Source organism: Piliocolobus tephrosceles, chromosome 20, assembly GCF_002776525.5.
Source record: "Piliocolobus tephrosceles isolate RC106 chromosome 20, ASM277652v3, whole genome shotgun sequence".
In the NCBI taxonomy this organism is placed as follows: domain Eukaryota; kingdom Metazoa; phylum Chordata; class Mammalia; order Primates; family Cercopithecidae; genus Piliocolobus; species Piliocolobus tephrosceles.
Genome location: NC_045453.1, coordinates 7,650,337 through 7,791,522, shown reverse-complemented (window position 1 = coordinate 7,791,522; position 141,186 = coordinate 7,650,337). Strand labels below are relative to the sequence as shown.

General features: G+C 47.8%; 4 protein-coding genes across 9 annotated transcripts in view; 2 read left to right on the top strand and 2 right to left on the bottom strand.

Moving 5' to 3' along the window:
* The window catches only part of MYH7B (myosin heavy chain 7B), a 24,579-nt gene extending 6,584 nt beyond the window's left edge, over nucleotides 1-17,995 (bottom strand). The window contains exons 1-24 of the mRNA XM_023220504.2: nucleotides 17,845-17,995; nucleotides 16,498-16,604; nucleotides 16,205-16,348; nucleotides 15,226-15,382; nucleotides 14,897-14,924; nucleotides 13,112-13,208; nucleotides 10,973-10,996; nucleotides 10,744-10,836; nucleotides 10,562-10,625; nucleotides 9,484-9,582; nucleotides 8,691-8,794; nucleotides 8,398-8,536; nucleotides 8,007-8,125; nucleotides 7,768-7,917; nucleotides 7,433-7,603; nucleotides 5,799-5,978; nucleotides 5,572-5,704; nucleotides 5,408-5,484; nucleotides 4,889-4,976; nucleotides 4,589-4,706; nucleotides 2,771-2,894; nucleotides 2,526-2,662; nucleotides 1,606-1,861; nucleotides 424-666 (exon numbers count right to left, since the gene is read on the bottom strand). Coding sequence (XP_023076272.1) covers nucleotides 424-666; nucleotides 1,606-1,861; nucleotides 2,526-2,662; nucleotides 2,771-2,894; nucleotides 4,589-4,706; nucleotides 4,889-4,976; nucleotides 5,408-5,484; nucleotides 5,572-5,704; nucleotides 5,799-5,978; nucleotides 7,433-7,603; nucleotides 7,768-7,917; nucleotides 8,007-8,125; nucleotides 8,398-8,536; nucleotides 8,691-8,794; nucleotides 9,484-9,582; nucleotides 10,562-10,625; nucleotides 10,744-10,836; nucleotides 10,973-10,996; nucleotides 13,112-13,208; nucleotides 14,897-14,924; nucleotides 15,226-15,382; nucleotides 16,205-16,348; nucleotides 16,498-16,604; nucleotides 17,845-17,935 — 2,943 coding nt within the window. The 5' untranslated portion in view covers nucleotides 17,936-17,995. The remainder of the gene's footprint in view (nucleotides 1-423; nucleotides 667-1,605; nucleotides 1,862-2,525; nucleotides 2,663-2,770; nucleotides 2,895-4,588; nucleotides 4,707-4,888; nucleotides 4,977-5,407; nucleotides 5,485-5,571; nucleotides 5,705-5,798; nucleotides 5,979-7,432; nucleotides 7,604-7,767; nucleotides 7,918-8,006; nucleotides 8,126-8,397; nucleotides 8,537-8,690; nucleotides 8,795-9,483; nucleotides 9,583-10,561; nucleotides 10,626-10,743; nucleotides 10,837-10,972; nucleotides 10,997-13,111; nucleotides 13,209-14,896; nucleotides 14,925-15,225; nucleotides 15,383-16,204; nucleotides 16,349-16,497; nucleotides 16,605-17,844) is intronic.
* A 22,384-nt stretch (nucleotides 17,996-40,379) lies between these two features.
* Nucleotides 40,380-67,387, top strand: GSS (glutathione synthetase). 2 transcript variants are annotated; one of them, XM_023220500.1, is made up of 13 exons: nucleotides 40,380-40,464; nucleotides 44,237-44,373; nucleotides 49,777-49,922; nucleotides 53,166-53,241; nucleotides 53,542-53,681; nucleotides 54,340-54,456; nucleotides 59,087-59,167; nucleotides 59,271-59,348; nucleotides 60,476-60,542; nucleotides 63,710-63,904; nucleotides 64,406-64,487; nucleotides 66,236-66,425; nucleotides 66,869-67,387. In XM_023220500.1, exons 2-13 carry the CDS (start codon nucleotides 44,245-44,247, stop codon nucleotides 66,990-66,992), a joined length of 1,425 nt encoding a protein of 474 aa, XP_023076268.1. In that variant the 5' UTR covers nucleotides 40,380-40,464; nucleotides 44,237-44,244; the 3' UTR covers nucleotides 66,993-67,387. The 2 variants fall into 2 exon arrangements, with proteins under 2 accessions (XP_023076268.1, XP_023076269.1); XM_023220501.1 differs by lacking the exon at nucleotides 40,380-40,464 and adding an exon at nucleotides 40,555-41,467.
* A 464-nt stretch (nucleotides 67,388-67,851) lies between these two features.
* On the bottom strand, nucleotides 67,852-118,152 carry ACSS2 (acyl-CoA synthetase short chain family member 2). 3 transcript variants are annotated; one of them, XM_023220496.1, is made up of 18 exons: nucleotides 117,759-118,152; nucleotides 111,971-112,166; nucleotides 83,245-83,336; nucleotides 82,937-83,040; nucleotides 82,607-82,679; nucleotides 82,261-82,336; nucleotides 81,995-82,109; nucleotides 76,881-77,018; nucleotides 75,430-75,600; nucleotides 74,988-75,121; nucleotides 74,664-74,796; nucleotides 74,526-74,582; nucleotides 74,260-74,340; nucleotides 72,677-72,785; nucleotides 70,018-70,086; nucleotides 69,503-69,679; nucleotides 68,834-68,908; nucleotides 67,852-68,698 (listed from the first exon to the last, which is right to left on the bottom strand). In XM_023220496.1, the coding sequence occupies exons 1-18, from the start codon at nucleotides 117,940-117,942 to the stop codon at nucleotides 68,571-68,573; spliced, it is 2,112 nt and encodes a 703-aa protein (XP_023076264.1). In that variant the 5' UTR covers nucleotides 117,943-118,152; the 3' UTR covers nucleotides 67,852-68,570. The 3 variants fall into 3 exon arrangements, with proteins under 3 accessions (XP_023076264.1, XP_023076265.1, XP_023076267.1); XM_023220497.1 differs by lacking the exon at nucleotides 69,503-69,679; XM_023220499.1 differs by lacking the exons at nucleotides 74,260-74,340; nucleotides 74,526-74,582; nucleotides 74,664-74,796; nucleotides 74,988-75,121.
* Nucleotides 118,153-121,872: 3,720 nt separating this feature from the next.
* GGT7 (gamma-glutamyltransferase 7) overlaps nucleotides 121,873-141,186 on the top strand; it is a 29,709-nt gene continuing 10,395 nt past the window's right edge. For 2 of the 3 annotated variants that reach the window (XM_023220495.1, XM_023220493.1), the window contains exons 1-9: nucleotides 121,873-122,088; nucleotides 131,763-131,998; nucleotides 132,343-132,494; nucleotides 133,752-133,869; nucleotides 135,341-135,408; nucleotides 135,621-135,694; nucleotides 136,026-136,222; nucleotides 139,089-139,176; nucleotides 141,052-141,179. In XM_023220495.1, the coding sequence (XP_023076263.1) occupies nucleotides 121,920-122,088; nucleotides 131,763-131,998; nucleotides 132,343-132,494; nucleotides 133,752-133,869; nucleotides 135,341-135,408; nucleotides 135,621-135,694; nucleotides 136,026-136,222; nucleotides 139,089-139,176; nucleotides 141,052-141,179 (1,230 nt within the window). In that variant the 5' untranslated portion in view covers nucleotides 121,873-121,919. Of the gene's footprint in view, nucleotides 122,089-131,762; nucleotides 131,999-132,342; nucleotides 132,495-133,751; nucleotides 133,870-135,340; nucleotides 135,409-135,585; nucleotides 135,695-136,025; nucleotides 136,223-139,088; nucleotides 139,177-141,051; nucleotides 141,180-141,186 lie in introns of all 3 variants that reach the window. The other variant, XM_023220494.1, reaches the window with a different exon arrangement.

Below are 141,186 nucleotides of genomic sequence, written 5' to 3'. Positions count from 1 at the left end.
TCACTTTCCCTCCTGTGTAATGGAGTCACTCCTCCAGCACTGGGAACCACAGCGGCCGTCACGAGGGCTCAAGGTCAGAAGTCACCTGCAGGATGCAGAGCTGGGGACGTGGAGTTCCCGCCCTCAAGGGCTTGCGCTCCAGGATGGATGAGGGTCGCCAGCATGTGCTAAACACCTACTGTGTGCAAGGCCCAGGAGTGTGTGCTCAGGAAAGGCCCGTCACACACCACATCACCAGCTACCCTAACGGTAGTGCTGCTAACCCTACTTGACAGACAAGGAAACTGAGGACCAAGAAAGGTAGTGACATGCCCAGGGCCACAAAGCAGAGGCTTAGCAGAGCAGGGGTGGGACCTGCAGCCGCCTGCCTCAAAGCTGGCCCCCTGGCTCTGGGCCCTTCCCCACAGCTGGCCCGGCCCACACCTTGTTCTCAGTGGCTTGCTTCTCCTTCTCAGCTTTGGCCAGTGTCAGCTCCAGGTCATCAATGTCCTTCTTGAGCTCCGTGCACTCGTCCTCCAGCTTGCGCCGGCGGGCGGCCAGGTCAGCGTTCACCTCCTCCTCATCCTCCAGCCGCTCACTCAGCTCCTTCACCTTCCCCTCCAGCTGCACCTTGGACTTGATCAGCAAGTGGCAGCGCTCCTCGGCATCTGCCAGGTTGTCCTGCTCCTGAAGGGCACACGGAGTGGGGCCGGGTCAGGGGAGGGCCAGGTAAACCAGCAGAGGGACACCAGGTCAGGCCCTGGAGAGGAAACTACTTCTGTTTGTCCATCCAAAGGTTTGAAGCCCATGCTCGGCTGGGCTCTGAGAACTCAGGAATGCCTTGACCTGCTCTTGGGCATGGAGGGGCAAGGGCTCAGGGACAGGGACACCCCAGAGCATCACGAGGGGAACGTTAGACCTGTGGGGGGCAGCCCAGAGTGAGGCCCAACAAGGGTCCTGAGAGAAAAGCCCTTTGCCCCGCTGTTGGGCTGAGGCCTTCCAAGGGGCAGGGTGAGCAGCAGCAGCCCCTGCACAGCCACGGACGGGCTCCCGGAGGCACTCCCTGGAAGGGCTCAGGTATCCTTGCCCCCCATTTCCTTACGCCTGGCTGCTCACAGTCTCCTGCACTAGCAGGTGAGTTTTGTGACCACAGGGCCATCTCTGTCTTCCCACCACCGTTCCTCCTGCACTAGCCTGAGCCCGGCACACAACTGATCAACAATGCCACATGCCAAAGGCAGGAAAGCTTGCTCTGTGGACCTGGGCAGATTCCAGACCCTTGATCCATGCCCTCTGGCTATCACCCTGTTACCTGCCACCTGGGTTCCCATGGCCCTTAGCCAGAGAATAGAGCATGGTCTGTTTGGTTTCAGGGACAGCAAGGAGGGGAGAGCTGGGGAGCTAGGGTTCCTCTGCTTTAGCGGGAGGCCAAGGTGGCATGAGGGGAGAGTGCCAGGACATGTGGCCAGAGTGGGGAGGCTGGGACATGGAGGCCTCAGCTCATGGCACCTCTGGAACAGGGAGACGTAAGGCCTGAGTCCCATGGGTCTGGCTGAAGTATTCCTCAGAGCAGCCAGGGGTACTCAGAGCCGGGGTCACCCAGTCACAAGGGGAACCCCGACTCACGGCCTGCAGCTGCAGGGCCAGGTCATTCTTCTCCTGGGTGACGCTGACGTGCGTCTCCTCCAGTTCCTGGCGCTTGGCCTCAGCCACAGCCAGCGCCCCTCGCAACCCCCGCAGCTCTGCCCGCAGGGCCGCCAGCTCCTCCTCAGCCTGCGCCGAGCGCAGCAGCGGCTTCATCTTGAAAAAGAGCTTCATCCATGACCAGTTCTTGACGGCATTGAAGGCGCGGATGTTCCACTGGATGGTGAACAGCGCATCCCTAGGGAGGGGCAGCCGAGCTGTGAGGCTGGCTCAGTGCTGCCCGTCACAGATGGTGACACTAGGCACACAGTTCACTTGTTTTGCCTTCCTAGCAGCCTCATGGAGTAGCTCCTAATATCTCTGCTTTACAGGTGAGGCTCAGGGGAGGCCCACAGGCCTGCCTCCAGTGAAGAGGCTCATGAGCCACCATGTCCTGGTGGCCTCTCCAAGTGCCAGAAGACACCACGGCTGTTAGGCCATGGGGCTCTGGGGTCAGTGGCCTGGGCTGACATGCCAACTGGCACTGGCCGTCTGACACAGGCACCCTCTGCTGAGTGGAGCCCATCACAGCGCCTGTGTCTCAGGACCATCAGCGCTTTAACCAGGATAATGCAGAGAAAGTATCTTGCCCAGGGCCCGGCTCTCAAGAGTCTTGGAAAACACTGGGTGCCATTGCTGCCCCTCCGAGCCACACACTGATGGCCTGGAATGGAGAAGCAAGTGCCCTACCTGTTTTTGAAGTGGGGAAATGGAGGCTGGGGGACACAGAACAGAACCTTGGTCCAAGCAGCCACAGGGGCTGATCTGACTACAGGACAGCATGTCAGGGCTGGGAGAGCCAGTGGGTCTGGGAGGTGAGGGGCAGGGCCACATCCTGTCCCCAGCCTCCTTCCCACACCCACCTTCCTCCCAGCAGGCGCTGGTACTCAAGGCGCATGAGGCGGCCACGGCTCCGTGCCTGCAGCAGCGTTAGCACCTTGGCCAGGCGCTGGTCACGGAGCTCTTCCAGGACGCCTAGAAGCCCAGCCTTGAAGAACACCTGGGGACAGACAAGGGGACAGCCAGGTTAACCCCCGACCATCTGCATGAACCCTGCCCAGTGTGACCACCACAGCCAGGGCCAGCCTTGATCCCACAGTGCCCCGACCTTGGTGTGGCCAAACTGGTACTGGGCGTGGTCCAAGTCCAGTGAGCCCAGCAGCTTCTCTGTGGCCTTCCTGCTGTCCATGAAGGTGTCGTCCGGGATGGCACTGGGGTTCAGGATACGGTACCTGGGAAAGCAGGGGAGAGCTGGTAAGGAGAGGGCTGGGTGTGGGACACAGGCCACTGAGAATGGAGAAGTCAGGGACCAAGGAGGCTGGTGTGGGTAGCAAGGGACTCGTTCCTGGGCCTCTCCAAGGCTGGTGCAGAAGTTCCAGCAGGGCACACGCGGGACAAGGGGGTCGGGGATGTGTCACCACACGGGGACACTAGGGAGATACTCCACTTAAAATCCTTGGGGGGGCTGGCCAGGTGCGATGGCTCACGCCTGTAATCTCAACACTTTGGGAGGCCGAGGCGGGTGGATTGCTTGAGCCCAGGAGTTCAAGACCAGCGTGGGCAACATGGCGAAACCCCGTTTCTACTAAAAACACAAAAATTATTGGGGCATAGTGGCAGGTGCCTGTAATCCCAGCTACTTAGGAGGCTGAGGCAGAAGAATTGCAGAATTGCTTGAACCTGGGAGGGCAGAGGTTGCAGTGAGCCCAGATCGCGCCACTGCACTCCAGCCTGGGCGACAGAGTAAGACTCTGTCTCAAAAAAAAAAAAAACAAACACAACCTTGGGATTTTAAATGCGTTCAGTGAGTTTTTAAAGAGGCTTTTTACAGAAGGCATGCACTATTTTTTAAAACTTTTTTAAAGGCAAAAAATATTAATAGAAGGTGACATGCTGTGCCCTATCACCGAAGAAACATTTGGGAGATAATTCTAATGCTAAGGAGCCAGGGCTCCCAGCCCACCCCCTTCTAGGCGGATACACGTGCACATGTGCACAGGGCTGTGTGGGTCAGGTGGGCTCCAGCCACGCTGTGAAGGCAAAACCAGAAACACAAAAGGCCCCTCACGAGGGGGACTCATTAAACAAAGCATGCAGTCCACCAGACTATGAGATGTTTCGCAGCCATGAAAAACGGACGATGACCACAGGAATACGTCTGTGGATAAGGAACGATCTCCAGGCCAGACTGTTACATGAAAAAACAAGCTTACAGCACCATGCGTGTGTGTGCGTGTACGGTATCTGTATGAACCTCTGTTTACAAAGGATAGTGTGGATGACACCATGACTTCTGGAGGGAGAAGGAACGATGGATGCTTGTTGCCCATCGAGGGAACGGGGAAGAGCCAGCAGCACTGCCCCAGCGCTCACTATGCGTCACATGAAGCCTCGTCCACACGATTCTCATTCAACTCCCAAATCTGCATCCTTTCTGCCCGCCGCCCTGAGCTCCAGACTGGTAATTCAAGTCTCCCCCATGACATTTCTAGGGTGTCTGCTGGAGGCATTTGAAACCTGACATACGCAAAACAGGGCTCAAACCAGTATCCCCTCACCTCTCCCCCAAATCAAAAAACCGTTTTTGTATCTCAGTCGGTCTACCACTGGTAGCTCCCAGGTTGCTCACTGCCAAACCTAGAAATCACTCTTGTCTTTTCTGCATCCAGAAGTCTGTGTCCAGCTCATCAGTGAGGCCTGTTGGCTCCACCTCCAGTATTTGCCCCAAGCCTGTTCACTTCTCCCCAAGTCCCCGGCCAGGTCTGAGCCACCCCCGTCTCTTGCTGGGATGCCTGGCCAGGCCCTCACAGTCCCTGCTTCCCCCTCCAGACAGGGGACCATCTGTCCGTTGGGCTCTGACGTGTGTGTCCTGCCCAGCCCCTCAGGCCTCCACCTGGAACAGCGGGCGGGGGAAGGGGTCGCCCACCGCTGCCGGAAGTCGGTGTAGAGCAGCCTGTTGGGAAACCCTTGGCGGCAGATCCGGATCCCCTCCAGGACCCCATTGCAGCGCAGCTGGTGTAGCACCAAGAAGGCATCCATGACCCCTGGACATGAGAGGGGAAAGGTCAGAGGTCAACAGGCACACCCGCAGGCCCCAGAGAAAAAGCAGCAGTGGAGACCCTGCGAGGCGAGGGGGAAGATGTACTGAGCCTCCTGGCCTCTGCCCTGTCACCTTCCCACGACGCCCCCCACCCCGACCCCAGCCAGGTGAGCCCGGGGTGACTACCTGGGGTTTTGTTCTCATTAGGAACAATGCAGCGGACGAAGTGGGGCTGTGTGGCCCGCAGGTTGGTCATCAGCTTGTTGAGGTTCTCCTGGTGGCAGCAAGAGTGAGGGAAAGGCACAAAGAGGGCAGAGAACCAGAATTGGATGCCGCAGTAGTCAGGACCGAGACGGGAGCAGGGCCCTAAGTGCCCTGTACTCTTGCTCTTTCACTCTCATTCTGGTGATAGGAGACCCTTTGCCATCTCCCATCACCACCACCGAAGTCTTCACTCCCCTGCCAAATCCCCGTCCCTCCCAGAGTCCAGGGCTCCCACCCCTTCCCCCGCAAACCCTGCCCAGGCAGCGTAGGGACGGGAAGCAGCACAGACTTGCTGTGATGTTCACGTGGAGAGGAGTTAAACATCACTGCAAGTCTTAACAGCCGCCCGCCCAAGACACGGGGGACAGGGCAGGGGGGTGAAGGGCAGGGCTGGAGGCTGCCAAGAGTGAGGGTCTACCTGGGGCCCAGATGGGGCCTCACCTTGTGCAGCTGGGACACCGTCTGGAACGATGCTGCCTTCTTACGCTTCTCTTTCACCCCAGACTTGGGGGGCTCGGCTAATAGAGACAAGGGGCCTGGTCACTCCAGGGAATGTCACTCTGTGGACCCCTGTCAGAGCAGAGATCCTGTCCCTCAGTACTCACTGGAGCAGGAGCCCGCATAGTTCTCATAGAGAGTCGCCAGGAGCCTATTCTGTGACTTCTGGAAGATGGGGACCACTGTCTCATTCAGGGGATCCTTGTTTTTCTCCAGCCAGCCCACGATGCTGTAAGGCACCTGGAGAGACCAGACAGGTGCTGAGCCCAGGTGGGGGACTTGGAGCAGGGAGGGAGGAGCCTGGCTGAGGGCTGGGGCTCCAGCAAGCACCTACCACGCCCGCGTAGTGGACCACCTCGAAGTGGGCCTGGTACTTGCGCTTCTTGTCAGGCCGAGGCTGCTGAAAATTGGGTGACTTCCCAGCGTGGTTGTCGTAGAGCTTGGCCCGGAAGCTGGCGTCTGAGGCCTTGGGGAACATGCATTCCTCCTCCAGGATGGACAGGATGCCCAGTGGCTGGGAACAGAGAACGAGCTTGAAAAGCTACCATCAAGCCAGTCCATCCTGGAAGGACTGAACCCCTGTTCCCCAGGCCACCTCCCTTCTGGGAGCCTTCCCAGATCCCCGGCCTCAGCCATCTGCCCGGTCAGATACCAGACCCACTCCAAGAACCCATCTCCTAAGAGAAAAGTCTGTGGCTTGGCTCCAACCCCTCCTGCAAAATCTGCAGCACCAAGTTGTCATCTTCGCTTCTAACAATGGCAAACCCAAGTTGGCATCGCTGTACCCACTCTCACCCCCGCTACAGCCATGGCTCTCACACACAAACACAGGGTAAGTCCAAAAAAGCCATTAAGGTCACATTTTGGCTTCCTCACTCACTAGCTGTGGGGCCCTCCGACATCACTAAGCCTCAGTCTTCTAACCTGCAGAGTGGGAAGATGCATGTCTTCAGTGCTGATACAATATTTAAAAATCTGTCAGTCACCTAAATGCCCAGCCGTAGGGGACTGCAGAAATGCATCGCATGAAACTCATCCACTGCATGAACTACTTTTGCCATCAGCAACATTCAAAATACATTTTCAGAGAAAAGGTATGATATGAAATGAAATCTGTGTCTATAAAAGAAAATGGATAGGCCGGGCGCAGTGGCTCATGCCTGTAATCCAAGCACTTTGGGAGGCTGAGGCAGGTGGATCACTTGAGGTCAGGAGTTCGAGACCAGCCTGGCCAAAATGGTGAAACCCTGTCTCTATTAAAAATACAAAAATTAGCTAGGTGTGGTGGCACATGCCTGTAATCCCAGCTACTTGGGAGGTTGAGGCAGGAGAATTGCTTAAACCCTAGAGGTGGAGGTTGCAGTGAGCTGAGATGGTGCCATTGTACTCCAGCCTGGGCAACAGAGTGAGACTCCAGCTCAAAAAAAAAAAAAGAAAAAAAGGATAAAGGATTTTGAGGAAATGAACCTAAGTGTCGTGTGACTGACTGTGGTAGGAATGTGGAGAAACGTTTTTTCCCCTGCCAATTTTTCAAATTTTCTTTCTTCCATTCTTCGTACAATGGGTAAATATACATAATGTTCCACAATCACAAAAACAAGGAAACATACCCTGCCCTGCACCCAGGGCTGTTCTAGGGATCCAGTGAAATTGTGGCTGCAAACAGGGCCTTGTGAGCTGCAGAATTCTGAGCACCCAGGAGGAGCTGTCGTCCACAGTACTGGGATGCATGCATTCGCATTGCTCACATGCTCAACTCCAACACACCCATTCACACACGTGCCCTTTCACACACAAGCACATAAACATGCTGTCACTACTACACTCACATATGTATGCTTACTGCAGCACAATCACGTGCTTCCATGCACACTTGCACAGGCCTCCATGCAAGCCATGGTCATCCATCCCTGCTTGCTCACCATACACACCCTCCCTTCCTCGAAGTGACCTTGCCCCGGCCCCCACCTTCTCGATGAGGTCGATGCAAGGCTGCAGGTCGAGGCCGAAGTCGATGAAGACCCAGTCGATGCCCTCCCGCTTGTACTCCTCCTGCTCCAGCACAAACATGTGCTGATTGAAGAACTGCTGCAGTTTCTCATTGGTGAAGTTGATGCACAGCTGTTCGAAGCTGTTGAACTACAAGAGGGAGGGGACTGGCTCAGCACATGGGGAAAGGGAGGCCCAGGAGGGGCATGAGTTCACCCCAACTTCCAGGCAGAAGGCCAGGGCTTCTGCCCCCACACCGGCCCATGTCCTCTACCTTGGAGAGAACAGAGCCCAAGGTGAGGGTCTGCCCTCACCTCAAAGATCTCAAACCCAGCGATGTCCAGAACCCCGATGAAGAACTGCCGGGGCAGCTTTGTGTCCAGGGTCTGGTTGATCCGAGACACCAGCCACCTGAACAGCCGGTCATAGGTGGCCTTGGCCAGAGCCCCTACAGCAAACACCACCTGGAGGTGCAGGGAGGCTGGGCTGGGACCTGGCAAGGAGGGGACCCTGCCCAGCTGTCCCCCACGGGCTTAGCCTGCAGGCAGCTTACCTGCTCCACACTCTGGCCCTTGGTTACATACTCATTCCCTACACGCACCCGGGGGTGCAAAAGGCCTTTGAGGAGGTCCCCACTGCTGACCCCCATCAGGTAGGCAGCCTTGTCAGCACCTGGTAGGGCACACGAGTAGGGTAAGGGAGGAGGACACCACCATGGGCACTCAGGGGTTCTACTGCCTCAGACTGGGGCTAGGAGAGGGAAGTTAAGAGGCGTCAAGTTCAGGGCTAGCAAACAAAGCCTCAGGAGGGTAAGAGTTTGGAGCTAAGGAGGCAGGGCCAGGTAAGGCTGAGGTTAAAGGTTGTGGACAAGAGTTGGGGTTAACCATCATGGACAGGATGCCTGAGGTCTGGGTCAAGGTGAAGGCCAGGTCAGGGCCCCTCACTCTCAGTGCCATCGGCCTCCGCCTGCTCCTCCCGCTGCTTCTGCTTGAACTTCATGTTGCCAAAGTGCAGGAGGGCACCCACGATCTTATAGCAGGCACACTTCTCATCCACACTGAAGCCCAGGATGTCCATGGCATGCTGGGGTGAGGGGAGAGAGTTCAGAGAGGTCTGGGCTCTTCCAGGGTCCAGCCAGGCACTGCCCCTGGACCATTCATGCAGCTGGGGGCACCGGCAGTGCTCTCCAATCCCACCACAGGCACCCACACAGCTCCCTTCCCACCAGAGCCCGTACATCAGTGGCGATGAGCTCCTCCCCATCATTCATGTTGTCCACCGTGATGACGCCCTGGCTGCAGAAGTGGTAGTCATAGGGGTTCATAGACAGAAGCAGCATGTCTGGGGATGTGGGGCAGAGAAAGGCAGGTCAGGCGGTGCTTACCGGCTCTTCTCCCCGCAACACCTACAGCATAGGGATCCTGGGGCGCAAGCTCAGCAGGAATCTAGGGCCCTCCCAGAGGACCTCATCTCCCAGTCTGGGGCCTAAGTTTCTCATCATCACCTCCACCAAGGCTGAGGGCACTGAGAGTGAGGGGCCCTGACCTGGCCTTCACTTTGACCCTGGCTTCTCTTTGTTTCTGGTTCTCTGAGGAATGAACCACAGTCCCCACGTCTCACTTATCTTTTGGCTGTTGCTCATGGCCCACTCTGGCCCAGATCCCATGCTAGATGCTGGGGCACAGGGAGGACCAGACTCTGCCCTCAAGGGGCTTGCCAGGGAGGAGAGCTGGGCCTAGACAGTCATCAGTCTGCCTTGGGTACTGGGTGGGACCTCTCCAGTCACAGGACAGCAGGTGGGGTTTAGGGCTTAGGTTTCTGGAGGAAGCAGTAACACCCTGGCAGGTTGCTGGAGCCAAGACGACTGTGCCCTAGCAGGAAAGTAACCAGAAGTCCCAAGAAAGAAGAGAGGCCACAGACCCCAGGTCAGGGAGGGAACGACCACCAGGGCCTGGCCTGATGGGGGCCAGGAAGCGCCAGGCAGCCCTCCGGGTTCTCACTCCCACCCCCTTCATCGTACTGCCCCTCACCCTGCAGCTCTGGCTTCTTCCCTGAGAGGATCTGGTAGTAGACGTGGTAGCTGCGCTCACCGGGCAACTGGAAGATCACCCGCGACTTCTCCAGGAGATCTGGGGAGAAGGGGCGCCGGCCTGCCATCTCCCACACCTCCCCAGAGTGGACGGACGTCCCAAGCGGGTGATGCGGAGGGAGAGCGAGCGGCAGGGAGTGTGTAGGGGGGCTGCGTCTGCACCCACCAGAGTGTGCAGGGAGGGCGTCTCTCCTGTGCCTGCGTCATCACGTGAGCCGTATTGTCTGTACCTGTGTGTGTCTCTGGCCAGATGGGTCAGTGTGTGTCCTCGTGTGTGTGGGGTGAGTGTGGTGTCTGCGTGTGCAGGTTTCTATCTGTTGGTGTGTCAGCATGTGTGCATGTGTGGCCAAGCCTCCGTGTCTGTGTGTGTCTGTTTAGGGGTCAGGGTGTGAATTACAGCCTATCCCTATCCCTGTCACTGCCTGCCTGTGCTTATCTGTCAGGACCTAGCCATGTAGCCCAACGTGGGGAGTGGCCAATGTGGGGGCCCCTCTGTGTCCCTGGCCCCCTTGAGTGTGGCCTAGGTGCCTGGGGTCTGTGCAGCTGGGTGATACTGGGGCACTTCCCAGCGGGGCGCCTGGAAGGATGGGGCACTCTTGAGTGTAGCTATGCAGCTGGGGCAGGAGGGGCGTGGGCCAGGTCTGCCCTCTTGGTGGCCAGAGAGAAGACTGGGGACGGGCTAGGGGTGCAGTCACAGGAGCCTGACTGGCCAAATGAGGATTTGAGTTTCCATCCTCAGGTGACAGGATCTAGAGAAAGCTTTCAAGCAGAAACAGGATATGACCAGCAAAACTATGGCCGTGTAGAGGAGAGGAGGCTGGAGACCAGGCAGAGGCTGGGGTGATGTTCTGGTGATAGGTGAGGTGGCCTGAGCTGGGTAGCAGCCAGGGAGTAGAGAGAAGTGCCTAGAGCAGGCGGGAGCCCAGAAGTCGTGATGACGGAGGCCGAGTTGCGGTGGCTGGGCTCAGGCCCTGCCCGGGGCCTCCTTCCCCTGCACCACCCACGGCAGGCTGACTCACAGCTGTCAATATCCGCAGATGCCAGCTTCCCAGAGGGACCAAAGTGAATGCGGATGAACTTGCCCTGTGGGCAGAGGGGAGCCCTCAGCCAAGGGGCACAGCCAGCGCTGTCCCCACCTGTACCCGACCTGCTGCTGGCGGCCTGCCGCATCCCCGCCGCCCCTCCCACCTCAACCACTCACAAAGCGGGAGGAGTTATCATTCCTCAGGGTCTTGGCGTTGCCAAAGGCCTCCATGGCAGGGTTGGCCTCGATGATTTGATCCTCAAGGGTGCCCTGGGGCGGTGGGGGTGAGGGTCCGTCAGCTCTGATGCCTACCCACCGGGAGGCCAGAGTCCCCCGTGGCCCCTCTGTGTCCAGAGGAAAGGGGCACCCCCAGGCCTGCCCCCGTTCACTTTGGCCCCATACTCACCCCAGTCTTTGTTGCCAGAAATTGCTGGGGGAAGAAGACAGACATTAGAGGGCAAGGCCTCCGGGGCAGGGCAGGGCGGGATGGGGCGGGGTGTCAGCGGAAGGCAGCGGGCAGCAGGACAGGGGGGTGGACGTTAGTCACCCGAATGCGTGGCCCCCACCCTCCGCCCCTCGGCCTGACCCTCCTCTAGCTGTTAAGAGGCAAAATGCTGGAAAGTGGGAGTGGCACGGCCCCAGCCAGAGTCTCCACCTGCAGCCTCCTCTGCCCCAGCCTGGCCTCTGGCCTCCCTTCATTTTCCAGTCTCCATGCAGTGGCCCTGCTCCAAGCCCCAGGGGCCTCCCGATTAAAATATAGGGTCCTCCAGAGCCCAGTCCACGTGCCCCCTCCTCTAGGAAGGCCTCCTGGCTGCTCCAGAGCTGGAATAGACCTCTTCCTGGTCTGAACCTTCCTGCCCTAAACTCCCGCTATGACCTTACACACCTCTCCTTTGTAATGCAACTGGGTGTGTCTTCATTGTATGTCTGTCTGTATACCTACCAGTGCTCACAATGGCCCTGCCAGCTGCCAATTAATAGCCCTAATTTGCAAATGAGGAAACTAAGCTTGGAGCAGGGAGTGGATCTGCTCAAGGCCAGACAGCAAGTCAGGAGTGGCAGGGCAGGTACCCAGCATCCTGCCTCCCAGACGCTACAGCTGTCCTGTGTGTCACCCAGAGGGACTAACTGAATTGAGCAGATCCTCCCTCTCCCCATCCTAACCTCATCCTCACCTTCCCTTCCTTTTCCTTTCCTTCTTTTCCCTACCCCGGATGCTGGGAGCCAAGGAAGAAAGGGAGAGAAGGGAAGGAATGGATTCTGGAGGGAACAGATACACTACCAGGGACTTTGTGGTCATTCATTCACCTCCAGGAAGCCCAAGAGTTAACAGAGACATTGGGCAGGGGAGGTGGGACCCCTGCCCAATACACTCCCATCCAGTGCTTTTGTGCAGGGCTCTCTCTGGCCCGTTTGGCCAAATTTGGGGCCAAGGTAAGGGGAGTTGATCAACCTTTTAAGGTCCTGCAGCCATGGCTCCTGCGGGCAGCCTCTCCCACTCCCACCCTTCCCTTGCCTGACCCTCTCCCCTGGGCTCCACTGTCCCAGCTCCTTTCTGCCCAGGTGCTCCTCTGCCCTTCCAGCTGTATCCCTGCCAGCTCTGATCTCTCCCTGACATCTCTTCCTGTCACTCAACCAACCCAACTTTCTGTTACATCCCCAGAGACCTTTTTCAGGGTTTGGAAGACAGGGCAGGAAAGGGAAGGAGGAAAAAGGACCAAAAAGTCAACAGCAAAAACAAAACAAAACAAAACTGAAATGAAAATCAAAAATCAAGACAATCAAACGGGTAAAAAGGAAAACGCAAAAAAAAAAAAAAAAAAAGAAAGAAAGAAAAGAAAGAAAGAAAGAAAATAGGGGAAAAAAAGAAAAAAGAAAAACACCCAGAATAAAGCAAGGCTCAACAGGACCAGGAGCAGGGACTGGGCAAGGAGGGAGGCCTCAGGCTTCTGGAAAGAAAAGGCCGCCTATCGGGGGTAGCCACAGAGCTCTGAACAACTGGCCCCAAGGCTAGGGATGAAATGTTAGGCCTTAAAAACAAAAACCAAAAAACTGGGCCCTATTGTTTCAGAAATTTCCAAAAACTGTACAGAAATCACAAGGCAGAAAATTGCCCTGCCAACCCCGGCTGTTGGGAACGCCCAGTGCCCTCCATGCCAGCCAACCTGTGTCTAACATGTCAGTGGTAGGTAACTGTCAGGGAAACCAAGACAACAACACTTAGTAAAAGCAGCCCATCTAGTAAACTCTTTCAATATATGAAGGTCACGATGGAAGATAAAAATTACACAAATTTAGAAACGGCAATATGGTCCCACCCCTCCGTGTTATCAATGGAAATACAAAGGCAGGCGTGTCAGGTGGCCACAGCCTTTCTGGTCAAGCCTTGCTCAGGCCAGAGTCCCCCACCAGGGTGAGAGGCTCAGGCAGGGCTCAGGGTTCTGGGGAGCAAAGTTTTTAAAAAGGAAAAAAAAAAAAAGGAGAGGAAGAAAGAAGAAAAAGAGCGAGAAGCAACAGGGATCATGCCCGAGTGGGCAAGTCTTACGGCCTTCTTGACCGGCCCGTCTCCCAGGGCAGCGACGATGGCAAAGTACTGAATGACCCGCTTGGTGTTAACCGTCTTACCGGCCCCCGACTCTCCGCTTGGACGACACAAACATAAGTCACCAATGCCCATCTTGCCTAATTCTCCCCCACCCCCAATGCCTCATCCCTCAAGCAGAGGCTCCCACATCTCCTTCCCCCCAACCTGAAACCCCCAAGGATGGATCAACCCTCAGAGGTGTACAAAGCAAGCCAGTGTAGACCATCCCTGTGAGATGACAATACACGATTATGCCACTGTCCACTAAGCACTAACTCAGTGCCAGGCACTTTACTCCATCAGCTCAGTTTCGGCTCAGAAAACCCTGGAAAGCAGGCTCCATTATCACCCCCATTTTAGGAACAAGGAACTGGGCGTCAGGAGTTCTGTGGCTGTCCCTACTGTGTGCCAGGCACATATATCAACTGAGTCATAACTCTCTGTGGTAGGTACGGTTTTTTATTTAACTTTTCAATTTTTTTTTTAAAGATGGGGTCTCGCTATATTGCCCAGCTGGTCTCAAACCCCTGGCCTCAGGCAATCCTCCCACCTTAGCCTCCCCAAGTGCTAGGATTACAGGTGTGAGCTACTGCACTCAGCCAAGCCCGTCTGGGTTAAAGGCACTTGCTTTTTTTTCTTCTTTTTTTTTTTTGAGATGGAGCCCAGGCCGGAGTGCAGTGGCACGATCTTGGCTCACTGCAACCTCCACCTCCTGGGTTCAAGCAATTCTCCTGCCTCAGCCGCCGGAGTAGCTGGGATTACAGGCGCCTGCCACCATGCCCGGCTAAGTTTTTGTATTTTTAGTAGAGATGGGGTTTCACCATGTTGGCTAGGCTGTTCTCGAACTCCTGACCTCAAGTGATCCACCCACCTCAGCCTCCCAAAGTGCAGAAATTACAGGCTTGAGCGACTGTGCCCAGCCAAGGCCCTTGCTCTTTTTCTTTTCTTTTTTTTTTTGAGACGGAGTCTCGCTCTGTCACCCAGGCTGGAGTGCAGTGGCCGGATCTCAGCTCACTGGAAGCTCCTCCTCTCGGGTTCACACCATTCTCCTGCCTCAGCCTCCGGAGTAGCTGGGACCACAGGCACCCGTCACCTCGCCCGGCTAGTTTTTTGTATTTTTTAGTAGAGACGGGGTTTCACCGTGTTAGCCAGGATGGTCTCGATCTCCTGACCTCGTGATCCGCCCATCTCGGCCTCCCAAAGTGCTGGGATTACAGGCTTGAGCCACCGCGCCCGGCCCGGCCCTTGCTCTTAACTGCATGCGTGCATGCACACTCCCACTAAACATTGTCCATACTGGCCTAACTGGTCAAGAACCTGGCATGTAAGAAGAATTCTACCGTTTTCCCACAGAGGCAACAGAAGGATCAGAGGTAAGATTCAGACATAAGTAGATGGTGAAAAGGAAGACGGGCAGAGGAATTTTCCTGCTGCCCCTCAGCCAGAATTAGAACCCCAGAAGATCGAGGTGGGAGATTCCAGGCCCCAGGGAGAGGAGGTATGGGGCTGGTGGTCACTCCATTTGTGGGTGTACCCTCCCTAGCCACCATCAAGAACACATCTGTTCAGAATGGCGGCAGGGAATGTGCTCAGGCCTAACTTAGCTTCAGCTGGGACACTAGCTCCAGGTGGTAAAAGCCCTGCCCTAAGCACTTTGGATTCAACCCTGGGAAATGACTGTGGTACCACCCTCTTTCTGCCAGATGGCCAGCATTTCCCACCCCACCCCCAGAGCCCCACACTCACGTGATCAGCATGGACTGGTTGTCGCGGTCTGGAGGAAAGGGAAGGGGATAGAGAAGTCGGCCAAGGTGCTGGGCCAGCCACAGGTCAAACACCTTGGGTATCCATAGCCCTGGGGCAGACCCCACCACCCAGAGCCAGGAATGGGAAGGAGCAGGTGGGGCTGTCCCTAGGGGAGGTCAGCTCCCATGCGGAGGGACAGAACAGCTGGGCGACCATGTCCAGCAGCGTCAAAAGGGGGGCAGTGCCAGTGGGGGAAGGGGGTCCTTTACAGAGGCCTCCGGGGACCCAGGTCAGGGTCTGGGGTTGGGGGGAGTCCAGGCGGCCCTTACTGCGCAGCATGTCATTGTAGGCATTGTCTGCCACCGCATATATATGGGGCGGTGCCTCCGAGCGGCGCTTTCCTTTGTAAGCAGCCACCACGGAGGCCGTGTAGACTGGGAGCCATTTGTAGGGGTTGATGGTGACACAGAAGAGGCCGGAGTAGGTCTGAGGAGAGAGTATAGGTAGTGTTTTTGTTGTTGTTAGTTGTTTTTGAGATGGAGTCTTGCTCTGTCTCCCAGGCTGGAGTGCAATGGCATGATCTTGGCTCACTGCAACCTCCACCTCCCGGGTTCAAGCGGTTCTCCTGCCTCAGCCTCCCAGGGTAGCTAGGACTACAAGCGCACACCACCACACCTGGCTAATTTTTGTATTTTTAGTAGACATGGGGTTTCACCATGTTGGCCTGGTTGGTGTCGAACTCCTGACCTCAGGTGATCCGCCTGCCTCAACTTCCCAAAGTGCTGGGATTACAGGCATTGGCCACCACGTCTGGCCTACTGGTAGGGTTTTGGGAGGGATAACCTAAGTTCCCACCCCCAGGCCCCAGTCTTCAGAAGACCATGACCCCTGCGATATTCCTCAAGGAGCCACTTGACTTGCCACACCACACCCTCTGTGGCTGTCCTGGCCTCGCCCCTGACTCGTGCTCACAGCCCTGCCCTAGCCCATGCGCACGGCCTCCATAGTCAGCAGCTGAGTTCTAGACACGCCCGCCGCCAGTCCGCCGGAGCAGCAGGGGAACAGCTGCTTCCCTAAGGTTCCAAGGCCCAACCTCCAGCCCCGCCCCCAATGCTCACAGCCCCGCCTCATCGCTCACAGCCCTACCCCACTGCTATGGACCCGCGCTATCATTCACAGCCCCGCCCCACCGCTATGGACCCGCCCCATCGCTCACAGCCCCGCCCCACCGCTATGGGCCCGCCCCACACACAACCCCCGTCCCGCACACAACCCCCGCCCCGCCCATGGCCTGGGCCTGGGGCTCACATAGATCATCCAGCGGGCATAGCGCTGGCGCAGGTTGTGCAGCACAGAGGCCTCGTTCAGGTGCGTCATCATGGCCATGTCCTCCAGTAAGTCGAAGCGGGGCGGGTTCATGGGCTGCAGCTCGGCCTCACGCACAGTCAGCACCTACCAGGCAGACCGTGTCAGAGGTAAGGGGACCGGAAGGAACGGACCGACCTCACCTGTCACCCCCACCCACATACCCAGAGTGCAGATCCTGCTGGCCAGGAGGCCCAGGGACAGAGAGGCTAATCTCAGGAAAGGGGGAACGGAACCTTCTGGTCTTTGGTCTCCACGGTGACTCTGCCCCCAGTAGCCTCCGACTTGACCTCGGCCTCCACGTAGGCGTCCTGTTCATCAGGCACCCAGACTCGCTTCTTCCCTGGGTTGCAGAGAGAGCACTGGACTCGGAGAGGGGCTGAGGCACCTCCAGGGTTCTAGCTGGAGTTCCCAAGCCATGGTATCCATAGACCTGTGACCTTCCCCAAAGCCCTTCTGCCAGGACACAGGAGTTCCAGTGAAGAACCCTCCAAACCCAGGCTCAGGAAGGGTGGAGCTGGGAGGGTCCCTAGAGATCCCCTTATTAGAGGATGAGTCTGGGTTACAATGCTTGGGTTCCAATCCCTGCTTCCACCATGTTTGCCCTCTGACTTCAGGAAAATCCCTGATTTTCTCTGGGCCAGTTCCCTCATATGGAAAATGTTATGGGGATTTCCTTAGGTCTCTCAATATCAGGCATATAACTCTTGGGGAGGCGTCCTGCCTTCCCTATTTCACTGAAGATTCAAATCCAGGCCTCCTAACTCTGTAACCTGTGCTCTCCTGTCTGGCCAGCTGTCCCCAGAACTTTGAGGATCCCAGATTTCATGGAACGCAAACCAGAGTTTGTGTTCCCTGCTCTGCCAAGTGCGTAGGTCAGGACCATCTGGGACCATCTACATAACCTACAGACCCCAGTACAAAATGACGATGTGGGTCCCCTTGTTGAAAACTATTAAAACTTTCAAGATGGCAACGGCAGAGTGTTGAATCAAGCACAAGGTCCCTCTGAGCCTGGTGCCCTGGCGCTGGTCCCCATCTCCCTAGGTTGTTGAGATGATGCATGGAAAGTCATCTGCTCTGGACCTGACACACAATAAGCACTCGGTACACACTGCCTATTGTTAGTATTGTCCTATGAGCAAACCAGGTCATAAATAGTACAGCCTTTATTCCTGTCCCTAATAAAGGGTGGCTTTGGCTCTGCAGAAAGCACTAAAAATAACCCCAGCACAAGTTTTGTGGACATGTGGAGGCAGCCTGCACACATGCCGATCAGTCTCATCTCAGAGGCTCAGGCTCCAGCCCGAGTCTTCATAAACTGCAGCTCCGGAAGGTAGGTGCTATTATCCCATTTCACAGGGGAACAAACCAAGGTTTGCTCACAGACACACAGTGATATACACAGTGTCCATGGGGTTTTAATTTCCAGGCCCCAGACTCTGCGGGAAAGGTCCAGGGCTCCAGCTGTCAGGCCCCAATGCGCCTTCAGCCCTGAGCTGGTGCCACCCCTCCCAATTCCTGGTCTGAGTCCATAAGGGCATCTCTGTGGCTGTGTCCCCTGCCCCTCTGCCTCCACTTACCATCCCATGGGATAGCGTGCACCTTCGTCATCTCCTGGTAGCCCTGGCAGAGGTAGCGAGCAGACTCCCCAAGTTCACTCACATCCATCATGGCAGTGGCACTGGGGTGAAGGAGGAGGAGCTGAAACCTTGCAGGTTCAAGGCAGCCCAAGGCAGCCCAAGGCAGCAGGCACTGGAAGATGGCAGTGACGAGGGAGCTGAACCCACAAGACCAGATACTAGGAGACTCCCTCTGGCTCCCAATCCAGCCTCCTTGGGTGAGTGCCCAGCGTACATGCACACCCTCAAACACCAGGGCTTCCTCCACTCCAGATTCTGAAGACTCACAGCCACCCATGGACACCCTCACCCACCCACCCACCTACCCTCCTGCCCTCCCTTCGGCTCCAACCCCACTCCTGATCACCCACCTCAGCACCACGGTGAGGGCAGGAAGCTCTGCTACCCCTTTTATTGCCACTGTCAAGGTCAGAGGAGGAGAGCTATGTCAGCAATCTCCACGTGTCACAGCCCCCCCAGCCTGGCCACAGGACACAAAAGGCAAATTCCCTTTTATCTCTACCAGCACGGCCCCTGGGCTATTTTTACCTCCCATTGTCAGGGGATCACAAAGGCGGAGAGAGACACTCCACTGAGAGACAGGGAGGCTGGGTGCAGAGACTGACAGGGACAGGGACAAGGAGACTGAGGAGCTCATGGGGAGAAACCGAGTCACAGAGAGTCTGACACGCCCAGAAAAATACTCCCACCTCCAGATACAGAGAGCAAGGACACTCGGAGAGGAAACCACAGAATGCCCACTGAGGTTGGACCATCTAGTCAACCCTCTTGATACATCCAGGGAAACTGAGGCCCAGAGAAAGGAAAGCATTGGCCAAGTCTCACAGATGAGCAATGGCCAAGAACAGATTAAAAAGAGAAGGAGACAGAAGGAGACCACCCCCTCTCTCCCTTCCCTTCTCCCTCTCTTTCCTTCTCTTTTTGATCTGGTCTCCTGGAACTTACAGAATCAAGGAATTGTTTGGCTGAAGCGGAAGAATCAAGGAAATGTAACCTAGTTAGGAGCCCCTTCAGATTCCCACATTCAAGGTTCACAGGAAGCCACCTTCCCGTGGCTCACTCTCTAGGGGTTCAGGGCGCTGGCAGTCCATCTGCCTGATACAGTCTTTGGAATGTTTCAGGGCACCTCCAGGCTCTCCCGTCCATCACCCCATTCAGGGCTCCGTGACGCCACAGGGTTTTAGAATCGAGAATGAAAGGATCTGAGAACCTTAGATGCCAGACACATGGAACAATGGAGTTCCAGAGCCAGGGTTCCAGCCAGAGGCCAGACCAGGCTCACACAGGAAGTCCTCTGACCGATCCGCTCCCATTCTAAATGTACAGGTGTGCCAGATGAAATATAAAGAAATAATTTCCAAGCTACATTTTCAATCATATACATTCAAAACAAGCAAAACTTGCCTATGGTGACAGAAGTGGCACAGTGGTCCTCTGAGGGAGGGTCATGGCTGGAGGCACCAGAGAGCCTCTGGGAGACAGGAAATGCTCTAGACGCCGAGCAGAACCATGGGACACAGGTGTGTGCACTTTGCAAAACAAATCAAGCTGTACATCTAAGATGTATGCACTTTACTGTGTGCATATTACAGGATCACATTTAAAACTTACAGTGCCCGCTGGGCGTGTGGCTCACATCTGTAATCCCAGCACTTTGGGAGGCCGAGGCGGGTGGATCACGAGGTCAAAAGATTGAGACCATCCTGGCTAACACAGTGAAACCCCATCTCTAGTAAAAGTACAAAAAAATTAGGCGGGCAAGGTGGCGGGCACCTGTAGTCCCAGCTACTTGGGAGGCTGAGGCAGGAGAATGGTGTGAACTCAAGAGGCGGAGCTTGCAGTGAGTGGCGATCACGCCACTGCACTCCAGCCTGGGCGACAGTGCAAGACTCCATCTCAAAAAAAGAAAAAGAAAAATTACAGTGCCAAACTTGGCAATATTTATCAAAATTACAACTGCCCAGACCCTATTAGGAATTAGTCCTACAGCATGTCCCCATTAGGAAATGATGCGGGTCCCCTCTGGGTAGACATTTCGATTGTTTTCAGTCTTTCGCCATTACAGTCAAGGCTGCAGTGAATGATCTTATAAAGTTTGATGAATTTTCTCAAAGTAAACATACCCTGGGCCAGGTCCAGTACCTCACATCTGTAATTCCAGCTCTTTGGGAGGCCCAAGCGGACAGATCACTTAAGCTCAGGAGTTCAAAGACCAGCCTGGGCAACACATCAAAACCCCATCTCTACAACAAACAAACAAACAAAAATTAGCCAGGCATGGTGGCGTGCACCTGTAGTCTCAGCTACTCAGGTGACTGAGGTGGGAGGATCGCCTGAACCCAGGAGGTGGAGGTTACAGTACGCCGAGATCACACCATTGCACTCCAGCTGGGCAACAGACCCAGTCTCAAAAGCAACAAAACAGTACCCTGTTCAAAAACAGAAATTATGAAAAATTATCCCCCTTGGACCACCCCTCACTAAGGGTAATGCAATACTGACTTCTTTTTTATTTTTATTTTTTAATACCCACTCTTGCTTGATCCACAATATAATACTGACTTCTAACTTCACAGATTAGTATTGTCTATTTTCAAAATTTGTTTGAATGGAATCCTACATTATGTATTCCTTTCTTCTTTCTCTCCACACTGTCTCTGTAAGAACCTCACTGTTTCAATTCTCTGTGTAGAGCTTAGGTTGTACCTTGCCTACCTCCTGCCACTAGAAAAGACCTGCACAAGGACAGGAGCTTGGTCTGTGTCCCCAGCACCTTGCCAAGTGCCTGCACATCATAGAAAGTCAATACATACCTAGTGAGTAAGTGAATGAACCAAACCTGACAGATATAGGATTTTAATCTCTATATGGCGTCAGAGGCTGGAGAGCTGGGCTAGGGCAATTTATAGAAAGCCCAGAAAGTGGGAAAAATTCTTTTCATTGTTCAAGGATACTCAGAAGGCAGGACTTCTTGCCCAGGGACCAACAGAATTAGCCTGGAGAATCAGAACCTCTAGTAAGTCTAACTTACACCTATCATGTGGGTCTGAATCCTAGAATTACCTATTCAGTGTATGAACCTGGGGCTGAGAAACCAAGCCCCAAAATGGGTCTAGATCTTCCCTGTAGGTTCCCTTCCACTACCCAGGGTACATCTTCCTGCTGAGATAAGCTCACACACAAACATGACAACGCAAAGAGGAAACCCAATGTTCTGAGTGATTTGCAACAAATACTATAACCCGCAAGGGCTTAAGGTACTAACTTTCAATACCTGAAGAGCTTGTAATCCCAGCACTTTGGGAGGCTGAGGCAAGTGGATCATTTGAGGTCATGAGTTTGAGACCAGCCTGGCCAACATGATGAAACCCTGTTTCTACTAAAAAAATTTAAAAAATAAAAAAAATAAGGCCGGGCATTGTGGCTCATGCCTGTCATCCCAACACTTTGGGAAGCCAAGGTGGGTGGATTACCTGAGGTCAGGGGTTTGAGACCAGCCTGACCAACATGGTGAAACTACGTCTCTACTAAAAATACAAAAAAATTAGCTGGGCGTGGTGGCAGGTGCCTGTAATCCCAGCTACTCGGGAGGCTGAGGCAGAAGAATCACTTGAACCCGGGAGGCGGAGGTTGCAGTGAGCCGAGATCGCACCATTGCACTCCAGTCTGGGCAACAGAACAAGACTCCGTCTCAAAAAAAAAAAAAAATTAGCCGGGCATGGTGGCATGCGCCTGTAATCCCACCTACTTGGGGAGGCTGAGGCAGGAGGATCACTTGAACCTGGGAGCTGGAAGTGGCAGTGAGCTGAAATTGTGCCACTGCATTCCAGTATGGGCAACAGAGCAAGACCCCATCTCAAAAAACAAAAAATCAAAAAATCTTGAAGAGCTGTCCCAGAGCAGAGGGAGCTGATGTGACTTGTGTAGCCTCAAAAGTAGACCCATGGGCAGTGACAGGAAGCAAGATGTGGATACACACAAAGGGGGACTTTTCACCCTCTGAGCCCGTCAGCAGAGGGAGAGGCTGTCTTGCAGGAAAGTGAGCCTGCCAGCACCAAGGAAGACTCAGGCAGAGGTTGACCAGGGCTGAGGCCTCTGAACTGGATGACCTTTGAAGTTCCTTCTTTCAGGAGTCTGAGACTCCAGGATTTTAGATCCCAGCCCAAAATGTATCTGCCACCAATGTAGCCCAATGCCTGAAATTTCTTCTTTGGGTAAAGACATTGAATGACTCCGTGAATAATGGTTCTACAGCTGGGAGGGACACATAAATTCAATTCAACATGCATCTGACAGCTTCTGACCCACATATCCAGGATTGGAACAAAAGACACACATTGTCTAGGAAAGGAAAGATATTCAAGAAAGACATCAACATAGAGGAGTCTGAAGGAGAAAAGCTAGTTTGAAGGCTGGTGCTGTGGCTCATGCCCATAATCCCTGCACTTTTGGAGGCCAAGGTGGGAGAATCACTTGAGGCCAGGAGTTTGAGACCAGCTGGGCCACCGGGGCATAAAGGGGAGTGTGGCAGGACTGAGCAGTTGGGACTGGACTGTGAAGGGCTTCAAAGGCTAGATTCAGATCTGGAGCTTTATCTTGCAGGAGTTGGGGCGCCATCAAAGGCATTTTTATTTAGTTTTTACATCAAAGAGCTCCGAGCAAGAGAATTTGACAGTGTGTTCAGATTTATGTGTTCATAAGCTCCCTGTGACATCTCCACAAAAACTGTTTTTAAAATTAACCAGGCATGATGGCTCACACCTATGATAATCCTGGTAACTTGGAAGGCTTGAGACAGGAGGATCACTTGAGCCAAGGAGTTCAAGACCAGCCTAGGCTGATGTAGGAAGACCCTGTCTCTACAAAAAATTAAAAAATTGGCTGGGCATGATGGTACACACCTACAATCTCAGCTACTCAGGAGGCTGAGAGGCGAAAGTATTGCTTGATCCCAGGAGTTCAAGACTGCAGTGAGCCGAGATCATGCCACTGCACTCCACCCTGGGTAACAGGAACAAGACCCTGTCTCTCTTTTTTTTTTTTTTTTTTACGAGACGGAGTGTTGCTCTGTCACCCAGGCTGGAGTGCAGTGGCCGGATCTCAGCTCACTGCAAGCTCCGCCTCCCGGGTTTACGCCATTCTCCTGCCTCAGCCTCCCGAGTAGCTGGGACTACAGGTGCCCGCCACCTCGCCCGGCTAGTTTTTTTGTATTTTTTAGTAGAGACGGGGTTTCACCGTGTTAGCCAGGATGGTCTCGATCTCCTGACCTCATGATCCGCCCGTCTTGGCCTCCCAAAGTGCTGGGATTACAGGCTTGAGCCACCGCGCCCGGCCAAGACCCTGTCTCTAAACAAACAAGTGTGACACCCAGACTGCCAGGAAGAGGGGTATGTCAACAAGGTTCCTACCCTCATAGAGCTGACACTCCCCTGGAGAAGCAAAAAATAAAAATAAATAAATAAATAAAATAAAACAAGCAAACACGTTTTTAAGGTAATTAAAGATTATGGCAATGGTGAGCATGAAACAAGCAGTATGGCCTGGAGGGTAATGGGGGTGTACCTCGCTCCGGTGGATGAGGGAGGGCCTCTCTGAAGAGGCAACACTGAAGGTGAGACCAGAGAGTGCCAAGAAGCCGGTGAGGCAGGGAGCCCTTGGAACAGTATTCCAAGCAGAAGGAATAGCAAACACAAGAGCCATGAGGCAGAAAACAGCTTGGGATGTTTAAGGTGCCATCCTAGTGGTCAACAAGGGGAGAGTTTTCCAAGGTGAGGGTGGACAGGCAAATCATTCAGAGCCTTGAAGGACTTGGAAGGGACCCAGGGTTGTATCACAAGTGCAAAGGGAGCCTACGAGAGCAGAAACGCGAGTGAGCTGAAGTTTCATGGTGACCACGCGAATGACTTGGAGGGGGCAGGGGAGGCAGCGGGGCGAGCTGCTGCTATCACCCGGGTGAGAGCGGATGGGTCTGGCGTGGAGGTGGCAAGAGGGGACAGGAAATGGACATCATGACCTAGAACTCCAAGGCAGGGTAGGGGGGTGAAGATGGCCCCGAGCAGCCCCACCAGCTGCAGCTGGGCCACCAGGGGCATAAAGGGGAGTGGGGCAGGACTGGGCAGTGAGACTGGACTGTGAAGGGCTTCAAAGGCCAGATTCAGATCTGGAGCTTTATCCTGCAGGAGTTGGGGCGCCATCAAAGGCATTTTTATTTATTTATTTTTTGCATCAAAGAGCTCTGAGCAACGGAATTTGACAGTGTGGTCAGATTTATGTGTTCCTAAGCTCCCTGTGGCAGCTGGTGTGGAGGATGCACTGAAGGGGTGAGGCCGGTGGCAGGAAGATGGACTCAGGAGGAGGCTGCCATAATGGTCCCCGTGAAAGGTGGTGAGGTCCAGAGAGGGGCTCGCGACCCTGGCACCCTGGGGGTGGTTGGGCCCCTGCTTGTCCCAGGTTTGTCCCCCTCCTAGGGCCCTGGGCAGCTGCAGAGGGCCCGAGTGGGCCCCAGCTCTGATGCTTCAAGCAAAAAATAGGACGAGGGCAGCCAAAAGGCATCAGGGCTGTTTATCCGGAGGAGAGACGCCTCAGCATGGATTTATGGCTGAAAGGTTACTGGGGGGAGCGGGTGGGGAACCAGCTGTCCCCCATCCTCACAAAGGACAAAGAAAGGAGGGGACTGCAACCTCAGCCACAGCAAGAGGAGGGAGTTAGACACACAAAATGTCCTGACATCACTGGAGGATGAGGGGGCCCTTCAGCCATCACGCCAACCAGCTCTCATTGGACAGCTGGGGAAACTAAGGCGCAAAGGGAGAAGCAGGTCTTTGCTTGATGTCATACAGTGAATTCAAGCCATGACCAGGCCTGACAGCACAACCTGTCACTTCAGAAGACCTAGAGGCTTCCCCCAGCACACACAAGGGCACCTCAGACTGGCTGCCCCCGAGAGTGATTAACATGCACAGCTGTTCTGGAGGGATGAACAGAAAGACCTGAGCTGGGCCAAGGTGCTCCAGACCCCAGCACCCGCTCTGGTCCAGGTCTCTGACGTGCCGCGTCCTCGAGTTCAACCTGTGGCTCAGGTCCTGTCTCTGCCCTCCCACGCCTAGCCCGTCTGGTATTGTCGATATTTGATGGGAGTCCATTGTATCTCTCAAGGGTCTTGTTCTTTTGGTGCTGCCCTGTCCTGCTCTCCGCCCTACAAGACTCTGTATTTCTGTCTTGGCCTCTGACTCTGTATCTCCAGAGCTGAGCTGAGCTGAGCTGAGCTGTTCTGGGCCAACCTCCCACCCCCAGGAGTGGGCCTCACTGCTTAGAGTGCCCCTCTGTAGACAATGCTCAGGCCCAGTGCCCAGGCTGGGACAAGTAACAGCAGCTGTGGATCTATCTATAGCTCCCTTGTCCTTCAATTGTTCCCAACTTCAAACAATGGTTGGGCCCTGGATTAAAGTCACCCCCAACCCACCCTGCTGAAATGGATTCCGGGAGGCAGGGGATGAGTCTCGCAAGGGCCACCTGGTGCTCTCGTGTCCACCTCTGTTTGGGCCCCCATGTTCCCATCTGTAACTCTGGGCTCTAAGGCCTTCCAGCTCAGAGGTGGCGTGACTACAGGACTGGTGGACATGGGACCAGGGTGTGTCTGAACAGTAGACCTATACAAGGGCACATGGGTATGAGACAAGTGGGTTTCCCTCCTCCTGCCTTGGCTGGCAGACACTCATGGGCACTGGGATGCCAGTTCCATGAGGACAGAGGCCTGGTCTTCCTTACAGTGCAGTAGCCCAGCCTCAGCCTGGTACGTGGTAAGTGTTCACTGTACGTGGCTTACCTTGGCCCTTAGGAAGAGGAAGGGCATGCTGTGAGTCTCAACATGTCTCACACTTGGGAGGCAGCACAGAGCACTGAGGAAGGAGCACCTTATCTAAAGTGAGGCTGCCTGGGTTTTAGTCCTGGCTCTGCCAGTTACCAGGCACAAAGTCTTGGAGAATGACTTCACCTCTTAACGGTGGAGATTCACAAACAGGACCTACCTCCTAGTGCTGTGATGAGCATTATATGAGTTCAAACATCTAAAGTGCTTAGAATAGTACCCGACACTAGAGGAGACTCAATACATTATTGCTGTTATTTCCAAGATAGATCATTAGGTTAAAAAAAAAAGTTGTGGCTGGGTACAGTGGCTCACACCTGTAATCCCAGCACTTTGGGAGGCCGAGGCGGGCAGAACCCCTGAGGTCAGGAGTTCAAGACCAGCCTGGCCAATGTGATGAAACCCTGTCTCTACTAAAAAATACAAAAAACTAGCTGGGCGTGGTGGCAGATGCCTGTAATCTAGCTACTCAGGGAGCTGAGGCAGGAGGATCGCTTGAGCCCAGAAGGCAGAGGTTGCAGTGAGCTGGGATAGAACCACTGCACTCCAACCTAGGCAACAGAGCTAGACTCCGTCTCACACACGCAAAAAAGGAGAAGGATGTACGGGCAATGCCATCTCCCGCGTAAAAATCGGGGGAGAGAGACATTTGTGCATCTGTATGCTTATGTATGGATGGACTACCTTTGGAAGTCACCCAAGAAAGCTGGTAACAGTGTTTGGTAGCTGGGGGCCAGGGAAGGGAGGGACAGTGATTTTTTTTCCCTTGTATACCCTTTGAACTTTAAATCATGTATGTATAACCTATTTTTAAAGTGTTTGCTAAATGAATGAGGGTCACTTCCAACATGATCCTTGAAAAAAACAAACCCCTACTCTGTGCCAGTTGGGAGGGGCCTGGGTGAGGGCTGGTCCTCAGAGAGTGCCTTCAGCCTGAGGTCAAGCAGCCTAGGTCTGAGTCCCAGGGGTACCCTCTTTCCTCCAGCCCAATGGTGGACAAGATGTGTCCATGCAAAACCATCCCAGAGCAAACGGTGAGCCAGGAGGCAGGCTTCCCAGCTTCCAGGCCAAGCAGCAGGAGGGGGCGGTAGGAACAGGCTCCTGTCCTCTTCCCCGGCCTCAACCTCTGACTCTTCATCCCAAGCTATTCTTAGAGCCTAGATAATGCCAGCAGTTGCTGCTGCTCATATCAGCTTCCAGAACCACTCAACCCTGAGAAGCCCAGTCCCGCCCCCAGCCCCTTGTGTGCTGGCCTCCCTGCCAGGTAAGGGCATTAAGGGTGTCCTGCAGGCTCCATCCTCTATGCTGTGTGGGCTGCACACACTCACGTAGGCTGCCGCAGGCAGGTAAGGGCCTGGGTAGTGGGCCCCTCTAACACTCCCCTTGCTGCACAGCTGGAAGAGACAGGAAGGGCTAAAGGACACCCTGGGGTAGAAGGTGCACCCCCAGGCTCACCGTCCAGATAGTGTGGCACCACTGCAGGCTCCAAACTATGCTAAGAAGAGAAATGAAAGGGACAGGGGCCATGGACAAGGCTTAGTTGAGTGGAGGGGAGAAGGGGTATGCAGACCAGGAGCAGGGAGGGGCCTGGGAGGCCAGCCTGGAGGAGGGAGGAAGCTAACAAGAGGAGGTCAGACTTTCCAGCTCGCTATGTGACCTTGAATAGGTCTCTCTTCCTCATGGAGCTTCAATTTCCATCATCAAATAGGCATAACCTTATTCCACTGGGTTGTGGTGTGGATTCAATGGAATAACACATGCAAGGAGCTTAGCCTGTGCCTGCCCCATCATACGCACTATGGAAATGTCTGGTGATATTCTCACTAGCTCCTTCAGAGCAGGCAATGTTTCTCTTTCTGCTTTGCATCTGCAGGGACTAGGTCAGGCCTGGCACATGTCAGGACTGCCTCTTGAAATCCTTGCCCTGCCATTCACAAGCTGAGTGACCCTGGGCCAGTTACATAACCTCTCTGAGCCCTGGGTTCCTTCTCTGCAAAATAAATACACAAAGAAGACCTGCCTTGTAATGTGGTTGAGAGAAATAAATGAAACGAAGTGCTCAGCCCATGGGAAGATGTCAACAATTTGAGGATGCGGCTGTGGCTCTGTGTACGGTGGGTACTATGGCAGGAAGCCTTGGGTCTGCCACTCTGTGGATGGAATCTGAGACAGTGCCCAAGGCAGCCAACATTCTGGAAGAGAGGTCTTAGTGGCACCCACATATGAAATCCCAGGATGTTGTAAAACCACCCCACAAATCCTGGACCAAAGCCGAGGCCCTGCCTGGGGTCTCAGGATGGGCTTGCCCCAGCCTCGGTCAGTTTCTCATGTAGTTCAGCGCCTAAAACAAACATTCTCCCATGCCCTTCAGGGTGGGATTGGCATCAGGTTTGCTCTGAAGGTTCAGGAGTCTTAGGCTGCTGGGGGACACACAGGCACAGACAGTTAATCATAGTTGACATGGGGCCTCCCCAGGAAGGGTCCTTAGCCTAACCTGGTGGAGTGGGGATCAGGAGAACGCCTGTTCTCCATGAAAGACCAAACAGTGGTGGAGGGCAGGGGGTGCTGTGGCTCTGCTCTTACCCTTGTGATCATGGTCAATCAGATTGAGGGCTGAGGGGCAGAGGGAGGCCCAAAAGGCTAAGCTGGGCAACCCACCCAGTGGGTCTGAGGGTACCACTGCTCTATCTTGAGTGTCCTGAGGGAGACCCTGCTTGCTCCCACACCTGAGGGCACACTGCCTACCTCCCTGTGACTTTGCTAACTCAAGGACAAGAGACCTCCTTGAGCCGAGCCTTCAGATTTTTTTTTTCCATGAGCTGAAAATTTTATTAGTACAAATATCTCTATCATTCTATTATCTAATGCTTTGGGCCTTAAATTTCTTTTTTTTTTTTTTTTTCTTCTTTTTTAGATGGAGTCTCGCTCTGTTTCCCAGGCTGGAGTGCAGTGGTGTGATCTCGGCTCACTACAACCTCCGCCTCCTGGGTTCAAGCGATTCTCCTGCCTCAGCCTCCAGAGTAGGTGGGACTACAGGTGCATGCCACCATGCCTGGCTAATTTTCGTATTTCTAGTAGAGACGGGTTTTCACTATATTGGCCAGGCTGATCTCGAACTCCTGACCTCATGATCCACCCACCTTGGCCTCCCAAAGTGCTGGTTCACAGGTGTGAGCCACCGCGCCCGGCCCCCGTTTTTAAAAAAAAAATTTTTAAAGACAAGGTATCACTGTTACCCAAGTTGGAGTGCAGTGGCATAATCATAGCTCGCTGTAGCCTTGAACTCCTGGCTCAAGCAATCTCCCTCCCTCAGCCTCCCAAGTAGCTGGGACTATAGGCATATACCACCATCCCTAGCCAAATTTCATTTCTTAATTAAAATTTCTATTAATTGTATATGCTCATGCAATTGTAAGCAATACCACAGTAACTCTGTAGTATTGACATTGATATAATGTGCCGATCTTATTTGGATTTTCCCAGTTTTACATATACTAGTGTGAGTGTGTGTGTGTACACACGCACATCTGGATGTATTAAGTTCTATACAACTTCATCATCTGTGTCAATTCACGGATCTTCCACCGCCACCAAGATACTGAACAGTTCTAACAATAAAAAGGTGTTGCCCTTATATAACCACACTAACTTCCCTCCCATCTTTAACCCCTAGCAACCACCAATCTGTCCTGTTTCTAAAACGGTCATTCCAAAATGTTACATAAATGAAATCATATAGTGTATGTACTCTTTTGAGATTGGCTTTTTTCACTCCACATAATTCCCTGGAGATGCTTCGAAGGTGTTGCTCATTTCATGTTTGCGTCTTTATTGCTGAGTGGTACTCCATGGTATGTGTGGATGCACCACAGTTGGATGGACCGTTTGCCTGTGGAAGGACATCTGGACAACTGTCAGTGTGAGGAGCTACCTTATCACCTGGGCCCTGGGGGCTGAGGCCACCCACCCTCCAACCCACCTGGGAGTCAGTGGGATGCAGCCTCCAAATTCTTGTTCCAGCTTTCTAGGATCAGAAGCCAAGAAAGCTCCCCACCCTCCCCACCCTCTTTCTCAGCCTAGGCATCAGGATTCAGTCACTCCCAAATATGCAAACACCCAGTTCTCAGGGACAGCAAGAAGACAGTCTTATGGGCCTTGTTTAAACATGTTGGCTATAGACCTATATGTTGACCCTGGCCTGGAGACCCAGCCTGACCTGGCCCTGTCAACTGACCAGCCCCATCTACAGCAGCCCCACCCTCTCACTCATACCACTTCAGATACAGTGGCCTTCTGAGAGCTTAGAACTAAACCAGCTCCTTTCCGTCTCAGGGACTCTGCATCTGCCACTTACTCTTTCCCCAGGCTGGGGCGTAGCTGCTTCCTTCTTCTCGAGTCTCCACTCAAATGTCACCTCCTCAAAGGGGCTTCCTTTGACTACAGTAGCTAAACTAGGTCCTTTCTATAAAGGTTCTCTCTTCACCCTCTGTATCACATGTCTCCATTTCTGAATGTATTACATTTACGGGTAAGTCTGCTTATTATCATCTGTCTACCCCACAAGACAGGTCTTTCTTGAGACTCAGGAGCAGGCAGATGCCATTCTGGGTCCCCAGCAGCCAGCATGCCCAGAAGAGGCACCCATGTGCTTGCTGATGGGCCATGTTCCCTGGGGTGAGGCTTCTGCTTTTGAGAACCATCTTTCCCAGTGGCCTCTCGCTCTGCTCCCTGCTGCGCCCTCATGCCAGGCCCAGTGAATATTCTGACTCCTGTTTCCCACCCAAGCCTGGGCAAGCCTCTCTTTTCTTTGCTCTCCTGGATTTGGCTGAGCCAGGTTAACCATACGGCACGATGCCTAAGAGTTCTGGAGTTCAACTGCCTATGTGCAAACCCCCAGTTGCTCTGTCTCTTTGATCTTCTGATTCCTCATCTATAAAACAGGAATAAGCCAGGCGTGGTGGCTCATGCCTGTAATCCCAGTACTTTGGGAGGCCAAGGCAGGAGGGTCACTTGAGGCCAGGAGTATGAGACTAGCCTAGACAACACAGTGAGACCCATCCCTATTTTAAAAATAAAATAAAATGGGAACACTATTAGTACTTGTCCCATAAGGAATTGAATGAGATAATATCTATTTTTAAAAATAAAAGGCATAAGTACCTGGCACATAAAAGTTCAACATATAATCATTACTATTCATTTTCTTATTATCATTAAGATCATCTCCAAACTCAGTAGATTAAACAAGGAAAATTCATGTCACACCAATATAGAGTTCATGAAAAAGTCCCAGAAAAAGGGTCATTCCAAGGGTCACTTGGGCCCCTGTGACCTCTCATCCTTAGGCAATTCCCTTGTTTTTTAATTTTACAAAAATTTTTTGTAGAGGTGGGATCTCACTGTGTTGCCCAGGCTGGTCTCTATCTCCTGGTCTCAAGTGATCCTCCTGCCTTGGCCTCCCGAAGTACTGGGATTACAGGCATGAGCCACCGTGCCCAGTCCCAGGAATTCTCTTTTGGCTTCACTGTCTCTCCACTCCCTCCCTTCTTGGAAGATTCAAGGAGATGGAAGGGCAGGATGATAGCCTCTCCCTGGGGAGAGAGAGGCTCCCATCACTAGTTTCAAGGTGACAACCATCCTCTCCCACATCTAGAGTTGTCAGCCTGCCCCAACATTCTCTAGCTCCACGGTGTCCCTACAGAGAGCCACACAGTCTAGGCCCAGAGCCCTGCCATCCTCCAACCACAGGCAGAGTAAAGGGTTATTGCCTCCCCAAAGAACTGTACCCCGTCTGCTTCCATGCATTCATCCATCCAACCATGTAAACACTGAAAAACAAATCTTGCTATTAATCTGGAAAATCACAATGAGACACTGTTTCACAATCACTAGACTGGCAAAAGCTAGAAACCTTGACAATTCTGCCTTGGTGAGGATGCAGAATGAGGGCAATTCTAATACATTGCTAGCAGGACTGCACATATGCAAAACCATGAGAACCCAAGTGACGATTCACAGGAGAATAAACAAACAAAACGTGGTATTTTTATGCAATGAAATCTATAGAGCAGTGAAAATGAATGAACTAGTTACCCTTAAAACATGGATAACTCTCCTGACATAACACTGAAAGAGAAAAGCAAGCTGCACAAGAATCAAACAATTTACCACTTAAAAGTGCAAATACCATGAAAAACTGTCATATATTGTTCAGAAATATACCTAATAAAAGGATAAAAATGCATAAGACCTACCTCACACCCTATATAAAAATTAACTCAAAATTAACCAAAGACTTAAATGTCGGTGGCTCAAGCCTGTAATCCCAGCACTTTGGGAGGCCGAGATGGGCGGATCACGAGGTCAGGAGATCGAGACCATCCTGGCTAACACGGTGAAACCCCGTCTCTACTAAAAATACAAAAAACTAGCCGGGCGAGGTGGCGGGCGCCTGTAGTCCCAGCTACTCCGGAGGCTGAGGCAGGAGAATGGCGTGAACCCGGGAGGCGGAGCTTGCAGTGAGCTGAGATCCGGCCACTGCACTCCAGCTCGGGCGACAGAGCAAGACTCCGTCTCAAAAAAAAAAAAAAAAAAAAAAGACTTAAATGTAAGAGCCAAAACATAAAACTTGTAGAAAAAATAAGTGTAAATCTTTGTGACCTTTGAATTAGGCAATGGTTTCATAGATACGACACTCAAAGCACAAGCAAAGAAAAAAATAAATTGGACTTCGTCAAAATTTTAAAATATGTGCTTCAAAGGATACTATCAAAAGACAGAAAAGACCATCCACAGAATGGGACAACTTACTGGCAAATCACAAATAAGGAAGGGTCTACTATCCTGAATATATAAAGAATTCCTACAACCCAACAATAAAAAGACAAATAACTTACAAATAAGCAAAACATTTAAGTAGACTCTTCTCCACAGAAGATATACAAACTGCCAATAAGCACATGAAAAGATATGCAGCATTGTTAGTCATTAGGAAAATGCAAATCAAAACCACAATGACCAACTAGGACGGCCATACTCAGACAAGTATTGTTAGTCATTAGGAAAATGCAAATCAAAACCACAATGACCAACTAGGACGGCCATAATCAGACAAGTACAGTGGGACCTCCATATCCACGGGTTCCACATCTGTGGATTCAACCAACTGCAACTTGAAAATATTTGAAAAAATGTTTCATCTGTACTAACATCTACAGACTTTTTTCCTTGTCATTATTCCCTAAACAACACAGTATTACAATTTATATAGCATTTACATTGTATTAGTTATTGCCAGTAGCATAGAGATGACTTTTTTTGAGACAGAGTCTAGCTCTGTTACCCAGGCTGGAGTGCAGTGGCGCGATCTCAGCTCACTGTAACCTCTGCCTCTGGGGGTCAAGCGATTCTCCGCCTCAGCCTCCCTGAATAGCTGGGACTATAGGCGCATTTTCGCCATGTTGGCCAGGCTGGTCTCAAACTCCTGACCTCAGGTGATCTACCAGCCTCGGCCTCCTGAGGTTCTGGGATGACAAGTGTGAGCCACTGCACCCAGCCGAGATGACTTAAAAGTACATGGAAAGGACAGTGTGGTGGCTTTCGCTTGTAGTCTCAGCTACTTGTGAAGCTGAGACAGGAGGATCCCTCGAACCCAGGAGTTCCAGGCTGCAGTGAGCTATGATTGCACCATGGCACTCCAGCCTGACAGAGTGAGACCTTGTCTCAAAACAAACAAATAAAAATAAATTTAAATTTAAAATAAAACAAAATTAAAGAGTATACGAGAGGATGCACATAGTTTATATGAAACACTACACCATTTTATATAAGGGACTTAAGCATATAAGGGACTTAAGCATATAAGGGACTTAAGCATATATGAGACACTACATCATTTTATGTAAGGGACTTAAGTATCCTTGGATGTTGGTATCCATGGGAGGTCTTGGAACCAATTCCCCACAGATACAGAAGAATGACTGTATTGGTGAGGATGTAAAAATTGGAACTGTCACACAATTGCTGCCACTTTGGAAAACAGCAGTTCCTCAAAAAGTTAAACATATACTTACCATATGACCCGGCAATTCCACTCCTAGGTATCTACCCACAAGAACAGAAAACATTCACACAAAAACCTGTACATGACTGTTCATACCAGCATAGTTATAATTATTTTTGAGACAGGGTCTCACTCTGTCACCCAGGCTGGAGTGCAGTGGCACGACCATAGGTCCCTGCACCCTTGACCTACTGGGCTCAAGTGATCCTCCCATTTCAGCCTCCCTAGTAGCTGGGACGACAGGCACATGCCATCACGCCCAACTGATTTTTAAATTTTTTTTGTAGGGAGCCCTGTGTTGCCCAGGCTGGCCTTGAATTCCTCAGCTCAAGTGATCCTCCTACCTCAACCTCACAAAGTGTTGGGATTACAGGCATGAGCCACCACTCCTGGCTATAGCAGCATTATTCTTAATAAATAATAAAGTGGAAACAACCCAAATGCCTATCAACTGATGAGTGGAGGAACAGTGTGTGGTGTATCCGTACAATGGAAGACTATTCAGCCATGTGAAGGAATAAAGTTCTGATCCACGCTACAACATGGGTGAACCTTGCAAACATCATGCTAAACGAAAGACGCTAGTCACAAAAAGCCACAGATTGTAGGATTCCATTTACATGAAATGTCCAGAATAGGCAAATACATAGAGAAAGAAAGTAAATTACTGGTTTCCAGGGGCTGGGGAGGAGGAGAATTGAGGAGTAACTACTAATAGGGATGAGGTTTCTTTCTGCGGTGATGAAAACATTCTGGAATCAGACAGTGGTAATGTTTGTACAATCTTGTAAATATACCAGGAACCACTGAATTGTACACTTTAAAGGGGGAATTTTATGGTGCCTGAATGATATCTCAATAAACATTGCATAGGAATAATAAACACCAAATCAGGAGAGTCTTTATTTCTTGGGTTTGGGGGTCAGTCATAGAGGGAAACGAAAAGGTCTTTATCTGCATTAGCAGTGTTTCATTTTGCAAGCTGGATGGTAGGTACACAGGTATTTGTTCTATTAATTTTTATACATTTCTCAGTGTTTTCATAATAAATAAAATGTGAAAGTATCTACTGGGCATCAACCTGGATCAGGCACTGGGTTACATGGGTGGTGCAATGGTGAATCAAAACAGACCCATCCTGCCAAAATTAAGTGGATATGTAAGTACATAACAAGTGGAGAAGAGGGTCTATAAGTAAGTTATCTCCCCTTTCTAGGCTTGTGTGTCCTCACGGATGAAATCAGAGCCAAACTAGGAACCTGTTAGTAGAAGGTTTCTGAGGATCCCGGGGGCCTTGAAGTGTGTCTCCCCTTTTTCAGCCCACACACCTCAAACACAACCAGGGCACTGACCCTAGAGTTGGCCCTGGTGCCATCAATCATCACAAGTGGGCCTAAGGCAAAGCCCAACTTCAAACAGTCTGTTTCTTCTCAGTAAAATAGGGTAACTTCTCCCTCCCAGGATGACTGTGGGGGTGTAAATGAGACAACACATATAAAGTGTCAGGGACAGGCCTAGCACACAGTAAATCCTCAACACCTGGGACAGTCCTCACTTTGATTCCACAGGCATTTCCTGAGCAGCAACGCTGGCCCAGGCCCATGCTAGAGGCTGGAAGACAAAGGAATTCCACTCTGAATGGCCAAAGCAGTGGCCCCCAGCCAGGTGGGGAGTCGGCCTCATAAACAACAGTACCAGGCGGGGTGATGTCACTGCTAAAAAGAGACAGTAGCCATGTGCACAGACGCAGACCACGTGTGATGCAAACCCTGGGGCTGACTGAGATGTTCCAATCAAAAGGCACAGTCCAGACTTGGAGAGAGGCCCTCGCAGGGAGAAAGGCAAAACACAAAGTTAAGGGATTGGCCTCCATTCACAGTGAAGTGCATCCCTGCATACCTTTCTTCACCTAATTCAGACTCAAATGTTCCCACAAACCCCAAGAACAGAGGATGCAATGGATTCAAGTTAGCGTTGGGAAGTCTGAGCCCGTGGCATGTCCCAAGGTACATGTGTGGGAACACCACGGCTGACACTACTGCTGTGATCTCTGGTAAGTCAGGATACCTCTTCAAGCCTTCCTTTCCCCAGCTGTAAAATGGAGGCTATAAAGATACTGATGTCATAGGGAGGTAAGGGAAAATGAGATAAGCACTGTAAAGTCATCAGCCAAGTACCTGGCGCTTAGCGACCAGATCAACAAAGAGTAATTATTGTTAGGAAAAAAACAGATTTCACTTTGAAAGTGAGGAAAGCCAGATGTGGTGGCTCACGTCTGTAATCCCAGCACTCTGGGAGGCCGAGGCAGGCGGATCACGAGGTCAGGAGTTCGAGACCAGCCTGGACAGCAAGGTGAAACCCTGTCTCTACTAAAAATAAAAAAAATTAGCTGGGCATGGTGGCGGGCACCTGTAATCCCAGCTACTCGGGAGGCTGAGGCAGGAGAATGGCGTGAACCCGGGAGGCAGAGGTTCCAGTGAGCCAAGTGCGCACCACTGCACTCCAGTCTGGGTGAGAGAGAGAGAGACCCAGTCTCAAAAAAAAAAAGAAAAGAAAAAAAAAAAAAAGAACAAGAAAGAAACAAATAAAATGAGGAAAAAGTGGGTTTTAGAGAGGTGAGATGACTTCTCCACGGTCAGGATTCAAACCTAGGTTTGAGACACCAGAGGCTCAGTGCAAATCATCTCCCTCTGCTCCGGAATCTTCATCAGGTTCCCTATAGTCCACTACATGGACTCCATCCTTGCCAGAGAGTGAGGATCCAGGAAAGGCCTGGGGCCAAAAAGACCCTGTGCAAGTTCCCCAATCCTAGGTTTCTTGATCTGAGATCCCCAAGTGAGCCTGAGAAGGTCTGTGAATTCTTCCACGTAGTTGATGCAAAATTTTATGCCTAATAGAGTTCAGACGAGTCTATAGCCTCAAAAGTGACCAACCATGGACTTGACCTGGCTTAGCATGGTTTCTTATTCACCCAATGGAGATACGATTTCTACCTTGAAAGGCTGTGAAGGGATCAAATGAGGCAATTTGTGAGAAGTACTTGAAACATCCTCAGCTTTCATTAAATGGTTTCCTTCTCTTTCTCTCTCCCCAACCTATTTCCATTGGTTAGCAAATAGTATTGAGCATCTGCCATGTGGCAGGCACTAATTAGTCCAGGTCCTGGGGGTAAAGTGGTGAACAAGACAGACATGGCCCCTATTTTCATGGGGCTCACATTCTAGCAGAGGGAAACAGCAGACAAAAGCAACAATTTCAGATATGAGTAACTGCTATGAAGAAAATACAAGGCCAAGCGCAGTGGCTCACGCCTGTAATCCCAGCACTTTGAAAGGCAGAGGCAGATCACAAGGTCAGGAGTTCGAGACCAGCCTGATCAACATGGTGAAACCCTGTCTCTACTAAAAATACAAAAATTAGCCGGGCATGGTAGCACATGCCTGTAATCCCAGCTACTCAGGAGGCTGAGGCAGGAGAATCGTTTGAACTCGGGAGGTTGCAGTAAGCCGAGACTGTGCCACTGCATTCCAGCCTGGGCAACAGAGTGAGACTCCATCTAGGAAGAGAAAAGACAAGACAAAGGATAACGTGATACAGACTTATAGGGTGGGGCAGCCTCCAGGGATGAAATATTTGAATGACCAAAGGAGCCAGTCATGCCAGGGTTTTGGAGGAGAGCACCCAGGCAGAGAGTGCAGAAAGGGCAAACGCTCCCTGGAAAGATTCTTAGTCAAGAGTCCTTCATTCCCAGTCCTACCACAAACTGGGTCACCTTGAACAAGTCACGTAACTTCTGAGGCTCAGATGCCACATCTACAAAATGGGAATAAAGACATCTTACCTGCCACATTGTGAGAGGATTCAACCAAAGGGCTGTTAAGGTCTGGGATCCTCCCCAAATCTTGCCATAGACACCTGATACTCGTCATTTGGCACCCATCTTGGAAGAAAGGAACCTGCACAGAGAACCCTGGGTCATGCTTTTGATTTTCAATTTCATGTTGCACTAGAAATAGCTTCTTTTGTTCCTGATTGACCCAGTAACCTCTTCCTGCCACCTGGGGCCTATTCTAGTTAATAGCTGCTTATCCCCTCAGGTACAAAAGCCAACAAGGAAAGGACATCAGGAAACACTGTTCTGGGAATAACCAGACACCTATCTACCACCATCTCCCCCCATCCTGCGACCACACACGGGAGACTGGAGGACTCAGCCAGTCCTGTAGTCAGATAATGTACACGCTTTATTTAAAGAGTCAAAACGGGCCGGGCACAGGGGTTAACGCCTGTAATCCCAGCACTTTGGGAGGCTGAGGTTGGTGGATCACCTGAGCTCAGGTGTTCGAGACCAGCCTGGCCAACATGATGAAACACTGTCTCTACTAAAAATATAAAAATTAGCCGGGTGTGGTGGTGGGCGCCTGTAATCCCAGCTACTTGGGAAGCTGAGGCAGGAGAATTGCTTGAACCTGGGAAGTGGAGGTTGCAGTAAGCTGAGATCGCACTATTGTACTCCAGCCTGGGCAACAAGAACGAAAACTCCATCTTAAAAAAAAAACAAAAAAAAAAGAGTCGAAAAGATCTTGGTCCCTGGGTTGGGCCACTGATTTACCATCACCAGGAGTTCTCACTCCTAAATTTCTTTGATCTGTTCTCTTCACTGCATCTCCACAGCTGCTGCACTGGCTACGGCCTCATTATCTCACATCTTAACTCTCTCTGCTCTTTCTTTAGCCCATCTCCCCACTTCCAAACCATTTGTCACGCTGTAACCAGTGCCTAACACACAAAACTAACCATGTCTTTCCCCTGCTTAAAGCCCTTAGCTCCTGTTGCTCAGTGAACTGGCATCTGAGGCTACCTCTCCAAGCCTAAGCGCCTAAAGTCCTGTTGCAACCCTTAGGCCCTTCCTCATTATCCACACCAAACTCCTCCATGTCTGTAAAACAAGCCAAGCAACCCTCAGAATTATATGCCTTCGCTGCTCATTTTTTTTTTAGGACAGGGTCTCACTCTGTCACCCAGGTAGAAGTGCAGCGACACGATCTCAGCTTCCAGCAGCCTCCGCCTCTGGGGCTCAATGATTCTCACGCCACAGCCTCCCGAGTAGTTGGAATTACAGGCACGGGCCAACATACCCGGCTAATTCTTTTATTTTTTAGTAGACACGGGGTTTCGCCACGTTGCCCAGCCTGGTCTCCCACTCCTGAGCTCAAGTGATCCACCTGCCTCGGCCTCTCAAAGTGCTGGGATTATAGGCCTGAGCCACTGCGCCCAGCCAGCCTTTGCTGCTTTTGTTCCTGCAATTTGGAACACTGTCCCTATCCCAGCCTCTCACCTCTACCCCTACCTCCTTCACCACCTACACCTTCCTATCCATCCTTCAAGACCCCAAAAGCCATACCTGATTCCTTCAGAAAAGCACTGTTTATTGCCTACCTTATCAGATTGAAAGCAGTGGCTGTGTCTTATTCATGGTTAATTCCCTAGAAGCTGGACTGATACATTCCATTTAACTAAAATTCTTATCAGGTGCTTCGGGCTGCAGCCAAGCCTATCACAACCCAGAAGGAAGAAACAGGGAAGGCACCTGTGGGCTGCCGAGCAGTGAGGTGCGGGTAGCAATCATGAATCTGCATATATTTAAAAGCTGCCCCAGATCCTGATGTAAACGGTACTGGAGTCTGACAAACACAGGGTTCCCCTCAAACAGTCCTGACTTCAGCATTCCTGGAAAAATGAAAATCCTTTCCTTTTGCCTCTAATGCTTTCCCCGCTGCTATCCCAGGTTAAAAAAAATAAATAGGCCGGGCGCGGTGGCTCAAGCCTGTAATCCCAGCACTTTGGGAGGCCGAGACGGGCGGATCACGAGGTCAGGAGATCGAGACCATCCTGGCTAACACGGTGAAACCCCGTCTCTACTAAAAATACAAAAAACTAGCCGGGCGAGGTGGCGGGCGCCTGTAGTCCCAGCTACTCCGGAGGCTGAGGCAGGAGAATGGCATAAACCCGGGAGGCAGAGCTTGCAGTGAGCTGAGATCCGGCCACTGCACTCCAGTCCGGGCGACAGAGCGAGACTCCGCCTCAAAAAAAAAAAAAAAAAAATAGATAAAATCAGGGGGACTTTTCTGGGACCTGGCTGCGCTGGGAAACAAGCCTGGGTTCTAATACAGGTTCAGCCCCTGACGTACTACGGGCCCCTGACCCTCCCTGGGGCCTCCATTACCACAGACACCCCACCCTTATCAACTGTGTGCCCCTGAGGTAGTGAGTGTCCCGCTCTGAGCATTAGTTTCCCCATCTTCCACTGGACGTCGCCAGCTCTGACGCTCTAAGAGCTATGCATACCCGTAGCTCCCCGCCGACCCCGACGGTCCCCTCCCCTCCTTCCCAAGGTCCGTCCGCCAGGGTGCAGCTGACGCACTCCTAACACCAAGGCCGCCCTCTCAACGACTGCCCCTTCCTAGCCACGACTCAGCGCCAAAGGTATGGGTCTCTGTCCCCGCCCTACTCTTTAAGCCGGCCCGGGGCGGTCCGCGCAAGCGCACTGGGTCACATCGAGGCCCCGCCCCCCGAGCCTGGGTAGCGGCGCGAGTGCCGAGAGAACCGTACGCGGAGAGAAGGCGAACGAGTAGGTTGGCGCGGCCACGGCGGCCGGCACGGGTCACGTTTCCTCGGGAGGGACGATGTGAGGGAGGGGTCTGGAGAGGGATTGAACTCCGGAGGCCGGGAGATCTTGTAGCTGAAACCCTTCGCATGCGCGGGGAAACTAGTGTCTCTTGAGGGGGTTGGGCTGGCGCGCGTTGATCCCTTACTTTCCGGATCTCCTGCCGTTAGATCAGGCCGGTGTCGGGGTCAAGTGGGCCAGTGAGACTGGAGCCAGTTAGAACTACAACGGGGAGCGATTAGGGACAAACTTTGTCTAGGGTGAAAGCGAGCGAGCCCGTAGTGGGGCCAGCCTGGGCAGCCGACCGTGTCATTGCCTCGGGGCCTTTCTAGGCTCTGGTCTAGTCCTGGGGATAAAGTCCGACCCATTTCCTTGTGGGCGTTTTGAGGCTTTCGGTGATCTGGCCCGTCTGTCATTCTTTCTTCATTCATTCATGTAATGAATGAATACAGTACTAAGCGCCGCTAACACTAGATAGAGAAGTGATCAAGACAAACACCGTTCCCGCGGTACCGGGAAAAGTGATGGGCTGTAGAATGTAGAAGCCCAGGGCGGAGAACAGGGACGGCTTCTGGAACTAAATCGCGAACCCTGATCAGAAGTGGTGGGGAGAGTTCCAAAGAGAAGACAGCACGTGCCAAGGCCTGGAAGGGGAACAGAGGCCGACGTATCCTGGTCACTGAAGATACCTTACTCTGAATCTGTTTCGTGCCCAGGGAAGAGATGACAGTTGTCAGGGCTAGGCTACAAACACTGGAAATGGAGATAGACAACGGAATTCAAAGTATTATATACCTAGCAAAATCCACAGAATTTGGGGAGAGTGAGATGTAGAAAAGAAGTACTCAAGGCTTGGGTACCTGGGTGGGGTTCATCAGAGGAGAAGCAAATTTGTGGGAGACAACAACAAATTCTATTCTGGTTGTGTGGAGACTCGCAGGAAGTAATTGGATATTCTAGTTTGAAGGTAGGAAAGTATTGCTATGAAGATGTAGATTTGAAAGTCATCAGTAAAACAAATAAAGCCAAAGGAGGGTTGAAGCTGTAGAATGAGAAAAACAAAGGGCCCACTTAGCACCTTCATCGTGATTTCTTTTTTTTCTTTCTTTCTTTTTTTTTTTTTTTTTTTTGACAGAGTTTTGCTCTTGTTGCCCAGGCTGGAGTGCAATGGCAAGATCTCGGCTCACCGCAACCTCCACCTCCCGGGTTCAAGCTATTCTCCTGCCTTAGCCTCCCGAGTAGCTGGGATTACAGGCATGCGCCACCACGGCGGGCTAATTTTGTATTTTTAGCAGAGATGGGGTTTCTCCATGTTGGTCAGGCTGGTCTTGAACTCCCAACCTCAGGTGATCCGCCTGCCTCGGCCTCCCAAAGTGCTAGGATTACAGATGTGAGCCACCACGCCTGGCCCATGGTGATTATTTTTATGTCTTATCCTTCTCCATGTCCCTGGTACCTAGTCAAGGGACTGGCATTAAATGCAAATCATTGTTTGCCAACTAAATAAAAGCCCAACAGCAAACAGATGTCGGAATTCCAGAGTTGTGGAATGATGCGGGCTCATGGAGGGTTTCATTACTCTAATGTCAAAGTAATGGGTTCTTGTCCTGGCTCTGCCACTAGGTTTCTGTGTGACCTCTGACAAGTCTCTTCCTACCTGTAAAGAGAGTACAGGCAAAAAATGGTCTCATGTATAGAGCTTCTTTTGAGAAATTTCACACTGATTTTTCTCTTAATCCACACAGCAATCTTACTTGAAAGGGAAGTCGGCCGGGCGCGGTGGCTCAGGCCTGTAATCCCAGCACTTTGGGAGGCCGAGGGCGGGGGTCATGAGATCAGATTGAGACCATCCTGGCTAACATGGTGAAACCCCGTCTCTACTAAAAATACAAAAAATCAGCCGGGCGTGGTGGCGGGCGCCTGTAGTCCCAGCTACTGGGGAGGCTGAGGCAGAAGAATAGCATGAACCCAGGAGGTGGAGCTTGCAGTGAGCCAAGATCTGCGCCACTGCACCCCAGCCGGGGCCACAGAGCGAGACACCGTCAAAAAAAAAAAAAAAGAGAGAGAGAAAGAAAGAAGTCACATTATTATGGACTCAAACCCAGGTCGGTCTGTCTGTCTGACTTGAGCCTTGTTCGTTACTATGCCTGCCCTCATCTATGTCTCACTCAGCAGAGATATTATCAGGACACTCTTGAGATTACGTGCACATTCTTTCAAAGCATTGTGCTGAGGCCGGCAGACCTTCATAAATGGCCTAGCGCTAGCTCTGTCATGGGGACAGGGGGATAGAGCTGAATGTGATGGAAGTTTCCTATTATTCTCTAACTTCCTTCCTGGGGACCACTGAGTTGGGCAGCCATGTTCTGTTAAATGACAATAGGGCAGAACAAAAGTAATGACTGTGTTTCCAGATTTTTACCCAGATCTTAAACTCCCGAGGCCTGCTGAAAAATGAATGAGTACCAGGGTGTGAGTTTGTACACCTCTGTATGTCTCTAGGCAACCAATCAGACAACTCCTCCTATTACATTGGACACGTGGCTTTCAGCGATTTCCATCTTGCTAATGTGATTTCTCAAAAATATTTTCTGTCTTTTGGTGCTTTGATAATAAATGTCCATACATGGAATGTAATCATTTTCTGCTACTAAGATTCCTTCTGGTTAGTATAAGGGAGGAGTTCACCTTATTTGCATTTCATGATATTCCACGAAGAGCTCCCTCCCCCTTCCCATGTAATTTATTTGAGATCTGCTGACATGAGTTGTTGGAGCTTGAAGGGAATTAATAGTGTACTGCAGTGACTCCTATCCCAGGAAAACTTGTTAAAAATACAAAGCCTCGGCTGGGCGTGGTGGCTCACGCCTGTAATCCCAGCACTTTGGGAGGCCGAGGGGGGTGTATCACAAGGTCAGGAGATCAAGACCATCCTGGCTAACACGATGAAACCCCGTCTCTACTAAAATACAAAAAATTAGCCAGGCGTGGTGGCGCATGCCTGTAATCTCAGCTACTCGGGGAGGCTGAGGCAGGAGAATTGCTTGAACCCAGGAGGCAGAGGTTGCAGTGAGCCAAGAACAAGCCACTGACCTCCAGCCTGGGCGACTAAGTCTCCATCTCAAAAAAAAAAAATAATGATAATAAAAATAAATACAAGCCTCAACCCATCCTTCCCTTCAGGCCTCTTGAATCAGAGTCTCTGGGATGGGACCCAGGAATCTGTATTCTTTCCCAAGCTCCCCAGAATGTTCAGCCAGGTTTGGAAACTACTGATGTACCCCATTCTTCTTGTTTCACAGTTAGGGAATCTGTAGCTCTGGGAGAGGAAGGAACTTGCCCCAGTCACATCTGATATTAGTGCTTCTTTCTCCAATGAAGAGCATTAGGCTGGGAGTCCAGAAACATGGGTTCAAGTCCAGGTTATACCAGTCATCACCTCGGCAAGTCATTTCACCTCTCCAAGCCTCTGCTTCCTTACTGTGAGAATAATGCCATTGTGTTAGGAATCAAAAGAGAGAGTGGCAATGGAAATGCTTTGTCAGGCTTTCTATTTCGTGCACGTGGAAGTTGTTAAGAGCTAGAACCAGCCAGTGTTCATTCCTGTATACCACGCTGTTCCCTTCCAACAGAGGTCAGGGTCCTGCTGTGTTGGGGGGGTGGCCACCAGCCAGTTTCAATGGTTGCTGGGCTTCAGGCCATCTGTCACCAACTCTCTTCTCTCCATCTTTTGCAGGTGTTGGGATGGCCACCAACTGGGGGAGCCTCTTGCAGGATGAACAGCAGCTAGAGGAGCTGGCACGGCAGGCCGTGGACCGCGCCCTGGCTGAGGGAGTGTTGCTGAGGACCTCACAGGAGCCCACTTCCTCGGAGGTAAGCCCCTAGCTCCTCCCCACAGCATTCACCATGGCCCACTGTCTGGCCCCAGCCAGGCTGAGGGTCTTTCCTTTGCATCAGGGACCGTATCTCTTCTGCCTTATTTTTTTCAGTAACTGAAATTGATCTGTAGAAGTAGAAAGTAAAAAAGCAGCATGCTGGAGTAATCAAATTTAAATATGGGGTTTGAAGTGTGACTTAGGCAAATTACTCTCAGCTGCAGTTTCTTCAGGTGTAAAAATGGGATAATAATAGGACCTACCTCACTGGTTTGGTAAGAGAATTAGAGGGTGATTCATGTGAAGCACTTTGCCCAGTGAGCTATTACTGAAGATCCCATAATCACTCTACCTTCTCTGTAACTGGTTTGTGATATATCTTTTCAAGCCTTTCTCTGTGCATTTATATATGTAGATATATGTATAGAGAAATGTGTCTTTTTAAAAAAACAAACTATTATTTGATAATTATCAAATATTATTTGATATCTATCATAGAATAAATTATATTATTCTATGATATATTTTTGGTTTTTTATTTAATAGTCTGTCTTAGAACTTTCCAATGCCTTCCATTAGGGTCAACTTCAATCTGAGGCATAGTATTCCAGATGTGGGCATATCACAGTTTCGCTTCCCTCTACTCATGTCTATTTAGGTGATTTCTCTCATGATTTTATGACCATAAATAGCATTATAGGGAACATCCATGGGGCACCTTTGTGAGTGTTTCTCCAGGGTCAATACGTAAAAGTAGAACTGCTGAGTCCAAACCACACCTTTTTAAAATCTCATCCTTAGGGGGGAAAAAATAAAGCTTTTTTAATGTGGTGACTAGGCAAGACATTTGAATGGTTCAAATTCAAAGGGTACAAGAGTTTACCCTAATGCAGCCTGTGTTTTGGTTTCTTGTTGATCTTTTCAGATGACTGATTCATAACAAGTAACTAGTAACAAGTAAATATATTCCTTGGGGCCTTGCTCTGTTGCCCAGGCTGGAGCGTCATGGCATAATCTCGGCTCACTGCAACCTCCGCCTCTTGGGTTCAAGCAATTCTCCCACCTCAGCCTCCCAAAAGTAGCTGGGACTACAGGCATGTGCCACCATGCCTGACTAATTTTGTGTGTGTATGTGTGTGTGTATTTTTGGTAGATATGGGGTTTCACCATGTTGTCCAGGCTGGTCTCAAACTCCTGACTTCAACTGATCCACTGGCCTCTGCCCCTGCAAAATTGCTGGGATTATAAGTGTGAGCCACCGTGCCCAGCCTCCTTTTGCCCACTTTTTAAAAAAAACTTAACAGTACACCTTAAGATCATATTGGTGACTAAAGAGCTGCCAACATCTTTTCTTTTTTTAACCAGCCCCATTCTTTTTTGTCTCTGTGTGCCCAGAACCTAATACAGGCCTGGTGGAGTCCACACTCAGTAATCGTTTGCTAAGGCCCGAGTAAATGACAATGTCTGTCACCTAAGGCAGGCTGACAGTATGGAATAGAATTGCTTGGGCTGTGAACCTAGATTTTGTGAATTACTTGTATGAATCTAAGATGAAGCATTTTCCCTTCCAAGCTTTTGTTTCTTCTGCTAATCAATAGGTACCATGTGAAGATTCAGCAGTTGGTCTTTCTGGGAGTTAATGGAGCCTAGAAAAGGCACAATCCACAGTGAGATTTGTAATCCAGAAAAAAAGTCAGAAAATGTATGTGTGTGTGTGTCTGTCTGTCTGTGTGTGTGTGTGTGTGTGTGTGTGTGTGTGTGTGTGAGGTTTTACTCCAAATCTTTACCAAATGCCTGCTGTAGGCTATGCCATTCTAGGCACTGAGGACAAAGAGGTGAGTCAGCCAGAGTCCTAGCCTCTGGAGCCCCTGGTCTAGTTAGAGAACATACCACAAAACAAAATGAAATAATGTCAGCTCTATGAGGAAACACAGGCAGTCTGCTACACAATGTTAACTATCATTTATTGAGTATTTACTATGTGCCAGGCATTATTCTAAACACTTTGGAATCACTGACTCCTCGCCACAACAGAGGTAAGGAAACTGAACCCCAGAGAGGCTAAGTAACCTACCTGAAGTCATTTAAATGGTAAAATGATTGGCAGAGCCAGGATGTAAACCCGAGGAATTTGGATCCTGAGTCCATGCTCTGAACATCCATGCTTTTTTTCCTTTCCTGAGATACTATACAGGACAGCTGGAAAAAAGAGTAATTCATTATGATTAGATGATTGAGTGGAGGGGTGGTATTTGAACTAGATCTTAAAAGACAAACAGGGAAAAGGAACTGCATAGCAAGGACCTAAAAGTAGGAAAAGCCAAAAAAAAAAAAAAAAAAAGTGTTCAAGAGAATGCAGCTGAAATGCAGGGCGCTTAAGTGGATATAGTGGGAAAGAAGGCAGGCCAGCATCAGACAGCCAAGGGGCCTTAGCTACTGGGTGGAGGAGGAGTGTGAACTTTATCCTGTAGATTAGAGCTGTATACTAGCCATATCCAGCCTGAATATTTGGCTCCTGCGGTGTTTGGGGAGTTAATTTGTTTTTTACAATAAGTAATACATTCAAATGCACTGGAACAGAGTGCAAAATTCAGAGTAAGTCCCCTTCCTCCAGCCAGTGTTTCCCTGACCAGGGGCAAGCATTGTTAACAGTTTTTTTCACTAGAGTATTTTTAAAATGTCAGAGCCAACATTAAAAAAAAAAAAAAAATCATGAAATAAAAAAAACATCTAGCAACCCAACTTGTTTGGAAAAATTATATCATCTGGCAACTCTGGCCTACTTTCCTGCATGACAACAATTGGCTAGGGCAGAGTTTTGGCTGCCCTCTTTAGAGAAGATGCAAGTTCTTATTTTTGCCACAGTTCCTGTCACTCGCTGTTGCTTCCCTGGCTACAAAGCAAAATTTTGTCATGCACATGCTATAGTTTTTTTAAAACAGTAGAATAATGTTTCTTTTTTTTTTTTTTTTTTGAGACAGTCTCACTCTGTCACCAGGCTGGAGTGCAGTGGCACGATCTCAGTTCACTGCAACCTCCGCCTCCTGGGTTCAAGTGATTCTCCTGCCTCGCAGCTGGGACTACAGGCACCACCACACCCAGCTAATTTTTGTATTTTTAGTAGAGATGGGGTTTCACCATGCTGGCCAGGAAGGTCTCGATCTCTTGATCTTGTGATCTGCCCGCCTCGGCCTCCCAAAGTGCTGGGATTAGAGGCGTGAGCCACTGCACCCTGCTAGTAATGTTATTTTATGTTATTGTCTCTATCAAAAGTGAGAAGATTGTGTGTTTCAGCCTTTAGCCTGTAGATAACAGAGAACAGCTGTATACTATTGATCCTAAATTCAGGAGGGCATAATGAGTCCTGGGACAGAGGCAGAGGGATGTCTTAGCAGAAAAACTCTGAGTTTTTCAGGCCAAGATTAGACTTGTTGGGGGCAGCAGAGCTTTCTGTGTTAAAGCCAAGGAAATTGCTCCTGTAGTCATCACATAGCTACTCAGGGTATTAGGTCACCCCTTATGTAATCTGCAGTCATTCCCATTCTAACTCATAAAGGCTTCAGGCCGAATAAACCTTATTCTCACAAATAGCCTTCCTCAGTTTTGTCTTAGATGCTGAGGCCAGGGCAGTGGTACACACCTGTAGTCTCAGCTGTCTCAGCTACTTGGGAGGCTGAGGCAGGAGGATTGCTTGAGCACAGGAGTTTGAGGCTATAGTGCACTATGATGGCACCTATGAATAGCCACTGTATTCCAGTCTGGGCAACATAGTAAGACCCCATTCCAAAAAAAAAGATGCTGAGAAGGTTAATTTAGGAATTATCTACCAAAATTTAAAATAGATTTGCCTGAATTACTTGATATTTTTACTTTTAGAAATTTAGAATATATGGACTTTCTCATATACAAAAATATCTAGAATGTATATTGTAGGATACCAATTGAAACATTAATGGTAATGGGAAAATAAAGAAACCAACTATATGCTAGATTCAATAAATTATGGTATATCCAAAGAGTAGAATACTATGCAGCAATTAAAAATCATGAAAATGCTCTATTTGAACATATAAGGAAATATTTTAAAAGCACAATATAGTATAGTTTGCTGTGGGGGTGAAAAAATGAGAAAATATATATGTATACATATATATCAATACAAAGATGACTAGAAGGATGTGTGAGACACTAGTCTGTCATTTGCCTTTGGGGAGGAGAACTGGGTGGCTGGGGCCCAGTCTTTTTCCCAGGAGACCTGAATGAGAGTGAGACATACTTCTCACTATGTATTCTTATGTCTCTTTTGAAGTTTGTATCATGTATTTGTATTATCTGTTAAAAAATATATATATATTTTGGCTGGGCATGGTGGCTCATGCCTATAATCCCAACACTTTGGGAGGTGGAGGCAGGCGGATCACTTGAGGTCAGGAGTTCGAGACCAGCCTGGACAACACGGTGAAACCCCATCTCTACTAAAAATACAAAAAATACCTGGGTGTGGTGGCACACACCCGTAGTCTCAGCTACTTGGGAGGCTGAGGCAGGAGAATTGCTTGAACCTAGGAGGTGGAGGTTGCAGTGAGCCAAGATTGTACCACTACACTCCAGCCTGGGCAACAGAGTGAAACTCCACCTCAAAAAAGAAAAAAAATAGTACTTTAAAAATAAATATATAAATACCAAGTTCTAACACCATAAACTTATACCATCATAATGACAAACTGATATAAACTCAAAAGTTAAACTCAGGAATGCTTCATAGTACAAGTCAAGGAGACTGGAGTGTGAACTCCTGATGCATGGAGGGGCCTGGGCTTGAACATCAACCGGCAAGGAGCAGGCTTCCGTATATGTGTGTGTGTGTGTGTGTGTGTGTGTGTGTTGTGTTTAGTAACCATCCTGGTTCAAATCCCAGCACCCCCAGTTACTAGCTGAATAAAATTTTGGATCTGTTAACCATCCTGGTTCAAATCCCAGCACCAGTTACTAGCTGAATATAATTTTGGATCCGTTAACCTCTCTGTCTCAGGTCCCTTCTCTGTGAAGTGTGGATAATAATAGTATCTTCCTCACAGGGCTAAATGATGAATCTATGTAAAGTATTTAAAATAATATACCTTGCACATAGTAAGTGCTCAATAACTTGTGGTTTTCTTTGTGTTATTTGCTTTTTGCTTTTTTGCTTCTATCTCTCTAATATGTAGAGATAAACTATCACAGAATCTGGAAGCTCTCTGTGTTCCCCTCTCCCCCTTCCACTCCTCCCGAGGTAACCACTAATCTACAGTTGGTGTGTCCTCAGTAAATGTAGGCCAGACTTTCCACGGGATTCCATTTGCAGGAAGACAGCCCATTCACAGGTGCCCTGCCCTGTCCCATTCACTCTTCTTGATCACAGGTGGTGAGCTATGCCCCATTCACGCTCTTCCCCTCACTGGTCCCCAGTGCCCTGCTGGAGCAAGCCTATGCTGTGCAGATGGACTTCAACCTGCTAGTGGATGCTGTCAGCCAGAACGCTGCCTTCCTGGAGCAAACTCTTTCCAGGTAGGGGGCAGTGAAGCATGGGGGGCCAGGAGCTGCCAGAACCAAGGAACTGGAAGATTGCAGAGCCGTGAGGTGTTACTGTGTCAGCTGACTTGGTGGGATAGAGGAAAGGTATCCCCAAAGAACAAAAAGTCATAGAGGTCAGGAAAGCTGGCTTCTAATCCTGGCTCAACCAGTTATTTTTGTGGCCTCAAGCCACTCCCTTTCCTCCTCTGGGCCTAAGATTTCTTCATCTGAAATATGAAGAGATTGACTTAAATCCAAGATCCCTTTCATTGTTCACATTCTGTAATCCGTGACACCCTACTTTGAAGACTGATATTTCCATTTGGAATTAGGGAAAGTCAGCCTAGTTTTGGAGGAGAACAGAGATAGGGAAGGTTATTAGGTTAAAGTCAGATTTTGTACTTCTCCTAAGCAGCGACCCTTTCTTGTCACCTCAGGCCTCTCATCTTTGGATGGGATGGGATACAGACTGGGCCACACTTAGGGCATGAGGAAGCAACCTCTGAAATGGTTCAGCCCATCCACCCTTCTCTGTCTCTTTCCCTTGATCTTTCTTTTTTCTTCAGATTCTGGGGCGATTTTTTTAAATTTCTTTGTTTATTTTAGAATTAAATATATATATAGGCTAGGCGCGGTGGCTAACGCCTGTAATCCCAGCACTTTGGGAGGCCGAGGTGGGTGGGTCACTTGAAGTCAGGAGTTCGAGACCAGCCTGGCCAACATGATGAAACCCTGTCTCTACTAAAAATACAAAAAAATTAGCCGGGCGCGGTGGCTCAAGCCTGTAATCCCAGCACTTTGGGAGGCCAAGACGGGCGGATCACGAGGTCAGGAGATCAAGACCATCCTGGCTAACACGGTGAAACCCCGTCTCTACTAAAAAATACAAAAAACTAGCTGGGCGAGGTGGCGGGCACCTATAGTCCAAGCTACTCGGGAGGCTGAGGCAGGAGAATGGCGTGAACCCAGGAGGCGGAGCTTGCAGTGAGCTGAGATCCGGCCACTGCACTCTAGCCTGGGCGACAGAGCAAGACTCCGTCTCAAAAAAAAAAAAAAAAAAAAAAATTAGCTGGGTGTGGTGGCGGGCGCCTATAATCTCAGCTACTTGGGAGGCTGAGGCAGGAGAATTGCTCAAACCCAGAAGGCAGAGGCTGCAGTGAGCCAAGATCATGACACTGTACTCCAGCCTGGGCAACAGAGCGAGACTCCATCTCAAAAAAAAAGAAAAAAGAATACATATATATGTATATATATTCATTGTAGAATTAAATATCTACATTATGTATGTACATATACATGCTAGATATATATATGTATTGTACGGGTTGAGCATCCCTAATCCAAAAATCCAAAAGCTGAAATGCTCCAAAATTCAAAACTTGTTGAACACCAGGTGACTCTACCAGTGGAAAACGCCACACATGATGCCATGTGACAGGTGCAGTCAAAATACAGTCAAGTTTGTTTCATGCACAAAATTAATTAAAATATTGTGTAAAATAATCTTCAGGCTATGCGTATAAGGTGTATATGAAACAAATGAATTTTGTGTTTAGACTTGAGTCCCATCCCCAAGATGTCTCATTACGTATATGCAAATCTTCCAAAATCCGAAAGACTGCTGGTCCCAAGCATTTCGGATAAGGAATATCCAACCTGTAATGGCATGTCTTTGATTAATTTTTCAACAGAAACTAGACTTTTGTTAGAGACAAAATCTTTTAAAAATGTGTGGGTGAATATGAGAAGGGCTCATAATGGTAAGAAGCTTGGAAACCATTGACTTGTAGCCAAAAACCCAATGAGTCATGAATGTATGAATCTGCCCACCACCTTGCCCCTGAGCTGTTTCTTAGAATGGGCCCAGCTTTGTACCTGCGATCCTGGATTGTGGGAAACGTGAGCAGCCTGGCTTATGACCTTTACCCTAATGATGCATTTATGAAGGAGACTTGCAGCTCATCTTTGCAACCCCTGCCTTCTCTGTTCCTCTCTCCTCTCATACACATACAAACCCTAGTTCCTAAGGGAGAAGAGCCCCTACAGCACATGAAGGGGAGCACCTCTTCAGAAAAAGGAAAGTGTGTCCCAACTTCCTTGGAGACTGAAGCCCAGTTGGGACTCAACTCCTAACCAAGGGCTGGCGTGAGGGAGCTCACCAGTGGGAGAGAGCTGGCTGGGGAGCAGGGGAACCTCAGGGCAGGCCTGGGCTACTTGGCTTCCCCCACTGGTCTGTGACATTTCTGTAACAAGGTGAGCCAGGCTTGAGCAGGTATGCAGAATCCACCCTGAATCTCAAAGGGCAGTAAGTGTGATGTTAATTACCTATGGATTCCTTCTTACTGTGGCTCTTGTTGAGGCTCCAGAAAACCATACTGGATAGGCCCCTAACACATGTCACATGTCACGGCAGTATACTGGGCTATGACAATGAGCCTGCATAGACACAGCCACTACCTTTATGAGGCTTATAGTCAAACAGGAGAGATGACACTAATCATCACACAAAGAAAATGTAAAATTGCAACTGTAGTCAGTGCTATAAAGGAGTGGTTTTTAGTTCTATGAGAACACATAGCAGGGGGATCTGACTCAGATAGGGAAGGCTTCCCTGAGGAAATCACATCATATGAGGACTAGTTGAAGAAAAAAAAAAAAAAACACCTAGGATATTTAGCTTGGGTCAGAAAAATCTTATTGGTGCACAGGGCATAACTGCTGTCTTCTAATCTCTGATGGCTGCCATGGAGAAGGAGGAGAAGGCTCACCCTGGGAGGTCACAGAGTGTAGGAAAAGCTGTGAAGAGTTAGTATTAGGTCAACCAGAAGGCTTGCCAACCATCAGAGCTATTCAAGTAGAATAGGTATATCATGTCATTTTTTAGCTCTTCTTCGGAGCAGTATGTTCAATTCTTTGAATGTAATATCTTACTGACTTTTTACCGCAATCCTATGATATAAATTTAATTATATCCTTCTCCATTTTATATATCAGCAAACTGAGACACGGAGAGGTGAAATGATTCCCTGAGGTTGCCTACTAGTGAGTGGTAGAGCTGGGATTTGAACCCGGGTCTGGAGCTGGATTCTTAGCCACTGTTCTTTACCAGATTGGGGCAGACATTCAAGTTTTGGTCAGTAGACTCAGAGAGGATTCAGGAGTCAATGAGTGGGGATGGGACTTCTTGAAATTTTAGGCCAATTAAACCTGCAAAATGTTCTCTGTTCCTTCCTCCAGCACCATCAAACAGGATGACTTTACCGCTCGTCTCTTTGACATCCACAAGCAAGTCCTAAAAGAGGGCATTGCCCAGGTAACCATTCCCAGCCTTACTTCAGTCTGGAAGCTGCCCCTCCCATCTCTGTTTGTTTTCTGTTTTGCTAGAAGAATTTGGTCCAGGCCCTCAGCCCATGGGAATCTGCCTCTCACTGGTCCCCACTGGGTTTATCCCAGTGACCAATTCGAGGATGACCAGAATGATCCCACTGGGCTTGGGAGTGTTTGCTGGTACCTCTAATCTCTACGTAGAGTTCATGGTACCTGTGTGCTCTGTGGCTAGGTCCTCAGAGTCAGTCCCTGGGCAGATACTGTCAGCTTTCAGTTTTCCCCACAGACCGTGTTCCTGGGCCTGAATCGCTCAGACTACATGTTCCAGCGAAGCACAAATGGCTCCCCAGCCCTGAAACAGATCGAAATCAACACCATCTCTGCCAGTTTTGGGGGCCTGGCCTCCCGGACCCCAGCTGTGCACCGGTGGGTCCCCTGGGCAGCCCTAGGCATACCTGTGGGGTGACATGCTGGTGGGTGTACAGTCACTGGCTAGGCCGGGGAACTCCAGCTATGACTGTGCTTTCCTGGGCCCTGGGTCACATGTTATCCCTGGCCATCCCCACAGCAGTTTCCTCTTGTAATCAGATCCTTGGTAGGTCAGGGAGAAAAGGGACCTCATGGCTCATCTAGTCCTGTCCCTACATTGTACAGGCAGAAGGAACAATATCTTGAGAGCCCCAGAGAGAGGAATGCAGGGACTTCTGTCTGGGGGCTGGGCCTAGTAGTATCCATTTCTAGACAGCAGTGATGCTCCAGGTTGCAATGATTTTAGATGGTCTGCAGCAGGATTCCAGACAGCACCTGGAGGCCCAGAGTAAGGGATTCCAGCTCAATGGGAGGCTGGGGTAGGTTGGGGTGGGGACAGAGGCTCCCAGGTCTCCTCTAGGTGTGTACACCAGGGGCCAGGGTTAGGGCAGCCCAGCATATTCCAACCTGAAGTGGATCCTCCAGGAATGAGATGGGAGCATGCTTTTCAGTGCTCAGCTGATTCGCAGAGTCATGTTGCTATATCTATGAGGTCATGGGCAGAGGGGGCTTCCAGGTCCATGCAATTACTGAACAGCCATCTCTCTTCCAACAGACATGTTCTCAGTGTCCTGAGTAAAACCAAAGAAGCTGGCAAGATCCTCTCTAATAATCCCAGCAAGGGACTGGCCCTGGGAATTGCCAAAGCCTGGGAGCTCTACGGCTCAAACAAGTAAGGGTGTGAAAAGGTAGCAGGAGGATCCTGCTTTAGTTTCAGCATTCATAGGTTTAGCAACTTCTTTTCTTGCCAGCCATCATTAGAGAATAAAGGGATTTTTCTAGCAATAGAAACTTATACCTTTACATGCCAAAATTATTTTAAGGTTTCCTTCTTAAATAAGAGATTCTGACTATGATTTAACTTTTTCTTATTGACTGAAGGCTGTCATTATGACTGTCAACAATTGCAGCTTGCTGTAATATATTAGTGCTACCTAGGTTTAGAGAGGCATGCAAGGCTGTTTGCCTGCATCAATAGCTGTAATAGCTCTGACTGTGCATTGGTACAATCTCAGCTTACTGCAACCTCGACCTCCCGGTTTCAAGCGATTCTCCTGCCTCAGCCTCCTGAGTAGCTGGGATTTCAGGCATATGCCACCACAGCCGGGTAATTTTTGTACTTTTAGTAGAGACAGGGTTTCACCATGTTGGCCAGGCTGGTCTCAAACTCCTGACCTCATGATCTGCCCACCTCGGCCTCCCAAAGTGCTGGGATTACAGGTCTGAGCTACCACACCTGGCCTCTCATTCATTTTCTTCATAGTTTTCTTGTCTGTTTCCCAATTCTCAGCTCTTACTTTTGACTGTTGTTGGTGTGCTTGAATTTGGAATCCTCCACCCCCATGCCCATGCCTCCCTTCTGATTTGCCATTGTTTGGGAAAGCAAATGATCCAGATTGTTATGATTGGGTCTGAAGAGTGTGAGGGCCTCTTGAATGAGTAAATGCATAAGCTTTGACTATGGAATTTTGTGGTATCCTTTTTAACTGCTTAGAGGCATTTTTTGCTTTCTTCCTATTTCTCAAGTGAAGATGTTAGGTAAGTGATTTTCAGATCATCGAGGGGCCACTATACTAACAGTTATTGCAATGTTAATAGAGCATTAATAGTCCTTAATGTACACTTACTAGTGCCACACCTTGTGCTAAGCTCTGTACAAACAGGATCTCATTGAATTCTCATAATAAGCTCTCTGAGGTCAATACTGTTCAACTGCCTCGTTTTACAGATGAGGAAACTGAGGTTCTGAGAACCAAAGTGAATTGTTAAGGCTAAGTGATGAGTTGGTGGCAGATCCCAGAGTCCACCTCTCTCCAAAACCTGTACTCTTAATCATGCCCTTACCTCCAAGAGAGCCGCTCTGTCCTTGCTAAGCCTCACTAAGACCTAAGAAACCTAGGACTCTAAGCATTTAGAAGTCATCAGACAAATATTCTTTCAAGTATATTGGCTAGGTTGTATTTTAAGAGAGTGAAGCCAGGGGATGGGTCAGCTGGGGAACTGCTGACAGACAAACGCTGCAGAGGGTTTTGCCTGCCAGGCTGTCAATAATGTGGACAGAAAATACTCGTGTGTCCAGAATTAGGCACTGGTAGGTAGGAGTTATGTGACACCTGAGCCAGAACTGGCTTCCCCCATTGTGAGAGTGAGATAGGCTCTTCTGCTGACCTAGCACATGACCTTGGCAAGTTAATTCTTTTCTTCTCTGAGCTTCAGTTTCCTCATTTGTAAAATAGGAATAATAATAATACCTAAAATGGTGTTAGTGAGAATTAAATGAGATCATGGATCTGAAAAATGTTTTAAAAAATCTGTGTGGATCATTATGTAGTACTTTCAATAATAATAATAATAGGCTGGGGACGGTGGCTCACACCTCTAATCCCAGCACTTTAGGAGACTGAGGCGGGTGGATCACCAGAGGTCAGGAGTTCAAGGCCAGCCTGGCCAACATGGTGAAACCCCGTCTCTACTGAAAATACAAAAATTAGCCAGGCATGGCGGTGGGCACCTGTAGTCCCAGCTACTTGGGAGGCTGAGGCAGGAGAATCACTTGAACCCAGGAGGTGGAGGTTGCAGTGAGCCGAGATTACCCCACTGCACTCTAGCCTGGGTGACAGAGCAAGACTCCATCTAAAAAAAAATAAATAAATAAAATGATAATAATAATAGCCATCATTTGACAAGTAGTAATTTTAATTCATGCAAGAGCAAACTGAGGCTCAGAAAGTTTGAATAACTTGCCCAAAGTTACACAACTGGTAAGTATAGAATTCATCTGCCTCTAAAGCCTATGTTATCTCTACTTCCCTTTTCTGCCTCTAAGAGATATGGTTCCATAGTATTGACTGAAAAACTGCATTGGTAGAGTAGAATAATTTTCATCAATTATCTCATGATTTTTAAAATTTTTAAGAAATGGAAGCCTGCAAAATGAATTACAATTTCAACTTAGACAAACTCTCAAAGCACAGGGCCTGTGGTTGGAATGAATAGAATAAGAAAAGGGGATTTCTGGTGGTAAAAGGCTGGGAACTGTGATCTTTTTAACACCCTTTTTTTTTTTTTTGAGATGGAGTTTCACTTTTGTTGCCCAGGCTGGAGTGCAATGGCACGATCTTGGCTCACTGCAACCTCCGCCTTCCGGGTTCAAGCGAGTCTCCTGCCTTAGCCTCCCGAGTAACTGGGATTACAGGCGCCCACCACCACAACTGGCTAATTTTGTAGTTTTAGTAGAGACAGGGTTTCTCCATGTTAATCAGGCTGGTCTCGAACTCCCGACATCAGGCAATCCACCCGCCTCAGCCTCCCAAAGTGCTGGGACTATAGGCGTGAGCTGCCACACCCGGCCATAACACCCTTATTTTATAGATGGGAAAACCAGGGCCCAAGGAACGAAATTGCCTTACCCAAGTCAATTACCAAGACACACTACAAGTCACTGGCAGAGCCAGGACTAGCACTCAGGGGTCCTCACCCCCAGCCAGCATGCTATTGTCAAGTCACCTTCCTTAGCTGACAACTTTCCTACTAGGAAACAGACTGCTCAGAACTGCTCAGAACTGAAGGCAGGAGAGGTCAAATATGTTTTCTGAGCCCAGCTCTGATTGTTTAGCAGTTGGCAGGCTGACTTAATTAGCTGGAGCGTGCAGTTCCTCTTTAACCTCCAGCTGCCAGCCTTCCTCCTCCACCTCTTTTTGGAGGTGGGCCAGCCTGGGCCAACTGCCACCCTCCCATACACACCCTCACCCATGCGCGGGACAGGTTAGGCTACAAAGTGAAGAGCAAAGCCATTGGCCCTTAGGACTCTCTCAGGACAAGATGACTTGTGAGAACACCACTTTTAGTTTGTCTCTCAGGCACTCAACTGAAAGCCAAGACTCAGCTTAATGTCACGTCTGACCTCATAAGATTTCAGGCAGACCAGGAGAGGAGACTTGCTAAGACCTATATTTTGGCTAAGCAGAAAGGAGTCAGGCAAACAGAGTTTAGTCCAAGAGGTTCTGCCAAGGTCAGGAGCAGCAGAGATAGACAAGAAAAGCTAAGTAGAGGAGGTCAGGGAATATACACTTAGAATCCTAAGCCAAAGCCTAGGGTTCCATGGGTCTCAGGAAGAAGCCACAGGCACAAAGCAGTATAGTCACAGCAAACATGGAGTTTGTAGGCTGAGAGCGGTGGCTCACACCTGTAATGCTAACACTTTGGGAGGCCGAGGCAGGCGTGTCACTTGAGGTCAGGAGTTCGAGACCAGCCTGGCCAACATGGTGAAACCCTATCTCTACTCAAACTACAAAAATTAGCCAGGGATGGTGGCACACACCTGTAATCCCAGCTACCTGGGAGGCTGAAGCAGGAGAATCGCTGGAACCCAGGAGGTGGAGGTTGCAGTGAGCCTAGATTGCGCCACTGCACTCCAGCCTGGGTGACGGAGGGAGACTCCGCCTCAAAAAAAATAAATAAAATGTAAAAGAAAAAAAAATGGAGTTTGGTACTGCTGAGCATTCACCCTAGGAATCTGTTAGGGGACTGGACCTATCTTTGACAATGGAAATGTGTTAAATGTGTTAGCCGGCAGCCAAACAGATAGTTCCCTGGCATAAGCTTTTCCCTGAGTCCTCAAGCCCCTTCCTCTTTAAGAAATATATGAATAGTCAGAGAGGAAGAAGCCACATAAGCCCTAGTGATCTCATTAATACTATGAGATCAAACGTGGCCCTGTGTACATCACAGGAATCTTGGGAGGCCCAGGAGATAATGTAGTTGTTTGTAGTTGGCCCTGTGGGTTTCTGTAGGCTTCCATTTCGTGTAAGAACCACACTCCTTTATTGTATCCTTTACAATCTAGTAACAGAGCCATTAGCCCCCGACCCCCTGCATTGTTCTTTTACAAAATGTTCCTCAATACTCCCTCTTGTTTATTCTTCCAGAAAGATGTTAGAATTATGTTAAGTTCTAAGAAAAAGGCTTCTTGGGTTTTTGAGATGGTTTTACATCTACATTTTAATTTGCACAGAAATTCATCGACTCATGACATCATTACAATATCTCATCTGCCCACTGGAGAAGGGTCAGAGGCATCTTCATTTTTGAAGTTTTCTTTTTTCAGGAAATCATATGTGATAGTGTCAGGTGTCTATGCCTTAGGTAATTCCAAGGTTTCCGAGAGAGGGGACATCTGTTCTTTCAGGGAAGCCTTGTTCTTATTCTTATTCCAGGAGGTGTGGCGGTGGGGTGGTTGAGGGGAGAAACAAAGGAAGAACAAGTTCTATAGTAGCCTCGGGCCACCTGTGCTCTTTCCCCAGTGCTGTGGTGCTACTGATTGCTCAAGAGAAGGAAAGAAACATATTTGACCAGCGTGCCATAGAAAATGAGCTACTGGCCAGGTAGGTAAAGGTAAGGGGGACTTATACGTGTGGCTCCAGGACTGGGGATGGGGCACTCAGAACATAGCATCCATTCCCTCTGGCTCTTGCCCATTTTTCACAGGAACATCCACGTGATCCGACGAACATTTGAAGATATCTCTGAAAAGGGGTCTCTGGACCAAGACCGAAGGCTGTTTGTGTAAGCATTCCCAAGAATTCAGTGGAAGGCTGGTTTATGAAGCTCATCCTGCCACTCTCTTCCTCAAAATGATTCTTTCTTCGGGGAGATGTGATGGCTTGCTTCCTTCTCTCATAATTTCTGAAATATCTCATCCTCCCAGGAAATTTTGGAGAAAGCCAGCCACTCTCTGCTTCTATCAGAGCTGTTGACATTCTGGATCAGGATCTCCTTAGAGATCATCTTGGTTTTCATATGCCCTAAGTTCCCAAAAGTTTTCTTGCCCCTCTTAATAAGTAAGGTGAGGTCAGGCCTGAGAAGCTGAGCTGGGCAGTCAGGGAGGAAGAGGAGCAGCTGGCTCATTCTGTGATTGGTCTGGATGCCACTGTCTGAGCTCAGGCCTGGATTTGTGTTCCAAGCCAAGTCTTATCCTTCTCTCTAGGGGCCACCACCAGGTAGATTTAGTGCTACGTATTTGGGTAGCATTGCAGCACATATATTTAGACCTAGAACTTGGTGATTGTTAAAATTAAAACTGTCCATGGAATTTCACACCACCACTCACTGTTTTTCAAGATGTGCTTTTATCATGACAAAACAAAGTAGTTAATTTACTTTTCAGATACACTAGACAATATCAAATAGGTCAAAGAAAAGGAAAAGATGTTTTAAAAGTCTGTGTCTTAATCAGACTCATCATTTTACATGTTTGCATTTCCACCTTCACTCCCACCATTAAAAATTTTTTTCAGTCTGGTTTTAGCTGCTTTAAGCAGTGGAAATACAAAATGTGTTTTACTACGCATGGCAGTATGATTCTGCTGCTCAGTAATTTCGAGCCAACGTTTTTATGCATTTACCAAATTTGATTCTAGTGACCTTCTTGTTCCTTCTGGCCTTCTTAGAATGACTCTAAATCTAGAATATTCTAAAGTATTCCATATGGCACACCTCCCTGTTTTCAGTGGAAGCCCTGGTAGTGTGGATATCTACTTTCACTGGTTCCAATGGAACCCCTGACCAGGCTCCCACCTGTGGGCTGAATTTTGAAAAAGCCAAATTCATCCTGATGCACCCTGAAATAGATTGAACCACTGAACATATCAGTTATGATTTAACACAGCAGCTTTCTCCATCCTGTGTTCCAGGGATGGCCAGGAAATTGCTGTGGTTTACTTCCGGGATGGCTACATGCCTCGTCAGTACAGTCTACAGGTTGGTATTTTCTGTGAGACCATTCTTTGCCTCCTGGGACCCACAAGAGCTCCACAGAGACCCAATTCAGGCTTATAACAACTGAGTTTTCCGAGTCCTCACTTCACTTCTTTCTCAGGGAGCTTGCTGCTAGAGCCTCCTATCCTCCCTCAAGGCTTTTGCTACCTCTCACTCTACAAACACAGTCTTCTAGAATTTGAATCCTCAGGAATCCACAGAGCTTCAGCCATTTACACTGTTTCCAGAGATGTGCTGGCAAATGTTTAACAACAATCAGCTCTCACTAGCTGATGTAAGCCAGTTCAGCATACTGCTGACCGTTTTTTTTCTGCCAACTCTTACCTTTCCTTTATCTGAATCAGAAAGTTTTATAATCTCCTCATTCATGTTAATGACAGTAATATCACCTCATTTTGCTATCCTACCATGTAGTTTCATTACTTTCCACATCCATTATTTCATTTAACCCTCACAACCACTCAGTGAACCATATAATTATCCCCATTATACAGATGGAGAAACTAATGTTTAGAGAGATGGAGAGGCTTCTCTAAGGCCCCACAGGAAGTTCCCAGGTTTTCTGACTTTCAGGCCGATGGTATTCCCATTCTTCTCCTCTGCTCCTAACATCCACATCATGGAGAGGCTAAGAAGCTCTGCTCTCAGCTGGGAGATGATAAAGGAGGAAATAAGTTTAGAAATACCATGAGCAGTGAGCTGGAGGTCATGAGCTTGACTGCCTCTGTGTGATGATGGTCAGGTTCCTGACCCTTTCTAGGTCTGTTTCTGTGAGCTGGGGGAGCTACACTAGAAAACTGAGGGGGCTCCTTCTAGGTCTGTAATTCATCTAGGACTCCCCTCAGGGTTGAGCTCCATATAGGGAAACTCTACAGAGGTGACATCTCGATGGAACATCCTTTTCTTTAGATAGGTGGTTAGCAGTGGTGGCTACTTGCTGACTACAGGAGAGATAAACTGTCTATTAGAAAAATAGGTCTAGATTTCAAAACAGGACAAAGAAAACTTAGAAGAATTTGAGATAACAAGGAAGGAAAGTAGTGTTTAAAGAGGTAGACTTTTTTTTTTTTTTTGAGGCAGAGTTTTGCTCTTGTTGACCAGGCTGGAGTGCAGTGGCGCGATTTCGCCTCACTACAACCTCTGACTTCCAGTTTCAAGTGATTCTCCTGCCTCAGCCTCCTGAGTAGCTGGGACTACAGGCACGCGCCACCACACCCAGCTAATTTTTGTATTTTTAGTAGAGACAGGGTTTCACCATGTTGGCCAGGCTGGTCTCGAACTCCTGACCTTGTGATCTGCTGACCTTGGCCTCCCAAAGTGCTGGGATTACAGGTGTCAGCCACCACACCTGGCCAAGAGGTAGACACATTTAGCACCTGGCCAAGAGGTAGACACATTTAGAGAACTGAGCAGCTCAGAGCAGGTTTAGACATGGAGAGAGATCTAGAAGGCTTAGTGACTTGCTAGGTGACCCTGGGCAAGTCCTTGCTTATCTTTGGTTTTGCTTTCCTGCTTCTAACATAATGGAGTATTTCTCTGGGTTTATCTCTGATGTTCTGGTCACCTATGATTCTGTGTGGAATGCCAGACTAGTAGTTGGGTTCCTGGGATAATTGATGAAGATCAGGTGAAAGTGCTGCAGGTGAACCAGTAGTATCAAAGTAAGGACAGCATTGGGTGGGGGTCACAGGAGAGACCTGATCCTGCTGTGTGCAGTTTGCAGTGGTCTGGAGCCAAGGAAAGACTGTCTCCCCATTGCATGCGAATGGGAACCAGAGCTGGGAGGCATGGTCCCTGCTGTTTCCTTGCCTTTTATACCCTCAGCTCTTGTGGTAGTAAACCATTCATCCTGTGATCACCCACTTGAGGCCTTTGTTCATATTATCTTAGTCTGAGTATCCCTTCCCTATTGAGTCTCACTTGACTGACTTTACCTGTCCTTCAGAACCCCACTCAAATTTCACCTTATTCAGCAACAACAACAAATATTTATTAAGCATCTACAAAGTGCGAGGAACTGTGTTAGACACTGGAGATACAATGGAAAATGAGGAAAATGATAAGTGCCCTGTGCTGTGAAGCTCACAGTCTGGTCAGAGAAATGGGCATCAGAAAGTAAACAAAAATATGGTCATTTATGGTGGCTCATACCTGTAATCTCAGCACTTTGGGAGGCCTAGGTGGGTGGATTGCATGAGCTCAGGAGTTCGAGACCAGCCTGGGCAACATGGCAAAACTCCATCTCTACAAAAAATACAAAAATTAGCCGGGTGTGGTGGCGTGCACCTGTAGTCCCAGCTACTTGGGAGGTTGAGGAGGGAGGACTGCTTGAGCCCAGGGGATGGAGGTTGCAGTGAGCCAAGATTGCACCATTGCACTCCAGCCTGGGTGACAGAGCAAGACCCCATCTCAAAAGAAAAAAAAAAGTAAACAAAAATAGAAAAAAAATTGGGATTTTTGTGTGTGTGTTTGTGTGCGTGTGTGTGTTTTAGTTTCAGGTAACTGCTTTCAGTGAAACAACTGGGTAAAAAGAGAGAATTATGGGAAATTCACATTAAATAGAGTGGACAGGGAAGCCTTCTCTGAAAAGCTGACATTGAACTGAGATGTAAGGATAGTAAGGATCCACCTATGCATAGGAAAAGCCAAAAGGAAGGGGGTTTCAGGTTGAGGAAAAAGCAGTGCAGGCCCTGAGGAGGGAAAGAGCTTTGTGATTTGAGGAATGACAGGCCTGTGTGGCTAGAATGATGGAGACGAGGAGTCAGGGATGGTACAAGGTTGAAAAAGTAGACAGGAGCCAGCTCCTGAAGGATCTTAAAAGCCATGGTAGGGAGTATGGAACATAGTGGGAAGCTGAGCACATAGACAAGTGTTCTACCTCCTTCAAGCCTACTCATCAGTTTTTCTACATCCTTACACCTATTGTTTCCCACAGATTGGGGAATTCTTGCCTTTGCGGGGGCTCACAGTCTGGCACAATGATACATAACTATAACATATCACACCTGGCTCACAAGGATGTTACAATGATCCTGGGTAATAATGAGTGTGAAGATATAAATCATGATACCTGGCACCTAGTGGGTATTCAGTAAGCATCAGCTGAGGTAAAATACAGTCGAATTCCTTTTGTCTTCTTCCTTCTGCAGAACTGGGAAGCACGTCTACTGCTGGAGAGGTCATGTGCTGCCAAGTGCCCAGACATTGCCACCCAGCTGGCTGGGACTAAGAAAGTGCAACAGGAGCTGAGCAGGCCGGGCATGCTGGAGATGTTGCTCCCTGGCCAGCCTGAGGCTGTGGCTCGCCTCCGCGCCACTTTTGCTGGCCTCTACTCACTGGACATGGTATGTGGGCAGCCCGTTTCTCCTACCATAGGCCTCCTAGGTGGCAGAGACCTAGAGTTCAATGTGTTGGGGAGGGTGGAGCTGGCATTGTGACAAGGGTTGGTTATGCTCTGGAGAACCCCTAGAACTCTGAGCAGAAGAGCAGCCTCATAATGGAAGGATGGGGACTGGAATCCATTGTAAGCTACCTCAGCAAAGGTAGAGAGGAGGATGGCAACCAGAGGGAAGGGACTAAGTCAGGTAGCAAGAACTAAGAAATGTACCAGGGTGCCTGCTGCAGAGCCCTGAGCTGTTGCTAAAGAAAGGCCCATTCTCATTGCATCGGCTGCTGCAGGGGGTTTGTTGGGAGTGTCATCCAGATAGTAGCATCCCACCTGAACGAATTTATGGCTGTTCTCCCTCCTGCTCCTCCTCTGATGCTGCTCTGCACAACCAGCTGGACCTAAGCTCTTGCCTCTTTAGCCTTTAAACTTATGCTAACTGCTTTCTGCCTCCTTCCAGGGTGAAGAAGGGGACCAGGCCATCGCCAAGGCCCTTGCTGCTCCTAGCCGGTTCGTGCTAAAGCCCCAGAGAGAGGGTGGAGGTAGGTGGATCCCCCTTTGCAGGGCTCCTCAATGAAAGGGACTAGCAGGCTGTGGCCAGTGCTCATGGGCACTTACTCTGAGCACAGTCCCAAGCATGGGGGATACTATTGGAACTGACACAGGCCACATGTTGGACAGTGTTGCCTAAGACCCTGTGACCAAGTCCGGGAGCACAGGGGAAACTGATTAACCAGCATTGAAGGGTTTGGACAACTTTAACCTGAGGGGTCTGTGGGTAGATTGTTGGGAAGTGGGGTAGGGTCATATTAGGAGATTGGAGAGAATACATGTCTGTTTTCCTTTCTAATTTGAAACTCCTTGAAGTCAGGGGTCATGTCTACCTCTCCAGAGGAGAGGATGTTTTTAATCTTTGTCTTAAGAGGTGGGTAGGAATTTCCCAGATGGAAAGGAGGAAGAGTGTTTCATACAACAGGGACAACCTCAAGCCAAGGCACTGGGCCATGGAAGTGTGGGATGTTTGGAGGTTAATGAGAAACTGGTGAGGCTGGAGGGGGAGCTGGGAGGGGACAGAGATTTAGGCCGGAAAAATGGTTTGCATCCTGATTATAAAGGGCCTTGAATATATACTGAGAAATTGGATTTTATCTTAAGGGCAGTGGGAGGCCATTAGAGAGTTTTAAACCGGGAAGGGACACATTGATCCAGGACTCAAGTGGTTAGCAGTGGTGGGAACTCGCAAAACTTACAAAGTTTCTGCATTGTAGAAGATGTCCTGGAATGAAGGGAGACACTGGTAGCAGAGACCATGGAAGAGGCTGATACAGTTGTTCAGAAGAGCAACGTAGAGGCCTGAGCTAGGGCTATGACTGTGGGGCCGACTGGAGAGACATGTCCTAGATAGTGAGAGGACAGTGGAAGGGAGGAGTTAAATATGACTCAGGGGTGCCTTTTGCCTGATTGGGGGTGGGAAGGTCCAGGAGGGGCAGGTTTAGGCAGAAGTAATAAGTTCTGCTTGGACAAGTTGAGTTTGTTTGGGGGCCAGTCATATGGTGTCTAAGCAGGGAGCCTGCATTAAAGATTTGGAAGTTAACAATTTTTTTTTTTTTTTTTTTTTTGAGATGGAGTCTCACTCTGTCACCAGGCTGGAGTGCAGTGGCATGATCTCGGCTCACTGCAACCACCACCTCCCAGGTTCAAGTGATTCTCCTGCCTCAGCCTCCTGAGTAGCTGGGACTACAGGTGTGCGCCACCACACCCAGCTAATTTTTGTATTTTTAGTAGAGACGGGGTTTTACATATTGGCCAGGATGGTCTCGATCTCTTGACCTCATGATCCACCCACCTCAGCCTCCCAAAGTGCTGGGATTACAGGCGTGAGCCACCGCGCCCGACTGGAAGTTAACAATTTTTAGGGTATAGATGGAGCCTCAGGAATAGGAGAGATCTCCCTGGGAAAAGGCACATAGAGGAGAGTTAGCGTGGAGAACCAGTTCCCTTGGGACCCCAGCATTTAAGAGAAGGAGTCAGTAATGGAGCTTGAGAAGGAACAGCTGTAGGTAGGAGGCGAACCAGGGCGGAACAGTGTAGTGGAAGATGTGTTCACTGCATGAGTAAGGGCTCTCCTGTCAAAGTAAGCTTCCCTCCTGGGGAGCCAGATATGCCCTGGCTTCACTGAGCGGATGCCAGGAACTGAGGCTGCTGACTTGCCCATGTGGCCTCAAAAGTGAGGGCATGGGATGGAGGAGGTAGGCAGAGGGTCCAGGGTGACTGGCCAGTTTCATTGCAGGTAACAACCTATATGGGGAGGAAATGGTACAGGCCCTGAAACAGCTGAAGGACAGTGAGGAGAGGGCCTCCTACATCCTCATGGAGAAGATCGAACCTGAGCCTTTTGAGAATTGCCTGCTACGGCCTGGCAGCCCTGCCCAAGTGGTCCAGTGCATTTCAGAGCTGGGCATCTTTGGGGTCTATGTCAGGTGAGTGAATCAGAAGCTCTTTCCACTACCTGCTCGTAAGAGTGCCAGCCAAGTGAGCCTAGAGGGGAACACTGGAAAGAGTCAGGAATCCTGGGCTTCAGTGCCAGCTCTGCCAATCCCTAGCTTTATTACCTGTTTCTTTATCTATTAAATGAGGCCAAGGACACAAGACCTGCCCACCTCACCAGGGTATCAGATGAAGCCCTGATGAGAAGTCCTCTGCAACCGTGAAGCAAAATCCAAATGGCACCAAGAGGACTCAGAACACATGGTTTGACAATCTAGGACTAGAAGGAGACTCCAGAGAGGAATAGAGACTCTAAAATCCTAGCACTTTCTTGGGTATAATCAGTTACCCATGTACTGCTCAACTGGGACCAGGAAAGGTCCTGGGTTTGGGGCTGAGTCCGGGTGATGTGTGTCTCCTGCCTCCATTTCTATAGGCAGGAAAAGACACTCGTGGTGAACAAGCACGTGGGGCACCTACTTCGAACCAAAGCCATTGAGCATGCAGATGGTGGCGTGGCAGCGGGAGTGGCAGTCCTGGACAACCCATACCCCGTGTGAGGGCACAACCAGGCCATGGGACCTTCTATACTCTATATTTGTCATTCCTTTCCTAGCCCTCCTGAGGGGTATCCTCCTAAAGACCTCCAAAGTCTTTATGGAAGGGTAAATACTGGTACCTTCTCCCAGCTCTCCATCTGAGGACCAGAAAAGCTGTGTTTCCCTTAGATGAGATCTAGAGGCCCCCAAATCCTGGGGGTGTGGGTACAGCTGAGGGGAAGCTGCTCTGAGGTAAAGGTCCATGAACCCTGCCCCACTCCCGTCAGCCCCTCATCAGCCTTTTCAGCAGGTTCTAGTGCCTGACTTGGGCTAGGACTGAGTGGTAGGAGGATGGGGAGTGGAGGGGCATAGCCTTTCCCTAATTCTGCCTTAAATAAAACTGCATTGCTGATTCAGTGATTCCTTACTTTGTGCATAGAGGGGAGGTGGGAACTGTAATCTACGTTAGCCCACTTAAGATGTATTAGAGCAGGGAAGTGACTGTTCTGTAATCAGGGTCTCCCTAGACCCAGACTCTGCAGGTGGAACCCTGAAGTTTCAATCCTTAGCCACCCATTAATGCTCCTACTGGATCACAGGGAGGAATGAGAGTCCCTGGCAGGAGCCCAGGAGGGAAGGCAACCATGTTGGGACATAACAGTTGTGAACTGGCTTCAATCACTTTCCTGCTTAGCTCAGGGGCTTGTCAAAGGGCCTGTCAGTGAAGCCTCCTTGGCTCTGCCCAAACCAAAAGTTCTATAAGGAAGATATTGGGGGTAGTCCTAGGAAATACCCCTCCCTTCCCTTTTGCCACACAAATCAGAGCCACTAATGAATATACAGCCTCAGGGCACAGAAACCTAAGAAAACAAGTCACTACTTCTTGAGATCACAGGCTTTATTCCTACAACCACAGGGCTTGAGCCTGACTGAGGCAAGAAAACAGAGTTTCATCTGAGAACGTTTCTCATGGGCTGGGTTCTATTCAGGGGAGGGTAGGAACAGAGGACAAGGAAGACAAGCTCCTCTGGCCCTAGGAACAAAACACATTTACTCCTTCAAAAAAGCAGATGATCTGAATGCCCTCTGGATACTGAATCTGCCCACACAGCCCCTGAAGCCAATGGGCAGACAGTACTGGCATCTGGCACAAAAGGGAATTCAGACCCAGAACAGAAGCAGCAAAATATGGACTCACAGACCATTGTTTTTAAGGGCAAGTGCATGCCCAATGTAAGTACTGGTGCTTCCTAAGAGAGCTGACATAGGATTACACAGCTGCCTCCCTGCTTCAGTGGAGGCCCTCACATCCTCTCTGAACACTTAACTTGGGTAGGAGAGGTAGCCTTTTCATCCCTGGGTTCTGAGAGCTCTGCAGTCTGGGGGCACAGCAGACGAGGCTGACCTGGGCCCTGTCCCTTCTGCCTGGCAGTCACAGGAAGTTGTCTCCACCCGGAGACAAAGCTGGTTTCTGGTCCCAGACAGCTGGTCTAGGGAGGGTAGTGTGGGTCAACGCTGGCCCTCAGCACTCCTGAGGGGGCAAAGAGGATGGGCAAAGTTTGGAGCAGGGGGAATCCTGGGTAAAGGTAAGGATCATGTTCACTGGATGGTCAGGCAGCGGTGGCTGAAGAGGTGACTGATGACAGATGGGTCAGCCACAGTGGACGTGTCTCCCAGGTCATGGTCATTCTGAGCAATCTTCCGAAGCACTCGCCTCATGATTTTCCCTGGGAGACCACAGACCTTTAGTTACTTGGTGAAAGCACTGACCCACCCCAGCCCTGCCAAAGGCTTTCATCCACACATACCCCACCACCACCAGGCCTCAGCCCATCCCAATCCATGGAGGCCTCTGAACATACCTGAGCGGGTTTTAGGCAAACCAGGTGCATTCTGGATGTAGTCTGGTGTGGCAATGGGGCCAATCTTTTCTCTAACTGTAACCAATAAATCATCAAGCATTTCTTCAGCACCCTTAGCCAGACTTTTCAAAAAACCAAAGTAGAGATGCTTTGTTCCCTACCTGTTTCCTCCTCAAGTCTCTACCCACAGAGACAGCCTCAGGTTCACTGCTTCTCTCACTCTCAATACACTGTCTCCTTACTCTCCCATTTTATCTTATGGAACTCAGGCTGTAGAATGAGCCTGCTAGAGTTTAAATGCTACCTTTCTAGCAGTGTGGCCTTGGGCAAGTGACTTAACTTCTATGAGTCTCAGTTTCATCATCTTTAGAATGAAGGTAACAATAAGATCTGTTTCATGAAGGTGACTCTGGGGATTAAGCGGGGTAATTCATTTAAAGCACTTAGCCTAGTGGTGGCACAAAGTATTCTAGAAATGTTAGCTATTATTATTATCCTAGTGGGACACTAGTGAAGACTGAACAGGAAAAGGGCAGTCAGCCCATGGGACCCCCTGGAATCTGTTTGTGGTTTGGGGATCAGCTTGCTCTAGCCCCTCCCCAACAACTTGCAGTGATAACTGGGCCTCCAAGACAGACCCTATAGTCCCTGCCCGGGGAGGCTCCTCACTCTGCTTCTTGAGCTCCTCGGTGAGCTTGGGGCTGAAGGTGTGGCCATCACACAAGGTGACAAAGCAGTAGAGGCATTCACCCTTCACAGGATGAGGGTGGCCCACCACAGCTGCCTCTGCAACAGCCTCATGTTCCACAAGTGCTGACTCCACCTCCGCTGTACTCAGCAGGTGTCCTTGTCAAGGGAAAGGAAGCGCCATGAGAGAGATCTCAGCCTCTGCCCCAGCCCCTGCTTCATCTGTACCCATGGGGCAGTCCTGGTCTGGTCAAAAGGAGAAGGCCCTTCATTCACTCCTCAGATGACATGCTTTCAGTCACCCCACCATCCCAGTTCCCCTACTCTAGGCACGTTCCAGTGTTCAATACTCCTCTAAAACCTGGACCCAGAACTGAATGCTATGCTTAGTACATGGTCTGGCCAAAGGACACTCCTGGGCTCTTGCAGAAGGCTTTGGCTGGGTGTTGTCAGAGAAGCAGAGTTAATAAGATGGGAAGGTGGCCCCTGGCCCTCACCAGATACATTGAGCATGTCATCAATCCTGCCAGTAATCCAGTAATAGCCATCCTGGTCCCGCCGGCAGCCTGGGAAGAAATGCAAAACCTAATAAATAAAAACCCTACGGTAGGATACCCCTGATCCACATTACCAAACTGCCACACCCTCTGCAATAGCCTTCTAACAAGTCTTCCTGCTTCCACTCTTGCCCACTGTGGTAGCCAGCCTCCAAGATGGTCCCAATGATCTCTGCCTCTTGATATTCATAGCCCTGCAGTCCTCTTTCTCATTGTACTCGGGTTAGTCTGTGTCATCAACAGAATTTGGCAGAAGTGATAGGATGTCACTTCTGAGATTAGGTTGTAGAAGACACCTAGCTTGTCTTGGTTGCATTGTCTCAGATCATTTGCTCTGGGTAAGCCAGCTGCCACGTCTTGAGTAGTCCTATGGTGAGGTGAGGGACTGAGGGTTCCTGCTAACAACCATGCGAGTGAGCATGAATGTAGGTCCTCCAGGCTCAGTCAGACCTTCAGGTGACTACAGTCCCTACCAACAGCTTGACTGAAACTCACAAGAGACCCAGAATGAGAACGACCCAGCTAAACTGTTCACAGACTCCTGATCCTCAGCAACTGTGTGAGATAATATTTGTTATTTTAAGCTGCCAACTTTTGGGATAATTTGTTCCATAGCAATAGTATACTCAAACTCTATTCTCCATAAATCAGGCAAAGTTATTTTCTAAACAGTAAATCAATTCTTAGCACTCCCCTGCTTAAAACCCCAAAAGGTGGCCAGGCACGGTGGCTCACTCCTGTAATCCCGGCACTTCGGGAGTCCAAGGTGGGTGGATCAGGAGTTCGAGACCAGCCTGGCCAACATGGTGAAACGCTGTCCCTACTAAAAACACAAAAATTAGCCAGGCATGGTGGCACCCGACTGTAATCCCAGCTACTCGAGAAGCTGAGGCAGAAGAATCGCTTGAACCCCGGAGGCGGAGGTTGCAATGAGCCGAGATCGCGCTACCACACTCCAGCCTGGGCAACAGAAACTCTGTCTCAAAAAAAAAAAAAAAAAAACCCAAAAGGTTCCCCACTGTGCTTTGAATAAAATTCAAACTCCTCACCATGGCCCACAAGACCCTCCCTATATTACGTACGTTTCCAGCGTCATGTAATATTCTTCCCTTTGCTTGCTACGCTCCAGCCACATAGGCTTCAGTCCATTCCTCAGACATCTCAAGCTGCATCCCTCTGCACAGAACACTGTTACTCTAGATTTCCCCATGCCTGTTTCCTTCTCACCCTTCAGGCCTCTGCTCAAATGTTACTTCAGAGAACTCTTCTCCGACGATCCCATGTACAGTAGCTATCCCTGCACACACTCATTATCATGCTACCCTGTTTATTTTTCTTTTTCTTTTTTTTTTTTCTTTTTGAGACGGAGTCTAGCTCTGTAGCCCAGGCTGGAGTGCAGTGGCAGGATCTCAGCTCACTGCAAGCTCCGCCTCCCAGGTTTACGCCATTCTCCTGCCTCAGCCTCCCAAGTAGCTGGGACTACAGGCGCCCGCCACCTCGCCCAGCTAGTTTTTTGTATTTTTAGTAGAGACGGGGTTTCACCGTGTTAGCCAGGATGGTCTTGATCTCCTGACCTCGTGATCCGCCCATCTCGGCCTCCCAAAGTGCTGGGATTACAGGCTTGAGCCACCGCGCCCGGCCTCCCTGTTTATTTTTCTTAATAGCACTTATCTCTATCTAAGATAAGCTTATTTAAGTTTGCTGGGTTTGTCCGTCTCCCCTTACTAGAATCCCCATGAGGAAAGAGACTTTGACTACATTATTCATGATAATATCACCTGTGCTTAGATCAGTGCCTGGGCACAGGATCACAGTGCTCAGATCTTATGGATGAATGGATTGGTAGATGGATAGATGGATAAACACAGACTCCAACCATGAAGACAAACATGACATAATAATCATGCACTGCCACATGCCCCATCTCTTTCAACACAGGAGCATACATTGTCCATCTTTCCTCATACATCAAAGTTCAGATGGCACCATCCTGAGACCCCTCCTGCTATACTCATTCCTGCCCTTACAGTCTCTGTAGCTCTGCCTAGATACCAGATACTGACATGTAGGACACATTCTTCTCTGATTTTCTTTACCCCTAACCAACTGATACAGTTTGGATGTTTGTCCCTTCCAAATCTCATGTTGAAATATGATCCCCAGTGTTGGAGGTGGGGCCTGGTGGGAGGTGTTTTGGTCAAGGCGGGGCGGGGGGCCAGATCCCTCATGAATGGCTTGGTGCTGTACTTGCAGTAATGAGTGAGTTCTCACTCTATGAGTTCATGTAAGATCTGGTTGTTTAAAAGAGGCTGGCATCTCCTCCCTCTCTCCCTTGCTTCCTCTCTTGCCATGTCAAACACTGGCTCTCCCTTCGCTTTCTGCCGTGATTGGAAGCTACCTGAGGCCTCACCAGAAGCAGATGCCAGCACCATGCTTCCTTTACAGCCTGAAGAATGATGATCCAAAATAAACCTCTTTTCTTCATAAATCACCCAGTCTCAGGTATTCTTTTATAGCAATACACCAACTCTTCCTGAAAATGGAAGTGGAAGGTACATGTCTTAGTGGGAGGTGCAAGAAGGGGATAGCTAAGGCTCACCATCTCCTGTAACATAGTATCCAGGGAACTTCTTAAAGTAGGTTGTCTCAAAGCGTTCGTGGTTCCCATAGACCGTGCGCATGATCCCTGGCCAGGGCTGCTTGAACACCTGGGGAGTGAAGAAGGGACAGTGATCACATTTGCTATGCTGTCTCACTGGAAGATAATTACAGCTTTTCTAAACGTGGGGGAAGTGTCCTGAATGCCATTCCTGAGAAGTAGGAGAAAATACAGGCTTTGGAGATAGATGATCCTGGCTTGGAATCCCAGCTCTACCACTTACTAGCTAGGTGACCTCACAGAACTAACTTTACCCCTCTGAGCTTCAGGATCCTCATCTGTAAATCAGAGAAAATACTTTCTGTCTTCCAAAGTTATTGTGAGGATTAAATTAATAGTATGTGGAAATTGCCTAGCACAGTGTACTATTATTGGTAAGTGTTTAGTAAATTTGTGTCTCCTTTTGGGCAATCCTTGAGGAAAGCAAGTCCAGTTTGATACAAATGAAAACAGTCATTTAAAAAAAGTGGTGCCCACACACCAAGTAAATAATTATTGCCCAATCAGTAGCATTCTTTGGCAGCAGATTGATGGAATGGATGGAATTCTAGGCTGAGTCAGAAGGCCTGGATGTAAGCCCTGCCCCTGTTACTAACTTGCTCTTGGGAAAGTGAAATGGAGTGGGGTTGAAGGGACAGGTGAGGCCCCTACAAGTATCAATACAATAATCACAACAGCTAATGTTTATCAAGTACTAATTGTTAGTTTCTCCGCTAACCCCTTCACGTGGATTATCTAACTCAATCAAGCAAGCAGCCATAGGAGACAAAGGCACTATTTTTTTTGAGATGGAATTTTGCTCTTGTTGCCCAGGATGGAATGCAATGGCACGATTTCGGCTCAATACAACCTCCACTTCCCTGGTTAAAGTGATTCTCCTGTCTCAGCCTCCCATGTAGCTGGGATTACAGGCATCCATCACCAGGCCCAGCTACTTTTTGCATTTTTAGTAAAGACGGGGTTTCACCATGTTGGCCAGGCTGGTCTTCCGCTCCTAGCCTCAGGTGATCCGCGTGCCTCAGCCTCCCAAAGTGCTGGGATTACAGGTGTGAGCCATCCGCACTCAGCCAGAGGCACCATTTAAACCCTATTTTACAAATTAGGAAATTTAGATTCAGAGGGGTTAAGTAACTTATCTGAGCTCACAGAAGAGGCAGAGCTAGGATTTGAACCCAGGCAGGGTGACTCCAGACCCTACATGATTTTCCACTATGTTATAAAGCTTCCTTTCTCTAGAATATTTGTCAAAAGAAGATGAGACTAAGTCTTCCAGACCCAAAAAGGTACCATCAGGAATCTGAGCGACTCTGAAAAGGCCCTTAGGAGACTTATGGCCCAAAAGGAAGAGATGTAGGCAAAGTATCCAGGGTCCCCTCCAGGGTCTCTCAGTGAGCAAACCTCCAGCCATGAAACTTCAGTCCTAAGCAGCTCCAGGAGAGATTAAGTTATTAACTCTAAAGCAAAGTACCCTTGGCAGACCCTTTCTCCCTCTCCTTAAAGACTCCCAAGGGCCAGGGCCTCACCAGATAACCTTCAGCTTCACCTTCCAACTCTTCCCCAGACTCATTCAGGATGGCAGGAGCTACACCAAAGAATGGGAAAGTCTAGAAGCAAACAGGAGACAGAACCCAAGAAGAGGAATGAGGCAACTCTGACCCAACTCCCAAGGAGCCCCAGAACCCCAAATTCTTCAAACATAACAGTCCAGTTCTCCACTATCTACCTAGGCCAAATGCCCCAAGACACCATCCCTGCCTAGCCCAAGACCAGCCAGGGGAGCATCACTCACAGCAGAACCAGGTTTCATGGGTGTGGCACCAGGAAGGGGAGTCAACATGTGGCCACCCTGGGGAATTCAGAGATGAGAAATTTGAGTCAATCTTCCCACATTGTCCCTGGGCCCCAGCCTTCTGAACCCTTCACTCACTGTCTCTGTTTGCCAGAAGGTGTCCACGATGGGGCAGCGCTGGGCACCTACCACCTGGTGGTACCACAGCCAGGCCTCAGGATTGATGGGTTCACCCACTGTGCCTAACACCTGCAAGGATGCCCGGCTATGCCTGGGACAGGGGAATGGGAGAGAGGAAGGCTCTGAGTACTACTGAAGGACATATATATCCAGGCTTTTCTCTTGCCCCGTCCTCTTATTCCAGGTCAGAGAGTTGGGACAATGGAAAGGAAGAGACTGTACAAAGGCCAGCACCCAGCTCTGAGGGATACCCATGGGGCAGCAACTGGGAAGGGGTCTCACTTGGTGACAGGCTCATCTCCAAACTTCATGAGCAGACGGATGGCTGTGGGTGCTGTGTAGAACTTGGTCACCTTGTATTTGTCCACAATGCTCCACAGGCGGTTCACGTCCGGATATGTGGGAATCCCCTCAAACTGACCCATGAAGGCTGGTCATTCCCAGTCTTTCCTAATAGTCCTTTTATTCATCCCCCTACCACTCCCTCATGTTCAGTATTTTGCCCTTTCTGACCAACCATAGCTTCACTCCCTTACCAGACAAGCAAGATACCATCCTAGTCAGGATACGCAACCCCCTCAGGACTTCTTTTTCTCCAGGAAACAGATGGTTGTATAAGTCCCCCTCCCTCTAGACCAAGAAGCCTTGGGAGGTAGTCACCCAGGATCATCTTGTCCATCCCCCAGCTAGGCCAGGTGGCCATGGGTCCCAGCTCTCTTCTCACCAAAACACTGGTGGCACCATTGGCCAGTGGCCCATAGGTGACATAGGAATGGCCAGTGATCCAACCAATGTCTGCCGTGCACCAGAACACATCCTCCGCGTGGAAGTCAAACACATACTTGAAGGTTGTGGCTACATAGAGCATGTAGCCCCCAACTGTGTGAACCACACCCTGTGGGAAGAATGGGGAACAGGTTAGGGCTTCATACCCACCCCTACTGACCACCAAATGGAGGCTGGGCAGAGCTGGAGGAAGATCCTCCTCAGGGATTTCAGCCCTGCCAGCACCCTTTTCACAGCATCCATCTCTCTTCCATCTCCTATTCTCCATGCTTCCATCTCCTATTCTCCATGCTCCCATCTCATCTCCTTGATCACACTCCTGATAACACGTATGTCTATCAGTCCATCATTCACACCCGCACCCTCAGATGGTATTTCAGAGCCACCCACATCACTCACACACATGAACACTCATAAGTAATAGTCCCTCTGTTGTGTATATGTGCCCACATACTCAATTGCACACCATCAGAGTGAGTGGGAAAAAAAGATAATTCCCTTTGTTTATTCCATAAATCCCTACCCCCATTTCTATGAAGGAGAGGCCAAAACTGTGTTTCTAAAGGCTCATTGAGGGATATTCCAAAGCATATGGAGATAATTTAGGAGTGGGGTGGGCAGAAGGTAGAGTGACATAGCTTTCAAGTCAGTGGAAGAAACAGAGTTTTCTTAAGTGTTTCCGGTTCCCATGGTGTGTGCTGGCAGAGAACTACATGTTAATAGTGTGCCATGTGGAAGGAATTGAACTCTAAGAGTTATGGTCTTAGAAGCCTGAGAGGGTTGGCCGGGCGCGGTGGCTCACGCCTGTAATCCCAGCACTTTGGGAGGCCGAGGCGGGCGGATCACAAGGTCAGGAGATCGAGACCACAGTGAAACCCCGTCTCTACTAAAAATACAAAAAATTAGCCGGGCACGGTGGCGGGCGCCTGTAGTCCCAGCTACTCAGGAGGCTGAGGCAGGAGAATGGCGGGAACCTGGGAGTCGGAGCTTGCAGTGAGCTGACATCCGGCCACTGCACTCCAGCCTGGGTGACAGAGCGAGACTCTGTCTCAAAAAAAAAAAAAAGAAGCCCGAGAGGGATCTCTGTGCCCACCCCTGGCCTTGAGTTAACAGAATAGATCTCCTTCAACCAAACCATGTGTGCATAGGGAAAGAACATCCATGTCAGCTGTATGAAACCCTCCACCTGAATTGTCTCACCCTGAGCCTCACCACCTATAGATGGAGGATTTATGTCTTCACTTGATTTAGAAAAGACAATGTTACATTTCCAAAACTCAGGGTTGTTGGAAAAAAATAATTTCATTACTTGTTTCCTCAGAAACTTACTTCTTACCCCTACATAATACACACACACACACACACACACACACACACACACACACTTGCCTTGGGTTTGCCTGTGGAGCCACTGGTGTACAGGATGAAGAGTGGATCCTCGGCATCACACCACTCGGGCTCACACTCATCCCCTGCCTCTTGCATGAGCTCATGCCACCACAAGTCAATCCCTTGGTTCCATGAGATCTGCAGGGATGGGCAGAGAAGAACTGTGAACAGCTCAAGATGGAGACAAGATACACCTATATCTTGCCTCTGGAGGGAATGAGGTGGGATGGGCAGGTAGGAGTACAGGTAGGGAGAGAAGGCCCTTCAAGGTTGGAATGGAACAGAAAGAACAGGAGCAGAACCCAAGCTTACTGAGTACTCCAACCACCCTGCCATCCTACCCCAGAACTCCTCTCACCTGGCCTCAGGCTGAGGAGGAACACTTGGCTGGTCCCTTCCCATCCTTCGATTCTCAGCTTTCTTCTTTCCAAGAAGTCACCTTCTTGGAAAGGCTTTACCTGAACAGTATCTGATAGATTCCCACCTCCAACCTTGCTATTATTATTGATCACAACACCATGTTTCTTTCCCACACAGTACATATTTCCTGTTATTTTATTTAGTTGTTTACTTGATTACTGTCTTCCCATCTAGATAGTGACATCTATGAAGGAGGTGAAACATCTTTCCTCCCGACCCCTGCCATGTCTCCCAACACTTAGCAAAGTGCCTGGCACTCAATCGATTTTTGTTGGACGAATGACTATGCACACACAGGTCTACATACATACATATGTACTTATGGGACTAGGCTCATTAGCAGGGATGCGGACACCACACAATTCAGAAATGCAAAATTAGTCAGAGCCTACAGGTGAGGTGGGCACCTGACCCTGTTAGCAGTAAAATAAGTCAACAGGTCTTGGTCCAAGCACTTTTCCCTGCATGTCCAGACCCAATCCACATCTATGGGTTTCCTACCCTAGCTCTGCTCCTGCGTTTACACCACTGGTACCAATAGGGTTTCCCATAGAGACTTTGGCTTGAGGGGACAGGTTCCATTCAGCAGGAAGCTTTGCTTCAAGTTGGTGGAGAAGGACCAAGGTGGACTTCTCTCATAGAAGGATGTCCCCTATGCCTTTGATAATTACTTCTGGATCTGTCATCCTGAAACTTCTCTAAATTCTCCTTTGAAACTGTTTTACTTTTCTGTCTATATCACCTCTTTGAACACCAATTTTGAGTCTACCATCTGCTGAATGAAGTTAGATCCCTTGAATTTGTCCAAAGTCTTCAGTGAACTTCAATACCAGTTCTGCCACTTCCTAGCTATATGACCTTGGGCAAGTCACTTTACCTTAAGTCTCTCCTTTTAAAAATGAGGACAGTCATTCTTGCCCTAATGGACTCACAGGATGTGGTAAACACCAAAATAGAAAAGTATTATCTAGTAAACATCAAGGCTTGGATTGCCCCAAGGGTAGAGGTTGGGGTGGGATGAGGAAGACTGATGAATGTCAGGAGAGCTAGAGGTTAGTTCAATGACTACTGGGAGTTAAGAGTGTGAAGCTGGGCGCAGTGGCTTATGCCTGTAATCCCAGCACTTTGGGAGCCCAAAGTGGGTAGATCACCTGAGATAAGGAGTTCAAGACCAGCCTGGCCAACGTGGTGAAACCTGATCTCTACTAAAAATACAAAAAGTAGCCAGGCGTGGTGGCGGGCGCCTGTAATCCCAGCTACTCCGGAGGGTGAGGCAGGAGAATCGCTTGAAACCAGAAGGCAGAGGTTGCAGTGAGCTGAGATCACACCACTGTACTCTAGCCTGAGCAACAGAGTGAGACTCCGTCTCAAAAAAACAAAAATAAAAACAAAAACAAAAACCAAAAAACCAACATAACAACTTAAGAGTGTGATGATGGGAACTGTTTGGGGTTTGCTTTAGCTGTCACAAAGTCCTTTCATATTTATTAGATTCTTGTATGTTCAATGGCCCTGGCTGGCAGGTAGACATGGTGGTGTAAGATAAATGCCATTCTCCCATTGTAAGGATATATGCTAATTTGTTGTGTGCATATTTGGTTAAAAAAAAACCCTGGAGTGTTAGATATATAGCTTGATAAATTAGAAAATGACTCTCTAATCACTCCTTTCTGTACCACCTGCCCCTTATGGTAGAGAATTTGAAATTTCTGGATTTTGAACATCATAAAAACAACAAGCTTGGAAAAAGGAAGAAGAGAGAGAAAGCTGCCCACAGTTAGAAAACGTAAGAACATGCCTGATTTTGTCTATCCATATGCATCTACACATACATTGTCACATGGGTACTTTTTCTTCTGCCAAATGATCACTTGAGATGGGGGCACTAAGGTATTCAACCAGAAGTATCAATACTGCTTTGGACAAATAGTGCTGGTCTACAGCACTGTGAGCTGTCGCAGAACAGGCACTAAGTACATGTAAGGACAAGACATAGTTACAACTGTGGCTCTGCAATGAGGGCACTCTTATAATCTTATAATATTATTTCTTTTGTGGGTGGGTGTGTATACAGAGGTGGAGGGGTTAGAGTACTCCAGGTGTGGAACTGATAACTAGCACCAGGAAGCAGAGTGAACTCAATTAGTAGAGCAAACTTTGGTTGTGAATTAGGTGTGTGCCTATGAGGCCCCAGGCTCTGAACCAGGAAACGGTATGAATTTTCTAAAATAAGAATTGAGGAGTTGGCCTTCATCTTTGGACCAGGATAGCCTCAAGGAGGACAGCTGACATGTATGAGAGAGGTATATGAGGGAGCTCATAGACAATATGGTTGAGGAGGGTCCCTGCAAACCCTGCCAGGCTCTCCCTGGAAGACTGTTTAAAGATAAAGGGGTTTGGAGCCCTGCCAGGATTTCTGCAGCTCTTTTGAAAATTATTTAAAAATTTTTAAATATGGGGCCCATTGTCAGAAAGATTTTTGCAGCTTTGACTGCAGTTCCCAGACCAACAAACCTGGACTTTTTAAGCCTATTTTTATGCTCTTTGGTATTTTGGAAACTGGTTGTTTTTACCTCCAAGAAACAAAAATCCAGTAGCCTTTGGCCTGAAGGTCTCTGGTATTAAGAATTACAAGAGTTTGTTATTTCTTTTCTGGTCTCTCTTTTGGAAATGCCAATCTGTCTGTGGCATTAAGGGGAAGCAAAAAACAGCTGACATTTATTGAGTAGTTACTAAGTGCGAAACACCTTACATATATTGACAAAACCCTATAAGATAGGTACAATTATTATCCTTATCTTACGGATGGAGAAACAAACGAGAGAGTTTAAGTACACAGTAGCAGGTGGCAGAACAGGATTTGAACCCAAGTAATCTGGCTCCAGAGATTACAATTTAAGCCACTAAATTTGTCACCTTTTTCAAAAGAAAGGGTATAGGTCCTGCCTGAGTTTTAAAAGAAAAGCAGTATCCCCTAGGAATCAGATCTATCTCCACCATGCTAATGAGAATAGAGAAAAGGGGCTTATATCTACCATTGGCCTAAGAGGTTAATCACAGCAGATTTAGAGTAAGACACCCTGTGAAGACGGCAAAACCGAGAGGAATGGTGAGCTTTACATGTTGTTTTAGGAAGGGAAGCTGTCTCCTTTCATAGCTTGTGTTATCATCTCTCCATTACTGACAAGGAAACTGAATCCCAGAGGGGAGAATTGACTTACTCAAGGTCATACAGCTAAAAATTAGTCTCTGGACTTCAGGCCCACTCTCTCCTTGATACTAATCTGCTTTAAGCACCCCCTTATGGATCTCCCTTCTTAGAACCACCTACAATGTGACTTTTGTTCAGTTTAGCACTTAGTCATATTACAAAGTTATATGCAGTTTGTAAATCCCAAAGTACTATGTAAATGTATTTAGGAATCTTCTCTGCTGTACTGTATAAAACTTAGGTTTTCCTTTGTATTAATAATACATGTGTAACTCCCCAACTTGATGGTGAATTCCCAAAGTCAGGGTCTGAACCTCCTCCACCTACTCCTCCTCCTGTCTCTCTTGGCTCTGCTCCAGCTACCTGCACACTAAATATTTTCTGACAGGTTACCTTGTCCTCTCTCCCACAAAGGTCCTGAGCAGCAAGATAAAATGGGTTCTACTGTTACCTCTCTAAGAGCCATGCTCTATACCAATTCACAGAGGCAGTAACAGACATTTAATTTGACCACCTTCAGTGGCTTACATGGCAAGCTGCCCAGGGGCAAGGGGAAAGGGGTTAGGTCTGGCAGCCACCTCAATGGGGCAAACAGGCAAAGGGCAGATGAGCACAAAGACAAGCACACAGGGAAGCGGTGCCCACGGCAGTGCAGAAATGGATACCTGGGGCTGAACACGCTTGGATTTCTCTTTCAGCTTACCCTGTTAAGAGCCCAGGATGAAAAGGGTAGTGAGGAGGGTCCAAGTACACAGGGAGTGGGAGGAAAGGGTCAGTGTGTCATAAACCCCAAACTCCTTTCTCACTGGTCCTCCCAGCTTCCATTTTCCTGATCCTGACTCCAGCCCCTGTACATGTAAAACCCGTAACACTGATTGGGCTTTCCAACTTCCCTAAACTAGACTATAGCCTCTCTAGCCCCAAGACCCCTCAGGGAGCCTCAAGTCACAGACTCTCATTCAACCCCAGAACTTTGATCCCTCATGCTCCTCAGCCTGGAGGCCATCACTGGGCATTTCTACCATTCCCACCAGAAGCCCGGGGGTCCAAAGTTAACAAGGGCCATATTGTGAGGGCTGGACTCTGGTCCTTCCATGGTGGGCATCCCTTAGGCCGCAAAGGTAGCCCACCCCACATCACAGCCCAGTGATGGAGATGACTATATATTGTTACTCAAGTTAGACATTTCTAACACAAGCCTAGGCCCTGAGGATCCCCTGTGCCCACAAGGCTACCCCAACCAGCATTAGGAGTCTCCCTTACAATCACTTGTGCTGTTCTCAAGATACAAGGGTCTCTCTACCCACAGTCAAGGTCAAAGTCTTCTAGCTCCCACCTAGCCCTGCTAGAGGAGGCATTCCTAGAATTGCTCCTGGATCCTCAGTATACTGATGAGCAGGCAAAGAAGGACATCAGGAACTTTCTAGGCAGGAAAAGTGAAGGAATTTGAGCCTAGAGAAAGGCAAAGCAGTGCCACACTCACCTGCACATCCGGGCATGACCTCTTAATTGGGGGGGACTGGCTGGGGGAGTCACCCATGCCCAGCTCTGCCCGCCCCAGGTGCTTGACCACAATGCAGCGTCTTACTGGGAAACCCCTGTAGAAGAGAAAAGCCTAAAGTGGTAGCCTTGTTGGCTCAAAGGGAATTTGGCAAGACCCGCCCATGTCCATTTAGGATAGAGGGGACAAAGGGAACCTGGCACTGGGTCAAGGCTCAGTCAACTCAGACAGTAACCAAACACACTTACTTCTCCTGACACTTCTGCAGGGCCTCGTCAGCCAGCTCCTTCAGGTTCACAAGCTTTTCTCCCCTGTAGAAGGCATCTTTGGGGAGCAACAGACATTCCAGGCCTTAGTAAGCACCATGCTGCCTAGTGGGCACAATGTCCACAGAGCCCTTCCTGAGTGGGCCTCTTAACTCTGGCTTTTCCAGCTGATTCGAGCTGACAGAGGGTCAGCTGAGGTGGGACCAGGAGAGGAAAGGCAGGCAGTTTCTACCCTCTATGCTGAGTAGCCCCAAATACCAACGAGCTGATTGGAGACCAATGCTTGAGGTATGGGGGATGCTGGAGAAGAGGTGAGAGAATTAGTCACCTGTAGTGATGAGAAGACTGCAGCTGGAATCCAGGATCCGTTCACACAGAGACTCTGAAGAGAAGCCTGCAAACTAGGGAAGGGAAGAAAGTCTAAGGGAGAAAAGGAAGCCCCAGGGATTGAGTGAATAAGGAAAGGGGTTGCTCATGAAACTTTCAGGATCTCTAAGCCAGGGTCCTAGAAGAAACTGAATAACTGATATGGACCTATGATACAAACCTTCTAAGCTCCTTAGTTTGTTATTTAAGGCCCTCCATTTTCTAGGCCCAACCTACTTCTTCAGAGCCCCACCCCCCATACCTGCCCCTTTTCACCAGCCCAAACTCCTACCACAATGGAGTGTAAAGCCCCAATGCGGGCACATGCCAGCATGGCCACCACAAGCTCTGGGATCATAGGCATGTAGATAGCCACTCGGTCACCCTTCTGAATGCCTGCAGGTAAAAGCACAGAAAATGAAATGAACCATGAACCCTTCTTGCTGCTACTTGCTCCCTCCCATCCAGCTGGCCTCCCTCCCAGCTGACCTGTTCTCTTTCGCTGTTACCAAAATCTTTCCATCCCTTGCCCTCTCCCCATAAGTCCTCAGATACCCCAAGGCCAGCCCCCCAGTCCCTTTCCCACACCCCCACACTCACCCTGTTTTCGGAGAACATTGCTGAACTGACACACTTGAACCAGAAGCTCATGGTATGTGATCTGAGTGGTCTCCCCTGGTTCATTGCCCTCCCTGAGACATACCAGAAAGAACCAGTGATTAGGGGTATAACTTCTTCCCCAAACAAGAAACAGGCATAGTCATAAAATCCATTCAGTGACGCTAAGGCCTGGAACTGTTCCATGAGGGTGAGCTATCTGCCCACCATCAATCTTGCCATCATCAATCTTGAGCTGACTGCTCAGATACTTTGGCCATTCAAGATCCTTTATACACATGTTGTATGTCATTAGGAAATGCACTGTCCATCTCTGATCCTTGATAAAATGGAGTGATGGCCCCTTCTCTTCTATCCTAGTAATGTATTAAGGAGAAGTGATATCACAGAGGTGACTCCTTCTGATGAGGCATCAAGACTGCATTATTCAGAGTAGGGTCTCCAGATCACTTGTGCCTAAATCATCTAGAGGATTTGTAGATTCCTGGGCCCCAGCTCAGACACACTGAATTACAATCACAGCGTCCAAAGATCTGCTTCTTTATTACAAGATGGTACAAGGAATTAGTATGGGATTCTGACGCACACTTAAAGTTTGAGAATTGGCTGGGCACGGTGGCTCATGCCTGTAATCCCAGCACTTTGGAAGGCCTAGGTGGACAGACCAAAGGTCAGGAGTTTGAGACCAGCCTGGCCAACATGGTGAAACTACATCTCTACTGAAAATACGAAAATTAGCTGGGTGTGGTGGTGTGTGCCTGTAATCCCAGCTACTGGGGAGGCTGAGGCACGAGAATCCTTTGAACCCAGGAGGCGGAGGTTGCAGGGAGCTGAGATCAAACCACTGCACTCCAGCCTGGAAGACAGAGTGAGATTCCGTCTTGAATAAATAAATAAATAAAGTTTGAGAATCACCATCCTGTATCAGGTGATTTCTGTCTACCTCCTCAGCCTTGCCTCCCACTCCTTCCTAGGATTTAGCCTGTTTACTTCAGTCATTCCTTCATGCATTCATTTGCTTATTCAACAACTACTATGTGCTATCTACATGTATAGAAATAAAGCACCAATGGGCAGGGCATGGTGGCTCTTTCCTGTAATTCCAGCACACTGGGAGACCTATAATCCCAGCTACTTGGGAGGCTAAGGCAGGAGAATCGCTTGAACCCGGGAGGTGGAGGTTGTGGTGAGCCAAGATCGCACCACTGCACTCCAGCCTGGACGACAGAGTAAGACTCCGTCTCAAACAAACAAAAGAAGAAATAAGGCACCAATGAGCAAGATAAGTAAGATACCTGATATCATGGAGCTTATATTCTAATGATAGTGTGGGTAATAAATAACAAATATAACCAGGATAATTTCAGATTATGATAAGCATTAAAAAGGAAATAAAGCAGAATGATATAAAAATGAGTGACTAGGGAGAAATACTTTTAAAAAATATACTATCTTGGGTCAGGCACGGTGGCTCACACCTGTAATCCTAACACTTTAGGAGGCCAAAGTGGGCCCATCTATTGAGGCTAGGAGTTCAAGACCAGCCTGGCAACATAGCAAGTACCCATCTCTAAAAAATTTAGCTGGATCTGGCTGGGTGCGGTGGCTCACATCTGTAATCCCAGCACTTTAAGAGGCCGAGGCGGGTGGATCACGTGAGGTCAGGAGTTCAAGACCAGCCTGACCAACATAGAGAAACACCGTCTCTACTAAAAATACAAAAATTAGCTGGGCGTGGTGGTGCATGCTTGTAATGCCAGCTACTCGGGAGGCTGAGGCAGGAGAATCACTTGAACCCAGGAGGCAGAGGTTGCAGTGAGCCAAGATCATGCCACTGCACTCCAGCCTGGGCAATAAGAGTGAAACTCCGTCTCAAAAAAAAAAAAAAAAGAAAGAAAAAAGAAAAGAAATTAGCTAAGTGTGGTGTCATGTACCTGTAGTCCCAGCCACTCAGAAAGATAAAATGAGAAGATCTCTTGGCTCACTCCTGTAATCCCAACACTTTGGGAGGCCAAGGCAGGAGGATCATCTGAGACCAGAAATTCAAGACCAATCTGAGCAACATAGCAAAACTTCATCTCTAAAATAAAAAAAAATTCAATTAGCTGACTGTGGTGGTGCACACCTGTAGTCTCAAGTACTCAGAAGGCTGAGGCAGGAAGATCGCTTGTGCCCTGGAGGTCAAGGCTGCAGTGAGCTGTAATCATGTCACTGCACTCCAGCCTGGACAACAGAGTGAGTCCCAGTCTCAAAAAATAAATAAATGTTTCCGTTAGTGGTTTTTTTCCAATTTTATGATGTTTTTGAATAAATAATACATACAAGTGGGACTACATAAAAAGATACGAATGATAAGTGTTCTCCCCACTCCTATCTCCCAATTACCCTGCCTACTGGCAAACCACAGTTTGGGTTTTGCGATTTGGTTTTTAGAGACAGGGTCTCACTCTATTGCATAGGCTGGAGTGCAGTGGCACAATCATAGCTCACTGCAGCCTCCAACTCCTGGGCTCAAGCAATCCTCTTACTTCAGCCTCCTGGGTAGCTGGGACTACAGGCACATGCTACCACACCTGGCTAATTTTTTTATTTTAAAATTTTTTGTAGAGACAGAGTCTTGATATATTGTCCAGGATGATCTCAAACTCCTGGCCTCAAGCAATCCTGCTTCAGCCTCTCAAAGTGCTGGGATTACAGGCGTGAGCCACCATGCCCAGGGCAAAACACTGTTACCAATGTTCTGTGTAACTTTCCAGAAACAATCAATATTCAGACAGGACCACTCTTAGTAGGACAGAGGGCTAGGGTAATTCAACTAGTGTGGAATGACTAAACTAATTACTTTGCAAGAAGTCTGTATCATTAGGATCTTTAATAAGACCCTTGAGATAGCATTGAAGACAGAAATTTGAAAGTTGAATATTAAAAAATTGGATTTTACAGGAGGCTGAGGCAGGAGAATCTCTCGAATTCGGGAGGTAGAGGTTGCAGCGAGCTGAGATTGTGCCATCGCACTCCAGCCTGGGTGACAAGAGTGAAACTCTGCTCCAAAAAAAAAATCGGTCAGCCAGGCACAGAGGATCACACCTGTATTCCCAGCACTTTGGGAGGCCGAGGCAGGCAGATCACCTGAGGTCAGGAGTTTGAGATCAGCCTGGTTGGCCAACATGGCAAAACCCTGTCTCTACTAAAAATACAAAAATTAGCCGGGCATGGTGGCATACGCCTGTAGTCCCAGCTACTTGGGAGGTTAAGGCAGGAGAATCATTTGAACCCGGAAGGTGGAGGCTACAGTGAACAGAGATCATGCCACTGCACTCCAGCCTGGGCAATAGAGTAAGACTTTGTCTCAAAAAAAAAAAAAAAAAAAAAAAAAAGGATTTTAATGTTGTTCAGAAAAGAGATAAACACCTCATAGTCCCCAGTCAAGCACAGGGTAACAGGGGTAGGAAAAACGACTCTACTTAAGGAACAGGTCTGTCAGACAAGCATATATACTACATGCATTTGTTTACATATTCTCATTTTTTCTACACAAATGATGGCATACAATACACACAGTTTTGTATCTTGTTTTGTTAATTTTTATATGCATTCACTAAAATGCACAAATCTTATGTGTAGAAGTAGATCATCTTGATTTTTCAAATTTAACAATATACCTTGATATCATTCTTCAGCAAGACTTAGATAACTATTTCTCTTTTTCATTTGTTGTTGTTTTTGTTGTTGAGACAGGGTCTCACTCTGTCACTCAGGCTGGGGTGCAGTGGTACCATCACAGCTCACTGCAGCCTCAACCTCCCAGACTCAAGTGATCCTCTCACCTCTGCCTCTTGAGTAGTTGGGACTACAGGCCAGAGCCACCACGCCTGGATACTTTTTTTTTTTTTGCAAAGACAGAATCTTACTATGTTGCTCAGGCTGGTCTGGAACTCCTGGCCTCAAGTGATCCTCCGATCCTCCCGCCTCAGCCTTCCTTCCAAAGTGTTGGGATTACAGGTATGAGCCATGGCGCCAAGCTTAAAGAGCTATTTCATTATCTTTCTCAGCTGCAAAATATTCCACCGTTTGTATGTACTGTTATTTATTTAACAAATAAATGCGTCAATGAATATTTTTATTTTTATGTCACTTTACTCACTTGCAAGTATATCTGTAGGATGAATTACCAGAAGTGGAACTGTTGGGTCAGGAGATGTGTGCTTTTGTTTTTTTTTTTTTTTTTTTTTCAAGATGGAGTTTTGCTCTTGGTGCCCAGGCTGGAATAAAATGGTGTGATCTTGGCTCACTGCAATCTCTGCCTCCCGGGTTCAGGCAATTCTCCTGCCTCAGCCTCCGGAGTAGCTGGGATTACAGGCGTGCACCATCATGCTTGGCTAATTTTTGCATTTTTAGTAGCGATGGGGTTTCACCATGTTGGTCAGGTTGGTCTTGAACTCCTGACGTCAGGTGATCCACCCGCCCTGGCCTCCCAAACTGCTGGGATTACAGGCGTGAGCCACCGTGCCTGGCCGACGTGTGCATTTTAAATATTGATAAATATTAGGGAACAACTACTTTAAATAAGATGGTCCTGGAGGGCCTCTCTCTGGAGAGGTGATATTTGAGCCAAGACCTGAATAATGAAAGGTAGGCAATCATACTAATTCTTGGGAAGAGTATTCTGGGGAAAGAGAACATCAAGTGGAAAGGCACTGAGACCTTTTCAAACAAAGAAAGAAAGACAATACGGCTGGATTTCAGTGAGCAAGAAGTTGGGTAAGAATGAGAGGTAGGCAGCAGCCAAATCACATAGAGCCTTGTAGGCAATAGTAAGAAGTTTGAATTTTACTCTAAGTGGATTCCTGGTTTCCCTTGGCAAGTTCAGGTCCGTCTCCACACTTTTGACCATGCCATTGCCCCCCACTCAGAATATTCTCCCTCCTCCTTCAGACACCAGCACCATGTGGCCCTCCCTTAGCACTACAGACCATTGCTTTCCCTCTCCTTCCTTACTGCACAGAGCACTTATGAAGTAGGTAACTGAAACCTAGAGAGACGTAGTGGCTTGGCCAAGGTCACACAATGATAAGTGGTAGAGCCAAGAATAGATCCTCAGGTCTTCTGATTTCAAGTCAGGACTCTTTCCCTCATAGTGTGAAGGACAGGGACTGGCAGGGAAGCCAGGCCTTTTCTTACTAACAAAGGTCACACAGAAGATTATCAGCCTCTTTCTAGTTCCTGGCTCGATGTGTCAGTAGGCTTTAACCCTCCTAGGGATAAGAGAAGCCAAACACAGGGAGCTTACTAAAGTGGGAAAGAACAGGGAGAGAGGAAGGTGGCAAACAGCCCTGAATGCCAGAGGCAGAAAAGCCATTTCCTTAACTGGCTCATTGACAAGTGCCACAGGAACTTCAGAACGTCTCCGGTTATGGCTGAATGCTGACATATATATACCCAAGCACATGTGTCCCCACATGCAAACCACATACCAACTCACCTATGTGTGTTCACTTGTATAAAATCACATATACTAATATACAAACATTCTAGGCATAAAAGCTGCCCATCTGCACACATAGGAACAAATAAGTATAAATATATGCACCCAGGATTCAAACTTAAGGACTTATCTGTATCTGCAAGTAGAACCACCACAAATACGTACCCACCTATGTGTACAGTGTGCCCCTTTGGAAACTCTCCATCAAATCATTTTGTTTTGCCAGGTGCCACACATGTAATCCCACACTTTGGGAGGCTGAGGTGGGTAGATCACTTGAGGCCAGGAGTTTGGCCAACATGGCGAAGCCCCAACTCTACTAAAAAGACAAAAATTACCCAGGCATGGTGGTGCATGCCTGTAATCCCAGCTACGGAGGAGTCTGTGGTGGGAGGATCACCTGAGCCCAGGAGGCGGAGGTTGCAGTAAGCTGAGATTGCGCCATTGGACTCCAGCCTTGGTGACAGGGCAAGACTCTGTCTCAAAAAAAAAAAGAAAAAAAAAATCTGTTTTATTTTTTTCATGAAACATTCCATTGTTTGAAATTATCTCATGTATGTTAATTACTTATATATTATCTGTTTTCTTCACTGGAATATAAGCTCCAGATAGCAGAGATCTTTTTTTTTTTTTTTTTTTTTTTTGAGACAGAGTTTGCTCTGTCACCCAGACTGGAGTGCAATGGCGAGATCTTGGCTCACTGCAACCTCCGCTTCCCGGGTTCAAGCAATTCTCCCTGCCTCAGCCTCCCGAGTAGCTGGGATTACAGGCACCCACCATCACACCTGGCTAACTTTTGTATTTTTAGTAGAAATGGGGTTTCAACATGTTGGCCAGGCTGGTCTCACACACCCTGACTTCAGGTGATCCACCTGCCTCGGCTTCCCAAAGTGCTGGGATTACAGACATGAGCCACTGCACCCAGCTGATAGCAGAGATATTATTTGTTTTCTTCACTGCTACATCCCTAGCACCTCGAGTACAACCTAGTACATAGAGGGTGCACAAGAAGAGATAAGCACAACCTATACAAGTACAATTTACTTGAGCCCACTTCCAACCCTGACACACACATGCATGCGCACACACACACACACACCACAGTGTGCATTCCTCTACTTGGCTATGGGCTCAAGTTATACATTATTGATATAGGCACCTTACTCATTCCAGTATCTTCTTTCTCTGACATACACACCAGGCTGGGGCCCCTGGCTGGTTGGGAAAGGTGAGGGGCAGGGTACTGGCCTACTGCAAAATCCCAAGCCCTCTAGGATGTCAGAACTCTTAAAAGAACATCCAATTTAGTCTCTTAACTCTGAGATCCAAAGAGGCTATTAGCTATGCTTGGCATCACAGGGTGGGTTACCACAGCAGAGCAGGGACCAGGAATTAAGGTCCAGACCTCTTTCCTCTACAACAGGAGTTACAAGCTCAAAAATTGGCAGGATCTAGGCAGGTAATGTAAATAAGTGGACCAAATGAAAGAAAATATATGATAAAGATAAGAAATAGTTCCCTTTCCACTTCCCTATAACAAAACGGCAGCAAATGTATAATAACCCTTAGCCTCGGTTTCAGAGGAACAATAGGGAAAGGGAAGGACTGGAAAACTGGCAAATGCATGCTCTGGCGAAAGGAGGCATCTAGTACCTAAACTTGGTTCCTGTCAGCTTTTGCCTGCTAAGAATCGGGGCTCAATATTGTCAATTTTTTTGATTTTTCAACAGTAGCCTGGAATCTATTTTTGTCAAAACTCCTGGATTTATGTAAGTGTTGACCACTAATTTTTAAAAGCTTTAAGGCCAAGTGCAGTGGCTCATACCTATAATACCAGTACTTTGGGAGGGCAAAGCAGGAGGACCGCTTGAGGACAGGAGTTCAAGATTGGCCTGGGCACCATAGTGTCTCTAAAAGAAAATTTTATAATTAGCCAAGCATGGTAGCTAATGCCTGTGGTCCCAGCTACTTGAGAGGCTAAAACAGGAGGATCACATGAACCCAGGAGATCAAGCCTGCAGTGAGCCATGTTGATGCCACTGCACTCCAGCCTAGCAACAGAGACCCTGTCCCGCCCCTCCCTACCAAAAAAAAAAGTTTTAAACACTATGAATCAAACAAAACTATTAATGAGAAATTTAGCTGATGTGATAATATGGGGAGCCCTTGGTGTAAACCAAACTACTTTTCCTTCACCTGGAGGCCATATGGTTGGTGTGACAACCCACGGTACACAGTCACTAGCCCTTCTCATCTTCTTCCCCTAGGGAACCTCCTCCAAGGAGCCTTCTCCAACTACTTCATCCTCACACTCTCAAAATTTACTTTAACCCATTATTGATTCAAAATCCATTTAGAATTCGACTACCTCTCTTCACATCTATTTCTACCATCCTCGTCCAAAATTACCATTAGGTAGGTGACATTATGTCACCCCTCTGCTCAGATTGCTCAGATCACTTCCCATTTCATTTTGAGTAAAAGTCAGTCCTCACAATGGCCTACATGATCTAGTCCCTCGTTACCTCTCTGTCCTCATATACAACTATTCTCTCTTCCTTTCCCTCTCCCTCTGCTCCAGCCAAACGGCCTCCCCAGTGTTTGGCAAAAGCACCAAGAACATTTAACCTCAGAGCCTCTGCCCTCTTCTTGAAGTGTTCTTTCCCTAGATAGCCACATGACTTATTCCTTACCTTTGAGTCATTGCTCAAATGTTGGCTTCTCAGTAAGGTCATCTTTGACCACCACACACACACACAAAAAATACTCCCTGTGTCCCTCTCCAGCCCCAGGTTCTCTGAATTAACATTTTCCAAGAAATTTTCGCTAGTTTCCCTTTTTCTCACCTACCCAAAATCTAAAAGTTCTTTCTTCCTCCCAAAGCCCTTTATCTCATTTTCTTTGTGATCTGCTTTTCTAGCTTTTACCACATTTATTTGGGCCTTATCTTTCCCATTATACGCTGGGCTCTTGGAGGACAGAGATCATGTCTTCTTCTTCTCTGTCTCCTTCAAGCACAACTGGCACAATAGGTATTCAAGGGTCATGGCTGAATAACTGAAAGACTGATAATTGACTAATCACAGGGAAGACTGGGGCTACCCTTTATTTATTTATTTATTTATTTATTTATTTATTTATTTATTTATTGAGACAATGTCTCACTATGTTGCCCAGGCTGGTCTTAAACTCTCAGGTTCAAATAATTCTCCCACCTCAGCCTCCAGAGTAGTTGGGACTACAGGCATGCACCACTGCACCCAGCTCCCCTCTTTATATGAGAAGGGTAGTCATTGCATTGAAGCTTTTAATTCCCTAGAACTACAAGTAAGGCACAGGATAGGAAGAAACAGCTGAGGGAAAGATAGGTGGAGAAACTGGGTTCTTTACAGAGGCATCAGATGGAAGAGAAACCAGAGGAGAAACACCCCAGGTGAGAAGAGACACCAAACCTGTTATGAGAGGAGATGAGAGGAACACTGAACTGAGATGTTTAGCTTGTGTAAGAGAAGATACTGAGAGATGTGATATCAAGTCTCAAAAATCTGTATATTTGTTGCCTCCACCCTGGACAAGCCACCTTCATCTCTTGCCTGGATGACCACAATGACCACCTAACTGGTCTCCCACTTCACTCTTGCACCCTTCCAGTCCACACATCACCCAGCATGATCTGTGATCTTTTTTTTTTTTTTTGAGACAGAGTCTCGGTCTGTTGTCCAGGCTGGAGTGTAGTAGTGTGATCTCGACTCACTGCAACCTCTGTCTGCTGGGTTCAAATGATTCTTCTGCCTCAGCCTCCCAAGTAGCTGAGACCACAGGTGCATGCCACTATGCCTGGCTAATTTTTGCATTTTTAGTACAGATGAAGTTTCACCATGTTAGCCAGTCTGGTCTCGAACTCCTGACCTCAAGCGATCTGCCTGCCTTGGCTCCCAAAGTGCTGGAATTATAAGCATGAGCCACTGCACCCAGCCACAGAATGATTTATTAAAAACATAAATTGGCCAGGCATGGTGGCTCATGCCTGTAATCCCAGCACTTTGGGAAGCCAAGGTAGGTGGATTGAGCCCAAGAGTTTGAGACCAGACTGGGCAACATAGCAAAATGCTCTACTTTAAAAAAAAAAAAAAAAAAAAAAAAATTAGCCAGGTGTGGTGGTGCATGCTAAATCTATAGTTTTAGCTACTCAGGAGGCTGAGGTAGGAGGATCACTTGAGCCCGGGAGGTGGAGATTGCAGGGAGCCGAGATGTTGCCTCTACACTCCAGCCAGGGCAATAGAGCCAGACCTTGTCTCAAAATAAATAAATAAACAGGCCGGGCGCTGTGGCTCAAGCCTGTAATCCCAGCACTTTGAGAGGCCGAGACAGGTGGATCACGAGGTCAGGAGATCGAGACCATCCTGGCTAACACGGTGAAACCCCATCTCTACTAAAAAAAATATAAAAATCTAGTCGGGCGAGGTGGCGGGCGCCTGTAGTCCCAGCTACTCGGGAAGCTGAGGCAGGAGAATGGCGGGAACCCAGGAGGCGGAGCTTGCAGTGAGCTGAGATCCGGCCACTGCACTCCAGCTTGGGTAATAGAGCGAGACTCCATCTCAACAACAAAAAAATAAATAAATAAATAAATAAACAAACAACAACGACAACAAAACAAACAAACCACAAATCACATCATATCACCTGCTGCTTAAAATCCTTTAATGGCTTCCATTGCATATAGAAGAAAATCCATATTCCTACTTTGCCTTGTATCCTCCCCAACTTCATCTTGTGCCATTCTCCTATTCTGCCTACTAGGCTCCAAACACGCTGGCCTTCTGACTGAGAGAACATGCCATGTTCTTAAACTATCTTTCCCCAATTCTTCTTGTGTTTCAAATCTCAGCTTAAATGTCACCTCCTATTGAAGCTTTCCCTGACCACCCTAAGTAGATCAGCCCTTCCTGTTATTCTTCATCACAACACTGCTTATTTTCTTCACAGCATTTTTCTCAAACTATACTTCTTTTGTTAGTTTTTTGTTTACTTATTGTTATTGTTGTTAATATTAACAATAACATTAATAATATTACATATTGTTTACTTATTATTTTTGCTAAGCCTATCTTCCCTACTAGACAGAAGACAGTTTCTGAAGGCAGAGGCCAAGTTGGTCTTGTTCACTGCTAAATCCCTCATTGTCTTGTACAGAACCTTGTATATAGTAGGTGTTCAGTAAATTTTTGCTGAATGAATGCATGAATCTAAAGGATTATTATAGGAAAAAGTAGACTAATGTAGTATAACTATAAATGGAAAACCTATGTCAGTTGGGAGAGCTCCATATTAAAGAAAACCTTTCTAACTGTTAGAGGTGTCCAAAGATGGAAGGCACTCCTTCAGGAGTTTCCTGACCCTGGAGATATCATGTCGAATCTGGGATTTTTAGGGATACTAAAGAGCAGACTCCACAATATGGCCAGGGACCAAACAAGACCAGTGTTTCTCAAAGAGTGGTCAGATGTTGTTAATAATGCGGTACCAAGTTTCCATGCCGCATAGGATTGTTCAGGTTGGGCCAGGGTAACCCTGACACCTACTTCTACCAGATTATTCTCCAGGGAGTGGGGTCTTGAAATTTTCATTGCATAAGCTCCCCATATCATTCATGGTTATTGAAGTTTGAGATGACCTTTATGGCCCTTCCAACTTTGATATTCTTTGGTTCTATAAAATGAAAAAATAATGTGAAAGTTCTGCAATCCATAAAGCACTACACAAATGTGGAACACTCAAGATACAAGTATACCCACAAGCCAATTTCCCTTTCAGCAGGGAATGGGAGCAATGTACCTTGACCAATTAGCAGCCTAATGTTCCCTCTGGGTGCTTCTGCCCAAGCTGCAGTAAGGAACAAGAAGGGCTGAAGGAGGAGGTAGACAGAGGCATACCCCAAAAACTGAACCACAGATTACTCAGAATGCCAGAGGAGGGCCAGGCATGGTGGCTCATGCCTGTAATCCCAACACTTTAGGGTCTGAGGTGGGAGGATCACTTGAGACCAGGAGCTACAGGGACTAGACTGGACAACAAAGCAAGACCCTGTGTCTGAAAAAAAAAAAAAAAAAAAAGAAAGAAAGAAAAAGAAAAATAAAGAATTCCAGAGGAGGATGGCACTTTTGAGACTCACCACTCTTATTTACCAATGAGAAACCTTCGGCACAGAAATGGAAAGTGATGACCTCGAAGTTACTTACAAATTAGTAGCAGCATTATTCTAAAGCACTGTTGTCCAAAATGGTCACTAGCCACATATAGCTATCGAACACTTGAAATGTGGCAGAAGAACTGGATTATTTTACTTAATTTTAATTACTATAAATATCAATAGTTACATGTAGTTAGTGGCTTCCATGTTGGATAGCACAATTCCTGAGTCCAAATGTCTCTAGTTCAGGGTACTCTCCTCCTAAATGACATGGTCTCCAAAAGGGGGGTATTATTTCCAAATTCAGAATTAGCATAAGGAAAAAAATAAAAATGTAGGAACTCTGAGAACTATGAGGTTGACAACTACCAAGGATGGAATTTTAGTGTACTTAACAGAAATTCATCATTCTGTTTGGTTTTCCCTTAGTTCCTTAGAAAAAGTTCCTTTTGAAAATACCAAAGATTTCTGGTTTCAAGTGATATCTAATTTGCAGACCCTAATGCAGCCTCACTCAGCTCCTGACTCAAAAACTGGAATCAACTGTCATCCTATCACCCAAATTTGGAAGGGGTCTCCACCAACTATAAAACTGATGAAACTAGAGTAAATAGCCTCAATCAGTGGACTATTTATGAAATGTCTCCCTAAACATTGATTCCTCACCTATTGAGGAAGCCAGTCTTCAAAAGGCAGTTAATGGGCCAGGCACGGTAGCTCATGCCTGTAATCCCAACACTTTGGGAGGCTGAGGTGGGAGGATCACCTGAGGTCAGGAGTTCAAGACCAGCCTGGCCAACATAGCAAAACCCCATCTCTACTTAAAAAAAAAAAAAATTTATCCGGGCATGGTGGCACGCACCTGTAGTTGCGGCTGCTTGGGAGGCTGAAGCATGAGAATCGCTTGAACCTGGGAGGCAGAGGTTGTGGTGAGCCAAAATTGTGCCACTGTACTCCAGCCTGGGTGACAGAGTGAGACTCAGTCTCAAAAAAAAAAAAAAGAAAAAAAAAGATCAGAGGTGGTCAAGGAGATACAAATCAAAATAACAATCAGATCCCACTTCACACTCACTAAGATGGGCATAATCAAACAAACAGACAATAACAAGTGCTGACAAGCATGTGCAGAAATTGAAAACCTCATACATTGCTGGTGGGAATATAAAATGGTTCAGTTACTTTGGAAAACAGTCTGGCAGTTCCTCAATAGGTTAAATAGAGAGTTATCATATGACTCAGCAATTACACTCCTAGTTATATACCCAAGAGAAATGAAAACATACATCTACACAAAAATATGTACCCAAAGGTTTGCAGTAGCATTATTCATGACATCAGAAAGTGTAAACAACCCAAATGTCCACCAGCTGAGGAATGAATAAAGAAAAATGTGGGGCCAGGAGTGGTGACTCATGCCCATATTCCCAGCACTTTGGGAGGCCCACGAGGGCGGATCACGAGGTCAGGTGTTTGAGACCAGCCTGGCCAACATGGCAAAACCCTGTCTGTACCAAAAATACAAAAAGTAGCTGGGCGTGGTGGCCAGTGCCTGTAATCTCAGCTACTCGGGAGCCTGAGGCAGGAGAATCGCTTGAACCCGGGAGGCGGAGGTTGTAGTGAGCCAAGATTATGCCACTGCACTCCAGCCTGGGCGACAAGAGCAAGACTCCATCTCAAAAAAAAAAAAAAAAAAAAGAAAGAAAGAAAAATGTGATAATGTGATACAGTTATACAATGTAACATTATTCAGCGATGTAAAAGGATGAAGTACTGATAGATGGTAAAACATGGATGAACATTTTTTTTAAGACAGTCTCACTTTGTTGCCCAGGCTGGAGTGTGGTGGCATGCTCACAGCCCACTGCAACCTCTGCCTCCTGGGTTCAAGCAATTCTCTTGCCTCAGTCTCCCAAGTACCTGGAATTACAAGCATGCACCACCATGCCCGGCTAATTTTTATATTTTTAGTACAGATGGGGTTTCACCATGTTGGCCAGGCTGGTCTCGAACTTCCAACCTCAGGTGATCCGCCTGCCTCAGCCTCCCAAAGTGCTGGGATTATAGGCATGAGCCACTGCATCCGGCCTATAACACGGATGCACCTTGAAAACATCACGCTTAGTGAAAGAAATCAGACACAAAGGGCCACATATTATATGATTCCATTTATATGAAATGTCCAGAATAAGGCAGAGCCTTAGAGACAGAAAGTAGATTAGTGGTTGCCTAGAGCTAGAGGGGAAGAAGTTGAGAGGAGATGAAAAATGACTGCTAATGAGTATTGGACTTCTTTTGGGGGTGATGAAAATGTTCTAAAATTGAAAGATGTACACCTTTGCAAATATATTAAAAATATGAATTGTATACTTTAAGTGGGTGAATTGTACAGTATAAATTATATCTCAATAAAAATATAATTGTGATTTTGATTGGAATTGCAATAAATGTACAGATTTAATTTGGAAAATACGGACATCTTTACAAAACTTCCTTTCCAGAAAGACTAACCATTCATCAGAAAGATTTAGCACTATTCATTCATTCATTCTTGCCTCTTTCTATTTCTTTTTTTTTTTTTTTGAGACAGAGTCTAGCTCTGTTGCCCAGGCTGGAGTGCAGTGCTGCTATCTCGGCTCACTGCAACCTCTGCTTCCTGGGTTCAAGCAATTCTCATGTCTCAGCCTCCCAAGTAGCTGGGACTACAGGCTCCCACCACCACACCCGGCTAATTTTTATATTTTTAGTAGAGACAGGGTTTCACCATGTTGGCCAGGCTGGTCTCGAACTCTTGACCTCAAGTGATCTGCCCACCTCGGCCTCCCCAAGTGCTAGGATTACAGGCGTGAGCCACCACGCCCAGCCTTTCTGTTTATTTCTAAAGACAACACTTGGACACTGATTTTTTTCTAGCACTACAGTCCTATGTAGACATCTGTTTCCCACACTGGATTGTGAGTTCCTTAATGGCAGACAGGATATCTTTTTATATGTTTTCTCCTCGGTGCTTACCACAAAGGCCAATACACAGTGAGCATTTAATACATAATTGTAAAACGAATAGATAAAAGAATGAATAAACAAATGAACAAACTTATCTCTGCTCATATGACCAGCTGGATCCAGGATGATCAAAGAGAGAAAGTATGGAAGGAGAGGGGATGAGATAGGATACAGACAAACAAGATAGATGCTGGACAGGCAGGGGAAAGACAAGAGTGGAATTTGTGGAATGGATTTTGGAATCATGTCAAGAAGAGTTTCTCGAGCTCCCACAGTGGGCTCAGTATGGGACTCTGTGAAGAGGCTGGAAGAGGCCCCTGGAGCTGAGGTTCAGAGTATGGGTCTCCTGCCCTGCAGTCTGGGCTATTATTGTACCCTGTCCTCTTGCCAGCTATTTTCAGGCCTTGATCCAAATACCTTGTGCATGTTCCCTTGGCCAAAGTGGCTTTGGTGCCTGATGGATTGTGTACCTCTTCTCTTTTCCCACTGCCTACAAGCCTATTTACAGGAGGGGAATCACGCACTTGTTCCTACCATCCTGTGTCCCATGCTGGCCTTATCTATAACAAGTGAATAAGGGTAGCTCTTTTATTACCAGAGCATTTGGAATGCAGCCCAAAAGAGGAATATGCCTAGAGCAGAAACAGAAAGTGGAAAGCAAATCCAGGAGCATCATTTTATATGTACATCAAGTCTCTCAAGTATAATAGACACATGCAAAAAAATTCATTACAATGGTTCTCTATTATCTAGGTCAAAGACAGTTTAAATCACTAGTCCTCAATCTAGGGTACTCTATTTCTGTGAGTACCTGCGCAGAAAAATATGAAGAGAATAAATGTCTAGATCCTCAACTTCCATATGTAATATTTCCTAACAATGATCTGTCTGAGTTGGCTCTTCTTTCTCACTCTCTTTCACAATTACCCTTCTCCCATGTTAAACAAGAATGTCATAGCTCTCTCTTATCTCAAACTTTATTACGGTACAATGCCAGGGTATGAACAAAGTGCTGAACAAAGGGACAATTTGAGAATGTATAACTTCTGAGTGAGAGCCCCAAGAAAGCAAATCGAAGAGAGCTTCTCTGAGAAATCAGTATTGAAAGGATTGGCATCTTAATTTATCCACCTAACAAACTCATGGCAAGACTACTTGCCTTATATCTCTTAGAATTACAATTCAGAAGTGAAATAGTTATCACAGAGGCATATATTAATGTATTTATATTTTTTTTTTTTTTTTTTTTTTTTTTTGAGACAGAGTCTGGCTCCGTCGCCCAGGCTGGAGTGCAGTGGTGCCATCTCGGCTCACTGCAAGCTCCGCCTCCCGGGTTCCCGCCATTCTCCTGCCTCAGCCTCCCAAGTAGCTGGGACTACAGGCGCCGCCACCACGCCCGGCTAATTTTTTTGTATTTTTTTTTAGTAGAGATGGGGTTTCACTGTGTTAGCCAAGATGGTCTCGATCTCCTGACCTAGTGATCCGCCCGTCTCGGCCTCCCAAAGTGCTGGGATTACAGGCTTGAGCCACCGCACCTGGCCACATATTTATCTTAAGAAAGAAGTTAGGCAATTTCTAACAAACTAGATCTGATTTCGCTGATTATGTTGAGTGATAACTGGCTATGCAAAATAGGTTGTATGGTGGATGTTTTCTATAAATTATATGAGCTAAATTTGCAGTGCCAATGTTTTGAAAGAGCTATAACCTATATGTGCATATATATATGTGTGTGTATATAATATGTAAAATATTTTGGAAATTAGATTTTTTGCAATTTTTTTAATGTCATAATAAAATTTTTAGATATGAACATTATGTCAAGAGTTACATAATTTTTCAAAATTCTTTTAGGTATACAATTTTAAGAGTTTAAAGTTATTAATCTAAATAATTTTTCAGTGGTACTTTGTCCCTTCCCCTCTACATCAGAATTGCCTGTGGAGGTTACAAAAATACAAGTCAGAGGTCTTACCCTGTGGAGATTCTAACTCAATAGTCTGAGATAGGTTCCAGGAATCTGGATTTCTAACGACATCCTCAGGTAATTATTTACATAAACTAAAATTGGGAAACCCTGGCTCTGAACATGGAGTCACCAAACTAGACTGTCTACCCCTAATTCAAAGTATAATTTACACAAACTTTCCCCTTTCTCTGAGCCTGTTATTGTGGTCTTAGCAAGTAGAGCATGGCTATCCATATAAATACAATTAGACTTCTGTCAGTTTGTTTCTCATCATATGAAAACAACTAGACAGATTTTTAACAAATCTAGATGTCATATTAGGATTCCCTAACTTTTTTTTGAGACAGGGTCTCACCCAGGCTGGAGTGCAGTGGCACAATCACTGCTCACTGCAGCTTCGACCTCCCAGGCTCAAGCAATCCTCCCACCTCAGCCTCCCAAATATCTAGGACCACAGGCATGCATGACCATACCCAGCTAATTTTTTATTTATTATTGTTATTATTTTGAGACAGAGTCTCACTCTGTTACCCAGGCTGGAGTGCAGTGGCATGATCTTGGCTCACTTCCACCTCTGCCTCCTCTGCCTCCCAGGTTCAATCTATTCTCCTGCCTCAGCCTCCCGAATAGCTGGGATTACAGGTGTGAGCCACCACGCCCAGCCTAATTTTTAAATTGTTTGTAGAGAAGGGGTCTACCTGTGTTGCCCAGGCTGATCTCAAACTCCTGAGCTCAGTGATCCTCCCTCCTCAGTCTCCCAAAGTTCTGGGATTACAGGTATGAGCCACTGTGCCTGGCAGATTCTTTAACTCACTATATGTGTCAGCTTGGAGGACACCTCAAATAGCCATCCTCAAAAGCAGCTCTAAAACTAAAGTTCAACAAGAACCTTCTGTGACTGCTCCTTTGGATAGATTTTCATGTATTAAAATATCATGGTCAAAAAGAAGCAAACATTGGTTTCAAAAATTGGTCTCTGGTCAAAAAATCACAATTAGAAATGCAGGTGTTCATATGCTCTAGAGATGTTTTCTGTATGGGCAGCTCTATGTGTAATGTATTCTGGGGTGAACAGTTTCAGGGTTGTATTTATTTTATTTAAATAAAATAATGATGCTCCATGATAGTAAAACCATAAGGCTTTCAATAAGTAGACCAGACCTTAGAACCCTACAAGAGGGCTGTTCTAAAAACTTTATATCCCAAAAAGAGATAACAGGTAAGTCCAAGGCCCTCTTATATCTGAGATTTTGCAGTTTTCTCTTGTACTTTCTCTAATTCAAAATTCCAAGCTGGCCAGGCATGGTGGCTCACGTCTGTGATCCCAGCACTTTGGGAGGCCAAGGCAGGAAGCTCACCTGAGGTCAGGAATTTGAGACCAGCCTGGCCAACATGGCAAAACCCCGTCTCCACTAAAAATACACACACACACACACACACACACACACACACACACAAAATTAGCCAGGCATGGTGGTGTGTGTCTGTAGTCCCAGCTATTCGGGAGGCTGAAGCAGGAGAGTTGTTTGAACCCAGGAGGCGGAGGTTACCATGAGCTGAGATCACACCATTGCACTCCAACCTGGGCAACAAGAGCAAAACTCTGTCTCAAAATAAAAATAAAAATAAAATTAGCCAGGTATGGTGGTGCATGCCTGTGGTCCTAGCTACTCAGGAGGCTGAGGTGGGAGGATCACTTGAACCTTGGAGTTTGAGGCTACAGTGGGCCACAATCATACCACTGCATACCAGCCTGAGCAATAGAGCGAGACAAAGAAAAAAGGAGAGGAGAGGAGAGGAGAGGAGAGGAGAGGAGAGGAGAGGAGAGGAGAGGGGGAAGGAGGAAGGAAGGAGAGAAAGAAAAGAAAAATCCTAAGTATTATGAGAGATTATAAACTGAGTAGAGAGTGTGGCTGTCAATGAGGCTAATGTAATCTTAGATAGGTAAAGTCAAAGAATGGTAATAGTGCTCTGTTCAAGGCAGACCATAGCTGGAATACTTAATGAGAGATATTGGTCAACTAAAGTATATCCAGGGGAGACTGACATGGTTGTTTAGGAAGCCACATCATATGAGGAACCTGAGAATGTGGACTCAGTATCACCTCATTTATAAAACAAGAACACTGGACTAGATCAGGGGTTTTCAAACTGAGCTTTGCAAATCTCTAGGGATTCCAGACACAGACACACACCTCACAGGGAACAGTGACAGGGTGGAGAAGCCTACAGAATGTGGCTCTAGGCCTCCAATCCATGCTCCAACAAGATCAGCACTGCTGTTACCTGTTTTAGGTATAGGGTTTCAGCATAATAATAAAAATAGCTAATACACTTTTTGCCAAGCACTAAGCCCTTTATATAGATTATTCCAATTCTTCCTTACAATAATCTATGTCACAGGACTTGTTATTATTTCCATTTTACAGACATGAAAAATTGAGGTTTAAAGAGGTGAGGTAACTTGCCTAACTAGTAAGTATTAAGGTAGAGATGCAGGGATTGAATCAGAATGACCCAGAATCAGAATGATAACTTACGGGGATTGTTAGGTATTGGGATATTGGTAGTACAATTCCTGATTTATATGGGAATTAGAACAAATGACCTCTAAGAACTGAAACTGAGAGTCTTGAATTCTCAGAGGTTCAAGGTGTGAGACACTGGGGATCATTACCAGTGCCCAACCTCTCCCAAACCAAATCCAGGAAGTGGGGGAAGGCCCATCCTCAACTCCAGGCCTTCTGAGTTAATTGTTATAAATGTGGGGTTGCCATAAGGCAAGAACACCTGCTCCCATCTGACCATCTAGTATCTTCAAAGGAGAGGAGGCCAGTTCCTCCTCTCCCCTAACTTCTCCCAGAAATGTAGGGAACTTATCCAGGCAGTTCCCTACATTTGTGAAAGAAATTCTGAAGGTCAGTGCCAGAAGTAACTTAAGCAAGTGTCCTGTACATCCCTAACAGTTTATAAGTGGGAAAAAGAAGGCTTAGAAAAGGACATTAACTAAAGCCATTCTTTTCATTAAATGTTTACTGAACACACCAGTATAAGAAGTTGGCCCAGACACAAACTCAGGTAGCTGATATGAAGCTCAGGACACTGAAACAGGCCTCAAGACAGAGTCTTCAGACTAATACATTTATTATTCATATGCCATCTACTTCCAAAAAAGTGACTCGGAAAGCACAGCCTACTTGTCTCATTTTCACCACTTTAGGGAGGGGTTCTGTAAAGTGTCAAAGGTCATAAAACTCAGGGAGAAATGAGAGAAGCAGGTTAGAAATCGAAATCCACCTTAAACATGAAATCCTCCAGCTCTCCTCCACAATCTGCTCACCAGATTCAAGTGGAGAAAGACGGTTCCCAACAACAGGTATTTCCCATGTATCTCCCATTAGCTTTGAGTATTTATGATACCAGCCACAAACAACCTTCAGGCAAGAGAAGCAGACTCCTTCCTCAGCCCCTTCATTCCAAACCTTCTAAAATTCTCACTTTATGTTGTCAACATCATTATAGAAATAAATAAATAAATAAACAAAATCCTCCGTCTTTCTTACCACCGCAACAGAAATTCAACCCACCTGGGGAGGGGGGAGGGGGGAGGGATTGCACTGGGGAGTTATACCTGATATAAATGATGAATCGACGGGTGCTAACGAGTTGATGGGTGCAGCACACCAACATGGCACAGGGATACATATGTAACAAACCTGCACGTTATGCACATGTACCCTAGAACTTAAAGTATAATTAAAAAAAAAAAAAAGAAATTCAACCCACCTACTGAGTCACCACAGAGTCACTACAGGTTGCAACAGAACTTCTAAAAACTGCTTCCTCTCTTCAGAAACAGTCAGAGAATTCTGAAATATTAGAGATGAAAGGGACCTTGCAGAGTATCTGTAGTGCATTTCCCATCATGCCTACAAAGAGAAGGCCCAGAGAGAGGAAGAGAATGGTTGAATGGTTTGAAGTCATCTTTCTCAAAATGAGTGTTTTTCTTTACCAAGCATATCTTAATCAATAGACATGCTGTTGGGAAACTAGTGAAGATATAGATATAGTGTGTGTATTTGAGAAGGTAGGGATGGTTGAGAAGGTGAGGGAAGCCCATGTTTTGACAAGGAGATCTGTAAAGGTGATATGGAAAATCAGAGCCCTAGAGTATATTGTCCTATCATTCATGTCAAGGGACTCTAAATTATCTAGGTCCATATTCTGGAGTTCACTTCGGTGATATGGGGCAGTAGGGAATTTTTTTTTTTTTTTTTTTTTTTGCCTCAAATACACACACACACATATGCCTACAAGGATCTGGGCAGCTCCAAATGTCATACTATGGAATTCATATTCAGGAGCATACAAGGATCCTGAGAGCAGAGCTTCTGTCCTAGGGTCACTCCTAAAGTTGCCTTATTCTTGAAAGCTCCAGTTCCTGAAGAAGGACTGAAATATAGTGAGAGCCATGAAGAGACAGTAGTGATTTCAGCTGAGGGTGGGGATTTAGGTGGCTCAGAGATAATGACAGCCTTAGGAAAAACAAAGCAAAGCAAACAATGGAAGGAATCAACAATACCAAATGTGTTGGGCTTTGGTGACTGGGGACTTCTCCTAGAAAAAGTAGAGATTGAGCAGCTAGTATAAATGATCAGAATATCAGCCATCAACCACTCTTTCCACCCTCTCCTTATAAACCTTTTACTTAATCCCCCAAATTCCCAACAGTCCCCCAGTGTTCCTTCAACTAGCTAACTCCCTTCCACTCCTTCAGCTACCTCTAACACCCTTACTGACTCTCTCTCCCTGAATGACTATCCCAATACTTTGTCACTGATCATTTTCTCATACATACACACATGCACCCCCACTAATATGTTTATCTGCCACACCAGGGGGAAGACAGTACGAGACGGTTGGAACCAAAGTCTGTATTTTGCAGGGCAAATTTAGCCCTTGAATCAGATGAATGTGTGCCTTCAGAAGAGGCAGTGTTTATAAAGATTAAGAGAATCCTTGACTCTTTCCTCTCACTTTCTCCCCATCTCTTCACCATCTATACACCTAGTTACCTGTGCTGGTTTCTTTCCATAATGAAAAAATAGCTAATACATTTTTTGCCAAGCACCAAGCCCTTTATACAGATTAAATTAATGTAAACTTACTAAATCACTCTAAAATTTCATTGTTCCGTTCCATTCCCACCAGCAGCATCTCAGTTCAGAACTCAATACCAAACTCTCAGTTCTCTGGCTTCACATTCCCATTTCCATATGTATCCAGATGATCCTCTTATCCTCTGCTGTGACTTCTACATTCCCCTGCATGCAATCCTTTCACAGATCTCCAAAAATAGTCAAGACCTCCCTTACCTGGACCTCATCCGCTGTTGATGACAACCTTGACTCCTCTTTCACTCCCCATACCCAATCCAAGTCAGCAAATTCCATGGCTTCTTCATTCAAAATAGATCCAGAATTTGACCACATCTAACCATCTTCATGACTACTCCTATGGTCTAAATCACCACAATCTATCACCTCGATTTCTACAATAGCCTTTTAATTGGTCTCCCTATTTCTACTTTTCCCCTTCTACAGTCTCTTCTTAATATAAAAGATAGAGCCTAAATAGAAGCCAAATCATTATCACGTCTATGTTTAAGATTGTCTAGTGGTGTGGATGGGCATGGTGGCTCATGCCTGTAACCCCAGCACTTTGGGAGGCCGAGGCGGGCAGGTCACAAGGTCAGGAGTTCGAGACCAGCCTGGCCAACATGGTGAAAACCCATCTCTACTAAAAATACAAAAATTGGCCAGGCACGGTGGCACATACCTGTAATCCCAGCACTGTGGGAGGCCAAGGCAGGTGGATCATGAGGTCAAGAGATCAAGACCATCCTGGCTAAGACGGTGAAACCCCATCTCTACTAAAAATACAAAAAATTAGCCAGGTGTGGTGGTGGGCACCTGTAGTCCCAGCTACTCGGGAGACTGAGGCAGGAGAATGGCATGAACCCAGGAGGCAGAGCTTGCAGTGAGCGAAGATTACGCCACTGCACTCTAGCCTGGGCAATAGAGTGAGACTCTGTCTCAAAAATAAAAAATATTAGCCAGGTATGATGGAGGGTGCAGTGAGCCAAGATCACACCATTGCACTCCAGCCTGGGCAACAGAGCAAGACTCTATCTCAAAAAAAAAAAAAAAAAAAAAGGTTGTCTAGTGGTTTCCCATTTCACCATGAATAAAAGGCCAAAGTCTACATTAGCTTTCAAGATGTGACATGATCTAATATCCTGCTGGTGTCAATACTACTCTCTCTTCCCTAGCTCACACTGTTTTAGCTACACTAACTTCCTAGCTAGTCTTCAAACACACCAAGCAGCAGCACATTTGTTCTTCCGTCTACCTGGAACATTTCCCCTCCCTACCCCAACTATCTGTGTAGCACACTCTATACTTTCCTTCAGATCTCTGCTCAAATGTCATCTTTATTAAAAGGTTCTTTCCTTATCAGCTCCCACTCTGCACTGTCACTTCCATTTCTCATAGCTCTGTTCTATATTTTTCTATAGTACTCATCATTACCTGTCATATACTTATAGTTTCTGTGTTTATTGTCTGTCTCCTCAAGCTGAACTATAACCTCCATGAGGGCAAGAACTTTGTTTAGAATAGTGCCTGGCCCATAATAATAAGTTCTTAGTCAGCATTTATTGAATGAATAAATTGTTCCCCGCATGAACTTTTTACTCTAAACACGCTTGGTCTTCTCACTGTTCCAACATAAACAACTGCGGTGGTTAATATTTACGTGCATTCAGTGTGCCAGGAATTTGACACATGGTTTTTTTTTTTTATCCTATTCAATCTTACAAAACTGACAACTCATGAGATAAAAGCTATTTTTATCCACATTTAACAGTTGAGAAAACTGAGGCTCAAAGAGGTTAAGTAACTTACCCAAGATTAGACAGCTAATTAGTGGCAAAAATAGGACTCAAACTAGGTTAGTCTGACACCAAAACACCCATTCTCCCAATCTTTATGTTATCCTGCCTCCCTCTAAGGCTTTCTCCTTTCTGTGAACTATTTGTGTAAGTAGCTCTTTGCAGTTTGGTCCATAACTCTTTTCAGGCTTTTTTTTTTTTTTTTTTTTGATGGAGTCTTGCTCTGTTGCCCAGGCTGGGGTACATTGGCATGATCTCGGCTCACGACAACCTCTGTCTCCTGGGTTCAAGCAATTCTCCTGTCTCAGCCTCCCAAGTAGCTGGGATTACAGGAGTGCACCACCATACCCGGCTAATTTTTGTATTTTTAGTAGAGATGGGGTTTCGTCTTGTTGGCCAGGGTGGTCTTGAACTCCTGACCTAAGGTGATCAGCCCACCTCGGCCTCCCAAAGTATTGGGATTACAGGCGTGAGCCACTGTGCCTGGCCCAGGCTGTTTTTATGTAGATCTATTTGTTTTGGTTTTGCTTTGTTTTTGAGATGGAGTTTCGCTCTTGTCGCCCAGGATGGAATGCAATGGCACGATCTCGGTTCATGTGCCTCCTGGGTTCAAGCCATTCTCCTACCTCAGCCTCCCAAGTAGCTGCAATTACAGGCACCCGCCACCACACCCAGCTGATTTTTGTATTTTTAGTAGAGACAGGGTTTCATCATGTTGGCCAGGCTGGTATCGAATTCCTGACCTCAGGTGATCCACCCGCCTTGGCCTTCCAAAGTGCTGGGATTACAGGCGTGAGCCACTGTGCCCAGCCAATCTATTTGGTCTTTCCAAATAGAATGTAAATTCCATGAGACTAGGGTCTGGGACATTCAAACCTAGTAACACATTTTATCTGATATTTTAAAGTTAATTTAAATCAATTTGGCTAATGTGGCTACTTTCTCTTTTTATCTGTCACAGCCAAGTGCTGGACTACTAGAATAACGAGGTAGTGTCATGAGTGAAAAAAAATAGTTGACTAGGAGTGACAGTATCTGGAGATTAGTCTCAGTTCTGTCTTCAAACAGGTGTATGACCCTCAGGCAAATCACTTAGCTTCTTTGTCCCTTAATCTACCAATCTTTGAAGAGAGTTGGCCTAGATGGACTCTAACAGTCACTTCAAGTTCTAAAAACACTACTATTCCATGAACATTTGCAATGTGCCAAGCCAAAAGTAAAAGGCCAAATTATTCCTTAATATGGTTCTATTTTGGATAATGGGAGTAATTTCCTAAGAACACCATTTCCTTTGTGGATAATTTCAATGTCTATACAATGCATGTTCCAAAACAAGACATGAGCTACAAATGTGGCTTGTTAATGCCACCATAGCTATCTAAATGACATAAAATTAAGAAGAAAGACATAATGTGTTTCTATAAGAAGTATATCAATTGGAGTGAATCATGGAAAAGATGTCATCTTTAAAAGCCTTAGTGAGAATTAGAGCAGAAAGAAGGTGAGCTCCAAGAGGGAGAACTCTGGGAGGAAAAGGAGGACATCATATGACAGTGAGTTTGGAAAATATTAAACATATGATAAAGGCTTCAATAGTACAAGAAAAAAATGGTAAGCAATTATTATTATTATTATTTATTGTTTTTTTGAGACAGAGTCTCGCTCTGTCACCCAGGCTGGAGTGCAGCGGCGTGATCTTGGCTCACTGCAATCTCTGCCTCCCAGGTTCAAGTGATTCTTCTGCCTCAGACTCCCAAGTAGCTGGGACTACAGATGTGCACCATCATGCCCAGCTAATTTTTTTTGTATTTTTAGTAGAGATGAGATTTCACCATGTTGGCCAGACTTGTCTCAAACTCCTGACCTCAGGTGATCTTCCTGGGCCTCAGCCTCCCAAAGTGTTGGGATTACAGGCATGAGCCGCTGCGCCCAGCCCGGTAAGCAATTATTAACTTCAGAGTAAATAAAAATCTGTACATAAAAGGAAATGTACAGCATACCATAGTATGCTATTCTTATGTAAACTGGTTTTAAATTAACTAGAAAACAGCTTTAATTATATCGAGAAGAAGAGAGAAGGAAGTTAGAGAGGTATATAAGAACTAAATTCTCATCTATCATAGTAAGAAATCAATACTTTCTTTAAAAATGATGAAAAATAGCAGTATAAGCATATCCTTTAAAAATACAGAGGTAACAAAGGGAAGTAACCACATATCTGGCATATTTGCACTTTACTTTCTTATAATAAAATGCAATTTATTTGTATTTTGCTTTTGCTTTACTATAAACATAAAATAATTAAATAGTAATTGCCTGTATGGTACTTGTCTCTTGCCTTTTTACCCGTATATCCCTAATGCCTAACGCAGCCCTGAGTATCCAATATCTTTAACAATTCTTGTGGAGGGAGTGACCAATGTAAAAATGGAGTGAGGATGTCCTGTTTTTGAGTTACAGAATTTTGCACTGGAAATTAATTCAGAGATTATTTAATCCAGTGCTTCCCCAATGGGTGTTCCATGGAATACTGCTTCTTGTGATGTCAATAGCATGCTGGCAAAAAGTGTTTGGGACTTAAATAAGTTCGGGAAATCATATGTTAAACAAAATTAATCAGGTATCTCTAATGTAGGACTTCTTGGAGATTTTACTATGCTAATATACATTAGGAATCTCACACAAAGGCAATTTATTATGTGATGTTTCTCAGACTGAAACATTTTATGAATTAAAAAGCCCCCTACTAATATCTCCAGTAATTAGTGGTTCCTGAAGAATTCTTTGGAAAACGCTAATCTAGTCTACTCTCATTTTACAGATGGGGAAAGAGAGGCTCTCCAAAGCCTGTCCAGGGGAACTGGTATCTCTAGAAAGAAAAGGCCTCAGGATTCTGGAAAACTCTCCAGTGATTGAAAACTCTGGCCTGTGTATTCTGTTTTTCATTAGGCACCTGAGTTCTTTCAAACCAGGGAACAAATTCAGATACAAGTATTTCCTTTTAAGATCTTTTTTTTCTCTTTTTATTTTTCTTATTTTATTTTATTTTATTTTTATTATTATTAATTTTTGAGACAGGGTCTTACTCTGTTGCCCAGGCTGGAGTACAGTGGTGTGATCTCTGCTCATTGCAACCTCCGCCTCCTGGGCTCAAGCAGTCCTCCCACCACAGCCTTTTGAGTAGCTGGGACTACAGGCGTGCACCACCATGCCCAGCTAATTTTTGTCTTTTATGTAGAGTGGGAGTTTGGCCATGTTGCCCAGTCTGGTCTCAAACTCCTAAGCTCAAGTAACCCTCTTGCCTCAGCCTCCCAAAGTGCTGGGATTACAGGCATGAGCCACCATGCCCGGCCTCCTTTGAATATCTTTAAAGGTTTTCTGATCTTTAAAGAGCCTGGGAAATGAGCTCAAGTGTTGGCTGGAGCTCAAGCATAAAAGTCTAAAGCAGAAGCTAAAGAGAGTCTCAACAGACACAATGGACAGTGAATTTCAGTGTCAAAGTGGCCCCCAACTAAACAATGGTAATAATATAATAATGGACCACTCACACCTATACAGTGTTTTCCAATAAACAAGTACTTTTACAACGTTATCTCATTTGATTCTTACAACAATGTAGTGCGAAAAACAAGGGTAGAATTATTATCCCCATTTTATGAAAGAAGAAACTGACTCTTAGTTAAATGCATTGTCTGTGGTTATACAACACGTTAATGGCAGAGTTGAAAGGAGAACCTAAATTTCCTGTCTCTCAGGTCAAGGCTCTTCTCAATATATCACACAAACTGGGCAAAGATATTGAGTGAGTTCCAATTTAACTCTCCCATGAAGGATCCAAGCTGCTCCTATTGGCTAGCTTAAAAAATTAATCAGGCCAGACATGGTGGCTCATGCTAATCCCAGCACTTTGGGAGGCCAAGGCAGGCGGATCGCTTGAGTTCAGGGGTCCAAGAACAGCCTGGGCAATGTGGTGAAACCCCATCATTACAAAAAATACTAAATACAAAATACAAAAATTAGCCAAACGTGGTGGTGCATGCCTGTAGTCTCACCTACTCAGGAGGCTAACATGGGAGGATTGCTTGAGCAGGGGAGGCAGAGGCAGAGGTTGCAGTGAGCCAAGATCATGCCGCTGCACTCCAGCCTGGGCAACAGAGCAAGATCCTGTCTCAGAAAAAAATAGATCAATTCTGAGTGCTCATAGGTTGTGGCAGAAGCAACACCCCAATTATTGGAATTTCAAAGTCCTATTTGGATTTGGTATAGTAGTATCTCCTAGACAGCTAAATTCCTGGGAGAAGCAGTCTTAGAAATTTCCTGCTGGGGAGGCCGCATGGCCTAGTGGTACAAGCAAGGAGTCAGGCAGACTTGAGTTTGAATTCTGGCTCTACCACTTGTTCACTCTATGACCTTATTCACTATATAACCCTTCAATGCTTCATTTGTTCACCTGTAAAATGAAACTAAGAATTCCTATTTTACCAAGCTGTTGAGAGGCCAAGGTAAGAAATTAGAGGAGTAATAGAATGTCATGGTTGTATATAAGCTCTGTAATTATACTGCCTAGGTTTGAATCTCAGCCTTGCTTCTAGCTAGTTGTTTCACTTCAGATATGTCACTTGACTTCTCAGAATTTCAGTTTTCGCCTATATAAAATAAGGAAAACAAATAGTGCTTTCATAATTATTATAAGCATCAAAGGAGATAATATTTGTTAAGCACTTAAGCATAGTTTCTGGCACACAGCTCTGTAAAAGATAATGATAATGATAGTGGTAGTAGAGGTAGTGAAAAACCCAATACTATTTTTCTTCCAAAGCAAGAATGAGGAAGAAAGCTACTCAGTCCTGTTCTCTTCCATTTGCCAGTGCCCTTTCTCCCTCTTCAACTGCAAAGCCAAGAACACTAGAGTAGAAGTCAGGATACTTGGCTTCGAATGTCAGCTCTGTCACGTACTAGTTATGTGATCTGAAGGAAGTCATGTAACTTTCTTGAGGTATTTTTCCTCACCTGAGATATTAAGTTGATGACACTTTGCTTACTCTGCTGGGTTGTTGTAAGTATCAAATGAGTGTTTTTATCTGCCACCAAGTATAAGATAGATATTTTTACCAGTAAAAAGCAACTTTATCTCCAAGCTTTTTCTCATGGACATTTCGATCCAGTACATTGTAGCAGATGTTGGTACTTGCTCCTTTCATCCACTCAATGAAGATTTTCCCTTTAGTCACATCAAAGTTGTACCGAAGGAATGGGCCGGGGCATGGAGTCTTCCAGTAAAATTCCTTGGCAATGTCTCCCCAGAATTCTGCAACAGAAATGGAAGCCCAGATATCATTAATCTTCTCAGACATATTTAGCCTCAGAAGGCTTACCAGTCTAACACAGGACCAAGTTATAACTTCCCTGCCCTAGGACCCACCACCTGGGTCCCTCCTTTACCTGTCTAATCTTAGCACCCACCACTCTTTTTTTTTTTTTTTTTTTTTTTTTGAGATGGAGTCTCGCTGTGACATCTAGGCTGGAGTACAGTGGCACAATCTCAGCTCACCACAACCTCTGCCTCCCGGGTTCAAGCAATTCTCCTGCCTCAGCCTCCCGAGTAGCTGGGACTATAGGCGGGTGCCACCATGCCTGGCTAATTTTTGTATTTTTAGTAGAGACGGGGTTTCACTATGTTAGCCAGGCTGTTCTTGAACTCCTGACCTCCTGATCTGCTCGCCTCGGCCTCCCAAAGTGCTGGGATTAAAGGCATGAGCCACCGCACCCGGCCAGCACCCACCACTCTTCTAACCCATCTTCTGTTCTCCTGGGCTGAATGTTGACTCAAATTCTTCCTCCTGTCCTCAAGACTGCCTACTCATTTTTTACCATCTATTAAAATCAGAGCCACCTAGTACTAGCACAATGCCTAGCACACAATAGGCAATCGGTAATTTTTTGTTGCTGTTGCCCAGGCTTGTCCTGAACTCCTGGACTCAGCTATCTGCCAGCCTCAGCCTCCCAAGTAGCTGGGATTATAGGTACACACCACTGAGTCCTGCTGAAATCAAGTACAATTATTTTCACCATCTAACTAGATGAAAGTAAATTTTTTAATGAAGTAATTAGTGAAAGGAAAAAATTATTTACCCACAGAACCTTTCATGAGCAACTCTTTCTTAATTTGTACATTCTCTCTCAGCAATTATATATTGAACATCTCTTTCTCCAGCTTCTACTTGTATAAGTGTTATTCACTATGTGCCAAATGTTTCTTTAAACATTTTATATGTATTATCTAATTTAATCCTTTCCACAACTCTAGGAGGGAGCCTTTTCTCATTTTATAAACTTGAAACTCAAGCCTCAGAGAGGTTAAATACCTTGTCTAAGGTTACACAATTACTAAATCAAGATTTAAACTTCCTTGAGACATTTTTGCTAAAATCTGAAAGATGAATAGAAGTTTTTCTCCACTCCCATATAAAAAAAGAGACTACTCTGGGATAAGAGAGAACCAAGGGTATATGTTAGGAGGAACTCCTTGAGGCTGAAACACTGAGAATAAGGGAAAGAATAGCAGGAATTGATGCATAAACTGGGCAAATCATGCAATTCTGTGTATAGTAAGGAATTTGGTATATATCTGAAGAGCAATGAAAAGTCACTGAAGGGTTTTAAGCAAGAGTGACATGATCAAATTTACATTCTTGAAATATCTGCCTGGCTATTCTGCAGAAAATGTACTCCACAGGTAAGACATATGAATGCAGAGAATTTAGGATAGTCTGAGTACTGAATCAAGAGTTGGAGGATGCCGGGCACTGTGGCTCACGCCTGTAATCCTAGCACTTTGGGAGCCCAAGGTGGGTGGATCACTTGAAATCAGGAATTTGAGACCAGCCTGGCCAACATGGTGAAACCCTGTCTCTACCAAAAAAAAAAAGCCAGGCCTGGTAGCGGGTGCCTGTAATCCCAGCTACTCAGGAGGCTAAGACAGGAGAATCGCTTGAACCTGGGAGGCGGAGGTTGCAGTGAGCTGAGATGGTGCCACTGTACTCCAGCCTGGGCAACAGAGCAAGACTCTGTCTCAAAAAAAAAAAAAAACCACGAGTTGGAGGAAAGAGAAGTAATTAGAACCATAACAATGGAAGTAACCTTACAGATTATCACCCCCTTATTTCATTTTATAAGAAATAAAATTCATAGAAGCTAAGTCATTTGTTTCAGGTTATACAATTTACAGTTTATACAATCTAGTTGGAGAGATAAGATTAATGCATGAAATATTTTTTAATGTACAAGACAGAACATAACTGAAAGTTAAATCACATAGTGTACAATCCTATAATGTATTAAAGAAATCCAAATTAAAGCAACCCCAAGGTGCCATTACATACCTAGAAAATTCGTAAAAATTTTAAAAAATTATTAAGACCAATGTCTAGGTGGCCCTGGGAAAACAGATACTCTTACACAATAATGGTATTGTAAGAAATTGGCACAATCTTATTAGATAACAAGGCAATGCATGCCAGGAGCCATAAAACTTTTTTTTTTTTAAGCTCGTAGTCTCGCTCTCTTGTCACCCAGTCTGGAGTGCAGTGGCATGATCTCATCTCACTGCAACCGCCATCTCCCTGGCTCAAGTGATCCCCCCGTCTCAGCTGTGCTCCCTCCCCCATCTCCCAGTAGCTGGAACTACAGGCGCACATTGTTTGTTTTGTAGAAATCAGGTTTGGCCATGTTACCCAGGCTGGTCTCAAACTCCTGAGCTCAAGCTTTGGGAGCCCACCTTGCCCTCCCAAAGTGCTGGGATTACAGGTGTGGGCCACCACACCCGGCCCATAAAACTTTTTATACCCTTTTCTCTGCTATCTCAACTACAGGGAATAGACTTCAAGAAAATAATCACAAAGAAAAAAGTGATTAGTAAAGAGTTTCACTATAATAGTGAAACTGGAAACAACCCAATAGCCCAACAATAAGAAATTGATGAAAACTAGTAATACAAATAGTAATACCATAGAATAACAAATGGCCATTAAAGAGAAAGCAAATGAGAGCTAGTATTTTGTAAATGGCATTCATGTATCAGGGACTGGACTAATCTCATTTAATCTTTATGACATTATGGTCTTACAGCGTATACATCAATTATCCTAACTTTATAGATAAGAAAACTGAAGCTCAGGAAGCCTAGGAAACTCTGCCAAGGACCACACAGCTAATAACGAGAATACAAATACTCAAAAATATTTTTAAGTGATAACAGTAGGCACATAGTATATAAAACTATTTATAAACCACATTTATGTCCATCAACAAGGAATGAAGAAAGCTGAGGTGTTTTTGTTTTTATTTCTGTTTTGAGACAGGGTCTCGCTGTGTCGCCCAGGCTGGAGTGCAGTGGCACAATCTCGGCTCACTGCAACCTCCTTCCCCTGGAATCAAGCAATTCTTGTGCCTTAGCCTCCTGAGTAGTGGGATTACAGACGTGCGTCACCATGCTTGGCTACGAAACTGAGTTTTATGCACACTTAGTTTTTCTGGGGTTTTTTTTTTTTTTGGGTAGAGGGTGTGTGTGTGTCAGAATCTGGATGATTGGCATAGATTCTAAGTACTAAAGATATTCAGAAGAGGAAAAAGGTGAGCATAAATTGGAATAATCAGGGAATGCTCTATTGGAACCAGTGGAGTTTGACTAGGTAGAGAGAAGCTGAAGGAAATGAACAAAGGCAAGAAAGTGGGAGTAAGTGTGTATCCAGGATATCAAGGAGAATGATCTATCTAGAATGAGGGGAGTGGTAGCAAGTAGTGGGAGATAAGGATAGAGTGGAGCTAGATTATCTGGAGGTCTTATAAGAAAAGCAGAATTTTATTAGAAATTGCCAGAAACAGGGAACTATTGAAAGTTTTTGCAGTGACATTTGAAAGCATATTTCCATAGTATCAATCTAATGGTGTCTTGATCAATCTACTGGAAAGACTGAAGTTGGTGAAACTAGGCAAGAGAGGACAAACTAGGAGGCTACTTCCTTGGGAGAAATAATGTATTTGATGGAATTTGGTGAAATGCATTCTGTGGGGTCACGGAAGAGGAATAGCATTGCTATTAGGATATGGATTCTGGAGTCAAACTGTCTTGGTTCAAATCCCAACTCCACCACTTTACACTTGATTGAATCCTGTCTCGCATTACTTGCTAATTGCTTAATTTATATTGTTATCAGACTAACTACTGTTTATTGAATGTGTACTGTGCATCAGGCATATTATAGTGCCTACCTATTACACACTTTAGTCCTCATACAAACGCATTAGACAAGTATTACTAGTCCTATCTTACAGATGGAAGAAAAGGAATCGCAGAGAGGCTTAAAAATTTGCCTAACGCCCCACAGTAAATGAATAGCAGAGTCAGGGTCTAAATCTACGTTTTTCTGGATTTGATTCATGGCCCATGCTTGTCCCACAACCAAACATCATGCTGCCTCCCAATGAGGGTGCAATTTTGACTCCTTGGCCAGGCATGATAGCTCATGCACATGTAATCCCAGCACTTTGGGAGGCCAAGGCAGGAGGAAAGCCTGAGGCCAGGAGTGCAAGACCAGCCTGGGCAACACAACAAAACCTCATCTCTCCAAAAGTACAAAAAATTAGCTGGGCGTCATGGTGTCCGCCTGTAGTCCCAGCTACCCAGGAGGCTGAAGCGGAAAGATCACATGAGCCCAGGAGTTGGAGGCTATAGTGAGCCTAGAACGAGCCACTGCACTCCAGCATGGGTGACAGAGCAACACCTTGTCTCAAAACAAACAAACAAACAAATATATATATAAACAAATATAAATTATATATATATATATATCCTTTACCCAGCCTGAGGGCAAGAGTAGGGGGATTTTCCTCTTTTTTTTTTTTTGAGACGAAGTCTTGCTCTGTCGCCCAGGCTGGAGTGCAGTGGCCTGATCTTGGCTCACTGCAACCTCTGCCTCCTGGGTTCAAGTAATTCTCCTGTCTCAGCCTCCCGAGTAGCTGGGATTACAGGTGCCCGCCACCACACCCGGCTAATTTTTGTATTTTTAGTAGAGACGGGGGTTTCACCATGTTGGCCAGGCTGGTCTCGAACTCCTGACCTCAAGTGATCCGCCCGCCTCGGTCTCCCAAAGTACTGGGATTACAGGCGTGAGCCACTGCTCCCGGCCGATTTTCCTCACACATTTTAACAGACATGGAACCATCTATCAGAACTTCTGAATTATTATTAATACAATCCCAGCCCAAGTTAAAAAAAAAATAAATAAAACAACTTAACATCGTAGTAACTCGTTGAGTCTTATACCGCGTAATTTCTATTGGGATGTCCGATATACTAAAAATAGATCAGGAACTCGATTACTAATCTGAGGACCCCAAGACGGGAACCAGACCCGTTACTGCTCTCAACAGTTCACAGGTTAAAGATCTCAGGAGGCAGCGGCCGAGCTGGTGTGAAAGGGAAGCAAAGAAAGTTCTATTCGTGGCCCTCCTCCCCTCAAGGCTCCCGTCGCCCCTTAGAGACCCTCTTTTCGCCTCAGGAACTCCCCTTCTCTTCCCAAGAAACTTTCACTCTCCTGGCCGACCTCCCCGTCTATCTCAAGGAACCTCACTTCTTCCCTCACGGAATCCCGCGTCTCCTCGCAAAAACCCACATCTCCCCCACGGACCCTTCAAGTCTCCAGGAACTCCCCAGCTCCCATGTAAGCCTCGTCTCCTCCCGGAATCCCTTTTCCATCTTCAAAGAACCGCAATTCTTCCTTCATAGAACCTCCATCTCCTCACGGACCCCTCAGCTTCCCAAGGGAGCCCCCGACTCCCCCAGGGAGCCCCCACTCCTCTCCTCACTGACACCCCGAGGCCCACCCGGGCCGGGCCTCACCCCGCGGCTCCTCCACGGAGCGCCGGTGCAGCTCGCGGTAGCGCTGCAGCGAGGGGACGTGCGCGGAGCGGCTGACCTCGGGCGGCGGAGACCAACTCCGCGCCCGGCCTCCGGCTCCCGCTTCCTCCTGGCCCCGGCTGCCGCTGCCGCTCCCGCTCCGGGCCCGCTCCTCAGGAAGCCCCATCACGTCAAGTTCCTAGAACCGTAGCCGCCTTTGCGGTCGCGGCGGGTGCCGGGACTGGGAAAACAGGCCGACCTAGAGGCGGGGCCTCCGAAGAGGGGCGGGGCCTGGCGTGTGGGGGCGTGGCTTGGTCTGGCGGGTGGGCGGTGCCAGAGGGGCGGGGTCATGCCTGGTTGGGGCGGGATCGAGGTTAGCAAGGATAGAAATACTATAAGGAAAAGTCCCGGGATAGGGGCGGAGCTGACTTGCCGGAAGGAGTGACGCTGTCGAGTGAAAGCAGAAGGGGCGGGGCCGGGTGCGACAAGTGAGAGGGTGGAACCGTAGAATGCCAGAGGAGGGGCGGGGCCAGGCAGGACAGGAGAGGAGGTGGGCCCATGGAGTGATGGGGAGTAACCCGGCTGGTTGTGATAGGAGAGGAGGCAGAGCCATGGAGTGACCAGAGTGGGGTGGGGTCTTGGAGTGACAGATAAGGGGTTGGGTTAGGGCGGGGATCGAAAGGGAAGGGGCTGGACTAAGGAGAGGAGTTGAGTAAGGTCCATCGTGGAGCCGCCCCGTAATCTGATTGCACAGTCCTGACTATCACCCCATTGAGTTGGAAAGCCATGTGCGGTAGGGTCCCTTTCAGGTGACACCCTTTCCTCTAGTTCCCCCTTCTCTGAGCCACACCCACATTCCGTCCTCCGGAAAAACTTCTCCCATGACCTTGAGGGCATGCTCTGGTGACAGCACCCCTTCTCTGCTCACCCTGGAACCAGCTCAGATGTTTTCCCTCTTATGAGGACATGTCTTCAATCTCCTTGCCTTCACAAATCTCCATCCAGATCTAAAGTACAAGACTCAATAAGTGAAGACTAGGAGACACATTCAGGTTTTTTATAATAAACCCACTTTCTTTTTTTTTTTTTTTGGAGACGGAGTTTCGCTCTGCCGCCCAGGCTGGAGTGCAGTGGCCGGATCTCAGCACACTGCAAGCTCCACCTCCCGGGATAAACCCACTTTCTAATTGCACAAACGGCAAACCCAGGAAAGGGAAGGAACTGGTGCAAAGTCAGAGAGCAAATAACGATCAAGTTAGAGTCAAAGCTAGGTTCCTTGACTCTAGATTTGGTTTTACTTCCTCATCAGGCTTGAAGCTAAGGCTTGTAAAATATCAGAGTCTGTGCAAAGAGGAAAAATCATTCACATTCTTGTTTTTTGTTTTTGTTTTGAGACAGAGTCTCTCGCTCTGTCACCCAGGCTGGAATGCAATGGCACAATCTTGGCTCACTGCAACCTCTGCCTCCAGGGTTCAAGCAATTCTCCTGCCTCAGCCTTCCGAGTAGCTGGAATTACAGGTGCACACCACCACGCCTAGCTAATTTTTGTATTTTTAGTAGAGATGGGATTTCACCATGTTGTCCAGGCTGATCTTGAACTCCTGACCTCAGGTGATCTGCCCTCCTTGGGCTCCCAAAGTGCTAGGATTAAAGGCATGAGCCACCGCACCCAGCCCACATTCTTTCCTTCACAATCTCTTTACTTTACCAAGGGAAACCCCCCCCACCACCACTACAACCTGGGCTTAATTACCTCTAGCTTCCCTCTAGCCCCTCCACCCCAGAAAGAAGTCAGGCAGGACCCTCCTCCGTCTCTCACCTGCACTCACCATGAAGAAGGACTCATTTCACCCATCAGTTCACAGACTGGCTGTCAAGGCAGGAAGGATTCTTAAATCTCTAACTGCAAGAGTGATTCTGAGGCCTGAAGCAGGCAGCTCCCACCTCCTGAAGCCTACACAGGCCTTGTGACCCCATCTAGCCCAGCCTCCCTTCCCACCTACTTCCCTGCTCTTTGCCCAGCTGACCGTAAACCTTGCACACCCTAAGCTGAAAAAAAATCTTCCTATGGGAGACCAAGAGTCTGCCCAATCCTGAGGAGGGTGGGAATCTCAGGGCCTGCTGAAGGAGTACAGACCTCTTGGAGTGGACATGGACCCCACCAAGGGGTCAGATACTTTCATCAAGGAGACATCCACTGCACCGAAGGGACACACACTTCACTGACAGTACATGGACTCCACTAAGGGAGCGCAGATGTTGCTGGGGGTTCTCAGATTCGACTGAAGGGCCCTTGGCCCTGCTAATAGGACATGAATGGCATTGAAGGGCACTTACCCTAGTGAGGGGACATGGATTTCCCCTAGGAGATACAGAGGATATAGACTTTATTAAGGAGACATGGACCCTACCAGAGGACTCAAACCCCACTGAGGAGCCACCAGCTACACTGTGGGAGTGGACATCACTGAGAAGGCGCAGACCTCGTTGAGTGGAGAAAGGTCCCACTGGAGGGATTAGACCTCAGGGTAGTGTAATAGACCCTACAGACATCACTGAGGGGATAAGCACTCTCTGGGGTGGGGAGAGGCACACACAATGGGTACACGTTTTGGCGATAGATTGTTACCCTCCCTGGGCACTCCTACCACACAGCTCTGAGTAGCCCTCTCCTTCCTATCCTCTCTCCCAAGTCCTACCCCCAAACCCCAGAGCTGTTCCCGACACACTGCTTCCCCCTCCTGTCTATAGTTGCTACTGCAGCTGCTGTGCATATAGTAGATTTTTCAAGCACTTCAGGCTATCCGAGACTGGTCTGGGGTTGGGAAAGAAAGAATGTGTGTATAGAGGCTTCACCAGCCCCCTCTCTCTTCCTGTGGACTTCACAATGAAAGTTTGGACCAGAGACCTCGTAAGAGAAGGAACCTCCCTCATCCTTGGATATGGAGAAGTAGTACAAGCTGTAGTGTGGTTGGAATTTCTAAGTGGAGAGAGGATGGATGGGTTTGGAGGTAATGAGTTTACCAGATTAAGGCAATGATGATGATGATGATGATGATGATGATGATGATGATGATGATGATGTCATTTATTGAGTAGGTGCCAAGCCCCTATACTAATTGCTTTCCATTCTGTTACTTAATCCTCATGACAACCCTCTAAAATGGGTACTATTATTCTTTCCATTTCACAGATGGGGAAACTGATAGGGAGATTAATTGTCTTGCCCAAGATTACAGTGTTTGAGCGGTAGCAGAATAGAACCCAGACATTCAGACTATGGAGACCTATTCCCCACCTTGGCCCACTCCTGCCCTACCACCACTACCACCACTCCTTCTTTCTCAAAGTGTCCTTTCCAGAACCACATCAAAAACTCTTAAAATGATGGTAAATATTCAGTTCCAAGGACCTCATCCCAGCCTACTGAATCATGATCTCTGGAGTGGAATCTGGGGATCCACTTTCAAAGACTCTAACACACACTAAAGTTTGAGAATGAGGTTGAAAGAGGAGTCAGAAGTGTCGGGGTGCGGGAAGGGATCTGAGGTCAGGGGAGGGAACTGTTCTCCAAAGAGAAGTCTGCAGTCAAAGAGGCCTGGGGACAAAGTATGGGCTGGGGTTTTCAAAAGGGCCTGCAGGTGAAGACAGAGTCTGAAGTCGAAAAAGAGGTCTAAGGTTGGAGGAGGAGTCTAAAATCGGAGGAGGAGGATCTCGGAGTTCAACGAGCGGTCCAGGGTCCGAGGAGTTTGGGGTCAGAGACAGGATCGGGGTCTAGAGGGATTTGCGGTCAGTGAAAGGGTCTGGAGCCCGAAAAGGAAGCCTGGGATTTGAGGAGGATACTAGCTGGATTCAGACTGGAAAGAGGAAGGGGTTTGGTCCCTGAGCTGCGTAAAGTGCAGAGCCACTGAAGTCTCGCTTGCTCCGCGCTCTCCCCTCGATCCTGCGCTGCCTTCCTGGCTCTCCATCTACGCGCACCTGCGTGCCAGCTGCAGGCTGACAGCGCTGAGCAGGCGGGGGCGAGTCAGACCCGGACACAGGCAAGGGCGGGGTGAGGCGCCCCCTCCCGGCTGTCCCGAAGCTCAGGCCCCGCCCTCCGCCCTCCCACTCCCCCGCCGCAGCCACTTCCGGCAGGCGCTGCGCTGCTGGGGGGCGCGGGCGAGGATGGCGGCGGAGAACGAGGCCAGCCAGGAGAGCGCCCTGGGCGCCTACTCGCCAGTGGACTACATGAGCATCACCAGCTTCCCGCGGCTGCCCGAGGACGAGCCGGCGCCCGCGGCCCCGCTGAGGGGCCGCAAGGACGAGGACGCCTTTCTGGGAGACCCCGACACCGGTGAGGCCCGCTGGCCCCGTCCCTGCCCTGCCTTGGGAAGTACCGGTCTTCCTTCTTCTGTGTAGAGCATCCACCTCCAGCTCCATCTCCTTAATTCATCCCCATCTTCTTGGACCTCTCCATTCTTCTCCCTTGTCTCTGTTAATTATTTGGTGGGGAAGGGGTGCATTTCTGCCTTGGAGGCGTAGGATGCGACAACGGGGAGTGTGCTAGGGACTGCAGTAGAAGGGATTGGGCTTACCTTCTGGGAAGAACCAACTAACGATGAAGGAATGTTGGAGGGGAGATCCTAAGGAACATCTGTGATCACCCAGAAGAGGCCTTTCTCTAGCCACAGAGGACAGGATACGAGAAACCAAGTCAGAGACTGCAGCAAGAGGGATCCAATCTATGCCTTAAGAGAAGTTCCCCACAGCCAGGGATTGTGGGAAGCAGAGGGTCTGAGAGAAGCGGCGAATCTCTTCATGTGTAGGGAGGGGTAAAGAGAATATGATTCCGCTCTGCTGGGTATTGGGAGACTGAGGCATGGACTGCATGACCTCTCAAAGTCCTTGGGGACTAGAACGCCTTCACTGTTCTGTGGATTACCCCACCTCTCCCCAAGCCATGGATCTGGCCAGGGTATTAGTAAGGTACTCTGCTCGCTAGGAAGCAGTCTCCAGAATTTTACTGTGTTCCCCTCAGCCCTCTGCTGGAATTGTGAGAAGTGGGAGTAGAGAGGGAGGAGACAGGGATTGGAAGAACCTGGGGGCAAAGAGCTCTCTGTGCATTCCTTCCGTGCTGCTCTTCCTCCTAGCCATGTGGCCCAGCTCCATCCTCCCCTCCATTCTTCATCCTTCATCCCCCATCCCTCTGTCCCTGCACGTCACTTCCTGGCATTAGAGCATCCTTCTACCTCACTCACGCTTCCTCGCAGTGCCTGCACTTGAGCCTTGTCTCTTCCCAGCCTGGCAGATGCTGCTTTTTCGGCCTGGCCCTTCCCTAGCTGCTCCCAGTCTGAGAGCCCCAAATTCTCTTCTCTACACTTTCTGGTCATCTGGCCCTAACCAGCAGCCCTTGCCAACCTGACTGGACTGCATCTATATGGGGTGGGGGTGAGGAGATAATGAGAATGGGGTTGAGAGGTTTATGGGCATCAAATGTCAGGGCTGCAGATCAAAGCTTATTTTCCAAAGGGAGTGAAATCAGGAGGTAGCAGGGAGACGAGTGGGAAGATGTGTGGTGATGGATATCAGCCTGAAGCTAGGCCTTTTATTCAGTAGTCAGGAGTGAGGCTTCTGGTCCTAATACAGCCCTGACTCACTGAGTGACAATGGGCACACCTACCCTGTCCTGGGCCTTAGTTTCCTCTTCCAGCTCAACAGAGAATGCCTGTCTCTTTTGACCTAGAGACTGGAACTGCCTGACATGTTTTCTTCTGGCCCTTTGTAAGTGTCTTAGCATTTACCAAAATCTGATTATTTATTTGTGCAATTATCTTTTTTTTTTTTTTTTTTTTTTTGAGACAGAGTCTTGCTCTGTCACCCAGGCTGGAGTGCAGTGGTGCGATCTCGGCTCGCTGCAAGCTCCGCCTCTCGGGTTCAGCCATTCCCCCGCCTCAGCCTCCCGAGTAGCTGGGACTACAGGTGCCCGCCACCGCACCCAGCTAATTTTTTGTATTTTTAGTAGAGATGGGGTTTCACCGTGTTAGCCAGGATGGTCTCAATCTCCTGACCTCGTGATCCTCCTGCCTCCACCTCCCAAAGTGCTGGAATTACAGGCACAAATAGGCGCCCAGCCTATTTGTGCAATTATCTGATTACTCCTTGTCTGTAAGCCCCATGAGGGCAGGGACCATGATTGTTTTGTTCACTCTCCTTTCTCCAGCATCAAGACCTTTTCCCTAGGCCAGGCACGGTGGCTCACGCCTGAGGCAGGTGGATCACTTGAGGTCAGGAGTTCAAGACCAGCCTGGCCAACATGGTGAAAACCCATCTCTACTAAAAATACAAAAATTAGCTGGGTGTGGTGGTGGGTGCCTGTAATCCTAGCTACTCGGGAGGCTGAGGCAGGAGAATCACTCGAACCCGGGAGGCAGAGGTTACAGTTAGCTGAGATCATGCCACTGCGCTCCAGCCTGGGCGACAGAGTGAGACTCAGTCTCAAAAAACAAAAAAAAAAAACATACACCGGCTGGGCGTGGTAGCTCACGCCTGTAATCCCAGCACTCTGGGATGCCAAGGCGGGTGGATTGCCTGAGGTCAGGAGTTCAAAAACAGCCTGGCCAACATGACAAAACCCTGTCTCTACAAAAAGTACAAAAAAAAAATTAGCCAGGCCTGCTGGCAGTTGTCTATAATCCCAGCTACTCAGGAGGCTGAGGCAGGGAGAATCACTTGAACCTGGGAGGCAGAGGTTGCAGTGAGCCAAGATCATGCCATTGCACTCCAGTCTGGGCAACAGAGTGAGACTCCGTCTCAAAAAAAAAAAAACAAATTAAAAAAAACCCAAAACCTCATCTCTATATATTTATTGGGCGCTCAATTAATAATTGTTGAATGAATAAATGCATGAGAGAGAACATCTCAGGATGAAATAATGGTAGGAGAGAGCAAGTTCCAAAACCTCAGGGATTATTTTGGGAAGTTTAGTACAGGCTCTGCCCTCACCTGTACGGAAATCCAGCAAAGATCCTAGTCATCTGAGCTTCTGGGAGCTTATAACTTATGCCAAATTTATGCGCCAGGTTTGTGTGTTGCCATCATATCAGTGTAATCATACGAATGCCATGTCTCCTAATCCTACTTCCAAGCCCCAAGACTCCCTTGGTTCACCTGGACCAGACTGCAGGCTGACATGGCCTCCTGTGTTCTCAACCTGGTAGTGCCATCTAGTGGCACAGCACCATCCTCTTAGCCAGGACCGTGGTTGTGCCCAGCTTGCCTCTGGCCTGCCATTCCCTAAACCCAAGTGCCAGGCATCCCACATCAGGCTCTGTGGGAAAGAGAGCTAGACAGTGATCATTCCAAGGTTGGGAAATACTTTCTTTTTTCTGAGCTTTAAGCTCATGTGTTCCTTTCTCTCCTAGGCCTGTGTCTCCAGATGTCCTGCAAGTGCCTCATCTCTAGCATGTTCTATGCTGAACTCATCATATCCCTTCCCCATGCACCTGCTCTTCCTCCACTGCCATTCTCCATTAATGACACTCCATTCACCCAGTCTGCCAAAAACGAATGGCATGCTGGACTCCTTTTCTTCTCACTTCCAAATGGTGATCAAGTGCTCTCTGCACCCCTCCTAAGTATCTTCCAAATTCCTACTCATCATCCCTGTCATCACCACTGTAGACTAAACCACCAACCTCTCTTATCAATATTATTCATAGGCTCCTCCTACTCCTCCTGCCTCCTACCTCTTGCCCCTGTCCCCACCCCAGTCCATCCATCACCCTGCACTTCTGGTCATGTCACTCCCTGGTTCAAATATCTTTGGTGATTCTGCCGGGCATGGTGGCACACACCTGTAATCCTAGCATTTTGAGAGGCTGAGGTGGGCAGATTGCTTGAGCTCAGGAATTCAAAACCAGCCTGGGCAACATGGCGAAACCCTGTCTCTACAAAAAATACAAAAATTAGCCAGGCGTGGTGGTGCATGCCTGTAGTCCCAGCTACTCGGGAGGCTGAGGTGGGCAGATGGCTTGAGCCCTGAAGGTTGAGGCTACAGTGAGCTTGGATTATACCACTGCACTCTAGCCTGGGCAACAGAGTGAGACACTGTCTCAAAATTATATATACATATAAAATTTATATTATATATTTTATTTTATTTTAGTGATTCTCCCCTTAAGGGAGTAAACAACAAGCCAGGGATGACCCTAACCTCTAGCCAAGATCACTCTCCTAGACTCTGGACTTATATAATCAATTCTGTTCAGGATTATTTTGTCATAAACCCAGCTTAACTGAGCTACATCAAAAAAGAGAATTTTACTGGGTAGCACGACTGAAAAGTCCAGGGATATGGGTTTCAGGCATAGCTGGATTAAGGTACCTAAAAAGGAATGGACTTTTCTCCATCTTTTTCTCTGCCTTCTTTCGGTGGGCTTCATTGTCAGAAGACCTCCCATTTTATTGGGGGCAAGATGCCCCCAGCAGCTACAGGCTTACATCCTATTAACTTAGCAACTTAAGTGTAATAGAAGGAGAGCCTTTCTCTTTCCCAATAGTTTCAGCAAAAGAAGAAAGTTTGGGTCTTATTGGCCTGGATTTTGTTCACATGCCTGTTACTGCACAGAGGTACTTGTTCTGATTGGTCAAGTCTGAGTTATATACTTTGGTCAGGGATGAGGGAGTGAGCTGAGGAGAATGTTCCTTAAAAGAAAATTGAATAAGAAGTGGTATCTAAGCAGATACCAGGGATGAGCCCTGAAGGTAAAAATTAGATATCTACTAGGCCAACAACCTCCAGACATCTTCTTCTGGTGTCCCACAAATTTATAATAACCAAAATTGAACTTGTTGTCTTTTCTCCCATCTTAATCTGGTTGCAAATTAATCTTTTTCCCAGTATCCTGCTGTTGCTCTTCCCAATCAGTAAAATCAACACTATTATTGCCCTAGCTGTTCCACAGTGCACATAGTAGGTACTCAGTAAATATTTTTATTGTATAAATGAATAACTATGATGGACTGGTGGAGTAGAGAGTCTTGAATAGCTATGATAGGGGCGTGTCACCTTTATCTCCCGGATTCTTATATCTGACTGGAGAAAACAAATTAAACCGTACCTAGGGCCGGGCACGGTGGCTCACGTCTGTAATGCCAGCACTTTGGGAGGCCAAGATGGGCGGATTGCTTGAGGCCAGGAGTTTGAGACTAGCCTGGCCAACATGGTGAAACCCCGTCTCTACTAAAAATACAAAAATTAGCTGGGATGGTGGTGCATGCCTATAATCCCAGCTTCTTGGGAGGCTGAGGCGTGAGAATTGCTTGAAGCCAAAGGTGGAGGTTGCAGTGAGCTGAAATTGCACCACTGCATTCCAGCCTGGCAGGAAAACTATGTCTCATAAACAAAACAATAAGTACCAAGAAATAGCAACAAAAATTAGCTTGTAAGGTTGGTTTCTGAGGGTAGAAATGGCTCTTGATGCCATGTGGAGCAATGGGAAGGAGGCTTTCTAGTTACACAGACTCTTGGTTCTGCCACTTATTCATTTTATTTTATTTTGTATTTTACTTTAAATTTTTGGAGACAGGGTTTCACCCTGTCATCCAGGCTGGAGGGCAGTGGTGTGATCATGGCTCACTGCAGCCTCAAACTCCCAGGCTCAAGTGATGCTCTTACCTCAGCCTTCCAAGTAGTTGGGACAACAGGTGCACACCACCATGCCTGGCTAATTAAAAAAAATTTTTTTGTAGAGACAGGAGTCTCACTATGTTGCCCAGGCTGGTCTCGAACACCTGGGCTCAAACAATCCTGCCACCTTGGCCTCCCGATGTGCTGAGATTACAGACATGAGCCACCAAACCTGGCCCACTTACTTATTTTATGACCTGAGATGGGCAATATCACCTTTCTCGGTCTTAGTTTTATCATCTGTATAGTGGGGAGAGTGGGACCTATTTCATAAAGTCTTGGGAACACTTCAATGAGGGAATATATGTAAAATGCTTAATATGTAGTCAGCATCAATAAATATAAGTTCAAAACCCTTTCCCGCACTTCTTTTGAAACTTCTAATGCTGGGTGCAGTGGCTCACGCCTGTAATCCCAACACTTTGGGAGGCTGAGGCGGGAAGATTGTTTGAGCCCAGGAGTTCAAGAACAGCCTGGGAAATATAGCAAGACCTTGTCTCTATTAACAACAACAACAACAAAAGACGTTTCTAGGGGCCAAGGAGAGTTCTGTGCCCACAGTGGGTGTTTAACATCTGTTTGTTTGGATGAATTCCAGTTTTATTTACAGACTCTTTGGTGCTGGTGTTGAGGGTTAGAGGCAAGCATTATCAAGTGAGGGAGATTCTCAGAAGATAACCTTTTTTTGAAGGTAAAGTTTAAAAACAGCAGGGTGAGGCCTGGCGCGGTGGTTCAAGCCTGTAATCCCAGCACTTTGGGAGGCCGAGACGGGCGGATCACGAGGTCAGGAGATCGAGACCATCCTGGCTAACACGGTGAAACCCCGTCTCTACTAAAAAAAATACAAAAAACTAGCCGGGCGAGGTGGCGGGCACCTGTAGTCCCAGCTACTCAGGAGGCTGAGGCAGGAGAATGGCGTGAACCCAGGAGGCGGAGCTTGCAGTGAGCTGAGATCCGGCCACTGCACTCCAGCCTGGGCGACAGAGCGAGACTCCGTCTCAAAAAAAAAAAAAAAAAAACAGCAGGGTGCGTTTGCTTATGCCTGTAATACTACCACTTTGGGAGGCCGAGACAGGCAGATCACCTGAGGTCAGGAGTTCAAGACCAGACTGGCCAACATGGTGAGACCTTGCCTCTACTAAAAATATAAAAAATTAACTAGGCATGGTGGCGTGTGCCTGTAACCTCAGCTACTCAGGATACTGAGGCAGGACCTGGGAGGGAGAGGTTGCAGTGAGCTGAGATTGTGCCACTGCACTTCAGCCTGGGCGACAGAGTGAGACTATGTCTCAAAAACAAAAACAAAAGTTACATGTTCATGGTTAAAAAAAAAAAAAAAAAAAAAGCAATAGTGAGGAAAAATAAAAAAGTCCCCTTTCCCATTCCTATCTCCCTGTAATTTTTCCTTTTCATTTCAAAATATAGATGTTAATTTTTTTTAGAGACAGGATCTTTCTGTGTTGCCCAGCCTGGAGTGCAATGGCTATTCATATTGCAATCATACTGCAGCTTTGAACTTCTGGACTCTAAGTGATCCTCCTGCCTCAGCCTTCTGAATAGCTAGGCTTACAGGCATGCACTAGCACTCCTGGTTTATGTATTGATTTCTAAAAAGGAAATACATGTAAGTGGTAAAAATTTCAAACCAAAAAAACTCCCACCCCATTTCATTCCCATCTTTAGTATCCTTCCCCAAGAGTAACTTCTGTAATTATAAACATTTGTTGCATATATCATCATTTTATCTATATATTTGGTTTCTCATTTACACAAAAGATGGGATTGTGGATCATGTAGGCCTTTAAACACCACAAGGAACTTGGATATTTATTATGTTGGCATCAGTGAACCATGTATTTTAAACAGAACAATAAAATGGTCAGTTTTTAATATTATCACACAGACTTTTAAAAGGGTTATACTCCTAGTGCACAGTAGCAGGTACTAAAAAAATATTGAATGAATAAACTTTAAAAAACATATTGTGAATACAGCATAAGGTCAAGGTACCAGACTATTTCTTTACTGTTCATAAACACCTAGGACCTTTAGGCCATTTAGGGACCTAGGTTCACAGCTAATAACACTCAGAGAAGGGAGCTATGGGATGGAAGAGGGTCTCAGCCCTGGCCAAGATGGAAAAGGAATAGAAATAAGTTGGAGTGAGTACCTACAGTGCACTGGGTGCACATCACCTCATGGAATCCTTGTACCCCTATCCCACCAGTTAGGGATTAGCTCCATTACTAGAATGAGGAAGGTGAGGTGCATGACTTGAGTGACTTGTCCATAGCCACCAGCAGGTAGTGGGCTTTCAGTTCTCTCCTACCTCCACTCTTATCGTTCTCCAGTCTGTCTCCAAACAGTAGCCAAAGGGATCTTTTTAAAACACAAAACAGGCTGGGCGCGGTGGCTCTTGCCTGTAATCCCAGCACTTTGGGAGACCGAGGTGAGTGGATCACTTGAGGTCAGGAGTTTGAGACCAGCCTGGGCAACAAGGCAAAATCCCATCTACAAAAACTACAAAAATTAGCTGGGTGTGGTGGGCACACCTGTAGTCTCAGCTGCTCAGGAGTCTGAGCTGAGGTGGGAGGATGGCTTGAGCCTGGGAGGCAGAGGTTGCAGGGAGGCAGAGGTTGCAGTAAGCTGAGATGGTGCCACTGCACTCCAGCTGGGGCAACAGAGCCAAACCCTGTCTCAAACAACAACAACAAAACGCAGAACAGATGGTTTCACATTCTTGCTTAAAACTCTCTAGTAGTGGGCTGGGTGTGATGGCTCACACCTGTAATCCTAGCACTTTGGGAGACTGAGGCGGGTAGATCACCTGGGGTCAGGAGTTTGAGACCAGCCTGACCAACATGCTGAAACCCTGTTTCTACTAAAAATACAAAATTACTCAGGCGTGGTGGCATGTGCCTGTAATCATAGCTATTTGAGAGGCTGAGACAAGAGAGTTGCTTGAACCCAGGAAGTGGAGGTTGCAGTGAGCCAGGATTGTGCCATTGCACTCCGGCCTGGGTAACAAGAGCAAAACTCCATCTCAAAAACAAACAAAAATAGCCTCTCTAGTAGTGACCTCCCATAATCCTTAGGGTAAAACCCAAGCATTTCCCCAGGCTGGTAGAGCCTCACATATCTTCTTCCTTTTTTTTTCTTTTCTTTTGAGACAGAGTCTCACTCTGTCACCCAGGTTGGAGTGGAGTGGCGCGATCTCAGCTCACTGCAACCTCCACCTCGTGGGTTCAAGTGATTGTTGTGTCTCAGCCTCCCAAGTAGCTGGAATTATAGGCACACATCACCATGCCCAGCTAATTTTTGTATTTTTAGTAGAGCCGGGGTTTCACCGTGTTGGCTAGGCTGGTCTCGAACTCCTGACCTCAAGTGATCCACTCGCCTTGGCCTCCCAAAGTGCTGAGATTACAGGAGTGAACCACCGCACTCAGCATGTATCTGGCCTAGCTTCCACCCTTACTACTCTTTCCCCATGCCTGCTACACCAGAGCCGCCCAGGCCTTGGTTATTTTTTTTCTAATGTACCAAGCTCATTCCCACCTTAGGGCCTTTGCATCTGCTATTCCCTCTTTCCAGAACATTCCACACACGTACTCCTTGCTCTACATTATAGCTGGCTCCTTCTCATCCCTCAGTTTTCAGCTCAAAAGTCACTTCCTGAGAGACCTTCCATGATTTCTGCAGCTAAGGAATCCTCCATCCCCTACCACCCACCATTATTCTGTCATTTCCTCCTTTTTCTTCATAGCACCTGCCACAACTTGTAATTATAGATTCCTTTGCTTATGGGCTTTTTCTTCCAGGGCTCTATGAACCACATGAGAGCAGGAACTATCTGTTCCCTTCCCCTGGCACCTAACATAGGGCTCTCCATATTTAAGGAATGAGTGAACGGATAACTGAAGTAAGGTTGGAAGGGAGGGTCCCTCTACTCTGTTTATGTAGCTGCCTCCTTGCACAGCAGCTGAGCCCCAACTGGGGCAGCATCCGATTTCCAGGGAGGGCTGGAACCCCCACCCCACCCCCCGGGAAGTGTTCTCAGCCCTGGGGCCTGGGTGCCAGGAAATTTGGCCTAGGTATCAGGGAGGGGCGGGAATCCAGCCTCCCTGCTGCCCAGCTGGGGAGGTCCCTGTCTCTTCCCAGCCGGGCACTTTTGCCCCCGCCTGTCCTGGGGTGCATGCAAAGATGAGGAGAGGTGAGTAGTGCTAGCCAGTGGGGGGGTTGTGTGATAGGGGCAGGGCGGGGAAAGCGCTGAATGGTTCCGCCTAGAGGGTGGGCAGGGCCGGGTAGGAGGTGCCCAGACCGACCCAGCTGCCTGCCTGCAGACCCGGACTCCTTCCTGAAGTCAGCACGGCTGCAGCGGCTGCCATCATCGTCCTCGGAGATGGGCAGCCAAGATGGGTCGCCGCTACGCGAGACGCGCAAAGACCCGTTCTCTGCGGCAGCAGCTGAGTGCTCCTGCCGCCAGGACGGGCTCACGGTCATCGTCACGGCCTGTCTCACCTTCGCCACAGGTGTCACTGTGGCGCTGGTCATGCAGATCTACTTTGGAGACCCCCAGGTGAGGGGGACAAATGGGGAGGGGGAGGGAACTGGGGAGGAGGGAGTGGGGTAATGTTTGAGGAACCGTGGAAACTGGGGAATGGCTGAGTGGTGGAAGGGGACAGAGGGTGGTGACTTGGGAGAGGAAGGTCCCAAAGGGAGGAACTCCAGGGCGTGAGAGGGACAGAACAAGGAAGGGGCTCGATCCATTAGAAGGCACTTGGGGTAATGAGGGCAGAGTCAAGGCAACAAGAGGATAGGGCATCGACCTTCATCCCCCCCTAGAGTTCTGGGGCTAGTGGAGGTGCCCTAGGGAGGCGGACAGCTCCTCCTGCCCCTACCAAGTCCTCTCTCCCCTCCCAGATCTTCCAGCAGGGTGCCGTGGTGACCGATGCTGCCCGATGCACTTCACTGGGCATCGAGGTGCTCAGTAAACAGGGATCTTCTGTGGACGCAGCGGTGGCAGCAGCCTTGTGTTTGGGGATTGTGGCTCCCCACAGTTCTGGCCTGGGCGGGTAAGGAGCAGTGGAGGTCGGTGTCCCCCAGGCCTGTTTCTAGCCTCCTGGTCTGCAGGCCTCATGTGGAGCACTCCTAACTTAGGGAGAGGGGCAGTTGGGCCCCAACTGCTTGCGTTTTCTCTTTCTATACCAAATTGCACCCCCTTCTTCCTGGATGGAGTCAGAAGAGCAAAGCTACTTTATGGAAAACCTGAAAGTGTTTTGAGAAGCTTTTTTTTTTTTTTAACTGGAAAAAGAAATTTGTAAACCATAAATTAAGGTGCACAGGTGGAGGTATACTGTCATCACTTAAGGCAGAGATATTTAAACTCTTAGGATCATACATCCCTATGGGTCTGATGAAAAGCCTTGGACCCTCTGTCCTCCAAAAATGTGCCCCACGCTAAGAACTCTTAAAACAGAAGGTGCAAACTGGCCACCCAGGAACAACACCCAGCACACAGACTGGTTTGGTTTAGACACTGAACTGTCTTAAAATTTTGTTTGCTCTTGTTAAAAAGTTAAGAATTTTCATAAAAATCCAGATTTCTAACATCTCTTGAACAATCGGGAAATTCGATAACAAGGTGGGCCCACATTCTCACATGGCTGAAGTTATCTGGAGTGGAATAGAAGCTGCTTCCCATAATGGGGCATGTGCTGTCTGGTTTGCCATAGTTTCTACCACTTCCTCTTGTTTATCTGTCCTGCTTGCCTTATTTTGTCATTTGGCTGTGGGCATTTAAGTTTGCAGCCCCCATCCTAGATGTAAAGAAGCCACAGAAAAGGAACAAGCTGACAAAGTTCCTATCTTGACTCCTATAAGATCAGCTCTCCAAGCCTTACCAAAGAAATTCCTCTTTTGGTTTTGCATGTTCTATCCTTACATAATCCAGTCCTGGAGGAGGGGCAAGGGACACACCAAGTAGACAGGTGCAGGAAGCTGGCAGGGGTCCAGTTCTGGCCCAGGCTGGGGGCATGGGGCAGAACATCCTGTTCTCCCAGTCTCTGGGCTTTTCCTAATCAGGGATTAAAGTCTCCAGTGACAGGGTAGAAGAGGTCCATGGACCCTGGGTCTCCAACCCTCTTGGTTTCGCTCCCATCCTCTCAGGGTGGCTGAGTCTATGAATTATGCTGGGGAGGGGGCTCAGACACCTGACCCCAAATGACAAACTGAGCCTACAGCTGTCACCACTGGTGGTGGAGGGGTGGCATGTTAATTGTACGGAGAGGTAGCATGTTATCATCACGCTTCCCCTTCTGTGTCTCTCCCAGTGGGGGCGTGATGCTGGTACATGACATCCGACGAAATGAGAGCCACGTAATTGATTTCCGGGAGTCCGCACCAGGGGCCCTCAGGGAAGAGACCCTGCAAAGATCCTGGGAGACCAAGGTGGGGACCCTGGTGAGAAGAGAGAGTTCAGGGGAGTCTCTCTTCATTGCCCTTCTGCTAACCCAAGCATTAATTTGCTAAGTATTTACTAGGAGAGTGGAAAAAAAGAGTTGAGCAGGATTCTCTTAGGCTATGAGAGAGACAGGCAGCCCCCAAAATAAAATAATGAACTAGAAAATTTGGCTGGTTCATTACAGATAATACTGCAACACCTTACTTCTCTGGCAGTCTTACCTATCTGGCACATAGAAAGGAAGAAAAAAGGCTACTGAGTACCCCAAAATGTCACAAAGTTGATGCAATAAAACTCACACATCTCACTCTGAGCCAATTGACTGTAACTTTCCCAGCCCCTGACATATTGAAAGATTAGAGTGGGGGCCGGGCGCGGTGGCTCAAGCCTGTAATCCCAGCACTTTGGGAGGCTGAGACGGGCGGATCATGAGGTCAGCAGATCGAGACCATCCTGGCTAACACGGTGAAACCCCGTCTCTACTAGAAAATACAAAAAACTAGCCAGGCGAGGTGGCGGGCGCCTGTAGTCCCAGCTACTTGGGAGGCTGAGGCAGGAGAATGGCTTAAACCCGGGAGGCGGAGCTTGCAGTGAACTGAGATCCGGCCACTGCACTCCAGCCTGGGCAACAGAGCGAGACTCCATCTCAAAAAAAAAAAAAAAAAAAGAAAGAAAGATTAGAGGGGAACTCCTAGAGGCAAACCAACTGTCTGCTGAGAGAAAAAGAAGAAATCAAATAACTTGGAAAAATGGGTACTTAGTGCAGTGGCAAAAGCCAAACACACCCCTGAACCTTCAGAGCTCAGAGTAAGGGTGGTGTGAAACTGAATAGGTTAAATGAAGGTCCCTTGTCTACCATTTTAAAAGGCAGGGTTGCCTGGGCACAGTGGCTCACACCTGTAATCCCAATACTCTGGGAAGCCAAGGCAGGAGGATTGCTTGAGGCCAGGAGTTTGAGAACCACCTAAGCAACATAGTGAGACTTTGTCTCTACAAAAAATGTTTTGAAATTAGCCAGACATGGTAGCATGCGCCAAGGATCGCTTGACTTGAGCCCAGGAGTTGGAGGCCACAGTGAGCCTGCCACTGTACTCCATGCCACTGTACTCTAGCCTGGGTAACAGGAAAAAAAAAAAAAGGGGGGGCAGGGGTTGGTGAAATCCAATGTAGACAGGTGGCTGTCTAAACTGGTTATGTCCTGGGTCTTGAAAGGTTTTGCTTAATTTATAAATCCCTCAACTATGGCAGCTAAAAGAGGCCTTTCTGCATTTGCCGATAGGAAGTCAGGGAGATGGGAGGGGTGCCTGCTTGGGAAAGCTTGTCCCTCCCCTGGGATACTTGGCCTGTGTCTCTCCCCTGTGCCAGCCATCCCTGGCTTGGGGCTCTGCGGAGTTCAGCCCAGCACCCCCCTTCCAGTGACCTGGTCTCCTCTCTCCCTCGCCTGCCCGCCTTGCCCAGCCTGGGCTCTTGGTGGGGGTTCCTGGAATGGTGAAGGGGCTACATGAAGCTCACCAGCTCTATGGCAGGTAACAACCCTCCCCCTGGGGACCAGGGACCCCCGTTTGCATCTCTCCTTGGGTGGCCTTCTCCTACTTCCCTGGATTCTTCCTTTCCAAACTCCCCTTCCTAATATCCCCTTCCCTTGCCAGGACTCTCCTTCCCAGGAACCCCCCTCCCCCCAGGACCCCTCCTCCTTCCCCCAGGACCTCCTCCACCCCCTGCTCTCCGGCTCCCCCAGGCTGCCATGGTCCCAAGTCCTGGCCTTCGCAGCAGCTGTGGCCCAAGATGGATTCAACGTGACTCATGATCTAGGTCAGTGGGGCCTGGGGATTTGGGAGAGACATGAGGTTGACGGAGAGGGGTAGAATCTTTGAGATTTGGGGCCCAAGCCAGAGAGGCCCTCTCTTCCAGTTTGCTCCTCAGACCCCCCTCCCCACCTTATCCCACCCTCACCTGGAGGCGACCTCAAACGAGGGGGTCTGGGAAGGGCCCTGAGACATCCCTGCCTCACACTTAACAGCCTCCTGGGGGGTCGGGGCACTTAGGGTGGGCCACTCAGCTCCCATCTACCCCACCTATTGCGCGTCTCATCCGGTCCAGTCCTGGCGCCCCGCCCTGCCCAGCCTCCCGTCCCTGCCTCTAGCCCGTGCCCTGGCTGAACAGCTGCCACCCAACATGTCCGAGCGCTTCCGGGAGACATTCCTGCCATCGGGCCGCCCGCCACTACCTGGCTCACTGCTGCATCGGCCCGACCTGGCTGAGGTGCTGGATGTACTTGGCACCTCTGGCCCGGCCGCCTTCTATGCGGGCAGCAACCTCACACTGGAGATGGTGGCAGAGGTGAGTGCTCATGTTGTGCGGGTGGGGGCATGCCCCAAGGTCCCTATTGCAGGACATCCTTATCTGCATTTTTTCCTTCCTTTCTTCCCTCCCTCCCTTTCTTTCTATATTATTTACTGTGGATGATGTTCATTTGAAATTTTAGAACAGTCAAAACTAACCTCTAGCGACAGAAATCAGATCAGTGGATGGTGGGGCTGGGAGGAGTTGACTGGGATATGACATGAAAAACCTCCTGGGATGATAGAAGTGTTGTTGTTTTTTTTTTTTCTGAGACGGAGTCCCACTCTGTCACCCAAGCTGGAGTGTAGTGGTGTGATCTTGGCTCACTGCAACCTCCACCTCCCAGGTTCAAGTGATTCTCCTGCCTCAGCCTCCCGAGTAACTGGGATTACAGGTGTGCACCACCACACCCAGCTAATTTTGTATTTTTAGGAGAGATGAGGTTTCACCATGTTGGCCAGGCTGGTCTCGAACTCCTGACCTCAAGTGATCCACCTGTCTTGGCCTCCCAAAATGCTGGGATTACAGGTGTGAGCCCCCGTGCCTAGCCAGAAGTATTCTGTCTTGATTCAGAGTTACCTTTGGGCTTCTCAGGGGTGATGCCAACCTGTGCAGGGGCTTGTCATGTCCCTCCCAGGCCTGGTGGAGACCCAGTATCGGCCTCAGCTTCCCTAAGCTCACAATCCTTCCCTGCTCTTGGGTTTTCTAGGGACTGAGGGAAGCACCTCTTTCATTGTTGACTATCAAGACTGGGGAGATTGACACAGAAAGTCACCATCCAATCCCAAAGAGTCCCAGTCTCAGGCAGTAATAGGTGTGAGAACTGTCATTAATAGTGCAAAACGGGGCCGGGCGCGGTGGCTCACACCTGTAAGCACTTTGGGAGGCCGAGACGGGCGGATCACGAGGTCAGGAGATCGAGACCATCCTGGCTAACACGGTGAAACCCCGTATCTACTAAAAAAATACAAAAAACTAGCCAGGTGAGGTGGCGGGCGCCTGTAGTCCCAGCTACTCGGGAGCCTGAGGCAGGAGAATGGCGTAAACCCGGGAGGCAGAGCTTGCAGTGAGCCGAGACCCGGCCACTGTACTCTAGCCTGGGTGACAGAGCGAGACTCTGTCTCAAAAAAAAAAAAAAAAAAAAAAAAAAAAAAAAGGTGCAAAACTCCTAATGGAAAATTATGTTCATGATAAGGATGCATAGACTAACTCAGTGGTTCTCTCATCTGAGCCATGGAGATGATTAGATCTATCTCTGCCATACAGTTGTGGGAATTAAATAGGTCTGTTATTCATTCAACATTCACAGAGTGCCTGCTCTGTGCCAGGCCCTATGCAGGGCACTGGATGTGGTGATAGACTCAAACACACTTAACTGGAAAGTCCAGGAGATTACTGGCTTAGATTCTTCTGTGTCCAGATTATCAATCCACTGTGTTAGGATTTGCTCTCCCTCTTTCTCTCTCTTTCAACTCTACTTTCCTTTGTTTGGATTCACTCTCAGATCCTTTCCACCTGCTCCCCACCAGCCCATATCAGACCATCCTTCCAGCAAGCTATCCCAGAGAAAGAGCATTTCTCCTTCCCAGTAGTTCCAGCAAAAGCCTCCAGGCTGTGTCTTATTGGCTCATGATAGGTCTCATGACTATTCCCAGATCAATCACTGTGGCACAGAAGGGAATGCCCCAAGTGGCCAGGCCTGGGTTGTGTGCTCTTTCCTGGAGGTGGCAAAGGGAATGCAGGAGATTGTAACAAAGACCATCAGATCTTTGACAAAAATAAACCCAAAGTTAAATTTATTAACTTGCCAGAAAAAGGAACTCAAGAATTCAAATGGGCCAGGCATGGTGGCTCATGCCTGTAATTCCAGCACTTTGGGAGGCCAAGAGGGGTGGATCACTTGAGCTCAGGAGTTTGAGACCAGCCTGGGCAACATAGTGAGACCTCATCTCTACAAAACATACAAACATTAGCCAGGTGTGGTGGCATGTGCCTATAGTCCCAGCTACTCAGGAGTCTGAGGCAGGAGGATCATCTGAGCCTGGGAAGGTTGAGGCTACAGTGAGCCATGATCATGCCACTACATTCCAGCCTGGGCAACAGAATGAGACCCTGCCTCAAAAAAAAAAAAAAAATTCAATGTGGAATTTGCTGAAGATAGATAAATCAAGGGTTTCAAGTACTACTAAGCACAAAAAAGGAAAGGATTCAGAGTGGTTATGCTAATTTAGGGTTGACAGTCAGCACACTGGATAGGATGGAATGAGCCCAATGGTTTGTACCAGATTGGTTCATTGGTCAATAATGACTGCTTGGTTATGTCCAATAAGGGTCAGTCCTTCCAGGATCACTCGAAGTCATGGTTTTCTAGTGGCTTTAGTTGGTTGTGGTGAGATGCAGCATTCAGTTTTGATATCTCCTAGGCAAGTGTGCCATAAGTGGAAAATCTTCCTTTTCCATAGGCAGAGAGAGCAGCAGGTACAAAGACACAAAGGCATGAGTTCAGGAACTGTAGGTCACTCTGCAGTTGCATAGAACTCACTGGGGAACAGCAGGACATGAGGTGGGAGGCGTAGGCCAGGGCCAGATCACAAAAGGTCTTGAATGGCAAGCTAAGGAGGTCATTCATGGAATGTACCCAGTATAATGCGTGACACATCATAGGTGCTCAATGTTAGTGCTTTTCCCCCTTCCTTTTTCCTCAGGTATCTAAGGATAATGGGGTCTCTAAAGGCTATGATGGGAGTTGCAGAAGGCACAGAAGTTATAAACAGCTGACCTGTCTGTGATCCAAACATGTATTATAGGCCAAAACCACATGTCACAGTTGTGGGAGGTCATTCTCTCATTCTCTCCCCTCCAGGCTCAGCACGCAGGGGGTGTCATAACCGAAGAGGACTTCAGCAATTACAGCGCCCTTGTGGAGAAGCCTGTGTGTGGCGTGTACAGAGGTGACCTCTCCCCCGGCTCCCAGGGTCCCCACTCAGGAGAAGCCTCCCAGTCCATGGCCACATCGTTTTGGCCTAGCGACTCCTCTCCATTTCACAGGAGAGAAACTAAGGCAGTGAACTGCCTGGGCAGCCAACTGTGAAGCAAGCCAGAGCCAGCCCACCTTCTGAAAAGTAGCTGTGGGGTCAGTTACCCCAAGTATTTAGGATATTGGGGGGTGGACCTGGTCAAAAGGTCCGACCTGGTAGTTGGGGTTCTGGCCATAGATTTTCTTGATTTGGGTTCTGTGTTGCCTCCGCCCTCTCCCCAGCAGCACTGTCAAAGTCCATCCAAGCTTCACGGTAGAACAAACCTTCAAGACAGTCATAGACCCAGCAACTCATTGTGCCAAAGGGAAATTGAGGCCGGAGGAGAGAATAGAACTTAACTAGCCAAACTCAGGAAAACCAACAGGGGATCCAGAAAACCAAGCTTATGATATGGGTGGGGTCCATGTTTGCTGAACCCAAGGTGGCAGGTGCTGGATTTCTCAGACAATTCTCAGGTTCTTTCCCTTATAGGAGAGCCAGATCACATCAAGCCCCAGGAAAGGTTTTCTCTGAGTTCAACTTTCCAGGCCTCAATCTCCAACCTGATTCCTCTGCCAGAGGCAGTGGAATATGAAGCAATGGAAAGAGCATATCAGCTGGGTGCAGTGGCTCAGGCCGGTAACTCCAGCACATTGTGTTGCTGAGGCAGGAGGATCACTTAAGCCCAGGAGATCATGACCAGCCTGGGCAACATAGTGAGACATGGTCTCTATAAAAAATTTAAAAATTACCCAGGCGTCGTGGTGTGCCTGTAGTCCTAGCTACTCAGGAGGTTGAGATGGGAGGACTGCCTAAGCCAGGGAGGTAAAGGCTACAGTAAGCATGATTGTGCCACTGCACTATAGCCTGGGTGACAGAGTGAGACCATTATCTCACACACGCGCGTGCGCGCACACACACATAAACACACACATAAATAAAAAGAAAAAAGGAACAAGCATAGCATTGGAGCTAGGAAGACCTGGGTTTGAGTACCAACTGTACCATTTGCCTTGAACAAGCTGCTTCCCACTCTGAGCCTTGGTTGGTTCCCTCCTTAAAATGGAAATAATATTAGTGCCTACATCTTAGGATGCCCATAAGGATTTGATGAGATGATGTAGGAAGTTGCCCTTATCAGAGCACGCACTGAATGTGGATTTTCCATTTCCCCTTCCCAGCCTGGGTTGTCTCAACAATGCTAGTACCTTAAGTGCTCTGGATTCCCCTTGTCTCTCTGTACCACAGTTTCTGGACCTATCAAATATGTGTGGTCCTAACAGTAGCCACCATGAGGACTAAATGAATTAATTAATGTTAGTGTTATGCATCAGCTATTCCTTTGATGTCTAAACATCTAGTAACAGAATAGGAAGAGAAGGTTGCTGCTGCCAAGAAGTTTGGGGCTGGATGAGACCATCAGGAGTCATGGATAGTATCCTGGCCTATGGGAGAGCTGAAAGGAGACACATGACAGGCCAGGAATATGGAAATCTGGTCACCTGTTTCTGCTCTGCTCTGCTGACAGCCTGCAGTGTGACTCTGGGCAAGCCACAGCCCTCTTGAGCCTTAGTTTTCTCAAATGGCAGAGGAAACTGAAGACCAGTGTTCTGAGTTCAAGTCCTGGCCCTGCCCTTGACTTGCCATGTGAACCTGAATGGGTCTCTTTGCCTCTCAGTGCTTCAGTTTCCCCATCTGGCGAGGGGGTTCAGCGCGGTGGTATCAGTGTGTGTGATGGTGGGATGTGGAGATGGGATGTGAAGGTGCCTTGACCCCTACCCTGCCATCGGTCACTTCCTGTCCTTTCAGGCCACCTGGTTCTTAGTCCCCCACCCCCGCATACGGGCCCTGCCCTCATCAGTGCTCTCAACATCCTGGAGGGCTTCAATCTCACCAGCCTGGTATCCCGAGAACAGGCTCTTCACTGGGTGGCAGAGGTAAGGC

Coding starts and splice junctions, on each gene's coding strand:
- ACSS2 (XM_023220496.1), bottom strand. CDS start 117,942: ATGGGGCTTCCTGAGGAGCGGGCCCGGAGCGGGAGCGGCAGCGGCAGC. Junction 112,167..117,758: donor CTCCGTGGAGGAGCCGCGGG/GTGAGGCCCGGC, acceptor TTTCTGTTGCAG/AATTCTGGGGAGACATTGCC. Junction 74,797..74,987: donor GGAGATGAGCCTGTCACCAA/GTGAGACCCCTT, acceptor CCCCTGTCCCAG/GCATAGCCGGGCATCCTTGC.
- GSS (XM_023220500.1), top strand. CDS start 44,245: ATGGCCACCAACTGGGGGAGCCTCTTGCAGGATGAACAGCAGCTAGAG. Junction 59,349..60,475: donor CAAGACCGAAGGCTGTTTGT/GTAAGCATTCCC, acceptor CCTGTGTTCCAG/GGATGGCCAGGAAATTGCTG. Junction 66,426..66,868: donor ATCTTTGGGGTCTATGTCAG/GTGAGTGAATCA, acceptor CCATTTCTATAG/GCAGGAAAAGACACTCGTGG.